The sequence below is a fragment of the Pipra filicauda genome, unplaced genomic scaffold, assembly GCF_003945595.2.
Source record: "Pipra filicauda isolate LSUMZ 115617 unplaced genomic scaffold, ASM394559v2 scaffold210_size2929891_pilon, whole genome shotgun sequence".
NCBI lineage: Eukaryota > Metazoa > Chordata > Aves > Passeriformes > Pipridae > Pipra > Pipra filicauda.
Genome location: NW_024104322.1, coordinates 95,355 through 217,250, shown reverse-complemented (window position 1 = coordinate 217,250; position 121,896 = coordinate 95,355). Strand labels below are relative to the sequence as shown.

At 40.3% G+C, this 121,896-nt stretch overlaps 1 protein-coding gene across 2 annotated transcripts; it reads right to left on the bottom strand.

Moving 5' to 3' along the window:
* Positions 1-8,124: 8,124 nt before the first annotated feature.
* Positions 8,125-117,915, bottom strand: ZCCHC24 (zinc finger CCHC-type containing 24). Of its 2 annotated transcripts, XM_027720646.2 has the most exons (4): positions 117,242-117,910; positions 100,734-100,934; positions 23,327-23,491; positions 8,125-14,650 (listed from the first exon to the last, which is right to left on the bottom strand). In XM_027720646.2, the coding sequence occupies exons 1-4, from the start codon at positions 117,479-117,481 to the stop codon at positions 14,537-14,539; spliced, it is 720 nt and encodes a 239-aa protein (XP_027576447.1). In that variant the 5' UTR covers positions 117,482-117,910; the 3' UTR covers positions 8,125-14,536. The 2 variants fall into 2 exon arrangements, with proteins under 2 accessions (XP_027576447.1, XP_027576448.1); XM_027720647.2 differs by lacking the exons at positions 8,125-14,650; positions 23,327-23,491 and adding an exon at positions 53,907-54,136 and having other exon boundaries at positions 117,242-117,915.
* Positions 117,916-121,896: the final 3,981 nt, after the last annotated feature.

Here is a 121,896-nt window from a genome sequence, read left to right as displayed (position 1 = left end):
CAGCTAGGGCTAGCTCTGGTGTGGGAGCCACTGTGATTCCCAGCAGTACATAGACATGCCTCTTCTTTTGGGATCTGCCCCTCTGAACCCACAGCATTGATGGACAAAGACTGCTGCAAGTGCTGCGTGGTCCTGAGGCTGAGGTGAAGGTGTAGTGCCAGATAAGTCCCATGACTGCTGCAGGTGGTCTCTGGCACATGCTAATCTGGGGGTGGGACAGGTGACAGTGCCCTGCTCATGGATCACACCAGAAGCACCACAGGTCCCATCAGGGGATGAACAGCCACAGTGGCTACACCCTCACATTGCTGCCTGACACACCTGTGCTGCAGCTGTACATGAGTTTTCTGTCTTGCAGGGACTTCGGTGTAGAATCCTGAGTGGGTTCCGTGCCCCATATAAAATGAAGTGAATGTCATGGCATCATTTCTTTACAAGAGAGCTGCTCTTTCCCCACTTCTACCCCTTGGTTTCTCCTTTCAACAGTGCCTGGCAGCCACTCCCTCGCCAGCCAACTGAATCATCCTGGAGACAGGAGGCTTTTTTGGGTGCTAAAACTTTACAAGGCAAAGACTTACAGAATACACCCATATGCCCTGCCTGGAAACTGGCTCCCACCTCTGTGGAAAAAGCCAGACAGTCTCAATTAGGCATTCATGGAAAGTGGGGACGAGCTGGGGCTGGAGCCAGAGGCTGTAAAAGTTTCCACATTTGCCAGCACCGATCCTGCAGACCCGTCTGCTCATTCCATCTTGGGCTCCTTCTCACTAGGCAACAAAATGTGCTAAAAGGAGAAATCAAGAAGATAATTTTCATACTCAGTTTACTCTGGTTGGGATGATATTTTTGCTGTGCTGCAAAACCATTGCACTGTCACTTGTCTCCCCCAACAATAAGGGGAGCAAAGTGCTCCTCCAGCAGCGTCCTGCCCTGAGGAGCTGTTTGGTGGCTCCACTCAGACAGGTGAAGAGGCTTCAACCAGGCCATTCATGGGTTAGAAAAATCAGATTCATCCCTGATGGAAAATCCTCCTGCAGCTCTTGCGCTACCTGAGGATTGACAGAAGGAGCTCTGGGAAGAAGGAAAGGCCAGAACTATTTGTCTGTAACCCAGCTGCAGTTGGCCACATCTGGGAACTAATGGAGCAACCAAGACCTCAGCTCATGCCCCTTGCAAAGTAGTGCTGTCTGCCTCCTCTGAGGCCCTTTTGGTTCTCTGCTGAGACTGGGACTGTGTGAGAAAGATCAGAAACCACAGTTGTGGCTGTATTACAGAGACCTTGATTTGCTTCCTGTGAGGGCAGAGAGATGCCCGTGGTCACCTGCCTTCATCCTTCTGCAGAACAAATAAGTTTCTTAAAAGTATGAGGGGCAGTGGAGAGAGAACACCAGGGTGTTTGCCTGTGCCCCAGGTGCGGGGCAGGGGCTGGGGGGATGTGTGTGAAAATGCTACTGAGGATGTGGGGAGGGGACAGCATGTTGTTGTGATAGCAAATATTGCTCTTGAAAAACCACAGGTGGTGCAAAGCATGCAATATAACTTCGGGCTTGAAATGACCAACAACTGTAAAATCCGGGCAGTGGGGAAGAGTTGAGAGAGACCGGAGAAAGAGGGAAGGTAGAAGGCAAGGAGGGACATGAAATTTAAAGTTCCAGTTATTTCTTGCACAACCACTTACAAAATAGATCTATAGGTGAAGAAGCCTCTGCTGAAGTTCATCAACTTTATAATCTAAACAGACGTGTCTTATTCCAGTTACTGAAAAGATTTTAACCAGCTGGGCCTTTTAGAAGATAAGGTTTTGTGATTTTTTTTTTGTTTGTTTTTTCGCTTGGCCTGGGGAACGGGGCACAGCCTTGGAGTGAATTAGTAGCAGATTTCTTTTTCTTTTTTTTTCCCTTAGGTATCCCTGAAAGGGATTGCTGACACGCTGGAGACCAAATAGTTTCTATGCTAAAAGAAAAGCAGTTTTTAAGAAAGCCAGAATACATGCCAGTGGTGAAATTTAGGTTTATATGCCCATTACTGTACAAGTTAAACACTACCAGCTGCATTGTCTGTCTTTACAAAGGAGCTCAGGTGACAAATTTTCCCTACTTTTCATATTTAGAAAGCTGTTTGAAATCAGCCAGGTTTGCTGGTAAGGTGTTGAAAGGAAGATCAGGTTTATGAAGTGTATTAAATTCTCACTAAAAAAAAAAAAAAAATCTAAGATATACTTCACACGTGCAGTCCTTGAGGGAGCAAATCACACATACCTTAGACTGAACTTCACCTTTCCTGGGACTGTAAAGCCCTATTTGAGACTCTATTTATTCTCTTTTTGTGCTAAACTTGTGTGAAGAGGTGCATAAGGTTCAGTGTAGGAAGGAAATCGGGGGAGAAAAAGTTCACTTTCTTCTCTTGGCTACATTTATTTCACAAAAGCCTCCAGATGTAACTTCTTTGGTCTGAATATTTCTTTCTGCCTCAGACTGACATTTCCTCCCCTCGTAGAGAGATGGGCAGAGATACTCATGGCAGAAAAGATAAATTACAAAGTGTTTCTCAGTCCAGATCTGCACGTCTCATGCTTTCTCTGCAGCTCCTGTGTGTGTTTTCACTCACACAAGAGCACCCCAGGACTCTGAACAACATCAGGGGCTGCCTGGGTGTGAAGCTGTACCCCTGGAATAAAAGGCATAATTTTAGAGCAGTAGATGGGGAAACACGGGATGCAGGCTAAGCAACCTCCATGTTAATTCACTGTGTCCTTGGCTCTGGCTCGGGTGCTGGTCAGGAGGGCATTGTATGGCATGGCTGAAGCCCAACACAATTTGGCTGCCCACCATCGCGGCATGGCGTGTGGCTCAGCCAGAGCCTACAACCTCCTTCTTATGAGCTCTATTTACTGGACCTTTTGGATGCTAGGAGGTGTTTAAACACCTCTTAGAAATTTTACTTGACTCAGTAAATTCCCTTGTGACCTCAGAAAACCATATGTTAAGGCTAATCAGGGGATAAACCCTGTCCTACCACTTGGAGAGAAGAGCGGGCAGCGTGGCCCAGTGAACAGGAATGCAGGGTACAGATACATTTAAAATACCTTCAAACACAGCTAATTAGGACCAGCTTTTTTAACCGAAGTCTCTGCAATGAATTTTGAAAAAAAAAAAATAAAACCAAACCCAAAAAACCAGCTACCATAGTGCAATACTCAATTGTAGACTACAAATTATGGTAAAGTTTCAATTAGTTTCCTGTCAACAATCAAGTGTGAGTGTAGGTGAGTCACAAGGTCTTCTTCCAAAGCACAAATGCTGGGGAACTAATGAGTATTTCCCTGGGCATGTCTGTGTGAGTCTGCCCTGGAAGCCACCAGGTACCTGTTGGGTGACACAGAAATGTTGCCTTACACAGAGAGCTAGAAGTAGCTTACATTCACATATTGCAGCTCCTACTGCCACACAAAAAGCAGTCCTTAGGGCCAGGACAACAATCAGACCAGCACCTACTCTAATATCTTCTTTCCTACAACAGTTTAGTGAGGGAAAAGATACAAAACACAGGCAGTCAGCCTTCTGTTGGCGTCATACCTCACTGCTGGCTGCTTCTGTGCTTAGGGACTTCCTGAGCCAGGGTCACAGCTTCCTGGTTAATAACCCCTGCAGCATTTTTAATTTTTTTTTAATGTGGTTTTGTAATTGGTTGTGATCTCATTTATCCTTTTGACAGCTAGAATATCCCATGACTATGTATTTCAGTCTGCTGTGGGACATTTTTGTTTTGATTATGTTACCTCAGAAAATTTTATCAAAAATTCCCTTACTCTAGAAGGAAGGCATTGTAGAAGCAATTAATATTTCTTCCCTTATTTGTGTCATTTATTATGTTATAGGACACTATCACATCCACCCTCAGTGATCTCTTTTCCAGGAGATGGAGGCCCAGTGCACAGTCTCTTTTCACAGGGAAAAATTTCTTTTCTTTCATCATTCCAGAATTTTTTGACTTGTCCTTTTAAAGTGATAAGATTCATATAACGATGTTCTCTCTTTAGTTTCTTGTCCCTACTTCCAAATCCTCTGTTTGTCTACCCTTTTTTAAATGCTTATGACATTAAGTTGAACAGACCAAAATAATATCATGCACTTATTCCTGACTACTACCAGCTAATTTAAAATCTGTTATTTAGTATGCACCATTTGGGATGTCTTTCACTGAACATCAGGGACTCTGTCAGCCACTACTTGTGTTTGGTTTTGCTTTTGCTATTTCTGAATCAGTGAATTGTTGTCCACCACCCTGCAGAAGACTAACTCAATAAAGCTAGTTTCACTCCTTCAGATGTTGGTGTGAGTGGGTACTGGTTGTCTTTATTTAACTCAGTCACTTTTACTTCAGTTTAATTAAAGTAATGCAAACACATGGGGTAGCCAAATATCCAAAGAAGTAACCACACCTTAGTAGCTGGGCAAGGTAATAGTTGCTATGTGCAACTACTGTGTATTCAAAAATTATCCAAGACATTCATAAACTTTAGTAGGATATGTTGGAAAGCAGTTTTAATTGGTTCATTACAATGTGTTATTCAAGTTATTCAGCAAAGCTTACTTTGTATATTCCTTGGTGAAATTTCTACAGCTCCTAAATACTTAGGTGTTTTGCTATTTCAGTTACTGTGAACATTAAAATGAGAGTTATTTGCCTCTCCTAGATGTGAATTTGTACTGTCCCTCCCCTTCCAGCAGCCAGTGAGGATTCCTGTTGGTGGCATTGATGTATTTGCTATTTTTTCTTGTGACCCTGTTGGAGGGGGCTGCTTGGGTTTGTGCTGCAGCAGGCATAGCCAGGCAGGAAGCCCCTGCACCTGGGAAGGAGCTGGTGCCCACCCCCCCAATTCCCTCCATCCCCTCCCCACCCCCAGACACAGCTGGCCAGCACAGATGGAGCCCTCAGCAATCAGGGCAAGTAGCCAATATAAGTGAGGTGGAGGAAAAGGAGGCCCTTTCTAGGGGCTGTGAGTGTCAGCTCTGATCTTCTACCTGATGGTACTCAACAGAGGTATTTTTTTTCCTATGCCACTTGTATTTGTCTGTTTATCATTGGTTGCAAGCAGTGGGTTTTCAGGTCTTGCTTCCTGTTACTTCTGCAGTGTTTTCCTGCATTATTCCTTCAAGGTTTGCTGCTTGAAATCAAGCAGAGCTTATGTATGTCTGACTCCTTGGAAGTCCTTTGAGCTGTACCTTATGTTGCAGAACTGTAAGGAAACTTCGTGGAAAGCTGTCTGGAATTAGGTTTCCCGTACCTGCTGCTTAGATGTGTTCAGAAATTGTGTAAGAGAAAGCTTTCTTACAGTATTTTGGCTTTCTCTGTACTCAGCTGGTGAAAAGGCTAGAGTAGAAATTAAAAGGAAATCTTTGGCTTACACCCTACTCCAGTTAAAACACACATAAAGTTCTTGGCTATAATTTGATTTCCCTGTTGGCATGGCATTTGGTTGGGTTAGCTGGGCATACAAACTCCATTTTTACCTCTTACAAAAAAAAAAAAGGGGCAAAAAAGTGACTACTGTATTTTTATTTAGCTAAGTTCATGGCATAGAAGCAAAAGTCTCCGAAGAATGCCCAGAGTTACTGCTGCTTCTGGTCCCATCGGCCTCACAGCTGTGTGCCTGGGCAGTGCTTTAAACAGGCCTGGCTGATGGTGCTCCTTTCTCTTGCAGAGCAGTGTTTGCTCTCTCTGCTGCCCCAGGCTGCACGTCAGGGATGTTCTAACACCTCACGAATGTGACTGCCTCCGCTTTGGTTTTGGCCCTTTGGACAAGGACACGATAAACGCTGACTGAGGTAGGTCTTTCTCGGCACATTCATTTGTTAAAAACATCTCATGAAGTTTGCCACGGGTTTGTGAGAGGTACATTCTGTGTGATCTGTGCTGTTTTAATGAGGTTTTGCAGGTTTGGTAGGCTGTCTCATGAACAGTTTTCTGGCTTTGGTTGCTCTCTGAAGTGTATTTGAGATACAGGTGGCGAGGAAGAGGAATTGCATTACTTTCAGTAAAACAAAAGTGTGCTCAGTGATTAGGTGTGGGTACGATAGCTGGTGTTACCCACACAGGAGCTGCCAAATGATCTGTTTCTCAAAGATTAGAAGGTGATTACTAGAGAAAGCAAAGCTGAATGTTGCATTGTTTTTTCAGGATCACAAACTACATACTACATGTTTCTCAGAAGTAAGGATTCTACATGTTTCAGTTAAGAATTTATTTAGTTCTTGTTTTTCTGGTTCTTAGTGGAAAGACGTGACTGTCATCATTCAACCCCTTGTGTTTTAGGTTCCTTCTTCTCTTGCCCATGGCTCTTGTGTACAGACTTTTTCATAGGGGTGTAGAGAAAGGAGGAGCCTTTATAACATTTGACTGGGATATATGGCAGTGAATAATTGGTGTATGGAAGCCCTGAGTGAGATTATGCAAGTGTTATTCGGATTATGTCAGTTTGTCATTCATCATTGGGATGTAAGGTCCAGTTTGCACACCTGCTAATATACTAATAATACCTGCTATAATATAACTCATCAGATCTGAGACTGGGGGTTTGGTGTGATGTAACTAACTTGAAAAATGGTAACCTTGGCATGCTGTTTAAATTGGTTTTCCATGAAGAATAATGAAACAGCTTTTTATTTCAAAGAATTAATGTTATGTGAAATCCCTGTTATGAAAGCCCTATTATTTTTCCTAAGTGGGAATTATTTGGCCCTTCTATTACAAGTGGGTTGTTGCATTGTCTCTTGATCTCATTCACACAGAGCAGGAAGGCAAAGCCCTTGGCACTGAAAAATGAGGGAAGAGTAGTTTGGCCATTTTTGTTAAGCCATATTGTTTGTGTTAATCTATTCTTGATTTAAATATGAAAAAGTTATTTCTTTGAGGAATTGTAGAAAATGTGGTAATAGGGAGCTAGGACTTTGCAGTTGTTCTACTCAGCATTTGTTCTTGTCTCAGTTGAGTGCTGAATCTGAGGCCCTGGTGTTTGGGGAGCCCCCAAGGCTTCTGATGGAAAGATGTATTTCAGTTCTGAGCTTGGCTTTGTGGCTTGTGTATGCTGTGGGAACAGTGCTAGAGACAAACTTTATAGTGAGCAGCAGTATGTTTTGTTTTTCAAACAAAAATTTACCAACTAGCTCTGAGTATGTGCTTTCCCTTTCCATGGGGCTCAGCTGGGGGATGTCTTTGATCATTTGATGAAATAGTCACTGTTTTTGAGGCTTCAGAACTGTACAGTTCCTTGCCAACCTCTTCCCCCAGCATTGCATACCCATGAACAAACATGTGGATGTGTTTTTGCTCTCTCTCATGTGGACTGAATGAGAAGAGGACTCAAACCTTCCCAGAAATCAGGTGTGCTATGTGATACAAATGGTGTAGTAAATGACCTTCAAGGTGCAAATATGAAGTGTTTGGAGGGATGATCAGGCATAGAAGAACTGTGTGCTGGTGTGTCTAGTAAAAATTTTCTGCTTGTTTTAAATGAAGGGGATTTCTTATGTTAGAGGCAGGATACCTAAATTCCAAAGTTAATTTCATGACACCCTTATTTTAACTTTCAAGAGCTACAGCATTAGCAGTCTCAGTAGAAAAACTGCTTGTCACTGAACTTCGACTGGGGACGTGAGAAGAGCATTGCTAATAAGCAACAAGCATTCAATAGGTCTAGTTCTTGCCAACTTGTGCTGTTCACCAAGAATGATGAATGTTATTTTTCATTATAGCAACTTTCTGGCACCTAAGCTTTCCTATCCAACTAAAGGCTACAGGTGTACTTTGATTATAGAAGGTTTTTCCTTAAGAATAATGCTAGACAACACCAGGCTGCTAAAAACTAAGAGCTGGCACCATTAACCCAAGCTGTCCCACTGGCAGTGAAGAGCCCTCACCCTGGATGGGACCAGGCTTGTTGCAGCACAGGGACTCCCTGCAGTGGAGAAACTCCTCTCCCCATGGTCTGGGTCACGGTTATGCCGGGGCAGGTTTGCACTGCGAGCACCAGACTGTGGCTGCCAGTCCATAACCAGGAACCCAGTGCAGCTGGTACTAAAATGTCGAAGGAAGGGACGTTCAAGAAAACCATACCACACTTGCTGATTTTTTTGCAGTACTTTTAATACAGCATTAAACTGCTAGAATACTAGAAGAAAGCTGTATACTATCCAGCAAATAAGGCACATGTCGGAATGCCATTTAATGGACAATCCACAACAGAGGTTTTACAGTCTCTTTAGCAACACAGTCACCAGATGAGCAAGCTGTCATCTTGATTGCTGAAGCAGAACTGGTACCTCTGAGGCCTTTGTCCATTGGTTTTGTTTGTTTGTTTTAGCTGTACAAGTTTATTAACAGTTACAGAAAAAGAAATTACACAAGTTGCCAACTGAATCTGACAAGGTCAGTGGGTACAGCTAAACAAATGTAATAATCATTAGGTTAATTTTTTTAAAGCTGAAGAAATTCATAAGATAGTGTTAGTTTTAGCACTATTAGACAATGCAGTGAGTGCTGTACTAAATAACCTTTTAAAGAAAACAAGAATCCAGTACAGGGTTGGGCAGACCTCCCATTTTAGCATGGTAAAATATCAAACTAAAAACTCAATCCTTCATAATATAATCAAACTACATGAAATGTAAAGTGTAAAATGCTTTGAATACGTGCACATGCATATTCTATATTGCTATGAGTTCTAATTAAAATAAACATAAACCCCTACAATAATCTACTTCAATCTTTTTCTTCTTATACCCTTTGATCGATATTATTGCTGTAGCCGATACTGCATAGCTGAGCTCACAGTTTGCAAAGAGTTGTGAAAGTCAAGTTAAACAGTGTCCCAACCAACTTTCTTCCCCTCTGGTTATGGGAAAGGAAAGAACCACCATTTGAAACCCAACACTTGTGCTTCGGAGTTTCTGAAAGCCGTGTCTCTACGGTGCTTTCAGTGTTTTTTGTGTCTCTCACAAGGCCATAAAGTGACAGTTTACTGTTATTTGCTCCTCACTTGCTACATGTCTAGTGATAGCTCTTCTAGCAATCCTTCCCCAAATACATAAATAAACTGTATAAGCATTTTCATATAAGTCTAAGCACTTGAATAATATACTGGTTACTTAATACTGATATTTTCATCCAAGGATAACAAAAACAATATGGCTTAAAGAATTGCAAGGTTTTTTTGTCAGAATTATGTACCAACTTTCATATAATATTTTATGTAGACAATATTTCCTTCTTAATGTAGTTCTGTTGCATACTTTATACAGACAAAAGCATTGTAAAAAAAAAAAAGTAAATTATTTCCATAAATATTTTCTTGAGGATACATCCTTAGTTCTGCAAAATACTGCAAAATATTTAAGAAAACTCTTACCTCTGTTAGTATCCTAGTTGAGAGAAAGGCCCTTCTGAAAGCTTCCAAATTTTAAAAACTTTGCCCAAAAAACAAACAATACTTTTTTAAAAAGGCCCTCAAATATATACAAAAAAGTTACTGCAAAGAGTTTCCAGATAAGATAACAATTCAGTATTATAAGAAATATTTGTAACCATTCAAAAATTTTAACATCTAAAAAGGTTTCCAAAATACACACATAGGATTAAAAAAAAAAATTGAAAGAAACTCTATGTCAAGTATAACTCAAGATAAATACACATCTGCAAGTAAAACTGTAAAATACTTCATACAGGGGTAAACATTTATATCAATCATCTATAGCTAGTAACTGCACACGATTGTCCCTTTGAAATTCATCCTAGAAACACAATCCATCATCCCTATATCTAAGATCTCAAACAGCCCTCTGAGCACTTGAGTGATACAACAAACTGAATGGACAGCACTGGTTTTGCAGATAGGAAAGAGAGACGGGTTGAAGCCCAGTCGGGAGTGAAGCGATATCTGAAAGAATGATTTTTGTATGGGGATAGTTCCATCTCATTTTAAAATATGTTGGCAAAGGCAAGTGGAAAATATATGTCAATCTACTTAACTTGAAAAACACGTGTTGATGATTTATTTCATACTGTTCAGTAGACAACTCTCAGGATCCATACTAAGGAAAAAAAAATCTTCTGCGTGACTTCAGGACAAAGAGCACTAATCTAGGAAGTCTGACATTTCCAGAAGCTGTTAACTTTTGATCTTTTAAGTAGTTTTTTTTTTTAAAAAAAACCAAACTAGAGTGTCACAGTATGTAACCCATGTATAATCTAAATTTCACGTTATACAAAAAGGTAAAACGTAGATAATACTTCTAGGTATAAGGCTTCTCTCAGACACACGTAAGTTCACATTTTTAATTTAAAAACTAAGTCCCATATAATGGGGAACTTCAAAATACACCTATTTTCAGAAATAATATATACTCTTGTGTATTTATCTGAAATCAAAAAGCAACTTTGAGACAAAAAGGCCTCAAACTTTGCTTGTGTGGCATCATTGTGTGGCTGTCTGTGGTAGCAGCAGTAGAAACTGGCTAAAATGGGCCCATCCTTTAAACTACAGGGATTTTTCTTTATGACCATTAAATGAAGTATTTGTAACAACTTCATTGGAGCCTCATCAAGTTAAAGCAGCTAACCTACAACACACATTTCAAATTACTGGTACTTTTCTCCAGAGCAGTGCCAATGCCAAGGACAATTCAACGTGAAATGTTCTGACCAACTCATGAAACAATTTTTTTTTTTAAAGAAATAAATGAAAGTTGAAAAAATCTCTAAAAAGGGGTGAAATTTAAAAAAAAAAAAGTGCATACTGGATGGATTGGTAGGCTGTCAACAGCAAGCATCTGAGGTTAAAAATCCAGTTTGCCAAATAAATGCATAGAACCAGATTGCTCTCAGGTACATCCCTAAAGAATATGCAATTTAGGGAGGCCTGTTTTGGTTTAAAATTCTTTACTGATGCTTGCTTCACCTCTGCTAAGACTGTCTACAAATGCCTTCAAGGATTGCTAGCTGATGTTCTAAATGTAGAGCTAGTTAAAGAGAACATCAGGAAGCATTCACAAAAACTTAAGAGAAATCAACTCCTTTTTTTTTCCTGTCAAAAATCTGAATTTTTAAGTTTTGGAAAGTTAGTTACATCTATAGGTGAATTACCTTTGAAGGGAGGGAGGGAATAGAAGAGATCTACATTTTGTAACCAATTTTTTTTCCCTTTGAAATTCAGAAAATTCAGAAATGTCCCTTCTGTGCCATTAGCTAAAAGCCAATAGGTCATAAGCTGTTATACATGACTTACGCAGATGTATTTTTCCAGCAACTCACAAACTACACAGACTTGAGTGTGGAGCAAATGCCCCGGGCCCAGTGCTGCAATCCTATGAGCAAACCTCATGCAGGGAGGGACAGAGGAATGCTCCCCTCGCATAAGCTTGGTGCTCCTGCCTTTCCCAGGCACCAGCTTGTCAGGGAGAGAGGTTTCAGCCCTGTGCAGGGAGGTGCCCAAGGCCTGATCACCTCTGCATCCCGCTCCAGGAGGGATCCGCGGTCTCCGACTTAGGCAGTACAAACTACGGCAGTGTTGCTTTTGCTCTTCCTCACACTGTGTTCCTTATTTACTTTTCCCCAACGTTAGTGCAGGGGAAAGTCTGTTCTCCTCTTTATTACAAATATGCTAAGTATTACTTAAATACTTTATATGTTTTCTGACTAAGAACATATCAGTGATATAAATACTGAACTCTTGTAACTATGCTCTTAAGAGTTATTATGCTACACCTATAGGCATTAATTGTGTTAAAGTAGATCACGTGTATTTTTAGTAGAATCTAAAAATCCATAAGCTTAAGGCATTGCCTTGCAGTGTTGAATGTGGATAAAAAATTTTTAACAGGGCACTGTCATGAAAATACCAGCACTTGCTTATAATGGTATCTTTAGTCAGCTTTTTGTCAAACCTGGTGGTGTGCGATACATTGATACAGCTATATCAAGGGTTGTGCTATGTTACTGATCTAGTGGTTATCATAACATGGAAACTATTTCAATACAGAACAAAACATTTGATAGCAACATCTTAGTTTCAAGGAGAAAAAAAAAAATAACATTTTCCCTTATCTTCATCTAAGGGGGTTTCTCTACACGTCCTTTAGCTGGATATGAATCATCAAGATGATTTTTTTTTTTTTTTGTTCATGTACTATTAAGTGCTCAAGAGGAAAAATAGATCTGGTTTAGAATGCTGCTCTTTCAAAATTACTCATGCTTGAAACAAACTATTGAGATTAATCCTAGAGGTCAAGCTTAGAAAATCCACCCCTAGATTTGCTTGTGTATTTTCTTATTCTTATTTGTATAGACAGATTAGTATCTTTGTTGAGAGAATTTGTCTCTAAGGTAATTTGTGAATCTGTGCAAAAGAATGCGTTTGCATTTGAAAATGCTAAAACTGCATGTCTTCACTGAGGCAACTAAACTGTTTATTAGTGTTACTTTCAATAATATAATTTGCAACTATTTTAGTTGACGGAATTGCCAACTGGGCAAAAGTAGTTTCCAAGTAATTAATTTAGTTAATACTATTTTAGCATTACATAGCACTTTTCATCCAGTGATGCCAAAATACTTAGAGATATTAAGTAAACCTCACAACTCTCCTGTGAGGTAGGTATACTAAAGTATTATTATCCCCATTTTGCAGCTGGGGAAACTGAGGTCCAGAAAGATCTTGTGACTTGCCCAAAATCAGGGAGCTAATGAAAGAGCTGTGGTCAGAAGCTGGGGGTCAGAATGCTTATCCATTGCTCCATGTTATGATCAGTAGGCTGAGTTGCCTGGCCTGTCCATTAATTATGAATTTGCAAGATATGCATGTGCCACTCCCACCACAATAAGCAGATGCAATTCTGCCCTGCTTATAGCAAAGCAGGGAAATGGCCAGAGTTTCACCCTAGAGAAAATTTGTAAAGAGCTTCCCATTTCCTGTATGAATGCTTGCAGTAAGTTTTCAACTTGCTTTATAAGAGCTTGACTGGACATACAGGTAACATCCTGCTATCACTTGGCATAAACTCCCCTCTGTCTTTGCATTATGGAATTAGTCCTCAGAACAAATTTAGTTCACATCAAGTTATTTAAGATTTAAAGTATTTTCTCTAAGTATCATTCACACAAATCAATCTCTCTAAAGGAAACTTCATAAAAATAGAAATTGTTGATGTAAAATAACCCCCAATCTCAAACAAACATTATCCCTGTAATTTTTTAGTGAATGCTACAAGTGAATTGCTTGTTGTGTCCTTCTGCCAATGTACTCTTATGTAGACATACAAAGAGGATACTGTCTCGAGGTACTTTCAGTTCATATTTGCCAATCCCTGATGAGATCCTTCTTTGCAGCAGAATGCCCCTGCAAAAGGTTCTACCTAAAATGGGACAACAAAATATAACTCCTACATTTCTCCTCAGCTGCGTAGGTGCTTCAGGAAGACAGAAAGAGGGAAGGTTATACAGTTTTTCCATGTCTCAAAACACCCCTATGGCTAACAAGTTTTGTTATAACAAATTTCTATGGTAGTAAACAGGAAAAAATATTTCCAAAAAGTGGCTTTAAAACTACTATAAATAGTAAGTTTGGCTAATCTTTCAATTAAGGGTTTTAGAGACAGTTTTAAGTATTCTTATCCCCTTGTTTATAGAAAATTTAGTCTGTTTGTGGCCTAATGAACAAGCCATGCACACACAGGGACCATTTCAGTGGGATTATATGACAAGAGAAGGATCTGTTGCACAAGCAAGCCAATTTCTTCTCCTCCAAAAACCTCTTGGAATCCTTCCCAATGCTCTGGGTCCCATTATGGTATTCCCTTTCTACCAAACTCACACCCTCAAACAATTATGCACTTTTTTTGCCATGTTCTGCAAAAATGATTTTGCCTAAGCCTTGCCCAAGAGATGGTAACAACTAGAAAAAGTCCAAGAAAACAGCAGCACAAAATTCTAAGACTTTCTAAAACTGGGAAAACAATAATTCTCCTTTTATGCTGTGGCTTGTTTCATCCTCCTTTGTCTTGTCATATAATAAGAACAATGTTGATGTTGTGGACGAGTGCTTGGAATTAGTGGCCCCACAGTTATTGAACCTCTGCAAAAGCCATATGTAAAACATATATTCCTTGTGAATATTATACCTTGCCTTTTGAATAGTACTTCATTTCACCTGGCTGTGATAGAGGGTCTGTGTAAACAATCAGCAGAACCTGTAACTGTAGTTCTGTTGTGAACACCATCAATAACACTTTATATATGTGTGTGTACATATATATATATACATTTACATATATATGTATACAAATCATAGTCCCGTAAATACCTGTTGCACGTGTGCACATGCACAGGAGAAATGTTACATTCTATTAATAGTAAGGCATATTATTAGATAGGCAATATTGGCAATTATTTTAGCTTTTATCTTGATTTGTTGTGTTGCTGTGGATCTCATGCTGCCAGAGAATCTTTAAGGATGATGGGGATGGGAAGAGGCCACTTGGAAGGTTTATTGCACACGGCGGCAGTAGTAGCCCAAAACTTTGCACTTCTCACACAGATGCTGAGGATGCTCTTTGCTCTGATCTGAAACATCCAGCCCGTCCGGCTTTTCCAGGGGTCTCTGCAGTGGAGGGAGGGAAATGAGATTAAATCCAAGGTTTTGTCACTGTTACTCTTTATTATGCATGTGAAATCTACTTTTACACTTAACTGAGCTTTCTTCTAGTCATTAAAAAGCTACCATATTTCTTTCCTGAAGGGCTGGAGTGTTTTTTTCAGCCCTTCAGCTCTACATTGGTTCAGAGTGGCTTCACAACTTAATGTCATTCTTCATAAAGGTGGTGTTAACTTTGTTGTAGAAAAATTATGAAAATACTGAATTGGGGACTTTATTTATAAAAGCAATAACAGAAAAGAGTTTATTCTCTTAGCTTCAGTAACTGAGATGTCCCAAAGGCTTTAACACCTCAAGCATGGGAATTCCATTACCCAGCAATACCAACAGGGATTGCCAATGTTGGGATTAGCTGCTATATCAAGAAACCTGTCTTGTCCATGCACAGATACTTCATAGATAAATGGGGTTTTCCCAATACTTGGTCACATGTTTTTGAGGCCGAAATTTTGGAAGTAGAGCAGCTGCAAAGCTGTTAATCAAAAACCCAAACTCAAACTAAAACAAAACAAAATCTAACCTTGTGACATAATCCTTTGCCCTGACCCTGACTAATGGATTGATTATGTATTTTTAATAATATTTGTGAAATCACATGGTTGGAGGAAATTAAACTGTTTTTTTGTTAGTAGATCTTTGTTCTTTCATTTTCCATGGCATGTAAAAGGCTTCACAGTCATTCTAAAAATAAAATACCCATGCTGAATATTGCAATAAAGTTAATTTTATTTTTGGAAATCTGGAAATATTGGAAAGTGTAATAGGTAGAGAGGTGACAGAGACATGAGATAGAATTTCATAAAGTGCACCATTTGCTTGGAAAAAACTCCCAAAACAAAATTCCCTAACCGGTCATTTATCTGTTTTCATGAAACGTGCCCCAAAGACTGTTTCATCACACAGTGCCTTCCCACGAAGTGGCTGTTCTATGAGACTGTGGTAGAGACAGCATGTGGTGTAAAATCTGAAAACTAGTCATAAGCTTCTCACTGTTTTTATAGGGATACTAGACTCTTGCTTATATCTTCAGAATAGGATTCTTGGAGCAAGCGGTGGGTAAATATAGCTTATACAATTTGGGCCCCTTATCTCTTAACACGTTTGCTAATCCTAAAGACTATACTTTATTTCCTTTTCTATCCTTTATTTCCTTTTCCTTAATTACACCAAATGATCATCTAAGATTTCATTTAAAAGTTCTTCATCAAGCCACTTACCTGAGACCCTGTGGATAGGAACAGGGACATTTAAAGCTTTTTTTTTTTTTTTGCTATGTAATACTGCAAGAACAGCTATAAACTAGTGAGTAGAAGGGTTTCTCAGCTCTCTGAATAGCTAAAATGAGACAATGTATTTTATTATCCTGAATAAGGGATGTCTGTAAGTTCTTGCTTGACTGTATTGGATTATAAGTGCAATACTCTTATTATATCGCACAGCTGGTGTTGCACAATAACAATACTAAAACAATATATAGCAGTGATTCTGTGGTGATTGCCAGTGGTTTGTTTCTGATTGAATGTTTTTAACCATGATACTGTTCTGGACCAGATATGTGGAGTCTAACTTCATTTACATTTGAATTGAAATTGGATTTCCTGTGTCAGGAATGTAGACTGACTTCTTATCTCCTTCAAATCCTTTAACCTCCTCCTGCAACCCCAATGAGCTTTGAATGACTTGTTGGATGTCAGCATGTTGGGATTTGAGATCAGAACCAGCAATCTGGCTTCTAGGCTTGCAGACCAAGCACTGGTGCAGGTACTGCTTTTATCACAGCACAGTGAGTTAAATAAGTTTTATTTGGTCAGAAAAACTGCCTTTCTGCCTTATCTAACGCTTACTCCACCAACATCAGCCCACAAATTTTCTTCAAGAATTTGCATGACATAAATGTAGTCAAAGTCCAGGTTCAGGAGTCCCAGGAGTTAATTTACACTCCTCAACAAAGAATAAGAGTTTTGAAATGCTACACTTAAAACAGGCTATTTGACTCAGCTCTGACTGCTTCTACATGCTAGCTGTGTTCTGATTAAAGAGAAAAAATACAGCAGTTATCATGTTTATTGATATAAGCCAGATTTCTTTTTTAATATGTAAGGCCTTGGGAATCATTTTTCCTGGAAATAGTGCAAAGGACATTGGGAATGCCTTGAAGCGCCAAGAGTTTTTGGATGGTTTTCAGAAACAATAGCTCTCCGTGGTTTGCTTTCCCCCTGCGTTGATTGAGCTCAGCTTTTTGGCCTGCAAAACATTTTGATTTCAGAAATGTTATTGTTACCAGTGTGTTACGACACAGAGGCTGGGGAGAGAGGGGTTACAAAGGCAGGAAAGCAGGTTGCCAAGGGCCAGCTGGAAGGAACAGAGCCCTGCAGAGCCCAGACTACATTTCTGGTGAGGCTTCGAAACTGACAGTGTGCTTGCATGGTCTGTGCCTCAAAAACACTTCAACCCAACTTCTGCATGAAGTCCCAGCTTGTCTCCATTTGCCATTTTCTCTTCATGGGTTTCTTGTGAGGCAAAAAAGAACCCTTCAATCACCCTGAGTAGCAAGTGTTCTTGTTCTGCTGCTATCTGTCTCTTACTAATTGTGGAGAACTTAAAAGTGATAATCTTACACCCTTGGAACCTTTCTTACACCATGTTAAAAGTGTAGGGCATTAGTCAAAGAGCTGTGAGTCCATCAAGGCTGAACCTCCTTGGCACAGGCTGGACAATTATCAGCTCTGTGTGGTAGAAGCAGCGGACACTGGCACAAGAGGGGTGCAGCAGGGTTGGGCTGCAGCACACTCTGTATTAGCTTTGGGGATTGCCTGAATTATACCAATGACTGAGGAGGCTGCAGGAGCTCTGTGCTGCTGCTGAGAACTCAGCCATGCGTTTGGAGAGGGTGTGGAGAAGGGAACAGGCTATTTGGCTGAAAAATTAATTCCTCTCCTTAGAAAGAGGTGAAATGGAGCTTGTAAAACCACAGTAAATCCTGCTATACTCCTGTGGGGAAAGGTATGCTTTTTTACATTAAATGGAGAGTTTAATAGTTCAATTTTTGTTGTCCTTTTTTTCTTGAAATGCAAGCATCCACAATGGCATTCTTACATTCTTCATTTTTGTGCATCTTTCTTTAATTTTCTCCTAGTAGTTGCAGGGTGGAAATAATTTTCTGCAGCTCCACCAGGAAAACATTTGGTGGTGGTGAATAAAGCTATTGCCTCGGGGGAATGAAGTTAAAATAAATTTAAATTTATATAGCAATTCCTGACCTGCAAATTAACTTTTGATTGTGAATTATTGCTGTCCTGCTCTACATGTACTGAATGAACTCTGCATTCCCCAAAAGTCAGTTAAAATCTAAACCCCTCAAAACAAAAAGCTCACCTTTATGAAGTGTTAGGTATCAGAGAAAACATCACCAGGATATCTTGAGGAAAATTGCTTCTACTATGAAGCAGAATGGAATAATGTGCCTGCTTATGTTTGTATTTAGAAGATTGAATTTTTTTCTGCTGTAGAATGGAATAGCTTGATTGTACCACTGATGGACAAAGAATCGCATTAGAATCCCAGTGTGAGAAAACACCTAAAAATAATTTTCTGGACTTACTTACATCAAGTCTTAATGGAGCAAATGAAATGATTAAATGTCAGATTAAAGATGTGAATAGAAAAAGATTCTACAACTATAGCTGGTAGGATAATTGTTAGGTTAGCAGTCTTAAGGAGCCATAGCTAGAAAACACATGCTATCACAAATTTGTAAATTTTTAGTCCGATAAAAGGAATTATTGGGGGAAAAAAAGATTAAATGCAACATGCATTCTTGAGCAGCAGACCCTCTGTTTTTCTATCTGCCTGGGGGAAGAGGGACATTAACAAGGCCCTTGGCTGTCACTATGGATCCGGGAGGCAGTGGTAGGGAGGCTGCAGATCAGAGGCATGATGCTCAGAGGGAGCAAGCAGCCACTGTCAGCAGCATGCCTCTGGGACAGGCCAGCCAGGAATGACTGATTAACAGCATGAGGTAAATAGTGAAAATCTCTTTAGAGTTCAGAAAAGGAGCAGTCTGGGGTGAACTGTATTGCCATTGCTGGAGTACACAAGCATGGGCATGCTGGGGAGGGTTTATTAAATCTAAAGGGCCAAAAGAGCATACTTGTGGGCCTGGAACTATTGAAAAGTTTATTGGGCTTGAGTGATCATACCCACCCTCTCCCCATACTGAGGGAGGAGAGATGGCTGTGGTTGCACTCAGATAAGGGAATTGTGATGGGACCACTGAATTGCCCATGAAAGTAATAACTTGGATATCACGAAGTATGTATTTACATACCAAATTATTTCCAGTCCAACAGTAAATTCCTGACAGCTGGAGGAAAATAGTGTCCAAGAGGACAAGTCGGTCACCAGATGGCTGGTTCTGCACCAGTGCAACAGCTGTCATCACAAACAGCACTGGAGCCAGCCACAAAGTCGGAGAAGAAGCCTTGATAAGAGGCCAGCCAGGAAGTAACCACAGGCGCAGATGTTGCTGCTATAGTAGGCAGGGGAAGAAAATGAGAATTCAGAGCTTGGCATCTGGGCTGTTTGAGTGCCAAGAACGCTGGAGAATGACTACAAGAATTGGCTTAGTTGCTGGAGCAGGGTAAGAAGGAGCATAAACAACTACAAAATCCAAATTCCTTGGAAAAATAAGAGGTGGGTTTAAGTCCCATCTGAGATGCCTGTTTATGCTTAGAGTAGCTAAAGAAACTACCCAGGAAACTACTTTAGAAATTGCCATAGAGCAGCTTTGTCAAGGTAGCTTTTTGGTCTTTGATAAAGCTTGAGCTCAACAGGCCTACAGTTTTTGCCCATGTGCTGTGCATTCCTGTAAGCACTCCCATGGGGAGGTTTGCCTCTTGAGGGACACAGTGAAAATGCAAAAGGAGGAACACAGTGGAACAATTTAGTTATGAAAATAAAAAGGCAATCAAAGCTTGATTGGGATGAGGAGCAGTTTTGCAACTCAGGTGTGAGAGCCACCCAACTCTCTGCTCTGTGAATGAATAGCAGCAGCTCTGCTATCATGTCCTTGTGTTACTTTTTGTAATACATGCTTTACCATCTCTCTTAAATGCTGAGATTTAGAGCTGTATTTGTAGAGCACTCTAAAGTATATATGCAGCTGTGAAATTGCTGAGAAAACTTTTCCTGTCCCAGAGAGGTTGAAAGCTTGTTCTCACAGATAGCCCATGTGGACTAAGAGCATAGGGCTGAACTGAGACATTGCTTGTGGGGAATTGGCACGAGATAGTTTCCTGAAGTGAAATGAACCTCCAGGAACAAAGAGCAGGTGGCAGGGAAGTGTGGCTGCTTTACTCTCCAGGGACCCACTAATGAAAGGTAAGGATAGGAAATCAAGATTTGAGCATAGCTGCACAAGCCATTCACAGAGGCAGCATATGTGCTAGAATGGCTACCCCAGAGCCACCCAGAGAGGAGAATATTACCTTCAGTGCTCTGATATCATTGCCTGAACCAGTTACATGGGAGTACTTGGGCATGAAACCATCCCTTGTGAGACATTGACAAACCCTACAGTAATGAGAAGTCCACAGATTTGGGAAAGAAACTGGGGAAGATGAAATACAGCTATGGAGATGAGGACGGGAGAAAAGGGCAAATCTGGCAACTGAGATCAAACTCCTAATTCACTGCAATGAATATTGAGCAATCCTAAAGTAAGGATTTCAAGTTTTTTAATTCTAAACTGGGCAGAAGCATCCTACTCTCCAATATTCAGGGGGACATAGCAAGGCCTGGTGATTAGATTTCAGCTATTGAATAGACTCTACCAAGGTTGATCTGCTTGGTGACAAACTCAGGGAATGCAGAAATACTCACTTGGGCATAAAAGAGGATGGGAAGTACCCTTGGAGGTCATTATTGTGTCTTGTCTATATCCACAGCTTCCTGTAAATGTGTCCTCTACTGCTTAGGCTCATGTGTGGAACAGGGGAGGTTGGCTTGGCCTGGTATGAGTTTTTATGCTGTATATACTATGGTGAATGGAGACTTTCTGTCATATGCCCTCACCAGGAAAATGTGGCCCCTGGCTGTTTTAGACATGGGCTGAGATATTTACGGTTTTTATAGTTTTGGAAGCTCTCGTAACTTGACAAAAGGATAGTTCAATTTTAAGGAACCAGCAGTGATTTTCACCTGCTGATAAAATGACTATTATTTTTTAAAATAATATTCCAGATACTCTTTTTCTGTTAAGTTAAAATTACAGGTTTACCAAATGGTAGGGCAAGGAGTAAAAAAAAAGGAGATGATGAATTCCAACACATTGGCGAAGAGAAATATTGACAAGATTGTTTGAAAGTAGAAATAATTAATTTCACTAGAAGTAAATATTGTCTGATCTTGAATGGAGGTCAGACTTCTCCAGTTCATCTGGGTTTTGTTAAACCAAGGAAAACAATCCACTTATGGATTATCTGTACTATGATCACATCACATAGTGCAGTGACTTCTGTTTTGAAGTGTCTGTTCTTTCACTGCAACACTGATTTCTTTTCTTTTTTTTTATGGAGTTAAAATGGCACAAAAGAAGTGTGGTGTCTAGGGAGAGCAACATCTTCTCTTAGTGAGTTTCCTTTAGGTGTCCAATGGAAGATTCAGATGAGAGTGAAAATAATCTGATCCCATATAATAAAAGCAGAAGGAGCACATAATTAGCTGAGGACGCCCACTGAGAGGAAAGTGATGGCTAAAAACTTCTAGAAGTGCATAGGAATTCAAACATGAATGATGACTCTGCTATGGTAGGTGCCAACAAAATAATCAAAATCTAAAGAATAAATAGGAAACATATGCAAAAATATTAAGGTGGTGTAACAGTGCTGTTTAAAAAAATTACTAAAATCATCTTATGTGCACAAGATTTTTTTGTGCTATAACTCTCAAACTAGAAATACTGGACTTGTAATTACATCTTTCACTGTGCTTTTACAAAATACAGTTGTTAGTATAAGAGTACTGGTGAGTGGGTAGAGCATATTTTCCAGAATGGTGCAGAATAACACACACAAATGTTGATAAATGTTTAGAGAGCCTGGCGTGGAACTGGATGCTTGGACAAAAACCATATATGGGCTGGCAAACAGGAGGCTCTGTCAAGAAGCAGCACAGACCTCCTGCAGCCTGTTGGCTCTCCTCTTCTGCTGGCTCTGCATGAACTGATGCTGTTCTCTTTACTGCCAGGCTATTGCTGTTATGTTTAATCAGAAGCAACACAGAGCACCTCTGCAAGAATGAAAAAGACTAGGAAGGATGACAATGGCAACACTGAGAAATAGAAGTACATGGAGGTGAGGCAGTGACACTGGGATGTAAAAATCTTTCAGCTCGAGGTTCCAAGTTCACATTTTGGGGAAGAGCACTAGTGACTGGCTACAAGTTATTTATATGAAGAAGCCTAGCAGAAATATAGTCTTGTCCCAAAGATCTCAAATAACTGCAATACCTACTGGTGGGACAGAAACACATGGATAGACAAGAAGAGCAAAGCTCTTCCACATCCTTGAGTTATGGTGTCCTTAGGGAATGGCATGGAAACACAGCAATGGGGTTCAGCTGTGGAAACCTGCACTGCACATGCTGTGATTATTCCCCAGAAAACACCATGTATGTGGCTCCAGGGCAAGCACAGCTTATGGCAGCACGGTAGATTGCAACCCTTCCGACAGTATGTCTCTGGCTTTAGTACTACTAAGCAGATAAGTTGCCATGAGCGGCAACTCTGGACAACTGATGACTTGCAAAACTTCTTTACTACAGAATGTACATATCCAAGTCTACAATGCCTCTTGTACGGTGTCCATGAGACACCTCTTGAATGATTTCTTGACTCTTTGAACATTAACATAAATGATGGAAAGAATTTAGAAAAACAAGGTAAATATTTATGAAGTGTTATGAATCAATGACCTTGTAATTTCTCTCACCCTCAAGACTGTAGTTCCATGCATGTGATAAATGACTTCATTGCTCAGCCTGGATTTTGGATTTTTAAGACAAGCTGTCTAAACTGAGGCAAGGAACAGGAGACCTTGTAAGCTTTGAGATTGTCTCAAGTTAGTGTTATTAACCAAGGAATTTTTTAGGCAAGAGTAATCTTCGTATTCTCTTTTATCACTGCTCTTTGTAGGTAGACATAGCCCCTTGATGAAATCCAACAGGTGAAAAAAAGTAGTACACATAAGAAATAACTGGTGACACCAGTGGAATGAAACAATAAATTGATATAAATATGAAGAGAATTGGAAGAACTAGGAGGCCCATTATTATTGGTGAACTTGTTTTACTCTCAGATTAAAAGGCCCCACAGTCTGTTTCTGTAAGAAAGGCAGGTAAAGATTTTGGGTTTGAGGTATTTTTACTGAAAAAAAGAATGTTCAAATTGCAACTCTGACGCCTCTCCAGATTTCCAGGACTGAGACAAACAGCTCATCTGGGAAACCATTTGCTGTGATATGCTGTAGTACATGTCAAGTTCTGTTTAACCCTTACCCACACTTTACAAAGTCAAGAGCATTCCTAGTTCCAAACCTGTTGCCAGCAGGTCTGCAGTTCTCCTACCTGTTTGTGAGGATAAACGTTAATGTGGCACTTGATACATTCTTGTCCCATGTTAGCCCAGGAGTTTCCACTCATCCATTTTCTCTTGCATTTGGGGCACTTATATTCACCAAAGCAGCGTTTCTTGCCCTGGTATGGTGTCAGGCCTTCTCCTTTTGGACGAGCCTACAAAACAAAGGGAAGTAGCAATGAATGACTGAAAACGGGTGGAGGGAGGGTAGCAGAAAAGTAAAGGTTTTTTTAATTAGGAAGCTTTGGGCAAAAGGTACTGAAGGCAGACAGGAAGGTTGTATCCTCTTAATAAAGAGTACATATGTTGAAGCTGAGAGTTGTTTCTGTAAGAAGTGTTCAAAAGTTCAAGAGGACTTATAATACTTGTTAGTGGCAGTGAACATAGTGCACAGGCATATTTCTAAATACCTTCTCCAACAGTTTTAATATTGGCTTCGTTATAAGATCATCTCTCTTGCATACATATTGCTAGTAATATCTATATAATCTGGAGGAGTAGGTCACTACTAAAGGACTACTTTTTAACTAGAAATTCTAGTTAAGAAATCTAGTATATTCTCCACTGAAACCTAACATTAAAAAGATTTTTAATAATTCAGCTTTGCACAGCCTGTAAAGAATTAAATATTGGCAATTCATTAGTATGTGGATTATCACATGGGAGCGCACAAACTGGGATTGAGTATAAAGGAAAGACATTTTGATTAGTGGAAAAAATAACTTTTATTAAATTTGTCTGGTTTCTGGCTCTTGGTAAATGGTTTTACTGATTTCTACCTTTTGAAGGAAACAGGAAAGGATTCTCAAATGGACTGGTTTGATGTCCAAATGTTAAATGTCCCTTAAAGAAAGCCTTTTTATCTAGGGAAGTTGGTAGAGTTGACAATGACCTTATGCAAATACCACGTTTATTTTTTTGTAAATACATTCACTCACTAAAACTGTGTGTTGTACTTAACAAAATGTAGCAAGGTACCTGAAAAATTAATGTGTTAATGTGAAGATGAGAGTATTGCATACAGCTGTCCTGAGATAGCTGCAAAGACGAAGCCATTTTTCAGAGTCTCTAGCAGGTGTTGAAATACTGTCCATGTATTCACTATGTTTAGTTTGTTGTTGTCTAATGGCAGATTTTTTTTGCCTGTGTAGTGGCAGAGTCGTATGATCACCTATCAAAGGATTCCTTGTCACTTATTTTTATGTCACGCCTAAGCAGCTTTTCTTTTTTAAGGTTTCCAGACAAAGTTTACGAAGGTTAAATGACCCATCATGCTGGGAAGGCGTTTTTTTTTTTTGTTTTGGGAGCTTGTACAATTTCTCAGTGTGTAGGTCCAAATTGCTTGCGATGTGAAAACATGGGCTGCAAAAGCAGGTGGTTGGCAGAAGCTCTGAGACTCCGCTCCCGTGGCTGATGGAGATGGTGTACACTGTGTTACCTCCAGGGTTGCATGTGGGAGCAAGAGGCAAAGGAACATGGAGTGCGCTCTCCCCCACATGTGGTGGGTGGAAGAGCAGGGGACCCCAAACCTACTCTGGCCTTTTTTTTTCTCCTCTGTAGTGTCAGTAAACAACATTCTCTGGGGTTTTTTTTATGCTTATTCCTCAGCACAGCAATATTCTTTAAAAGATCGGATCAGTAGCGATCCAATCGCATCTATAATAATTTGTTTCACGACACTCAGTCTGACAAGCCACTGTAAATATTCTGGCTCATTGCAAAGATGAAGTTGACACCAGGACACACGTATTTGCAGTAGTATTGCACAGAAGAAAAAAAAAGTTCATTGCTGTAATGAGAAACATTCTGACTTTCACAACTATATGAGTGCTGGCAGGCACCCAGAGTGTAACCCTCTGATCCATGGCGTCCCTTGATAAGGATGAGAGATTGCAATTGAATGTAGGGCAGGAAAATGTCAATTTATGGAGACATCCTTATTCTGGACACTTAATTCGGTTCTGCCTCTGAGGAGCTCGTAGCACAAGTCAGTGTAAGAAGGAACCACATGCTCTCTTCATTTAGAAATTCTCATGGAATTGAATAGGAACCCTGTATAAAGAAAGCTCTCATGATTGAGAGACCTTCCCCCTCCTCCTGAGGCATCACAGATTTCTTTATTTGCAGTTTCAATTGGGGCTATGTTATTGAACAGAAGCAAGCTATTTCTGATTCTCTAAGTCACACTCTACTTAAAAACTCCTCCTGCAGTCAGACCTGGGAATGCAGCTTCATTGCCCCTACCAAGCAGCAGTCCTTTCAGAAAACGTGCAGGTCACAGAGTTCATTATTTCCAAAGTAATAACACTGACTTTGGAGACAGAGTGTGTCTTAGAAGTCTTGTAAATGTTTACAAAGAGTATTTAAACATAACACTCCCACTGCAATATGTTATGTCAGCCATAAAGAGCATTTAAACTTCAGACTCCCACCGCAATATGTTGCGCCAGCCACAATTCACAGACAGGAAGCTTTCAGGGATGGCTGCTTTGGGCAGGCTTGTAACTATGGGTTTCTCCAGGTCTGGTAGTTGACTTCAGAGACACCAATGCCCTGAAATGCTCTGCCCTCACAAATGCACAGGGGGGCACTGAAGATGCTAGTCTGTGAAGTCTGTGTGTACAGCCGGGCATTAGAAATGGAGGCTTTCCAAATTAGAAGCTACTTTTAAAATCTCGCTTATCTGACTTTCTCAGCAAATCGGAAACAGAACCAGGAAAAGAATGCAGGAGCACTGACTCTGTCGGTAATTTCCTGTTATAATTGCTAGACTAAACTTCTGATTTATTTTTATTTTAACTTTTCGACTGTCACAGCTCCCTCCTTAGTCAGTGACTTTAATTAGCTTGCTGGCAAAGCTACAGCATTCTCTGTAGGTGTTTTGCTATTCTGCTTTATGGATGTTTATATGTTGCCCTAACAGATATTATTTTCCTGCCCATATCTTCAGTTTCCCTAACTGTGCCCCACAGGGAATTTGGATTCTCAAACAAGCAAGCTCATTTTCTCTAGCTAGAAACATCATTAGGAAGCACTGACAGCAGCAAAGGCAATCCTCCAACTCCCTCCACCCTTCATATCCAAACAAAACAGATATTTGACAGTATTTGGTGGAAGGCAAAACCTGACTGAGATACACTAACGGCCTGAGAGATCTGAGGCTGGGTGTTTTCTTTTTTTCTTTTTTTTTTTTCTTTTTTTTTTTAATATTATTTAAAGTGTCTGGCTCCAGCAGCAGCACAGCTGAATTGCACAAACATTTCCAAGAAACAGCTTGCTCCTTGGCACAGGAGCAGCCAGCCCTGCCTGCAGGGTGCTCGAGCACCCAGTCACTCTGCAGCAGAGGTATCTCAGCCCTCGTCCAGCTGGAGGGCAAGAACTGTTTTCACCAGTTCTTAACCAAGCACCAAAAAGGAGCAAGAATACACATTTTGTCATTTGGTATCAATTTAAAGACCCTTCTTTTACGGAATGTGGGATTTGCCTTGTTTAAACCATTAGCCTCCTATTCCTTTCCCACCCCAGCTCCATTTGAATGGTGGTTAATAATAGGCCTCGGTTGGTGTTTAGATCTTGCAATTCCTGTACTGAGCATTATCTCTTCTTACTCTTTCTGCAGATAGGGATTTATTTATGTCCAGAGTTAACCTGGCAGAGTTATGCCCCTGTTAATAATGGCACAATATTTTGTTGTTACCATGTTAACATACGCTGTCCCATTGCCTGTAGGCTCAGGTAGTCCCTGGCCTGGTTTCTGTCCATGTCTGCAAAAACTTGTGTATGTGTTCACTCAGACATTTCAAGGATTTACCTCATCCAGGACAGGTAGGCCTTTGGGGAGGATCAAAACTGAACAGATTTTTCTACAAGGAGAAACTAGCCATTGCTTATGTCTCAGTGTAGAGATCAAGGCATAGGCAACAGATCCTTTGTGCTGTTTTGACTTTGGACAAATGCTGAGACAAATGAAACCAGCTCTGCAGGTGTTCCTAGCCAGTGGCTGTGTTTGCCTTAGCTGGATCCAATGAACCTACAAAGCCAGTGGATTTTGTGTGGCACAGTAATGAAAGTTACCTCAATATTCCATCCCTCACTGACACCCAGCTGCCTCTATTTTTCATCCTCTTTCTTTCTTCAGCCAAAACCACAAATTGGCCATAATAAGATTTTAAAAGTATTTAAGTTGAGCTTTTCTGCTGGTAACTGGCCAGTCGAGCTCTCTCTCAACCTATCACACAGTGCATTTTATGAAGGAATCTGCCAAATCACTTGGCAGTGACAGACATAATAAAGGACTCTTTGCTTCTCTGCTTTCCCTAAACAATTCACTCAAAGTATCAGTTTGCAGAGTCAGCAAAAACACACACCCCCCCCGCCCTGTTTAAAGCTGGATTCATTTTAAACAACATGGGACTGAGAATTTCCTCAAAGCAAAATGAAATATAGAGGAACAATGTAGTTAATGCTTTTCTTCCCCTCATCTTCCCTCAAGTTTGTTTTGCACAGCTGAAAGGCTGTGTACAGCATGGGGAAAGATGAAATCAGCATGACACTGGTAGGTGGATCCCCTTTATAGAAGAACTCTGTGAGGGTCTGCTTGTAAGCATGCATCATCAAAAATGAAGCAGAAAAGCAATAATAGCAAACAACAGCTTGATGCTCTGTCTGGCTCCCAAGTGGTTTGTGGGAGTGGGAGGGTCAGAGCTGTATTTTGAAATGTGAACCCTTCAACACTCTTGACTGAAAGTCTGCACAACTAGGAGATGGCATTAAAAAAGCCCTAGCACTCTTATTTTGGTGCTACTGTAAGTGGGTATTTTTAATAAAGATGAAATGATGATAATGCATACCCAAAATGTCCAACTAAAAAATGAAAAATAAAATATTAAGACTGATTTTGGTGTACTGGGTGTTGTGGCAGTCTTACTACTAGAACTGCAGCAAGTTGTAGAGGGTTGGGAAATTCACAGAAGTCCTCTGACCTTTCTCAGCTCTGTGTATGCTGTGTAGACAATGAGGACACGCACACATGTCAAAATGGCACATAAACGGGAATCTTTAGATTGGTCTACCCTTTTTTTTTGTCCTTCCTGACTTTTGTGTTCATATAAATCTGAACATCAACAGAAAACAGGCAGATAGGTTATGTGCTTAGGAAATGAATTTTAACATAGCTGGTCTATTGCTTTGTGTAGTCTATGTTGCTGGTTCATGATATTGCTGATGTGTGGCACTGGAGACTTCTAAGATATTTAAATCAACAGTTGCTACATCTTTAATTAGTGCATGCAATATAGAAAGAGTATCTAGGAGATACAGAAACCAAATTAATGCCTTTTTCAGCTTTGTCTCTAGTTTAATTTGCGTACTAGTGATACGACAAATCTTACTTGATACAGGCCTGTTAAAGGAAAAGAGGGATAATTGTCAGAAAGCAGACTCTTCATTACATCATTACTGTTTAAATAAAAAAGTCTTTTTTTGCTGAAAAATAGATATTATGGAATTTCTAGTTGTTTTGGATATTTCAGATTAGAGATTTATGACAAAATTATATCTGAACAAGACATGGCTGAAAAGTAAAAAAAAAATTGAAAACTTGTTTGAGTAGCTTAACAGGAGGCCAATATGTGTTTTATTTGACTGGGATTTTCTTAGGAGTCCTGTCTGTCATATGGCTTAGGGTTACTTCAGCCTCTGCCTGGGGAGTTCAGTGTATGGTTTTTACACCTTTGCAGTCACAGAAACAGACATGTTTTTCAGGGCAGTTAAAGCTCATCAATTGTTATTGTTTATCTGAAACCTTTTTTTCACATTTGTACCACTCTTCCACTCTTAGAACCTGATCAAGGTAGTAGGAGGTGGCTTTGTATAGAAGTTCCAAATAATGGAACTATTACAGTCAGGCTTGTGATAAAGCTGGTCAGATTTCTCAGCACATCTCTACGGCAGGATGTGTATTGTAGCCTTCCTCCTTGCTGTCAGTGTGTTCAGCTGGGGAAAAGGGGCCAATGAATTACTGGAGCTGATGCTTGGCCTCTCAAAGAAATGTAAAATTAGAAGTGGGTAAGACTGCTTAGGCTTTCTGTGTGTCTGCTTGTTGCTCTGTGGTTGTCATATACTGTGCTCTTGCAATTAGTATATTCTGTCACCTTATTTGGGCAATAATTTCACAGTCAAGTGTTTACAGAATTTTGCTCCTATGCACATTTCTCCTTTCTTTATTTCACCTTTATACATGTACTACTACTGAGTGTAAATATAGTCCTCTACTTCCCTGGCTCTGGAGTATCTGTCTAGCAGGATGATGTTTAGAATGGAACACAATTTTTCCAGGAGCAGAGCATTAAACAAAACATGCAAGTTTGTGTAGTGTGCAATCCAAATAGCATTAGCTGTTGTTTGTTTTTTTTTCTTGAACAAATGCCCTCTTTCTGCTGTTACAACCCAAGTGTTAATCTTTGGCAAACATTTAAAAGCATATTGATCAAGCTGCGTCAATGAAATTTTACAGGTAAATTTTGAAATGGCAGAAGCCCAATTTTATTTGCCATTTTTTGTATTTACCTCTTGGTTGCTTTGAAAAATCAGTGTTGTCAGTATATTGTAGTTAGCTGTGATCTTGATCTTGTTTCCACAATGGCAAACCAAGAATAAGATTCAGCAGTATTTGTTACTAATAACATGCATATGCTTTCTGATGATGATTAAAGCAATAGACATAGTTGTCATGGACACGTTGATCAAAGTCTAGAAATCCAAGAAGCTTGGCAAACATTCTAACATTTAAATCAAAATCTGGTTTTGCGGATTTTTCAGAGTCCTAGCCACACTTTTAGGAACAAGGGCTTTTCTTCTCCTACTAAATGTCTAGTTGAACTGATCATTAGAACCATGCTTAGGTCAAAGATATATAATACTCATTACTATGCTAAGTTAGTTTGAAGCATAATAGTAGCTAATATTTGGCAATTCCACAAATACTTGATGTGCCAATTAGTCAACACTTAATGTTCTGGGAAGTTGATAGGGTGGTTTTTCTGCTTTGCCAATCCTAGTCATCATTCCACAGCTAGTACAGAGATAAAACCATGTAAAAGCTCAGTACCATACAGTCTGAGTAAACAGCTGCATTCAGGAATAGAATGCTGTTTTCACAGGCCTCTGTCCACATAAAAAAGGACTTGGTCATATTGACACAAGAAAGCAGTAGAACACAAAAGTATTTGGTAGAATGGTAATGTGGTGATGGGACTGATGCTGGACTTCCAATACCTGGACTGAGTATATAGCCTTAAGTTCCTCTCTGATCTTGGTCAGGTCATGTTATCAGATTGTACCTCAGCTCTTCATCTGTAGTGGGGAGAGGCCCTTTTGCTGTTCCCTGTCATTTCTGCAGTTGTGGCACTGTATAAATCACTTTGGGCTATGTATGGTAATGTAGCTTGTGTAGCATAATGGAACCTTGAACTTCATCTGAGTTATCTAAAGGGCTGTTATAAAAAACCCAAGCAAATAACACTCAAAAATTCCAGTCAATCCTTTTCAAAGAAGAAAATTTGCATGTATAGTGTACTGTACAGAAAAATGTTCTCCCTAGATGAGGCTTGTTAGTGCAGCATTCACAATTCTAACTAACCTCAGATCAATTTTCTAGGTATGCTCAAATATTTAATGTATCACATTCTATACAGGGCAACAGGCAATGATCAAGTGTTTAATGTGTTTGGTAGACTTTCAGAGCCACAGAACTGAACCAACCCTACCCAAATCTTCTATTAAGGAAAGCTGCAAGTAATTATCTTGGTTAACTGTACTTTAAGGACTTATTTTACCTACACATGCTACTCTTTTTTCGTTGAATGACTATGAAAGAGCTCCCAAATGGACTGTCTGTATTTGTGGCCAATCACAGCTTTAATACGTTTGTTCCCCTAGGACCTTGAAAACAATGGAATTACTTGAGCATATAAATAGCTGCCTAATGAATCTTCTTTTGAAAGTATTGCATAACTCAGCCTAACCCAGAACCTAAAATTTCAAGCACAAGGAAAGAATAGGTCTCTGGTTCTTATGCACGTGAAGATAACCATTAAAATTTGACCAAATGTTAACTTGTGCAATGAAGTAAGCATACTGAAAAAAGTCTTTTAGGGAATTGAATAGTGAAAACTGTTTTCAAGGTATTGTTTAATGCAGTACAAAGTGGAAAAAAAGGTGGATGGGGCTAGAAAATAGGGATGGATAGTGCCTAAACAAACCTGGGTCTTTGCTGTATAATTTAAGAACTGTATGTCATAAAGAACATAGAGATTTGCATATCAAATTAGGCATGAGGAAGAGTTAAAATTACACTCGCCTGCTGGGATGCAGTGAGGCACTTCTTTTCAGTGTTACAAGATCATATTCTTCCAAACAGCTTGAGATAAAAAGGAAGTGGTCAAAATCCTTCTTTCCCCTTCTCTGATACAAAATTGGACATGCTGAATTAATTATGAAGAAACTAGGAATGTATTCATTTTAATAGTTTCCTGATGTTTTGACTCTTTTGTCCCTCTTCATCCGTTGCCTGAAAACATACAATAGCAATACTCTCCTCCTCTCCCACCCCCTCTGGTAGCACACTATATTAAATATGTTGGTATTTATTTAGTAGTTGGAATTAAGCTTTGGAGAAGAGAGGGTCAAACCCTTGCTATAATCTAGCATTACCTCTTCCAAGCTGAGGTCAAGACTCATTCTTTTGGACCTGTTTAACTGGGCCATCTCAGATGCCTTCACGTGGATATCACAATTCCCCTAGGCCTATTGTGGCACAACTAGGGCACTGATCTGGTGACAAGCTGACAGGTCTAAGGATTACAAACTTCTGTCCTTTACAAAGCAGTGGAGTAGTTCCAGTAGACCCCTTGCCTCCCCATGGGTCAGGAGACCCTTAAAAGAGAAAGGCAGACAGATGTCACTGAAGGTAATTTCATTCCAAATCTAAGTGAGTGGCAGGTGCTATTGAAGCCAAATTCAACATGTGGGATGCTGCTTTCTGCTTCATTGCTGTTCTGAGATGTGCTTATGCAAAGTCTCTACCTGAAGAAAAGATGTGGATTGATTTATGATGCAGATCTCCAGTTGATCCTGTGATAGTATTCTTTCCATATTAAATCTCCAGGTAAAGAAACTCCATGAGAAGACTGTCCAGGCTAGACTGGGTGCACCACTAATTGGTCAAAGCAAATTTTCAAAAGAGGATTTTGATCAGATAATCTTCCAGTTTATGCAGTGACCATAGAGCTTGCATTGCTTTTAGTTTTATGTTTCAACTGGGAATCTGAGACTTAACTCTCTTCAAACTACATGCAGAATAATAGTGTTATCCTTACTATTTGGACTGTTTGAAAACTGCATTGTAACTTCAACTGCAGACATGGCAGTTTGCAAAACCTGTAGTACTTGCTCTTGATATAACTTTGGTGTCAATTTACAAAGGGAGTAGAGAAAAGGCCTGTGTTAAATATAAAGAGGTCTGCAGGTGATGATGGGAGATAGATTTCTCTGCTGCTTGAGTGGCATTGTAAAATCCTGTTGTATGACAACTGTATCATTTGGTGGCTTTATTCTTATGTCAGTCTGGACCTCTTGTGGCTTTCCTAAGCCAAATATCTGCTGGGCTATACATGTTGAAAGTACTTTGGGAGGGATTTTAATACATCAGTGATCTTAAGAAGAAATTTCAGCTTGAGAATCTTGTACTTTTACTTGTTCATTGGAAACAGTTTGTTGATGTCCAGGGATGTCAGGGGAGATCACTGCTTTATGTTAAAGTACTTTTCCATTGGAGGTAGAGTGGTTTGTAGGACTTGGATGACATTAACAAGGACATTATAATAAATAATGATTTTATTCCAATTAGAATCTTTGACATTCATATATCTAAAAAACCCATTAATTTCTTGCCCGGTTTTTAAATGGAAAACTGCGTCGCCCCAAAGCATTATCTGTTTTTCCCGTCCTAACACTTTGTATCTCACAACATGTTTAACCCCATAGAACAGATACTTTAATATCCTTAACTAATAAAAAATTTTTAAGAAATATATCCAGTTCATATGCAGCTTCCTGAATAGTCATTATCCTGGGCTCTGCAAGTGGGCAAACGATGAGTGCTTAGTGCTCTGCAGGCTGGGCAAGGACTGTGCAGGGGAAGGCATTGCACTAGGAAGCAGGGAGGAGAAGGAGGTGGCAAAGCAGAGAATATTCTAATTCAATGCAATTGCACAATGCAATATGAAATGCAGCTTTATCAATGTTACCACTCAGGAAATTGCTTGTTTTGCTCTGATTTGACTTTATGTTACTTGTTGCATCCTCTGGACTGACAATCTTTTTTCTTGTTCCATTCATATGTGTACAAATTATCATAATGGTGGATTTCTTTTATCCTGAATTAGAAATGCTTTTGCTCATGTAAAGGTTTTATCTCTTCAAAACAACTCTTGAAAAGCAAAGGAAATATTGTTAAGATGATAAGGGCAAGTTTGAGGGGAAAGGATGTTTCTAGAAGAACTCAGCCTTCTTCCTTCCTTCTGCTCTGAAAGGGACAGGATCTCTTTCAACTACCCGATAAATTCTTAAGAATTCAAGACCTGGTTCATGGCATATCCTGCACACTGCATGAGAATAGGCAGAACTACAGTAAGAAAATTCCAACAGGAGAGTGCAGGATCACAAGAATGTGATCTTGTGGTTAAGGTGCAGGGCTGGGCCTCTGCAAGCCTGAGGTTTTGTTCCTGGCTTGAATACAGTCTCTTTCTGTGGCTTTGTAGACAAGTTACTTGATCCATGTTTCAATTTTTCACCTGGAGTATGGGCAGTACTAGTGAACCTCACGTTCTGGGAGTATAATCGATGTTTGTTACTACAAAAGTGAGCAGTATGCATGAATCTTGAGTTACACAATCCTCAGATGAGGGTTTTGAACACGGACTGCTATTGGACTGTCACTGGTGACCATGACCTCACCTCTTTGAGCCATTTTTTTTAAAGGCTATAAGTAGAGATGATTTTGTTCATACCGTTTGTTTTCCCTACAACCTGACTGGTTTAAGGCAGAAATGTCACAAGCAGTTAATTGAAAATGACATCTCCACTGATACATCATCAAAAAAGTAAATAAAAGGACATGGCAGAAGGTAAGGCAAGTACATACACAGTTGTTACAAGGACTTCTATCTAGGAAATTCTTTATGCAAAAGATGAAGCTTGGGCTCTCTTTGAAAATCTTCCCACTGCAACAAATGCAGCACAAGAGCTACCTGCCCCCTCTAACCTCCCCACCCCATAGCAGCATAGTGATGCAGCCTCCCAGGACACCAGCACACAGGGCAGGCTGTGGCCTGTCCTCCTCCAAGATTAAATACCACAGCAAGAGTGTCATTGCTTCTAGCTGGAATGGGCCCTTTGCTTGAACTATTAAGAAACAGGGAAAGGAAATAAAGACCAGATGAGCAACCGCCCTCCCTTTTTCCACCTCAGCCTCCTTCCCTCCACCTTCCCCCCACACCATGCTGTCTATGAGATGACATACAAAAACACCAATTGAGTCAGCCTGCTTTAAATTACAGCATTCTTTTTGAGCCTGGAAAAAGACATGCTATGCATAACCCAAAAATGAAACATGACTTCAGCTGCTGATACGTAAACGGCATAGATGGTTATTGTGTTTAATAATGTGAAAGGGACTTTTTTTCTTGTCCCAGTGTTCTTTCCTCTAGAAATATTCTGCCAGGTTATACATGAGCATAATGAGTAGAAGAAAGTTTTAGAAACCCATGTGTTCATTCATCTACCTCAAGAGCCATCAAATCCCAGCTACCTTAGTTCATGTGCACGGCACTGCTTGAGAGGTCCTTGCTTGCTTTGAACATCTGTGCATGTACAGGTGCCTGGGAGGGACTCCTTGTTAGAATTTTCTTCTACAGTAGGCCAAGTCTCTCCATGATGAAAGAGCAAGTTTTTAACATCTTAATTGAAGTGCATCAGAAAAATCTCGCTGTTGTAAACATAACCATTGGTTTGTAGTGAAAGCTTATAGGCATGTATACCTATACTTTTAGATGACCCAAAGGCAACCGTCCTTTCATATGAAGTTTGTGATAGTATAGTAGGTATCTGCACCTCTTATCTCTTCCATCCTTCCCTCCCTTCACAGTCCATCCTGTTCCTGCAGTTGTATTTGCATTTTCCACCAGGCTCCTTCACTGTTCTTTTTTTTTTCCACTCTGTGCAAAACTAACTTGAATCGTCTGAAAAATTACTTGTGTCGTGCTATCAGAACAGCATCAGCAGCTGCCAAACTTTGTTAACCATTCTGTGAGATTCGTAGTTGATGTCTGTAGTGATACAAGAACTTTTTACTGAAATTCTTGTGAAAACAAGCTGAGGCAAACTTGTTCCCTCTGTAATATCTTTCTTGATCATGTGCAGAAATATTTAGTGCTTTGAAGGTGAGGAAGGAAGGACTGCAATCAATAAGTAAAGAGTGGGAATACTAATGGGTATCTGAAGGTAAGAGGACAATACAGGCAGTGTTGTGTGAACAGGAGTTCTCACATCAGACTTGTGGTAGAATGAAAGGAGATAAGTGGCAACTAGATGACTGCACAAAAAATACAGAATAAAATTTATAGCCTTTTCAACTACTCAGATTCTGCCTTCTGTTAGTTAACTGACTTTATCTTTTCACTCTTAATTATTTTGTTTTTCTCATCTGTCACAAAATAAGCCAGGACGACATTTATCTGAAACTTCTTGGGAGACTAAAAGGTCATAGGTTGAATCAGGCCGCGGATGTTGTGTGCGTTTTTAAAAGAAATAAAATCTCTTCTATGTCGAAATAGGAAACTCATGTCTGACTCATCAGGCTGCCTGGCTGTACTGTAAGAAATGAAGTCTTTTGGACACCTATGTTTTAGGCTCGTTCTGTACAGCTGTGTAGCTGGAGCTTTGAGTTTAAGATAATCATTGCTATTAAAGATTTTGAAAGGAAACTGTTTTGACCATAATATAGTCAGAAAAGTGAAACAAAATGGTAACTGTCTAAACAAGTGAGCTGTAATCACCATTTCCTTTCATGCAAGTAGATGACATTTCTATTCCAGTTTTTTTTTCCATTACCTCTTTGCTTGTTCCTTCTTTAAAAAGCAAAACTAATCAACCGTTTGAAACCTTCACAATATGTTTGTACAGTGGCCCTAATAGCATTTCCTATATTTAAGAATTTATTGTCAAAGACACTCACACACAGCATTTCCTTATCATTGATGCTTAAAATCTCACTTCCTGAAAGTCAACGCTTTACTGCCTGTGTACATAGTAGTAGCTGTCACCATAGGACACATTTCACCATAGTCTCACATTGGATTGCTCTGAGCACATAATATTGGCAGTACCCCAGACCTGTTGCTAGCAGCTGAACCAAAGTGGGGAAGTGGCCTGAGGCCAACTCGTAGTTTCCTATTCTTTGACGTACAGTGTCCCCAAGAAACATCAGGAGATGGACTGGGACATGAATAGGCCTTACAGAGTAAATCTTTCTCCCCGAAGGGAGAAACTTTTTTCAAGAAAAAAACCCAAGTGAACACCAAACCCCACCAACAAGTTAGGTATCTCTTTTACTAGTGAAGAACATACTGCACCAGAAAGCACATGGGAAGGACAGCTGTGGTGTTCAGCTACTGCATATGACTGAGAACAGTTTTTTCCTAAGGTTCTAGTCCTATTTTAGAAATTTATCACCCTGTTCAAAATACCTGACTCCAGTTTTGTCCTAGCAGACAGTTTGTATATCCACAGATGATTGAAGTGAAAGCCCCATTATTACACAGGGAGAATACACCTCCTAGTTGAAATGTTATGGGAGCAGAGGATCCACCAAGGGGCTGCAGGGCACAGAAGGCATGACAAGACTTTGTGCTGTGTTCAGTGCTTGTCATGGGAACATGTTTGTGACCAAGGCCATCTTCAATGTTTCTAAGATCTAAGGCAGTCTTCCTGACACAGACAGTGAACAGGCTACAGCACAATATCTTTACTAGATGCTGTCTCTATGTTGTTTGCTCAAGGCTAAGAAACTATTCATTTTTAAAAAGGTATTGTGCAAGAAGCATCTGGTTTAAAATGTTTGCCATAGTGTTTGCTGCAGATGATTGGAGAGGTTGGATGAAGACTTGGGGAAGGGAGGAGTGCAGTTCTGTATCTCTTTTGCTACTGCTTCCCCTTTCCTGTTTCACCCTAATACTCTTCCTGTCTAGTCTAAGGGTAGGTTCATGCCTGCTGTGCTTGCAGAGATGTCGCACAAGTAAATTTGCCTTGATCTTGTAGGAGGAAAAATTTTAAACCATTCAGAAAAACTAATCAGGAGTCCCTGATTTGTTTCCATATTAATAATCCCTGTTTAGTGGGACTATTTCAGCAGTCTTACTGATTTAAGAAAGAAATCTATGTGGAATGATAAAATAGAACAGGAACACAAAGAAGTCAGAAACACCTGACGTATAATAAAGTCTCTGAATCTAAGAGTGTTATTTTCCCAATCTAGGAGTAATGTCAAGGCTGTGCTGTTCTGGTAAGCCACAGATTCAAACCCTTGTGAGAGACTGGCACAGCAGCAAAAGCCTTCTAGTCTCTTGATTTATTTTTTTCAGTCTTTCCAAGGACCAGTTAACTTTATCCGCTCTGCGCTTCAGGGGGATGTGCAGTTCAGTGTGTGCCTGGTGAGAGGCTCATTATCCTCTGCAGGCTCAACACAAACCCTCGATTTTTAAAAGGCGACAAAAGTGGTGGCTGGTCCTGGTTTCCGGCCCCCCTTCGGCCCAGCCAGCACGGCGGGCTCCTCTCCCCAGTGCAGCTGGCTCTTTGTGTGCCCGGGCATAATGAGGAGGGCTCGGGAGGAAGCTGACACAGGTGTGCCACGAGGCCACGGACTTGGCTGGGGACGCCGCCTCGGGTGCGCGCACACGTCTCCCCACACACGGGTCTTGTGTTCGGGCTTGGCCACGGCCTTCAAGGGCCTCCTTGTCGCGGCACAAACAACGGCGTCACGCAGCCTCCCTTGTGCGCTGCATCCCGGCCGGCACTGCCCGGAATAATCCCCTTTCTCAGCCCCGATGCCACAGCAGAAATGTCATCCTTATTCTGCAGTGCTGGCATTTGTCAACTCGGTGGGTACAAAGACAGCATTCATTGAGCAGGAGAGAGGCAGAGGGCCTCAGGAAAAGCCCTTTGAGGGCACAGAAAACGTTCTTCTGTCAAACTTTGAACTCTACAGGAGCTGCCATTTGTCTTCAGGTCTGGTAGGACTGGAGAAAGAGGGCTGTCTTGTGTTGACCACATCTTCAGCTGGGGTCCTGGGGCAAGTTCAGGTTTATTTTTCAGGACAGCTGACTAGCAACAAATGGCCTTTCTTCTGGGGCAGTCCTACTTTAACAATTCCAAAATCTACTGCTCAGCTGTACTGCCTGACAAAATTAAACCTACAAGAAATGGATTTATCTTCATGCTTACTCTACACACAGATGTAGTTATTCTAAACTTGTACCTCCTGTGCAACACTTAACAATGCCAGGTCCTTGCCATCCCCAGGGGACAGCTTGAGCTCTCTAAAAGGTACCAGCGAGAGGCAGCGATACAAAGGAGAGGAACCCTACTCTTCCTTGGACATCCTAGTAAGCCCTGCAGGATGCTGAGGGACAGTAGACATTTCCACTGGAGACAAATACGTTAACAACAACTGATGGAAGAGATAGAGCCCTTTTGACAGTCTGCTCAATGAGTCAGCAGACTCCTCACAAACAGCATTGGTTCCCCTTGCCATTGAATTAAAGTAAACAGCTGAGGATAGCACCACATAACCAAGAATATTCCACTCTATTGAAAACAGATCCACTGGTTTTGTAAATATCGCATTACCTACTAGCTGAACACAAACACTGAGCTCGCTTAAATCTCTCTCTACTTGGGGTGATGCACAGAGGTGGTTAACCCTGGGATATTTGTGTTATGAATGCTGCTGCAGTGGAGATCTGGGAAGGTTTAATAATTTCAGACAATTTTATTTTTCTATTTTAAATTTTCCTCTAATGAGACTGTTAAAACATTATCATACCTCACTAAAGAAGTCTCTGTGTTTTAGTGAAAAGTTAAAACTAATTTTGTGGGCTGTTAATAACATGCCCAGGGCTATTTCCCATTTGTTCCAATTACAGAGCACTCCCAAATTATAAAGTATATCTTGGGGTGGAGAGCAGTACCAGTCTGTGCTTTGCATTTTCCTAACTCTTCACAGTAATAAATCTTCTGTGTGAAAGTGCTGGGGTACACTCAGTAGATCTTCAGGAAGAGAAGCTACCAAATAGCTTCCAAAATGCAAGGCTATGTTAATGACAAGAGGATTTGAATTAGTTTTGAGAAGCTGAAACAATTTTATCATAATACATAATTACTCTAAATGTGAGGTTAATAGCAGCAATAAGAAAAGGATACGGAAAGATGAGAATATTTATTAGGTATTTAACTTCCATGGGTAAACAGAAAGAAAAGAAGGGTATGCATTATGTACATTTAACATGAGGTATGCAATTCACGCAGCAAATACAGGGAATTTTCCTTATAGTGGTGAATGGGACAGTTCAATTTGATATAATATTGTTAGATGTTATTAGTTGTTAGATCATTTGTGAAGCTCCAGACTAAATATTGAAAGCTAATGGAAATTCACAGAGAGAATTGGGACAGTGGGATAGTGCCTCAGGTGACCCCTTTCTAATGCTGGAGCAGCCAAGCCAGCTTTGGAGGAATTGTGTTCTAAGCCATTGAAGTTCCTTCTTACAATAAAAGGAAGAAATGTGTGTCAAGTATGCCACTGTTAATCTATTCTGATGGCTGTAGGGAGTTCTCAGTTGTACAACAAGATGCTACAGCTGTTAGACTGTCCTGTGGGCAGCATGCTCTGTACTGCTTGGGTGCAATCAGGGAAATATGCGCAAGAAATCATTTTAGAGACTGCCCACCACCCACTTCTTTTTAAGGATGTGGTTCTGCACATGAAATTGGGATAAAAACTGCAAAAGCCTCCTCATTCATCTTATTATCTGCATAAGCAGTACAAAGGGAATCCACATTGCCTTCATTACTCTAAAGCATCCTAAGTGTCTCATTCCTGACTGTCACTTAGGACTTGAGTTTAAAGAGCATGAACTGAAGTCACGTCCTTAACATCAGTCAAAGGACTATTTAAAAATTCTTTGCCTTGCCTGTCCTGTATTCTCCACTAGGTGTAAAACAGTGGAGTAGATGTTTTCTGCTTAGAAATATGTGAAGGAGTGAAGAAAACTCTGAAGAGTGCATGGACAGACTATTTAAGGACTATAAACATAATCTGTAGTAAACAGATACAGTGAACTAAAATAGAAACATAACAGTGTGTTATGCAGGAGAGAAATGTAAGAAAAAAGTGTGGAATTACATATTCACTGTAATTTGCAGCATAGCAAGGAAGTGTAGTGTTAGTACCAAACTTGCACGGACATAGATGTGCCCACCAGTCAGAGTTCATATCTGTGCTATCTCGGCAGCTTCTCCAACAGTCAGCTCTTTCCTGACTCTCTTTCCTGTTCTTTCATTGACTTTCAGTGGGCAATTTTCTTAAAATATTACATGTTACATATTAAAATAGTCCTCTCCTCTACAAGGGGGGATGGGGCAATGACTGTCTAGTATTTTAAAGTGCAAATAATAGTTGTGCTGTCTATGTGTGTAGTTTTATTCTTTGCTTTTTCTGTGCTTGTTTGACTTGTGAAATGGCGAAAAACCATCACTGTGTATTATGTGATATTAGTAAACTTAAATGCATTACAACTTCTGAAGAACTTTAAGAACAGCCTCCAGAATAATATAGCCATCAGTTTTCCCTTCTTGTAGTTGTTTGAAAACATCTCAGGGCCATTAAACACAGTGTTATTCATGTCAGGGTTTTGATCTAATAGCTGATTCAGAATATTAGGGCAGATGTGTGTAAACTAGGATGGGATGAAACTCATTTTTTACTATGCCTGTGATGTCCTTGTGCTGTTTTCCTCAGGGTTTATTCAGGTATATAACACATTGTTGTTTTATATAAAACTTGTAAAGCTTAAAACATGTCAATATTTTCTGTAAGTAGGGGTAGGTAGGGAAATACAAAAGCACTTATCTGAACTTTTTAATAAGAAAAATTGAGTTGAGATTATTGTCCCCCAGTTAATTTATATCTGACACCTTGCAGTTTTTCCAGCTGAGTGATTTGTTATGACTAAATTTGTCAAAGCAGAAGGGTTAAAAAAAAAAAAAAAGTCTGATACCAGAAGACTGTAACCACACAAGGACTATCTTTCAGTTCTCTTATGAGACAATTGTTTCATTGCTTCATGTAGAGGAAAGAGAGGTCAGATAATTACCTCACAGGTTGGCCTGAGAGACTGAACATGTTGCTCCTCATCAATGTGAGAAATGTTTTAGAAATGCACTTTGACTTGGGAAAGGGGCAGCAGTGAATAATCAGCTTGGAGTGGTACTTGGCAAGAAGGTTGTAACGACAGTATATTTTTGAAGGCACTGTGAAACAAAGAAGTGTTCCCAAAAAGGAGATATGCACAACAAATTCCAGGGTAGAACAACAGCTGCAAAAATCTTTTCTGCTTTTGAACTTTGATTTTAAACTGAACTGCTTTGTTTCACAGTGCCTGCAAACAACAGGAGCACTTCCAATGCCAGTATTCATACCTGTTAGTAGAAGAGTTGGAGCTATGTGCAGCCATCTTGGGGTGTAGATGGATCTGCATTCGACAGGACTTCTTTAACCAAGTAGGAGAGATACTTAAAATTATTAGTTCAGATTTTACAGCTGTCAGTGGGCAGCACTTCTCTGCAGGGATGGGGCAGAAGGCCTCACCAGGGCTGGCTTGGTGCATAAGGTGGTGTGGAGGACACAAGATTAGGAGTGCTGTTGTTAGGTGTCCATATCCCATCTGTCACTGGAATAACCTGAAGATACGTGTCTGCTTAGACTGCAGGTCCTGTCCTGTCACTGGATATGCATACAGCACTCCTGGGGGAGCAGAGACCCCCTGTTTTGTTTGCTGCTGTTGTCCTGCACAGCCCAAGTGTGCATGCTGCTTGTCAGGCACATCTGCAGCTTCTGCTCAGGTGACTAGGGTGGGTCATGGCAGCCCACAAGTGCTGCCATAGAAGCTGGGTGGTCTGTCCCAGCTAACATGTACACAACTTTGCAGCTTTTTGAATAGGAAGTTGCTTTGGAGAATGTTCTCACTGTCCATATTCACTGGAAACTGTTTTGGGACTTTGTTAAGCGTACATTTAACACTGTACACTGAGAGCTGTGCTGAAAATTTAAGGCAGCTCTGTTACAGCAAAGTCAGTTTTGTAAACTTGCAGAAGAAACTGCTTTCAACCACAACTTAGCAATAGTCTGTTGAAGCGTGTGGGACCAATTTAGGACTTGCATTCCCCTCTCTCTCCCAAACAATTGGCTCAGCTAAAAGTAGGTTATGCTACAAGTGTTTAACCAAAAGAAAAAACATCATGCCTCTTCTGCTAACCAGCATTATGGATTAATGAAGAGCAGAAGCAGAATTGCACGATGCTCCTGCTCAGCAGTGAGTTTTTAAAACTACAGTTTAAAACTTCTCCCTAGAAAAGTGGTGAGCAAGATTGCCTGGATTTGAGCCTGTAGTGCCTGTGCTGTGCACAGTAACAGCTGTTGGCTCCTGGCAGGGGAAGGGGACAATGTGGGGCTTGCAGCAGCAGGGAGCAGGTCATTTTAGTATTTGCACTGGTAAATAGGAAGGATAAAAGGAAAGGGTTAGACCTTGCCAGTAAAAGGGCATATAAATAAAGAATGGAGAACTTTTCTTCTGTCCAGGAAATAGAGACTAACTATTCACAAAGCTGTTTGCTACAATAAATAAACAAAAGCATTAGAGCACTGAATTTTGCACTCATTTGAATATGGTAATTATCTTCAGGCCTTTCAGATAGAGATAAGCAAAGGATGTTTTCATTCCCTTAGATGAAGAGAGCCAAACAGCCCCTCACTCTGAAGACAAGGTAGAGTTTGCAGAAGAAATTAAGCACCCAAGGCATACTGACTTCCTATGGCTGCCTTGAAATTCCTGGACTAATGGTGTACCACCATAGCAAGATATAGAATAGGAGCAAAGGGCCTATGACCATTTTGACCAGTGTAAAGATGAACTTCCCTTTGCAGCATCTGTACTGTTTGCACATTTGCTTTTTCTAAGCCAAGTGCTTAGTCACGTAAACAGGTATTTGAAAACAAACAAGACCAGATGGTAGCTGAACCAGAGTTATCAGAGGCACTGTCTAAACCAACAGCTTAAATCCCAGTATGTTCTGGTACCTGACCATAGAAGCAGCAAACTGAATGCCATTTTCTCCTATATTAGATAAATGTGTTCATTTGGTCCTTTCTTAGTAGAAATTGCAGTGTGCAGCACCACATTTTGAAGGGAATGCTCTGAAACCTTGCATTGCAGACCAGGTGTGACAAAATAGACACAAAATGTACACTTGTAGATGGTGGGAAATTTGGACAGTTAAAAGGAATTAAAAAAATTTTGTATATTACATCTGAGTGAGAATCAGCTGTCCAAAATGCTGACTAGCACTGAAGGCAGGTATGACTTTGGTACGCCTGTCTCCTCTCAGCAGAAACAGTGTGAGCAATGCAATCAGTTCTTTCAGCCTTGTTGACGTGCATGTCCTTCTTGATGATCAGCTGCCTGAAGTCAGTTCTCTTCCAGAAAAAAGAAGAGTAATTGGGATCAAATGACCATCAGATAGAGTGAACTTATTGGTAGTTAATTAACAGAGTTCTCTATTTTTGTGAGTTTTTTTCCAGCTATAACTTTCATGCTTTTCCTTATTCTTTTCTTTTCTTTTTTTCTTCTCTTAGCATCAGTTTTCTTCATGTTTAAAAACTTAAACAGTGGAGGAAAAAAAGTGTGAGTAAAATCTCTTCCAAGTCATTCTTCTGTGCAGAAAAGTTGTGCTCTGTCATCTACAAATGAAGCTTTCTTTCCAGTTACACCTCTCCCTCTTCAGCACTGTTCTCCACCCTGATTACTTGCTCCTTTTAGTCACATTATGATAAACAGACTTCTCTCTGTGGGGCTCAGTGGTTAGTAATAACTCAGCCCCATGAGGCAGAAATATAACTTTACAGTCTATGTGATCTGTCAGAAGTGGTGATATGTAGGACTCTAGTGTAAGTAGTTGCAGGAAATGCAGCTTACAGACCTATTTATTAAAATCTATTGTAGAAAAAGACAAGCTGTAGCAATTAATTGAAAAAGTCACAGAAATCTGACTATATGCAACTTGCAAATTATTTTTAAACATGAAATTGCATGAGTAAACTTTTCTATTAATGATTTACCAGTTCCATTTAAAAATGAGCAGGAAATCCCAGCTGAGCATAGAAACTGCAATAGATGGGACAATATTGCACACTGCCTTTTGGTTCTTCTAAATTTCAAACAAAAATAAGCATAGATGATGTTTTTTGTTTTAATACTAACAACTTGCTGGGAACTTGAAGATTTGCCTTTTTATCTCTTTTACAACATCAGAATTGCAATCACTTTCTCAGACTTAATTGGAAATAAAAATGCTCTTGACTGACAGAAAAAGAGGTTCCTTCAAGTAGGGAACAGCCACAGACAAACATTAACTCCTATTAAACATGTTACTAATACAGTAAAGAGAGACCACAGGAGCTGAAGTGTTCTGCATGCCATGCTCATTCAAAACTGGCAATAAGATACAAATCCTTCAGATGCACAGAAAGATGGAAGAAAGTATTCTACAAAGTTTGTTATTCCAGTATAATCAGAGTTAAGACCAAAGCACTTCCTTGCAGTACATCATTTGGCAATCCGTCACACCCTCCCCTTTAGTGCAGTGCAAATCTTGTTCTAGACAGGACTTTTTATTTTTAAATATAGGGTAAACATACACATTTCAATACATGTTTACTTGGAGACAAGCTCAAAATGTGCATACTTTGTGCCTGGGCAGGCTTGTGGCAATCCTTAATTCCTGAGTGCCCTTATTATTCAAGCTAAAGGAAACTTTCCACTGAAAAGGTTTTCGCCCTTGGTGACGAGTGCTAGTGAAATGGTTGGTGATACTACTAGGCAGGTACCCTCAGATAATGTGGCCCAGTTCATGAAACAACTCAAAGATGAGGATTTTATGGACCAAATAATCAAAGATGTTTAGAATATCCCATGAACTCAGTGAAAGTGTCTGTAGGATCTCAGCATGTGCTCCAGCCTGCACTTCTGTTTTGTGGAAAGCTACAGAAGACAAGCTGACCCTTGAATTGCTTGAGAGAGACATGCTGCACTGTACTTAAATACCTTTAGCTTCCTAAGAGGTGTAGGCATCATATTCAGGTACACAGCATTGCACTCAAGCAGAGAGGTGAGGGAGCAGTAAAGCAGCCAGGATCGCTTCCTGCAGAGTGGATAACTGCAGTATTTGGAGATGGGAAGAACAACTTTGCTTGAGAATTATGAAAAGTTAGTCTTGTGGAGTAATACCACAATAGCCCTAAAAGAGCGACTAAATTTGACCAGTCTTCAGATTGCACTAGTCCTACCTAAAACATTTCCAAAAGCTCCGTCCCCTGACTGCCAGCAGCAGCTCTTATTCTTGTTCAGCTTCAAGCAGCTGTTTTTCATCCACAAATTCAATTTGCCCCACTGAATATGGGCTCACTCTGCAGAAGTGATATGGTTGCAGGCAGTGAAAGCCAGCTAGTCCTCTGTGTGTCACACACAGACACACTGCTGGCATTTAAAAGCAACTTTCCTTCCTGGCAAATGCAACCGCACAGATAAGAGACCAGAGGGGAAACTGATTCTTGTGGAATGTCACAAAACTGAGCCAGGGAAGGGGGACAACTATTGGAAGTGGTGTTCCTGTTGAAAAAGACTGAAACCATCTGAACATATCACTCTGGTTGTCTGCCACCTCTTGCTGGTGGAACAGCTGTATCTCATGGCCAGTATTGTCAGATGCTAAAGAGGTGCAGGATGAAGAGAATGGATGTGTTTTGTCCTCACTGCCAGAATTAGGTCATCCATCAGTGCCATTATAGTGGTTTTATTTGTGTCCTGGCTTGCATTCAAGCTTTAATAGGAGTGCTTTAGTTAGCTAAGGTAGGATCCCTTAACTTCTGTAAGATGTATATATTTCTTGCTGCAGGCAGAACATTCCTTCAAAGAACTGTACTTTTATCTATACTTTTGTATCTGTCAGCCAGACAAGAAGCTGTCCAAGATGTTCACAAAGGGAAGTATTAGATTGATTTGAACTTTTGCCATACATTTAGCCAACTCTTTCATAAATATTAACAGATTAAATATGTACTGTGTTTTGTAAGTTGCTACTGCATAGTCCTAACCTTCCCCTTCCCCCTATCACCTTTGCCCCTTCAGTATCACACTAATCAATTCTGCAGATATTTGGGATCAAAAAGTGTTGGCAGAAAAGGGGAAAAAGCTTCCCTAGTGTTACTGCTGAGCTATAGGTTGGATCTGGGATTAAAAAAAAATGTGTTTATACTGCTGGCTACAAAATGGCTTAATGCCTAGATCCTGCAGCAGGAGTTCCTCCAGCAAACCCATTTAATGATTCCTCTTCATCTCTTTTGGAAGAAATATAGTTGTAAAAGTGTACACAAAATACACACTGTACTTTACTGGAAGAGGAGGAACAAGATTCCACCAATTCCAGGCATCCATCTCAGTTTTAGGCTCAACAGCATCTATTTAATGAGCTTGAAGGTAACATTTGAAAGCATTCCCTGCTTATCCAGCCTACCCAAGTGATGTCCTGCTTTGTCTGCCTTTAAAGTTTAAACTTGTCACCTTTCAGGATTATGGTTGCTGTCTGTGGCTCACAACAGATACATGTGTATTATTATTTTGTTTCATTTTGTTTGTATTAGTTGGGTTGTGTTTTAATGTGAGGTCATTATAGTGAAAAAGTTTTATATTTAAATCTAAAGAGAGTGGAAAAAAAAAGAAAAAAGAACTCCACTGCTTGCTGGAAATGGGTCCTAAGTTTCTACAGATTTCTGTGATTTTAGTAGAAATTAGGTATTATAGTTCCATGTAGCACCCTGGAAATGAATAAAGCACGTTGTGCTCAGTGGTAACCAAGATGTCAGGACTTGAACAGTGAAGCCCTCGAAAGGCCCTCCTGTATCCACCAGAGGCAAGGCCAGCCTCAAGGATCAGTGCAGAAAGGCTGGATGCAGCCACTGCAACAGCCCTTCCACACTGGGATACAGATGCAATCAAAACAGCTGGCACTGAATCCAGTTACCCTGCACCAGTCTCCTGACTGCACCAGTGCCAACTCCCTAACCTTTACCAACTGACATAACTGGCTGCACCGCAGAGAAGCTGTTTGAGGTCAAAGCTGGTGAAGCTGAGTGCCAGAATGCAGGTAAAGCCACACGTCTGGGTGCACTGCCAGCTGCAAGGATCCAACTGCATGGCACCCTCTTGTTTTATCCTGTCTCCTAGGGTAGCATTACATACATACCCACCTTTCTGCCAGAAATAAAACTGAATCTGGGAACATGTGTGGCAGTCAGCTGCTTTTTTCTTCAGTGTGTGCTAGGAACATTCAGAAACTTTAAAAGTGACCTAAAAGCAAGACCCTAAATCTCGCACAATTCCATCCATTCAGCATCCCCACTCGTTGTAAAAAGTTAACCAAAGTAAACCACACATCTAAATAAACACATCTTGTGTTTGGTCAGTAACACTCATCTGTTTCACACAGTTTAAAGCTTGTCTTTTGAAACAGAAGGCTGGAAAGAACAAGAATCTGTCAGCCCCCCACTTCGTTAGCCCCAGCTTTAGTCCTGGATCTAGCATGGCTAATCCAGAGGAAAGTTTATTTCACAGCACTGAAAGGGGCAGCCCCCTGAACAGCCTGTGGCTTTGAGATGACTTTAGCTCTTTGCAATTGCCAATATAGCACCTGCACTAGGAACAAATTTTAAAAAGTAGGTCACAACTGCACATACAATTACTGATTGCACAAAACAGGCAGGCTATAAAAGTGTCCTGGTGTATCTGCTTTAAGTGCTGGCATGCAGTGTCAGGAAACCCAGAAAACACAGGACCACCTGTGGAGTCCTCATTGCAGTATGATCCTGTTAAGTTAATACTCTCGAGCCTCTCTGCTGACTAATACAGGCAAACTTTACAGCTAGCCAGGATTTTAATAAGCGGGACACTTTTACCTGGGGAACGTGCCAACCCTAAGCTTGCTGTGGAAAGCAAGCACAAAAGTAAGCAAGAGGTTAAAAAAGAAAATGTCTGGCTTTTTCAACAGCTGGGTTCCATTGTGAAAGGGTCATGTGGTGCCAAGGAAAACAGAAAATAGGAAGGCACACAGATTTGTTAGTTTGAAGTAATTGACCACATGGTGTCCAATGGTTTGTGTTCTCATGTTCTCCAGAGCAAAGTCCCACGGGAGCTGAGGCAGGGGTTCCAGTTCCTAGCACTCTATTGTTTACCCTGATGGCTTCCAGATGCTGGAGACAAGGACAGTGAAATCTTTGGGATGCTGCCAAAGAATGAAAAAGACTAAAGAAAACACCAAGGGTATTTTTTTACATTTTATTTTTAAAGAGACAGTGCTACTTTTCACTAAGACCACCTTCATTTACAGTTCCCTTGCTCTCTCAAGTACACATGACCACACTGCTTCTCTCTTCTGCCCCTTCTCCCCCAACTGTTTCTCTGTCTTTTTTTGTGTGTGTTTAAACAGCTCTGTAATGCAATTAACCAAGGGAAAGCAATGTAGGGTTTTTTTTTTTCCCTTGGCATCCATAGCTCATTTAGCTGTTACACAGTGGATGTGCAAAAATGGTCAGAAAACCCCAGCAAAAACTCCATAGCAGGCAGATCACCAAGAGAGTGTCAGCAGTGATGGGAAAGCCTCAGAAGGCTGTGAGTTCAAGTTTGCTTTGGCACAGCTGGAAGAAGCTTGCAGAATTCTACAAAGTGTTTTTAAACATCTGAACCATGGAAACTAGGGAAGGGGAGCAAGAACGGGAGAGCAGTGGGCACTTTCACCAAGAAGGCCAGAAAGCAGAGAAGAGCAAGGGGATGTAAAATAAGGAAAACCCCCCAAATCCCTCCTAGTAATTAATTCTTAACTTTCAGAGAGATGAGGTCCAAGAGCAGGACTTCAGTGTTTGGAGACCTGTATTCTAGTTAAGTTTGGCTGCCAGCACACTGAGTTAGAGCAAGTTTCTACATTGCTCCTACGTGTATGCATGTACTTGGGGTTGGGCAGAGACTGCGGAAATCTATAAGAGTTCCTGTTGTTGCCATCAAAAGATGGTGGATGAGAGAGCTCTCCTGCTCACACATTAGAAATACCAGGTTGTGCCTTTGCTTTTCTCTTATTTCTTTTATTACTGCTATAGTAATTTCTTTGCTGAAGTCTTCATGTCTCCTGAGAGGGATGGTAAGTTTTGCAGGAAAAAACCTCCTCTAAAGTAGTCTTGGTAGATTAGTACCAAGTAGTATTTAATTTGCTGAAAAAAAATTCAGCAAAATCTGCTGTTCAAAAAGAAACAGACTACCAGCTTGATCCTAGATTCACTAGTAAGTGTAAAAAATCTGCTTATATCATAGTTCAAAACCCAGTTATACTCAAAACCTTAGTCAAACTGCTGCCCAGACTTCAGACCCCCTGATATGACCATCCTCTGCTTATTCACTGTCTTCCAAGGAACTCCTTACAAAACCCAGTGATGCTGAAACCTGATGTTCTGAGCCTAAGGTATGCTAAAAGGGCACAAGTGCATTTCCTTTGTCTTCTTCCTGTCTCCTGGACAGGTTCAAAAGACCCTCATGTCTCTCGCCTTTGTGATTTGGTAGTCTTTGTGTGTAGGGCTGATAAAAATGTATCATTCAGAGACAAGCACTGGTTCGTTTCTAGTGTACATTTCACAGGCTTTTAATGCTAACTTTTTCTTACTGTATGTGTTAACATTAACACAGAGGAGATGAATCCTGACAGCACTGAAATTAAAAAGGGTTTAAGAAAGATTTCTCATCAGATGCTGTAAACAGGGCTCTCAGCATGAGCCAATACTTCAGAAAGTGAGTGCAGGGTATGTTTGTACATTGACCTGTCCATGCCCACACATTCTGTGTGTTAGACAAATAAAGGACTGTGCTGACACACATCTCACTGCACACACTTGGTAAATCCATTCAGAAATTAACTGAGTCACATGATGTGTAAGTTTGTCATCTGTTTGATGACATGCTAAAAATATTAACTTAATATTAACTTTGTCTTATTTTGACAAAGAATTAAGCTTTCCAGCTCCAAAACCAGATCAGACCATGCCGAATGCTCAAACAATGCGAGCTTCTTATCACCCCTCAAGTGATGAAGCAGAGTCTCAACCTTAATTTTGTACCTTTTTAAAAGGCAATAAAATCTAAACTGTATTTGAAAACAAAAGATTCCCCGTTATTTTCTAATTAAACTCTTTCCTTCCCAAATAATATGTAATAAATGAGCTGCAAGCCTATTTCTCTCTCCACAAACTGTAAAGAATTTCTGAGGTTGTTCCTACCTAGTATTTGAATCAATCTTGAATGGTGCATGACATCAGTAACCAGTCAGGGGGTTCCATGTTAAGATTCTGTTCTGTTCTATAGCATGCCTAATGCCTTATTTTTTGTTAATGTAGATCTAATAGCAGGTATGGTAACTGTATTGCTATCTCTAGAGTTGGACCTTTTTTATTTTTATTGTAACTAAAAGCAGTTATTTCCTTCCTTGAGCAGTATCATTTTGTGCATGTCAGAATTGCTGAACTGCACCAGGCAAAGTGCTGCTCCAGTCTTTGGTAGCCATGGATGTCAGAGGAGAGTACAAAACCAAGCTAAGCATAGAACAGTTTTACTCCAGTATGCTCCTCCAGACTCCAACAATTTGCAATTGAGGGATGCCCCAAGCCAGTGGTGGTGTCTTCATCCATAAATTCCCTTCTGGTCTTGCTGCTCAGAAATATAACCTGAGAGCACTCTATCTGATAGAGCATAGCTGATATGAGTTAATAACCATGTCGTGAATGTGCTAACCAAGTGGCAGCATTGAGTCATAATTCACTTCCACTGAAACAATCCCAAGTAACTAAACGTAACATATTTCTTATTTTGGGTGGAGATGATAAACAATGCAACTGTCAAATGTTCCATGAAAACCTGTGTTTTCCCTACACTTTGCCTTCTAACTTGAAAGGTGCAGATAGAATCAAAATGACTTACAGTCAGCATAAGAAAGATATGTTTGTTTTCAGACCGGCACTTTTTGGTGGCTCAAATGGTATCAAGTAGATTAGCAAGAATGTTTTTATAAAAGGCTCCGTTTTCCCTCTTGAGCTGTCTTGGTTCAAACACGCTGCTTGTGTTGGACTTACCAAGACATGTTTTTCAATCTAGTTCCTGAGAGACAAACTCCTGCAGACCAAAGCTGTTACCTCGTGTTCTTCCTGTGTGCTGATCTTACAAGGGCAGAGAGAGGACTGGAGGCAAGGCTGACAGCTTGCACTGCCTCCCTGCACCTGGGCTCAGCTGGGGATTGTATGGCCCCTGCAGACAAGCAGAAGAGCTTTCCCTAGGGGCTGTCCAATGAAAATTTAAACTTAACCAATTTTTGATCTTGTTACTACAGAATAAAACATGAGGAAAATGCTTTGAGGTAGAAAATATAACTATTAATGCACTACCTTTGTTTATTCCCTTATTCTTACTTTTCTTGCAAGACTTTGTTTACTGCAAAAGACACAGACTCCTGTAGAAAACCTGCATCAATCTCTGAGTATACCTTTCCTCTTTAATGTTTTCTGTCAGCAGACTTGAAAAGAATAGGTGCAAAACTGAAATGAGTTCTTAGTATATATGGAAAGAACAAAGTGTATAGGATGGCAGAGGATATAGTGGACAGAGCTTAAAAGGGCCTTTAATATATGATTTTTCCTATTTATTTTCATAACACTAGATTTGGTGAAGATGGGTGAGGACTTAGCTAGTCTAAACAGATATAAATATATGGGTAAATGCTGCTTGATGCCTTTATAGTGGCTGTGAATCTAGCTCCTAGCATTTCCCTCTTAAACTCTGTTATAGAGATGAACTTCACAGAAGGATTTTTTACTGCAATTCCCTAAATACAGGTACTGCAATTTTGACTGGCTTTTAGGTAGTCCCTGAGGGGTATGTTACCAATTTCCTTGTACCTTCTGCTTTTTCAGGCACCTGAATGAGAGTTTCAAAAGCTTAACAGAAATCAGTACACTTGGGGCTGCAGGTCTGTGCCAAAGCAGTACAAATATCTAACACGCTGCGTTAAAGCTTAGCAAGATGGAAACCTTTCAATTCCACTGCACTTTCAACTGCTGCCAACCTGGCACTCCAGTGTGCAAGTTTTGAATCAGGCCTGGTGTATTTTTTTTCCAAGCAGATTTTTTCCTTACTGTAAAAACTGACTGCTCTATTTCCAAATAACACTTCATTTATGGCATTAAAGGCGGCTTGAAGGAGCTCTAGGACAAACCCTGGGTGACTTAAAAAGAAGAAATAATTTCTTACTAAATACATTTTTCCTCTTCATCTGTATACACATTTTTGTTAATTGGAGAGTTGAACACAAATACTGGGTATTTCTTTGCTTTTTTCTTATATCTGCTACTGAAATAACTGAAATGTTTTAAATAATGAACACAAGAAGGGGTATCAAGTGCTTCATAAGCAGCTAGTGCTTTAGAGACTCTTCTGGATTTGGATATTGAGTTTCAGACATCAAGAAGGGTTTTGTTTTCACAAAGTATAGCTCATCAATCTATTTTTCAGGTGTTCAACACAGTAAATAAGGGGGTTTTTTTGTATCTTTACTTCTATGCTTTTCCAGAAAACCAGAAAGAGTACAGTACAGGGCAGATTCAATACCTAGTGCCAAAAGTGAAGGTAGTATTTTAATTTGTAATTTTTTTTCTGTAATTACTCTAGCTGATGATTCAAACATTTAAGAGCTTGAGCTCTTAATCTAATGCTCTGTATCGCTACTGAAGACAGAGCTCTGATCAAGACAAGAAATTTTAAATGTGATATATGAATATATGTGATTCTGTATTTGTTAGAGAGATGGAAAAAGAGAGACCCTCAGCATTTGTCTGTGACTCCAGTGTGCCGTGTTAATGTGCTGGCTGCAAGCAGCTGATTCTCTTCAAGTACATTTGACCTAGCAGATGTCCTAAAGTTAGGGAGCTATGACCTCAAGCACTGGCTCCTGGAGAGGTTGGCTCTCAAAGAGGAGCTCCCAATGAGGCAGTCAGAGAGAGAGAAAATAAGGAAGAAAAATGGTTTTATTTGTTGCATCCGGTTAACTGGTAACAAAACAAACAGAAAAACATACACAATTATATCCTGGATTTCAAGAGCTTCAATTCCAAACTTTGTTTGACCTGCTTACTTTGGGATGGCTTTAGAAAATGAAATGCTGTCTTTTCCTGCTCTGTTTCCTGCCTGGGATTTATGGCTGTGATGGACCTCAAAGGACTGCATAATGTTCAGTGTCATAGGAAGTGAAGTAGATTTAGCTGCGAACACAAACTGAAAAGGGGATTATCAGCAGATTTCTGCAGCACTTGTGTGTATCACATGCAGCAGACTCATAGGAGTTTTCTCCCCTCTTCTTCTGGCTTGTTTATACTCAGTAAATTGCATGTCTGGGGATTGTATGTTGTGGTCAAAATGTCATCAGTTATAACTTGAGCAGTTTTAAGTTGGTTACATTGCTCTAAAATATTCCACGTTGATACTATCTCGTTCCCATAAAAAATACGGACATTGGCTATTTCTACTGCAACCGTTGAATGTTTCAGGATTTTTTTTGAGGTTTGGGCCTAAAATAGTGCTTTATTTATAGGCATTTTGAGCTGCACATTGTCTTGTCAGAATGTGTGAACAGATTATGGTACAGGCAAAAACCTGCTTCTCATAATCCACAGGGAAATCAGATCGCAGAGCAGTGAGTGAACCTGTGTGGTTTTCAAACTGGGTTTAACCAACAGCGGCAGAACTTGTGCTGTAGAAGTCAGTGGGAACAAGATATAGGTGCCACTGGAATGAATGTAAACAGAGGGGCAGTAACATTTCCTCACTTTCAATTGGTGTCTGATTTGAAGAGAACTGAATATAAATAATATAAATTATGAGTTTTAAAATTTCTTTTAGTGAGAGCCTCATAACTGATGTGGAACTTATGACAACCAGTGCATTTGTTTTTATTGTGCTTTCCTTGAAGTACTATACAGGTATCACTTTGAATTCCCAGTTCTCCTCTACACACTGGAATAAGCCAGCATGCTAGTGCCTTACCTCCTAGGCATCCTGTTTTCAACCCCTCAAAAAACCCTGATTTTTTTTCTTTTTTTTTTTTTAAATAACTGAGCATCCTCCCCCAGGCCATCTTAAATATGTATATAGCAGCTCACTTCAGAGAGGAGCAATAATCACTGGGAAATTTTGGTCCCTATACATTTTTAAGATGCTGGCTGCTTCCAGGAGGGAGAGTACACAGCTTCTTCATCATGTGAAGCTGCACCGCAGATGCTTGGGTGGAACCCCTTAGAGGAGTTCAAGCCTTTTAGACCCTCCAGAAAAGTTGTGCCTGTGGTCTTGTTACATCTTGAGCACTTTGGTTCCTCTTTCTTTCTTTGGTTTTTATGTATTCCATAGGAATAGAAAGCCACTATTGTTTCTCAGGTTATATCACAAAACAAAAGCCAAAACTTCTACTAAGAGAACATTTACACGAAGTACTGAGTAGCCATAATTTTCTGCTTCTCATGGTAGGCCTATGCCTTCCTATAGTTTTTTTTTTATATAAAGCACAAAATATGGCTGAAGGAGAACCTGTGTTAAGGGAAAAAAACCTTTCCAGATCTAGAACAGGACCTCAAGGGAAGTGAGTTTAATTCCAATATGTCACATAGGACATGTTGTTGCCCTTCTTATTCCTCACACTTCCCCATGGATTACTAGTTACTCCTGCCTTAAAAGGAATGTGGCAAGGCAAAATTAATAATTTTATAGACTCTTCTTATTATAGCAATGTGGGTCAAACAGAATAAAAAGAGTGTAAGAATACAAGTAAGAGGAAAAATGAATTAAGTTCTATTACTGATTTAATTTAAGAAAAGCTCTCTTTGAACTTAGGGATTAAGGACTGCAGGATATAGGAAAATATTAGAGAATGTAAATCCCGTGTCTTTGGCACTTGATACCTAAAGCTCTCAGCATAAGACCTGCGATCACAGAATCCCTGAAATCTGCATATATCTTCTGTCCCAAGCCTAACTACCCAAGCAAACAAGTTCTTAAATACATATTTAACATCAAAAGCACATGAAAAATTATACTGAAAGCAGGTATTTGCTGGATGGTCTTAGGATTCCAATAGTAAACTTAGTTTGGAGGAACCTGAACTTTACCTGCTTTCTCTCTTAAAGGGGGGGGGGGAAGTATTCTTATCTCAGCCCAGTTTCATTCCCCTGTGTGAGTATCTAGGGAAAAGTTCAGTTACTCTTCCTAACACTCAGACTATTTTAGAGCACACAAAAAAGAAAAGAACCACTGCTGAATGAGACTCTGTGTCTCTTGCTTAAGATGGCTCTCATCTTGCTGTAGAAATATGTGTGAAAGCAAAAGGGACATCTGCGCCAAAGAGCCCAGTAACCCAGAAATTTCCTGCCCCATTCTTTCCGATGGAGAATGCAGGGGTTTGGGAGCTCTCAAGACAAACATGCATCTATATTCCCATGTAAAACAACTGTACAGCTGTCAGGATCGCAGGATGCCACAGAGTGTAATTTTTTCTGAGGCAAACTATGCTAGGAAGAGATAATCCTGCCTTTTATTTATACATAAAAAAAATATTTAAAAAAACCCCAACCTGTTACGTTACCCATTAAAGTCATATTGATGCTAGGGTAAACAAACATGAAAACAGCTAATTCCTAGGCTCTATGGTTGTTTCATGCAACTAAGATTTTGTGACAGTTTTTGCTGTAGTGCTTTATAATGCTTGCTCACGTGTACCAGACACACCATGAGAGAAGACTGATTGGTGAGGGTGGGTGTTGTCTTTCTCTTCTGGCGATGATATAGGGTTACATAAAACTGGAAGTAAATAGTTGTCTATCACTCAGGACAAAGATACTTTTCTGCTGAGTTCACCTCTGATGCAATTAAAACCAGAGCAGTGATACAGACTGGGATGAATGGTTGTAGGAGACCTATGGAGTTACTGATGTAACATAGGCTTTCCTGGCAGCTGTGGAAGTTAGAGACTGTACACCTATGGCTTTGCTCCCATTCGGTTTGAGAACGGGCAGACATCCCATTTTTGTCCTGCACAGAACCCTAATGACAACCATAGGTTGTCCTCTGCTGCAGCCACTGCTCCTCCCTGGGAGCACTGCTCTCTGGAAATAGTGCCTGTGCAAAAACTGATCGATTTACTTTTCCACTTTATCTCAGTTCTTCAACTGGGAAAAAAAAAACAGCAAGTATAGAAGGTCTGTTTGCAGGTGACATTTACCCTTTTACTGGAGAGCACTAGGACACTGCTTTTTGGATCCTGACTAGAGATGAAACCTGATATGCAAGATTGCCCAGCAGAACTCTTTGAATGTGTCTGAGTTGGACTAGCCAAGGAAATATGCTCCTCCTTTCTCTTTCCTTCTCTCCCACCTCTCCCTGCACCTCTTTCATTTGGATGGCAATGGTGGGAAGAAGGAACGTGAAAGACAGGAATAAAAATAAAAGATCAAGAAAGTTGATAAGATCAGCCTAAGAAACTGATTTTTCCTATTGTATTTAAAATCCATGCACTGAACAATTTTGACAGTGTAGGTGTGCAAACATGCTGGCTGGCTGCACTGATGTGAACTGAGCTACTCTGTTGTGACCTGCTGCCAGTATGTCAGCATGAGAACACTCCATCAGTAGCAGGGACCAGTTCAGCAACAGTTCTGAGAAAACACTGTTTTAAATAGCACCTTACTAATACCTTGTGCTTCTCTTCATAGTTTGGTCTTTTCTTTTCTTGGCAATAGATCTGCACGTACTTTAGTTAAAGACTACTTAGATTCTACGATGGAACTGAACTCTCTTCCAGAAGTTAAAATCAGTCAGCTAGAGTTTTTGTGTGGGAAAAAAATAATAATCTTAGTTTCCAGTCTTACAACTCGATTCATGCAGGATGACCTATAGTGCAGTTGGAAATTCCCCTGAAGTTTAGGGAAAATCTTTATACAAACAAGTATCTGACTGAAAATTCATGACCTTGTATGTTTTGTCACTTATTGTAAGACCAGAGCTGTAGTCAAATGTTTTGCTATTTGAAAAGAAATGTATTAAAAATTCAGTCATTTATCTTTAATGAAGTATCAGTTAATTTTTTAATTAAACACCAGCCTTTCCTCATGTGAGTACTGAAGCAAACACACAGGATCAGAAAGAAAAGGCAAAGAGGATAAGGAAATTTGCTGTATATTGGTTTGGGTTCATTTGTATCAGTTGAAGCACAACAACTAAAAAAATTCTTTCTACCAGGAACCAGGCATGAATCTGATAGAGACATCTGTGACTGGAAAATGTGCTATGCTCTAGCCAAGCTGTCTCTGCAGAGTGAAATATGGGGTAAGTGAAAGTACTGCCCCGGAAATGCGAGCAGTAGTAAAGCTATACAGATGTGAGAGAGAGGTTTCTCCTCTGCTCAGCAATACCTCCTGCCAATTTAGGCCAGCAAAAGAAAGGAGAGGAGAATAAATGCTCAGGGCTGAAAGGAAAACAAGGAGTAGAGAAAAGAAAATGAAGTGGCAAGCAAGGGACTGCAGAAAACACTATGAAAACAAGACAAAAAATATTTCTTCAGCATTTGTACGTTTCTCACAACACACCACTAACTCACCCTGATAAGTCAACCAGCCAGTTGACTGGAGTTACCCTGTCCTGGAGTAAGCTAGCTGACAAAAAGAGAAGAATGCATTTCAGGAGTGGCTGAACCAAGCACAGTATCTGTATGTAAAACTATAAGGTCACCTTCAAGAGCTCATTTAGTCTACAAGTTAAACAAATGTAACTAATGTTTCTTCAGATTTATGACTGTTTGAGTTGTCCAACAGAGATTTTCCTCTAATCTGGTAGTGTATTTCTGGCCAATTCCTTCTGAGAGGGCTAAAATCTGCATTGGTTATTCTGCTTATTGTAGATTAGATCCACAAAGACCCTGCTACCTCTTCTGACTTGACTGTGAGGACGCCAAAAGGGTGATCTGCAAAATCAAAGGCTGGTCAGCCTGCCTTCAGTCTCTGGAAAAACTACAGGGCACATCCTCTTAGAAGCTACTTCTGTGCGTGCACAGAGGTCACCAGTAACAGTCAGCATGGATTTACTGAGGGTAAATCATATACGACTGCCTTCTGTGATACAACAACAGGATTTGTGGATGTGGGGACATCAGTTGGTGTCCATAGCTTGACTTGAAGCAATCTGCAGGCAGGCAGCAATAAAGTGTAGAGATTCAGAAGGCTGTTTTGAAGGCCAAATAAACACCGGGACTGTTTATACACAGTAACTGAAGGAGTACATAACAGAAGTGCAGAGTAGGTAAACTAGAAGTTCTCCTAGCTCTTTTGAAAAGATTTAAAGGACTATGCCTCATACAATACATAGTTCCAATCTCTGGCACTCACTGAGACTGTGAATCAAATTGGATTCAAAACCAGAATCAAGGATTTATAAAGAGTGAGAACAATGAGTTAGGCACAGTAAAAACTCATCTGCAGTTAATAAAAAACAGTATTCAGAAGGACATGTGGCAACTGCAACTCATAAAACAATATGACAAAGATACACTTTAAGATTTTACATCCACTAGAGGATTTCTTAAAATTTCTTGAAGTATCTGTTTACTCATTGTTCTTTACTAAGGGAGATCTCTCTTTTGAGGCTGTTTCTGTCTAATAGTCTGAGAAAAGGTGCTGGGTATCTTGAGACTTTTGGCAGTATTGGTAGAACTTGGCCATTGTTACTCTTATGGTGGAAGATGACGACTATGGAAAGGGATGGAAACATGAACCAAGCAACACAAAGTGCAGGATTCCACGAGAGCATAGTTGCAGGCAAAGATGAGGTTGTGAAGAACTTGGTGAAAACCAAGATGCCCATAGGCAGAGGACACTGACAATTATGCTAGTGTTGGGGGAAAGACAGAAGAGGATGTAATCAGAGTAAGAGAGAGATCTGAACTTAACTAAAGTGGCATTGTGCTGCAGGCGTGCTGCTATTTTAGTCAATCTCCTGGAACTGCAGGGTTATTTACTGGAAATCCAGCCTGAAAATGCATTCTTTGTGTAATGCTCTAAGTAGGAAGCCACCCCAAGGGATGCGAATTACCAAATACTGTGACATGATGGTGTAGAACATAAACCCAAACAAACCATGACTCTCAAAGGCTTATAGCTAAATATTTATTTCAGAGTCAATTTAAAAACAAGATTTTCATCCAGCAAGAGCACACAGTAATCCTGCAGGTCTAACTTGGCTCTGCTCTTTGCTCTTGCTGTATTCCCGGACGGGACAGACTTCAACGTTCACAGACGTGGGGTCTGCAGTGGGGTCAGTCCTGCCTGTGTCAGGTAACAGAAAGGGCACTTTTCACAGTCCTTAAAAGTACAACACCTATTCAACATACATTATTGAAACTATAACCCAAGTTTATTAAAAAATCATGTGGAACAGACAGGATTTATAATTTACACTAGATTCATACAGATGTTTAATAATTAAAATACCATTTAATTCTTCAACCAGTCTCAAATTAAGGTTCACTGGAATTCATCCAGTAGCAAATGTGGCAAACTTACCTTTCATGAATTTTAGACTCTTACCACAAATCAGTCTGTTACTGACAACTAAACTTCTGAACATTTGGATTTCTTCAGGGAAGTTTTGTGAACATTCATTTCTCTCACTGAATGCTTTTTCATTCATGAATACCACTAGGATGCAAATGCAATTATTTTTTGAGCATATGGTCCTCCTGAATGAATAAATGTCTCATCCTTTATCTTCATCTGTGGATACCTAGATATCTGGTCTCTCCATTTTATTTTTTTATACCTCACAGAAACTGTGTGTTAGATAAAATGCTATGACAGACTAGAAGCTGAATTAAAATTCTTGGCTACTGAAGGAACAGTAGTACACACTTGTATTTGTGTAACTTAGTATTTACACATGCAGAAGTCTTGCTATAAAAGGCTGATTTTTTTGGCATAGCAGTTCAAAGATGAGCAGATTTTATGAATTTAACTGTGGAAGTCTGTTATCAATTTTCTAAATAAAAAATAAAAGGAATGACTAGGCTCACAGTCAGCTCCTCAAGACTGGCTATAAGTTTTTGTTCACAAGCTTAATGTGTTTAACTGGTTGCCAAGGCAAGTCAGCTGCAGGTAGGACTTACTAAGTTTCAATAATTTTGATTCTCAAGAAAGGCTTTAAAAAGGTATGGCTGAGATGATAGTGCATGGAAAATTTTTTTGATTAGTGTTAATATAATGATCTTACAGGCTGCTTTAGAGAGGTGAATGTCATGATCCCCATTTTACAGATGAGAAACTCAGACATGGATGGAAGACATGTGCAGGGCAGCAACAGGGCTGGGAGGAGAGCCCAGGTGTCCTGGCTCAGGGCTCAGTTCCTGATTTCAGGCATTGTATGTTGCCTTTTATCAGACAGACGTGCTTGTCCTGACAAATTGCTGCTCATGCACATGTTGTCATTATTAATGCAACCCAGAGGCATGACAATTTAGTGCAAAAAGGATGTTTCTCTAAGCGTCCTAGTTTGGGGCCTGCTCCATTTGCTATGAAGTAATCACTTTTGTCTTCCTGTTAGGACTGCTGCCACGGGGCCCCTGACGCTGCTGAATCATCCCCTGATGCTCATACACAGTGGTGATATTTATTAAATGAAACACTTATGTCAAAAATTGGTGCTTGGCAGTGGAGAAAACATGGCAGGAGATATCTTTAGTATCAAAAGGGTTGTTACACAGCAGGTTACAAGCACTGCTAGAAAATAGAAGTTTATGACTATTGAGCTGGCTTTAACTGATATGCATCTAGAGAAAAGACCTAGATTACAGATAAGGGGCCAATTGGTGTGTTAACATCCCAATCTGCCCTACTTCTTTAAAGTTATGCAGATTGTTGCAATACTATCTGGGACTACAAGGTTCTGATATAAAATCAGCAGCAACTGCAAAACCACACGTACTGTTTTGCTTACTAGGAAGTATTAGGGCACTACGAGAAAATGGAAAAGTATTGGTGAACACAGAGAATAAGGCACAGATGTGGTGTGTCTGTAAACCAAAAGAACTGCAAGCTGAAAGCAAGACAATAGTTGTCAGAAACAGTGGGACTCGAGTACCTAGTTCCCTAAGGCTCCTTTGAATTTTAGCAAAGAATGGGAAGTTTATTGCACTCATGTAGTCACTCTGATACCCAGCATCGCTTGGAGGCTTTGTGGTGAATAAGGAGTGCTCAGGTGTCTAAAAACCAAGAGCTACTGGATTTGGATGAGGATCTGGTTTTCAATCTTGCTCTCTAGGGAAAACAGAAAGGGCCCCAAACTACATCATTACCAACTTTAGAAATGGCTGTAGGTGAACTTTCCTCTGGAAGTTCTGTTCTGTGCTACTAACCAACATGACTTCCTGATAAAAAATCCTTCTTTAAAAGAAACCATGAAGCAGAGACTAACTGGAAAGAGAAAAAGCTATTTTAGCTACTTTAGAGCTTAGACTTGACCAGAGAAGAAAGGCTTTGTTTGAAGGGGAAAAAAACCAACCCACAACTTTCTTGGAATCAGTCTCACCCCTTGAACATGAAGCTTTTCTGTTCCTGTCATCTTAAGCTTCAGTTTCTGTTTTGCCATCCTTGAGTCACCAAGTGACCAGACTGCAAGCTCTTCCACATATACTCACACACTCTTCTGCTCTGTTTGCCTCCCCCTTTGTTCCAGTGGCATAAAGAGCTGTTGCTTTGCTAAGAGGGAAGAATGTCAATGATTATGTCCAAGATGAATTCAGAACCTGCTTACTGGAGGTGCACACTTTAAATATAAACATCCTGTAATTATAAATCCCAGAATTGCCTTTTTTATTTGAGCCTGCACTTGGAATTTGTTGAAGGAATCTCTGGGTACTCTGATCCTGACACTGCTAAGGGCTTTGCTTAGTAAACATTACAAATATTTAATACCATTCTAATATTATAAGTGAGGGCATGTGGGAAAAAAAAACAAAACAAAAGATTCAGAGATATCTTGTATAAATAATTAGGAGTGGATTCAGGATAAAAAAGAAATTAATCCAGAAATACAGAATGTCCAGGAGCTTATGAGCATCCAGGTCCATGGTTTGAATCCTGTCCTTTTTATAACTGCAAATCCAGAGTTGGGCTGGGCTCAGACACTGAACAGTTTGCTCAGGCAGGTTCAAAGATTCTCTGGTCTGGAGCTGGGATCCAAATAATTTCCAAGAACAACTTATATTTACATTTTTTCCCCTTGTCCTCCAAGGCCCTATATTGCTTTTGGCTTATGAAATGCGAATGGACATCAAAGGGAATCTTCTATAGGAAGACAATGTATATCCAACCTTACACAAAAAAAAGATAAGAAAAAAGTCCTTCATATGTTTTGAAATACTGATCTAAATTTTAGAGCAAATTCTCTGGATGTCACAGGCTGGTGCTGCTTGCTGCTCCATGTGCAATGAGAAATGAATGACTATCATGTTATATTATCCCTATCATTATTTACCATAACTCATGGGCTTCAAACACTCTTTCCTGAAGCTATAATAGATGGGACAAAATCCAGAAAAAACACACCAGCCATTATCAGCCATAGCTTTCTCTCAACATCTTTACTTTGGTCTTTACTCTAATTTTTAGCTTAGCCAGGCAGAGGTGACAGTGGTGAAGTGTAGTCAGACCGCAGAATTATTTTTCTTAACTGCTAAGATATGGTAGATATGTGCTAGGCAGAATATATATTCTTCCAGGCATGTCTCAAAGGGCCTGATCATAGAAGTGTTTACGTGGAAACCACAACTCCCTGAGGAAAACAAGATTAGGGAGGAAAATTTCTATCCACTTGCTAGAATTTGCTGTAACCTCTGGCACCAGATTGTGTTCCAGAAAGAACTGATTTTTCTTTTTTTATGATACATTAGAAACTAGAGAAAGCTGTGTGTTGAAAGTACAGAATCCTGTGCTAACCAGGGTTTCAGCTTGACTGCAGGAGGAGAGTGTCCTGTTTGAATACATCCAACATATCTGCACTCATTTGGAGGATATCTAACTGAAAGAAGATACGTAGTGCAGACAGTAAAAAAAAAAATACTCCTGTGAAGATGCATTTTAGCCAAAGGTGCCAGCCACCCTGCTGATATGCAGTTAGGGCTATGTAGCTGCTCTAAGGATGGTTTGCTTAGGTATCTTTGCACAGGGGAGGCCTGAAAAGTTAGCCATCATAGTTAGTTTTCTCTACGCTGTGGAAAGGAAGGGAGAAAGGGAATCTCTCTTCCTTTTTTCTTTGCTCTCTAGATGATGTACATAGGATGAAACAGTTCTCTCTGGAACTGCTAGGAAAGCACAGGCAGGAGTATATGTTCCTGGATTTTAGGGAAGAGAGTGGTGAAGAATCTAATGACTCCTCATCCCTATGGGATGAAGAAGAAATAAAAGCATTGAGCAAAGCTGTGTACTGGTAGAACAACACTGGCATTGTGGTAGTGATAGTAATTTCAAATAGCGAGCAGCAACTAGTTTGATTGCAGTTACAGGAGGTTTACACACATTATAACAGCTGGCAATTTGGAACACGGCCTACAAAACACACTAAAATGGTGAGTCACCTCAAATTTCACTCGGACATTTTATGAGTCTGTGTATCCATGGCACGTTGTTTGCTGTTTCCCACTTTCCTCTCTGCTACAAAAAGCAAGCCCAATTCAATTTACCTTTGTAACAAATTTACACACTTCCACATCTAAAGTGATGGAAAATGGCTAAAAGCCTACCACAAACACAGAACTAAACTGAGATTTCTCTCCTGAGGGCCCAACAAACAGGCTGTGAGCAGTACATCTCACCACACCGCTCAGCCTGCTGATCTTCCAGGGCTCTGAAACCTGAGACTTGGTAAGCTGGGGTGAGATTTAGAGCCTGTGTGCTGAACACGGCTTAGCTCCAGTACAAGGACCTGCTCTCCCAAAGCTCATTCCTTCTCTCCTGGTTTTAATACATTTTCAGTTCTCATTACAATTAGAGCCCTCTTTTTCTTCCTGTCAGGTTCTCCCTCTCAATACACACTGATTAGTTTTACTTCTTACAGCCTGGGAATACACAGTCATATCTGCATCTTTAGATAGACAGGAAAGAAAGGCCCAAGTAATAAAGCCCAAATAAATAACCTGAGTGGAAGTTCCATGCTTACAGACAGTTTTAAAAAAATGTCAAGACAGTATCTTTCCCTCATGCCATGGTACAAAAGCTAAATGCGTATAACCAAAATATTGACCGGAGAGAAATCTTTAGAGGGGGAGGGATAAACTTGCTCTCAGCAATGGAGAGCTCTGGGTCCTGATTCTTTATCTGATTGCTATAATCATAATGAAAAAGAGAACCCAGAAAAGTCCTCTAATATGAAAGAAACATTGCAGAATACTGTTTCCTGGAGCTGACTTCAAACTATAATCTCTTGTGTGGGTGAGACTTTAAGGATTCCTTTAAACATGACTTGGATTGTGAGGCATCTGCAGAGCATTACTGCTCAGATCCCTGGACCACCACTTCTGCATATGGATAGCTTCAATGCATTTACTGGCTTTTTGAGGGTTTTCTTTTCCCCCGATTTAATGTTGTACCATCCTCTCTTCACCAAGGGAATGGTTTCCTCATTTGTGATGTGGTAGCTTTTGCCAGTTTTGGAATTTCCATCTTGGGAAAAACCCACATCGGCATCTACATATTGTTATAATTATGTCTGAACCAAAAATCATTTGCATTATCTAGTCAGAGGGAAGTTCCTACTCTGGTCTATGACTGAACTTTGCAACTTGACTGACCTGCTTTTTTGCATTGTTTTTTTATGCTAAGAGCTTCTAGGAGAAATAAAAGCTACCTGACACGGGATAAATGTTGATGGAGCCAACTGTATGTAAATCGTTATTAGCAATTCATTTAAATGCGTTTTCAGTCTTGACTTGGCCCCGGTAAAATGAGGCATTAAGCTGCCCACACCACCACGTTTATCTGCAAGTTTGCAAGCAAGCTTCCTTTCCTAGGGTGTCCGCAGGAGCGATGGAAAGAATTCCCCGGCTGGCAGCAGCCTGGGAGGCGGCAGGAACACACAGCCCAGAGCCCCTGCGAGAGCTGCTCGGCACCGAGCTAAAGTTCAGAGCCAGGCGGTTTCGCAACCGGGTTCACAGTGGGGACTGCTGTTGTTTACTTTAGGGGAAGATGGAGGCGAGCGAGGAAGGAGCGAGTCACTCCCCCATGTGCTCCCAAGTGCTCGACACCCCGCTGCAGCCCTGCTCGCAATGGTTTATGCAGCTGCTGGATGGGGTCTGGTTTCAGGGGATGTGAGCTGCAGGAGCAGGTGGGACTCCAGGCAAAGACTCCAGACCCGGGACAAAACAGAAAGAGAAATCTGTCCTCTTCCCAGGGTGGTGAGGGGTCTGACAAGGAAAGACTTTGCGAGCTTAACTTTCCCCCATGATGCCAGCCCCAAGGATCCCTGCAAAGCCACCTGCCATTTCCAAGGTAATAGGAGCCTATGTAAAAATTCAGAACTAACCCAAAGTATAAGAGCAAATGTTGTTGCACTGCTCAACATCCCATGCCATTAACTGCAGTAATTTTTCTGTGTGTTAAAAGTTCTTTGTTTGGGTCTGTGTACATGCACATCCTTTCAACTCATCAACTCTGACAAGCAGCATTTGCCAAGATAGGATTTTAAATAACCTCCCACAATAACTGTGGCACAAAGAGGGACAGGACACCCTTTATTTACTGCCACTCTGGGGATTCTTCTCCAGGGCTTGCTATGGATGTTTTTACAATTTAAAGTAATTTGTAATTTAATTACAAATTGGCCACAATACTCAGGCCAATGATAACAACAGTTTTCCTACTGAGGTCTGTGGAAGTTCACATCCTCCACTTTGTATTCCCCTTCTCTTCTGCCCACACTTGATGTGTTTTGCCAGTAGGCTGATATCAGATGTAATTTTCAAAAAACAGAAGCTTCTGAGATATGAATTTCAAATGTTGTTTTTTACACTGAAGTGTGTGCACAGGGAAGATAATTCTGGGGCAAAAGCTTTGTGGTTGAGGATGGGGCTGGGAAGAGCTGCCTTCCCTGATGATGCCTGGGACTGAATCTGGCTTCTTCCAGTTTATGCCTTACTCCTCTGTGCACTGCTTAGTGGTCTGTGGCAGGGAGGATGTGCTGCCCACCTCAGGCAGGGGCTGTGATGAAGGTTAATGCAGACAGAAAGCCTCTGTTTGGTTGGGGTTAGTGGGACCCTCACACGCATTTCAGGCTTATAATTAAAGATTTGTTCATATCAAGTTAATTTCTTTAAATGAAATATATTGGTATTAATTTTCCAGTTGGGTTATAGACCTTCATGTTTGATATATTCCTTTAAAGCTGGAGGTTTTGACTGTTTCTCTTGGAAGATGAAATGTTATTAGAAGGAAGTCTGGACTCAAAAGAAGAGAAAGAGGGGGAAAGATGTTTCAGACCACAAATTCAAAGTGACCTCATAAGCCCCTCTAAGTGAGCAGCTCTCCAAGTCGTGGTAGTGATAGACCATAGGACACTACTACATGTCAGGCCCTCCTGGCCTCCTGCATGCTGGATATATTTTTCCCATAGCCTTCTCTGCTCTCTTGCCAGGCCAAGATTTGTGTTTGGGAAAAGTTCTCAGGACAATTGAGCCTCCTTTAGTCCAGCTCTGAGCTCTTCTTTGCTCTGTTAGTTTTGCTGACGCAGATGCTGGAGAAAAGCTGGCGTGAAGTTTACTGAATGAACCTCGTGAAAGGAGCGGGGGACAATGAGCAATCTTCATCTATGTATGAACAGAAGTTGTAGCTCCTTTGGCTGGCACTTTATGGCAAGGGCATAGAGAAAACTGTCAGCTTTATGTATTCATTTTTCTCATCTATATGCACAGGTACAGGGTGATTTCTCACTCTCAACCACTTCAAAGAGCTGAAACTATTTTTTTTCTCGTAGGTGATGCATATTTGATGACTGGTCCCTATCGATGTTTAAGAACTGTAACAGAGTTTTGAAAACTCTGTTTTGAAAACCATGTGTACATGTTATTCTGTTTTATCACTCCCTGCTGGCACCCTGCTCTCTTAGCTGCTCTCAAGCAAAAGGGATAGGATGTTTGTAGCAGAACCTGCAAAGCTGTGCTCAGCCCTGAGCTATCTGCGGGAATCCGTATATACCTCCATGCACACAAACACCTCTGTTTGGGTGGGTGGGTAACTTGGATATGGAGGACAGAAAGTCTCTGCCTCCAAATAGCCCACATTTGTATCCTATCAGCTCTTGAGAACCAAAAATCCACCCTGTTCTTAGAAGTTATTATGTAGTTATTTTCAAGACTGCAACCGAAAAGATGGGATCTTCGCTTCCTTTTTTGTACAAATGTACTGAACTCATGTCCCTTCTGGGTAATACCTCAAAGAACTTAGTGCCCAAGAAGACTTGGAGGGATGTGTCTGGGCTTTGTTTTTCAAAATGATAAATTCCTTTTGGAAACTTAGGTCTGTGTTTGCATGCAATCCACATCATGACCTTTTGCCCTTCATCATCCTTCCTAAGTCAGGCAGTCCCACAATAAACAGAATGCAGAAATTCTTTGCAGGCATCTTCTGTGGCATAGGTGATTGGGTTGATGACTTTTAAATCAGTTCTTTGCAAGCATCTAGATTTCCTAGTAGAACACTGATGCCCATATATCAAGTTCACTTAATAGTGAACTAAGCACCTAGCTTAAATTTTCAGTATTTAGTTAAAGGGTGTGTAAGTTTTGAGATGGTATTTCTAAATAAGCTCAGCAGCATATAGGCCTGGCTGCTGAAATTGTTCTTGGTCTAGTTCAATGACCCTCAACAGCAGTTTTTGTTATTCTAATCTGTGTGATGATTATCTTTTCCTGCTAACTTTGGAGTTCCTTAGCATTCAGTTTGAAGAGGACAGAAATGTCTGTTTATAGGACAGTCTCATCAAAAACAGAAATGAAAGGAAATAGAAAAGAGCAGTGATTATCTGAAGATTTCACATACTTGGGCCTTTTTCAAGCCATGTCCAATTCCCATTTATAGATACTGAGCACTTGGAAAATGAGGCCTTGCTTTACAGCTTAATTCCCTTTTAGTTTTCCTGGCAAGAAACACACAAATCTGTTTTGCCTGTTTGCCAGGAAAAAAGCAAAAGTCTAGTTCCTCACCTTTATACACTACTCATCTCCTTCTATGTAACACAAGCCACTTGAACCCTTCTGATCTGAGTAATATAAAATATATGTAAGATTCATCCCAAAAGCATCATCCTCTGGATTAATGCTTACTTTTCCTTTAGTGTCCATCCATCTGCTGGCTGGGTCTGCTGCTTCCCTGTCTGCTCTGCGCATCAAATGGTGCAGAGCACCACTGGTCACTGGCTGTGTCAGCTTAGCACCGACCTGGGCAGGCAGGGAGGAAACTAATACTGGAGGATGAAGCTGTGTGTCTTTTTAAAACTTGTTTTTTAGTTAGGATTAATAAGGGTTTAATTCTCTTTCTTGCTATATTCTGTATATAGCCAGTGAACTTGTACCTTTCTGGTGACTTCTGCTTTCTATCTCTTGACATATATATGATCTCTGCGGTCAGATCATCTGCACATCTTCTCTTGAGACCTTATCAAGCCAACTCTGTGTATTTCAGGATTTTCTCAAAGGAAAAAGCAAAAAGCAGGTCCCATCTCCTGCTGCCTTCCATACATTTTAGTTTTGCAAATAAACTTGTTCTCATCATTACTTCCTTAGACCAAGATGAATGGCACAATCAATACTTCCTGCTGTAGCTGAAGCCAAAGTATAGACAGAAGGAATATTTCCAAGGTTCCTAAGATTATGGGATAAGCAATGTGACCAGTGAGGTCATTTTCAAATGGGCTATTTCCCATTTTTATTGCTTTTCAGAATGTTCCTTCTTAACACAATAGAAATCTTGCTCTTGTTTCCTAGGCTAAGCTTCCAACAAATACAGAGAGATAAAAATTAATCTAAATGTTTTTAAACCAATGCTCCCTTCTTGTTACTGCTAGCAGAAAAGTCCAGCCGTGATGAAGAGACTGTGCTCCAGTTCTAGCAGGGGGAGCACAACAGCAGTGTGTAAAGGCAGGTGCTTGTCAGCTTTAGCTAGCAACCAACACCATAGTTCTCCTTAAAGTTTGCCTTGAAATTCGGTGATCAGGTGTGTTGGGACACACATACAGCATGAACATAAATAATACTAATAGCAGTAAACATGAAATGTTTTAGTTGAGGACATGTGCCAAACATCAGCCTCAGAAGTATAAGTCAGGGCACGGCAATAATGTCTTAGCCTGTATAACATCTCTTTACTCAGCTGGGGCTTCATAGCCAATTCTGAATTGAAAACATTTAGCTGTGATATTTATACATCAACACTGAAGCTGACAAACGCAAAGAGAAAGGGCTGGTATAGTTGTTCTTCACTATGCTGTCAAAAGAGTATTTCATTCTGGATCACTGAGACTCACAGCCTTCCCTAAGTGGTTTTTAGGAAATGTGGACTGTGGCTCTTTCAGCTCACCAGAAATGCACACAAGCAGTATAGTGTACATTTAGGGGGCAGAAAGGGAGTGAGGCACACCTGAAAGAAAAATCACTGTTAAAGGCAGCTTCCACTTTATCTGCAGCATTTATGTTTTATGCTAATGGATTTTATTGAATAAAAACTAATGTTAGACTTGGGGATGATATCAAGATCATGCCATTAAAAGACAAAGAAAATACCTCTAATCCACATCAAGCTCCTTAATTCCTCTTGACAACAGCTGCATAACCCTATATTTATCTAGCATCATTCAGGCAGTATAGTTGTTAAATAATATATAACTTAACATTAAGAGGTAAATTCTTTCTAAATTATTGTGTTGAAGATGATGCACTTTATTTATGAGAATGTATGATTTTATTATAACAAACACATATGCAGAAATTCAGTGTGTCTGACCCATTCAGGCTCATTTCAAAAGCTTGCTGGAAGACAATGGAATTTCCATTGCCCCCAGTCAGACTTTAGATTATTCCTTACTGGTCATTTAGTGGAGTATGTGGCTACCTTTGTAGATGTGGTGAGAAGTAAACTCCACGGGTCCTGTTTTATAATGATGAACCAACACATTTAGGATAACAAGGATCTGGATTACATTCTTTCTGGTAAATCAACAATACTGATCCTGATTTATGTGTTCCCTTAGAGTGGGTCTTTGGCCAAAAACATAAATAGTCTCAATCCTTCTAGGTGGCACATGCTAATTAAGTGCAATTTTCCTTTCTTCCAAGAAAGTCCGATAGTTAACTCTTTCCTGCCCAACATTGGTTGTGACTATTGTATTCCTGAGGCCCAAACGGGGCTACTGCATAGCTGGCAACCTGTGTAATGCTGTCAGTGTCAACTGGGATGGTTTCTGCAGACATGGCCTTTAACAAACCCCGAGGGTCTGTCTTGCAGCGTCCTTCCTTCCCCCATATAGGTCCTTACACATGCTGAGCCAGCAAAGCCCAGCAGCCGGCCAGCCCTCTTCTGTTTATAGCAAAGGGAAAAAAGGAAACCTCTACATGTGCTTTCAGGCCACCCTTTTATAACTTTCCAGATGAATACTGGCAGCTGAGGAAATAGGGGTCAGATCCACAATCCAGAGAAGGATCTCACACACTACTAACATGGCCCTCGAAGTGGAACTATAGCTAATGTGGAAACAGGGGAAGAAACAAAGACACTCCAAAACGCTGTGCCATGGTATCAATCAAAAACTGAAACTGCAGGTTCCTCAGACTCTGGTTTTCAGCTGTGGTTTGTTCTTTACACAAATGAAAGAAGAAATATCTGCGCACAATGCTGAGGCTGGCAGTGTCTGCATTCATGGTTTAAGGACTTGCTCTGGCTGAGCAGTCTAGAGAGGAAGCTCTCTCTTACTCCCCGCTTTGATGTTACAAGTCACACCACTAGATTTAGAAGACTGTTGAGCTATATGCAGGAAGGGATTACAATATAAGAACACAAGTGGCTGCTTTAGGCTTCATGGTTTTGGGGCCTCCGCAGTTTTGTGTGACAGTGCAAGAGAGCCTGTTCAGTTTGCTGACAACAGCACTCTCAGCAAAAGTAGCTGCTCCCCAGACCTCTGCAAATTGAAAGGCCAGACTTAGCCATGCTGTTTCTTAAAAGTGACATAGCCACAGGAATGGATTTGTGACAAGATGGCAAAAGAACAAATCCCACCATAAAAGAACAACAATGAAAGGCCGTAAGGGGGGAAAAAATGAATTTCAGAGTGGGCTGATGTGCTTACGCAAGACAATTTACACAATCACAGCATTGTACAAAGAAACAAAGATATGGCCTTGGGGAAGCCACTGCCATTTTGTAAGTAACAGTTAAAAAATGCTTGCACTGACTGTACCAAGAAATGCCTGTAGAGGCAGGGGCCCTAATAAGGAGCAGCAGGCAGCACCCCAGTGGGTGAACAATAAGACATGGCTCCCTGAGCAAGAGACTGGCCCCTTCGAAACACAAAAGGCTTTATGCAGAGTTGCACGCTCTGGCTGTACCTCCGAGCTGCGCAGCCTCGCGCCGGCCTTCGCGCAAATGCTTTTGGGCTGGACAGATTCTTAGAGATGCACGAGAAAAAGAGGTTTCACAGCAAGAGCTTCCATCCTCACTTTACATTATTGTTTGCGTCTCCGGTGCGTTGGGAGCTCGGCATGCTCAGCTGTGTTTTTAGAGCAAGTTTCTCCAGCATGGCTTCTTTGTTCCTGTTCTGCTCCAATCTGCTTGTATTTAGGCTTCCTCAGCAGGGTGGGAAAGCTCCACAAGTGTCAGTAAAAATTAGGTTTTGTTTTCTTCTTTCAAGCTAAGAATCTAGCAAATGATAAGAAGTGCTTTGGCAGTCAAGTGTTGTGGGTAAAAAGTGTTTTTGCAGATATAGGTATAAATTATCGGCGACTGATTTGGGAATTTGGTAACTGTCATTTAAATCAAGCAGTAGCTCCCCCAAGGTCACCAAAGCAGAATGCCTGACCAGATGAGATGACTTTAGAGTGTTGCACTAAGTTTCCAACATGTTGGAGATGAGGATTTCAGACCCAATTTGATGAGGTGACTTATGTCTGTGTTAGCATAAATTAAGATGTAAGTAAAAAGGTACTTGTATAAAGTAACAAATAAAACTTCGGAAAATAATCTGTAAGGAAAAAACCAAATATAATCAGGTTTTCTAAAGGAGCCTTAATGCGTCAAGTACTCAACTTCATAAAACTGCAGTAAGATTTGACAGTAAAATCCCTGTCTTGATGTTTTGCTAATAAGTAAGTAAATATCCTATATGTATAATGTTACTTCTGTAGATACATCAAATACAAGTTCCAAGGGAGTAAAGAATTACTGCAGGCAGTTTTAAGTGAAGATTGTCAGGCTACTATGAAGTAAGTTGTGGTAGGTTTTGTTTGTCTTCTTGTACTGTATGTGAGACTTCAGTTTAAATGTCTAAGTAAGGTATGGCTGTCAGGTTAGGAAATGGCAGACTTGCCACTCTTTCACCTGCTTGAAGTCAGACTGTGCAGAACACTTGAGAATATACAGCCTGAAACACAGCAGCATCAGCTGAGGAAATGGCAAGGCTAACTCAACGGGCTGTTCCGTTTTGGGTTGTGATTGTTGCTTCCTCCAAGCCTCCAACACTATCCTTCCTCTCCATCCTGCTCAGACTTTCCCTCGCAGCTAGAACTGGGTAAATATCTACTACAGTCAAATAGTGTGAAAGTTCATGTGTCTCTACCTTCTGATTTCCTCACTTTCCAGTCAGAATAGACAAAGAATTGCCAATGCTAAGATGGCAATGCTTCTCGTGCCCTTAGCTGGACAAGCTGTACAGTTGTGCTTCTGTTTCCAAGTCAGTAGGTTCAGCATCAGAGAGGAGCAAACCATCTTGGCACAGATATATATGTGCAGGTTAGGTGAGATTTAGGTCTGTGACAATGTAAAAAGAACCATTACTTTAATGCTACCAATAGCATTTCAGATATCTATACTCATGGATTCTTATGTGCTTATGTAGATCTCCAACAGCTCTCAATTAAGCTAAAGTGTTTAAATTGAAGCCAGCACTTTGTCACAGAGTCATCTTCAGCAAAGAACTTGCTGGCACAGTGCACTACATGAGGAAGAGCAGTCCTCTCCCAGTGCTCTGATCACCATCATCTTTAGATTCTTCTGTGCTAACAGGATAACACTCTTTCAAATACACAATTCAGCCAAAACCTTGAAAATGTTTCTTTTCCTCCACTATGTTTATAAAAAATAATGTAGTAGGCAGATACTGCTGTATGTGTGTCTGTGAGGTTATGCCACTTTGTTACGAGCCTGCCTGATAAGATACTCCAAGTTGTAATAATGACCAGTGATTACACATGGTTGTTTTGTTTCAGTTTTTGTGTTTCACTTGAATGTAAATCTTCTAGGATCAAAGGGCTCTATAATCAGACAGAAGTTATGAAAGAAGTGTTTCCATCTCTTCCTGCCACGTGCCTTAAGGCTACAAAAGCAGTTCTCTTTCTACCCTGAAAAGAAATGATAATAAAAAAGCAAACCATTAATTAGCATGTGGAATTGACTTCAGTGTGAAACTCCATCACTGAATCTTGTAAAATGGGATAGCAAGAGGGGGAAAGCTGCTTTAGAGGAAGACTGTGCTAACCTAGATCACTGGGAAGGCATTCTCTGGTAGAATTTCTAGGGGTCTGCTGCACAGCAGACCAGCAATAAACTCAGAAGGCTGTTGTACCAGCTGAACCATGAATACGTTGAAATAGATTATGTCCTCTGAAATGAACCTTTCTGGGGGTTGTAATCGTTTGTGTTTGTAATTCTGTAGTGGAAATTTCAGGTTTGTGTATAAACAATGGGAAAAGTGAACTAACCAATGCAAACTAGTATTTTACTTGCTTTGGAGAAATCTTTTGTAAAACTTGATGTTTACATGACAGTTAGCACTGTCCTCTCGCCAGCAGATATTGAAAAGAAAGGAAATGAACTGTGCAGTCATTTACACCCCATGAAAAGACATTTGATAGCTTAGAAAGATTTCTCGGTTTCTCTAGTGACTTGTTTCTAATGTAAGCTTGCTGTCTTTATATTCCAGTCATGTACAGAGCCAAGCAAAAACAGCACTGGAAAGAAAAAAGATAAACTGTAGGGCCAAATCCATTCTAATGTAGCTTCACCACAGTTGGGGGAGTTAAGCCAGGTGATAATTTGTCCCAAGATTTTGGAGCAACGAAGTATTAAAGTGAAGCTTGACAGAGCATTAGAGCTGACAGGAGTAGCAGGAATTTATTTGCAATTAACTTTCACTCAGAATATAAAGAAAAATGGTAAAAGGAAAACTTTCCAAAGCCATAATGAGCATGCACAACCTCTGTTTTCTCTGAAAAGGAAGCCGGCCTTTCCCATAGGTTTCCATAAACATATCTCCTTATAAATATACACTGTTATCTCCTGGTTTTGATCAGCTCCCTTGTCCAGTTAGGTCCATGCAACTGCTAACTTTTAAAGCTGAGTCCTTGCCAAAGCTATCTGTGCTTTCAAAGTAAAACAAAACATTGCACATATAAAGAAAAAAAAAAGGCGTGTTGCTGATGAAGACAACGATAGGAATGACCTACTAGGACAGATGCACACCACATCACATAATAAATATATTGTTACTGCATGTGGTATGACATCACAGACGTGCCTGAACACACTTGATGATTTAGCACCTTTTGCTGTGAGATAAAGCTGTGCCAGATTAAGGCAGAAAGCAATCCAGGCAGCTGAACTATGAAATGCTTTCACAAAGACCATAAGTAAATAATTTAATAAAGTGTTCCGCTCTTTTCAATATTGCATGTTCAATTCTGAGAGACAACAGGTGCTTCATGATCAAAGATCTCCTGTTACAAAGACGTGTGGGATAGAGAAGCAACACTCTGGGATGGTGGGGGTTGTGTGGGTTTTTTTCTGATCTTATTTTTTTTCCCTCTTGTATCCTATCAAGGAGCTCTGGGCACTTAGTATACCTCATTTCCACACAGTCAAAGCCATTTTCTTTTCTAGAGTAAGGATTCTAGAAATTTTTGTTTAAGTCCATTCAAGGCTAGTAGGTAACCTGATATTCTTCACTTTGATCTGGGCTACATTATTTCTCTTTTCTAATACTCTTTGATAATGGCAGAATTCTCAGAGGTTTGGATAAACTTTCCCAGGTTTAGATTCCTAATGAAAACATTCTAAGCCTGCTAAAGTGAATTGGACATATCTAGATGAAAGACTTTGAGTATCACCTGTACCCTGGTTGTATGGAATAAATCAATATTAACTTTTTCTGTACTATTCAGCATGCCTCTTTCCTGTCCCTCTGCAATTCAGTTTAGCAAAGGTCTACAAGCATGCAACAGGATGAGACAAAGCCAAATGCCCACACTTTGAGCTCCATAAAACGTTAGCTGGAATCTGGTTCAGTACAGACTTTTGCAAATAGTCATATGTTATCTGAATCAATTAAATCAACTGTTTCTAATTCTTGATGAATTCCTGTGACTGAAAACAGTAACTTCTTGTGCTGCTTCCACAGTCAGTGCCTAATAATGCATGAAGATGCGTGAAGCTGTTGATAAGGTCACTAGTGAAGTTTGAGTCACGTAACTCAGAGATTATTTGAGCCTCCCTAGCTGGTCTCATATTCTTTCCTAATTTCTGATTGCTGCTGTTGTCCTGCACCACTCCAATGACTTCTAGAGAGAGTAACATCTATACTAGCTAGAGATATTTGAGGTCAAGTACAGTATTGCCAGTGGAATTAAAAGTCACCTGAAGTCCTAGTTTCAACATCTTCTTTTGAAGGTACTAATGCAAGGTTTCTAAAACAGTACAATCTTGTAAGGATACTTTCTGTGCAAAGAAAATTCATCAGTACTGGAACTAACAGGGCACTATGCAGAGTATTTTGTCTGTACTCTGAGGGTAGATGATGTTATGTATTCTTCAAACTGGGTTCATTACCCTCTGTCCAGACTTAACACTCTCATTACAGTGCAGTACCAAACTATGGAACTTCTCTCCATTGTAGTCCTTTCCAGTTCTGTCCATCATGAACCTGGTTCTGAATGCATGGAAGTTCTTTTACTCTAGCTTGGTACAATAACTGGAGAGAAGCACAGACTTTGAGAACCCTACCAATCGCATCAGTGGAAGTGACTGCTTTTGGTGAGTCCATCTGAAGCCCAACACAGTGTTCACTGTGACCAGTCCTTAACTCCTCCTTTGGCCTACTGAGTGCTGAAGAACTATGCAGTATTATTTTGTGCTTGTCACAGAGAAAGCAAGGATAAACCACTGACTTCCACCTGGGTTAGTGGTTTTGTCATGGCAAGTACCTTTCTTCTACTTATATTTATGCAACAACTTGAGGTGATAAGAAAACTGCAGTGCTGTGTTCTTGCCCAGTGCAATTTGCAAACTCTAGGAAAACCTCTAAAAAGGGAATTAGTTGTCTGTTTCTTGCTTGTTAATTTTCCCTTCCATTTCCCTATAACTTTGCTAACAAGAAAACTTCTTCACTCTTCCCTTATTCTGGATCATATGGATCAGAACAGGATCTTGTCATGCATCTTGTTTTAATCAAAATAGGCAGTGATAGCACCAACATGGGAGCCTATTTTTATCATCTGACAAACAGCTGTAGTTGAATCAAGAAATAAATTGCAGACTAAATGAAGTTCAGTGGTCCAGAGTATGATTATCACCTGTCTCCAGAACACAGTTCAAGAACATATGTGATAGGTTCTAATACTCATACATGTGTTCTGGGGTGAGATGGATTAGGTGAGGACAGTGCTCTGTGCCACACTGAAGAAAGACTGAAAGGCTCAGTTCATTCATCTCCTATTTGCTCCTATTCCCCACTTCAGAAAAAAACCACAAGGTTTCTTACTATAAATTACCCAAATTTCAACTTTTGGTTTTGGCAGATGATTAAACTGAACAAGTGTTTGCAGATAAACAGGGTGAGAGAGAAATCAGACAGGTATGCTGGCACAAATGTCACTGTATTTAGAGTAATGCTGCAAATAGCCATAAACAGGCTAGATAAGAAGTTAATCAGAACACTATCATCTGGCAAATTGGAAGAGGGGTAAGTGTAAGGTCAAGTTTTTTTTTCTGATTGCTAGCCATAGTCAAGATCATCTCCTTTGTCAAAGGGAGAGTGCAGAGATCCTCTGTTCTTTTGGGTAGAAGAAAAGCTTCCTGGTAAGAGGGCCAGAGATCCTTTCCTATTAACCCTTGTGTATTCCACAACTCACTACATTATCATTACAGTATATGGAGGATAAAAGCTCCAAAGAAGAAAGGTCTGGAATACCTTTGTTCGCTATTTGTGAGGCCTGTCAGAGTAGACCTGGCAGAAACTCATGGATACAGGCACTCTCTGCCCTGATGAGTTTATCCTCTAGATGATGAGATACACTGAGGACTGGAAAACAAGGTGGGATTGCTTTTGTTTTGAGGGTATGCGGAGTACATTGTATCAGCTGACAGTATGTCAGCTCTTGTAGTGTTGTTACTGATGACAGTGGGGAAGTTCTGAGGTAGACAGTGGTGTTAAGGTAGTTTCAACATTGGCTTTAAGGACAGCACATTTTTCTCCTTAATTCCAAGTTCTCTCTTTGAGACCTCATTTTATGCTCTCAGTTTCTTCCTGTGAAGAAGGATTAAGCTGAATCTGAGGCCACAAGTTTACAGCAGCAAAGGAATGAGGCATGAGTTAAAAAATATTTAGACCTGCAAGTAATAGCTGGACATAGATAAAGGATGAGAACATGAATCTTTCAGGCTGTAGCTGAAGATCAAACACATTGAGAGAAGTTGCTTTTTCCATTAGTATTTTCACATGGCTCTGCCTCCAGGCTTTGGGCAAGACCAGAAGCAAAAGTGCCAAAATATCATGAGAAAAGCTGCTCTTGCAAAATTTCTGGCCTGACCAGAAGTAGGAAAATCTCATGAAAGACTGTTCTCGTTTGCTTTCCAGCCCTGCTTGGCATGTCCAGAAGGCTAAACCAGGTTACCCTTGGTTTTGAACCATATTTGAATTCTTCTTTGGTTTCTCATGCCTTTTGTAAATAGTACTCTGAAAACCTGTGGTATCTCAGCTGGGCTGACTTGACACACTTATCCCCAGACCTGTGCAAACCAGCAGTGATTAAGTGGTTTTCAACCCTTGTCTAAAAATTATTTATCATTTACTACTAAGCAGAGACCCCGAGTACATTGCAGTGGGAGATATACAAAATGACAGAAAAATGCTTTGGCCACAAGACCTCAGACTCTAGTAGGTAAGCTGGGATTTTGCCACAGTTCCTCATCTGTAAAACATCGATATACAGCATCATTAATATCATTAACCCATGTGTATACCACTAGTCAGCTTTCAACCTAGATGGTTTTGAATCCCAGTCCAGAACTTAAACCACAAGACCATTCTCTCACTTGCAAATTAATGAGCTACACATTACAAGAAGTCTAAATGGAAACGAAAATATCTCAAAAGCCTGTTGTGCAGGAAACTGGCTGGGATTCATTCTGTTGCCTCAGTGAGTCCATAGTCAGCCTGACTGACCACATAAGTTTCTATGTTCTATTGTTGCGTCTGTGGTAGACAGTCAGCAGAACTGATTTTAAGGTCAATATGCACAACTTCTGTGCTTACTAAAAGAAAAAAAATCTGACTCCCAGGTTCTGCAACTAGTAACACTAATGATGACCTACAGAAGAAAAAGATATATTTTAGAAAATACACGATTTAGAGAATACATGACTGTAAAGTTGAGTGCTGTAACTATCAAAGAACAGAAAGTTCGGAGAGCTTGCTGACTCAGCAGGCCTCCATGGAAGTCAACTTCTCCAGGAATTTTTCCATTAATTTAGTGTCAATTACTGAAAGCCATGTTACTTTGCTAACTGGACTGCTATTTTAATTGCTATACTGTAATTGAAGTAAGAACATGATTCTCATTAAACAATCTCCTTCCTCAATGAAATAAGCAATAAGACTGACTTCAATTAACTACAGACACATAGTCAAGTTTCTCTTTATATTAAAGAAATGACACAAACCCCTCATGCTGTTTTCAGCCTATATTTTACAGTTATGACATGGAGCCAATAGCAACATGCTACAAGTTCCAGGGACACATGCATTAACCAAGGAGGACCTGGCTATGATTTTGAAAAGCATGAATTCCCTGGGGAGAATCTGTGGGGTACTGCAGTGCCTCAGGGCAAATTGGTAGAGCCAAGGAATATATTTCTGTCTGTGCTAGAAAGATGCCCCATGCAAAGTCCATTAGGCAGAACAAACACAGTTCTGTTTTACGTGATATGAATGGATTCTAAGGGCACATTACCGCCTTCTTGGAAAAAAGGATCTTCTTTGTGACTGAAATTCCTGAGCATACTGCACACTGCAGCTAAACTGGGGAGGTCTGCACACAATCTCTCTGTTGTATTTCTGTGGTGAATATGTGGTACTGAAGAAGACAATAGCAGATGGGACAGTCCTCACCGAACACTGAATAGAGATTATCTTTTTTTTGGCTTATAATATTTTCGTAACTCAGCAGAATTGAACTGCCTAGGCTTTGATACATGAGGCAATATCAAAGAGCAGCTTCTGGACCAAAAGTATTTAGAAATAGTCCATGATTTGGCCTAAAGATGCTGTGATGCAGAGCTCCACACTGATACAGTAAAAAGACAAAGCATTACTAGTGGATCTTGTACGCAAGATGCCATAATAAATTCCTTAATGAATGGGACTGCCATATTGAATGTCACTGCATTTCAACATGAGATGGGGAACTTTGGACGAAACCTCTCAGAAGGATGGAACAGCATTTATTTCACATTTCAGCTTGCAACTATGCCATACGAAAGCCAACCATGCTATCAAAGGGACAGGCACACATGGGAATGTTTTAAAGTATTTAGACAGATTTAGTTCGCTGAGATTGATTAAATCACAAAAACTTGTCAGGCATCCTGCAAAACTCTTCTATTTGGATACATACAGAAACACATAGACTATACCTTGCAGACAGCTTTTGCAATACATAGCTTTTAGGTTTCAAAGCCCTGCCTTTAATGACATGAATGGTACAGTTTGTTACAGGTAAAGCTTTCTATATTGATCCTGCCACAGCACAAGGATTGAGCTAGAGTAATTTTGAGAGACTACACAAACAGGTATATCACACACCATTTTGACCACAGGACCTCTTTAGAAGAGTAGGTGGGGGACAGTGTTGATTCATTCTTGGCCCTTCTATTGAAGGTGTGAATAATGGTGTCACAGCCATTACAAGAGCCTTTATGTTACAGAGGCTTGTCTACAAATAAATGGACTGATAGCACCCATACATATACCAAAGGCCATCAGAGAAAGTGTGCCTGAATGCTAGTGAGCCTCTTTCAAACCCAAACTTTACAGCTCTTTCACATCCACTATGACTTTCAATGTTGTGTTTTATTAGTTTCTAGTAAGGTAGGCATTCATAGGAGTTCATTTTTGGCTGCCAAGTGACAGCAAAGGCAAGTTCCCTGTTAGATCAGCAGAGGAAGGCTGCATGCCTCTGCAAAGTCCCACACAGCTGGCAGGAAGCCCCTCTTTTGCTCTTTACATTTGATTTCCTTCTCGAGGAAGCTGAGTGAGCGTGCTCTCTCCTCAAGCCCAGCTTCCCACAGCATTCCCTCACAGCCATGTTCCATCACAGCCAGCCACACACACGTGTGTGTACATGTATGCACACAGTCTTTCTTTGTGTTGTCTGTTTTCTTAATACAGCTTTTAACCACTTTGGCCTGTCAACAGAAGTATGAACAGAGCTGGACTGTGAGGCAGTGCATTTGGAGGTTAAAGCTGGAAATCATGCAGCCATTGAAGTTTGTGTTTTCTTGAACCATGACAGATCCTTATCCTACAGATCAGCATCATATAAGATTTATGGTGATTTGTGCTAAACAGTCAATAATATATTCCTGGGGGTTATGTACCCTAAGGGAAGCGCACACTTTTTGCTCTTTCCAAGCATCAAAACCTGTAATATGTAAATTAAGGCAGGTAATCAGGGTATGATCTTCCTTTATATTTTGTTTCCTTGTAACAATATAAGCATTATGCTAATTTAACAGAAATTATGGTTGGACTTGAGTTCCAGATTTGCCAGATTCTGTGAACTGCTTTGTTATGCAGAGTAACAAGAATGAAAAGGAGAAAACCAGCAGCTGGTGAAACTAATACTGGTATTTTTGCCTCCAGAGCTTTGGTTCCTTGTTTCATGAGTCAGTTACAGGACAATTCATGAGGACAAAGTCTGACAATAGGGCATGGAGGGACCTCTTCAATAACGTAAGAGGACCAGTGGCTATTTTTAAACTCCACCAATTCATTGGTAATTCTAAAAGACTCAGCATTCTACTTCTATTAAAAGCAAATTGAATGAAGAACTGAGGCACATTGTACACAGAGGATTGTTTGCCAGGAGGAAAGCAGAGAGATGGTACTTTAGAAAGGTGGCTGATAAAGCCATTTAGCACCAAAAGTGAAAGTCATCAGTGCAGCTTTTCAAAGCACCCCTAGCAGGGAAGTACAACAGAATCCACTGCCAACTACTGCTCCATAGCAAGCTAGTGAGGTATTTCAGAGCAGGTTCACTAGGGATATATAGTTATTTTCTCTATGCAGCCAAGGGACTTACTTCTGACTCTTCTGGCTGTCGTCTTCCCTCCTCCATCTTCCTGTTCATTGAGAAGCAGCACCTTGGCTCCTCCTTCCAGGAAGCACACGGTCCATCAATTGCTCAAGTTCATGTGGGGTTGCACTGCAATAGGTGCTCCACACTAACAGAGCATGTGTACCCTGAGCACTTTGATCTCAGGAAGAGAACTAGGAAAAAAATCCAGTTTTCCTTTTGGACTGGGGGAATTTAGCAGGAAAAGAAAATTATACAAGAGGAAGATGCACATTGTAACAATGTCCTCTTTGTTCATTCTTTAGCCAGCATCCTCTGCATGGTGTTGCAAAGACTGTCATGTATAACTAAGATGCAGTACAGAAAAATGGATTATCATGTGCTTCAAGAGGTAACATACCCTACTCACTTTCCAGAAAGATGGAAGAAACTCGCCCAGGCTCCTGGGCAGAAGCACATGGATGCCTCTTCTTTTGTGTCACATAGAAAGAACACGATCTTGTAATATGATATGCAAAAGGTGAATGACTCTTGACAAGAGTTGATGGCGAAACATACTTTGACACTGACTAGCAATTCTAGTCTGGAGTTTTTCATAAGTGTATTTTATCTTGAGACTGGTACCTTTAGAGACACTCTAGATAATAATAATCCACAAGTGCATGCTGAAGTTCTCTGTTGAAGATATTTCCTCCCTGTCGATGATTATTGTAGTGAAGAGTATCTTCTGAAAGACTGTGAGAACAGGAATTATGACAAAATATATGAAAACCAAGGCAATGTTTTTCCCATGGACTAAAGGCTGACTTGAGTGAGAAATAAGTAAAAGCTCCAAGACCAAAAGGGCACAAGAAAGCAGCATTTATTCAGACTGATGTTTAAATACAGCTGCATCTGTAGCCTGTAATAGGTTTGTTGCAGTCCTGCAGTCCATTAAGTTATTTATTTTCCCTCAAACTTTGGCAGAACATTGGTGTGTTTGCTATGTGTTTAACGTCTCTTTCTTGGGTAGCCTTCTCCACAGTGAAACAGTGTTAGTTAAAGGTAAAAAATTATAAGGACGTAAATACTCTCATAAATGGCTCTGGCAGGAATCACCACCATGATACAACTCTCTCACTAAAATGATACGCCAAAAACATGGACATTCAGTGTAAATGGTTCCTAATCTTTCCTGGTCCTTAGTTCCTGTATGTCTCGACTAGCTTAAGCCTCAGCTCTGAAAATACGCAGTTGAAACAGAAATCATTGTTGGGTTGATTTAATAGTGAGAGAGAAATTAGAACAGTGACAACAACTTATGCTGGCGTTTAGAAACCATTAGTTTGAGTGATGATGTATATTTATGTGTGTAAAAGGTGTTTAGGATTGATTTGTATGCCTTAAAAATGAGTTACTGGCCTTACAGCAAGCCCACAAAGTGTGACTGAAAGTATAAGAAGCAAATGGTGAGGGAGAAAAAATATTTCAGAGAAACTTCTGTACCAGAATAGCAAAATTACTGGCATCACAAATTCAAACATCATTGGGTGATCATAAAAGCCAGTGAAATAATTTTTCTCTAAAATTATCCGAATTAAAAAAAAAACCTTCAGAAAACAATATTTGAGTTTATTTCTAAGGTTCTATTAGTTTGATAAAACAGAAACTATGTTGTTTCAACTCTATTTTTTTTAGTTTTGTGATTTTCATCGGAGCACAAAAACCCCGTGATTTTTCATCAAATGTAACTTTAAAGTGCTGTTCTTCTAAAACCTTCTTTGCAGGCAATTTTTATTTATTAGTTTTTATAGATAAATCTTTAAGATATTATATTACCTGTTTATGATTATACTATACTCCTAAAGGGTAAAGGGCCATAAGCAGAATTTTACCAATATAAACAATCATATAAATATGGTTCAACCCCCAAAAAAATTTAAAAAAATAACTGTTCAAAATTAGAAAGGTTTTTATACCCTGGACAAATACTAGAACAGCTTTGACTCTTACTCATAACAATGACTTAGTAATTCAGTCTGACAGATTCACTATTCCCTGAATCATCCCCATAGTTGAATTGGTTGTAACAAGTGCTTTTCAGTGTCAAAAGCAGTTTAGGGGTGAGCTGAATCTGAAAATAAAAATTCGTTATTTTTAACATGTGGATGCTGAAGCAACACTTTTGTTTCAGTTTGATAATATTACATAGAGTTGCAGCTGAAAAGAGGAACATAAGTAATAAGGACTAATAAAGTCTGCAGAGTGCTTGGGATGTGGTAAATAATGAAGAGGTCAAGTAACTGATACAGTGATCTCAAACACTGGATAAATGGCACATGGCCATGTTTTAGCATGGGCAAATGTAAAATCAAAGGGCTACAACTTGTTACCATTCTACTTCTAGGTTTCTTCTCAGTAGAGTGATTCAGAATCATCTAAATTTGAGTTTCCAGTATGACACTATGAAAAAAACTAACCTTTGTCTTCATCACTGATGATCTTATGCGCTACAGCACTGAGGTTTTTTTGGTTTTGTTGTTTTTAATCAAGACTAGTCATTAAAAAGAACAAAAAAAATCCTACTCTAATTTAGTTCTCTGAGCAATTAGGTCAGCTGTGCAAAAACAAGCAGAAAGCCTATTCCTTCCAAGGATCTAAGTGGGTAGTAAAATGCTGGGAACAGTGTGTGCATCTGCCACAGGCCAGCTCTGCAGCACTGCTGGAACATCCGAGCCAAGGGACTTGCTATCAGCTGAGATACAAGTCCTCAAATCTTGTATCTCTCCAGCCTTGGATTAGAAAGAAGCAAACAGGTTTCTAGTGAGGAGCATTGTACAGAATGATAAATGTTGGTTTATGTGGAAATGCGTGGAAAAGTACAATGTACAGTAATTATTCAAGGAAGTTTTCTTGCCACTTCTGATGACTCAAGATTCATATATCCATCCATTGTGCATTTTGAATTCTTTCCACCACAAAACCACAACAGCTATATGAAGTCAGAATGCCAAGCCAGCTGAAATTCTCAGCTTACATTATTGCCTGGCTTTTCGTGTTTGTTACTGTGGACCAGATCATCCAATATTACAAACAAATGCACCCTGACAGACTTGAACAGAATCATGCTTATTTGTCTGAGCGCTGACCATGTTAGCTTGCCTGCCTTGAGGTTTAAGGCCTAACATACAAAACATTCCTGCAAATTCAGGAGAGGTGGTGAGGTAAAACCTGATGGAGAAGAGGGAGTAAAGATTTTGAAAATTTTGTAATTATGTTTAAAATGGAGAACTAATAACAAACTGTCTAACTGCAACACAAAATCTGGTGCAAAGAACATTCTCTGTCAAGATGTTGATGAAAATACTAAAGTCAGTGCAGGGCTTTTTCAAGAACTTCAAGTTGCTTTTTCCTAGATCTCAATCTATAGATTTAAGCACTCGGGCTCACTGCACTTTGACTATGTTCCTTGTTGTAACATAACCACCCAAGGTATGCTAAAAATATCCAGAGAAGAAACCACTGTGTCTTAATTTGTGAGATGTGCTTAGCAGATAAACAACATCTTTTCTAGAGTGGTTAATAAAATGACAGTGATGATGAAATGGCAGCCACTGGAGATTAAAAGAGAAAATAATGGTTGAGTTTGGAAAAGCTAGACAAGGCTTGTGTCTGTGGGAACTGTATACAAGGAATAGGACAGATGTGCTTCTTGTTCCCCATTGCATTTGTTTTGGTGTGCTAAATATTCATTCTTTAGCCTTAATTCTCTGACACCAATGGAAGGCGCCTTGGAAAGGAGACTGAATGGGTCAAAATGTTGATCTTAGATACTCTGGAAAATAAATGAGGGATTTAACTTTAGCAGTTGGATAAGGAAAGGAATTGATTGGGAAAGAATCTCAAGAATGGAGGTGAGATAAAGGAAAGGTATGACAGGATGCAGAACGTGGGGTCAGTAGGGTCACACCCTCTGTACATACTCCAATAATTCTGCTGGAGTAAGACAACAGCCTGTCTCTGAAGGCTGATCAGCCAAAGTTGCTTATGTCTGTCTTCAGTTCCTACTGAAACAAGCAGGTCTCTTACACAGACAGAGATGGGAGTTAAAGTCCTTATTTAACTAACCTTAGGGTGATGCTGTACAATGCCCTCTCTGATTATTTTTCAACAGCTGGTAGTCTTCAGGCAACAGCTGTCTTCTTCCTTCTCTCACTTCCCTGGCTCTTATCTCTACTAGCTTCTGCTTTTGGCCCTTATCAGACATCAAATGTATCAGGGGCTTGTAACAGAGAAGATTATGGGGCAGAAAGAAAAGACACGATAAGAAATGTTTATGAAGAGCGATGCTTTCATAAGATACTGCTCTTTCTCCTGAAAAAAAGAATGGCAACGTCCAAGGGATTGCATTGAGGTGGTTTGCATCCTTCATGGAAAGGATCATTCAGCCTGCCCTCCTCAAGAGCAGTGACTGATTACAGCTCTGCCACTGGTCCCCACTGTGGTTTCTGTGCACAATCATCCTGTTGGATCTCTGTGTACAACTACCAGAGGAACCGGTTAAAATAACACCACCTCTAACGCAAAGTCTGCACCCTGCATCCAGCTCTTAACCATCCATCAGCACAAGTTATGACCAGTGAGAACCACAGTTCAGATAAGAGCAGTTCATGAATAATGAACAGCTTGATAACCTGGGCCAAATACATAGTAGTGAATGTGTACTTTGAAGTGCCTGTAGTTACAGAGCAGTTCCCTTCGTAGGAGGCACAAATCTCAATAGCTCTGTTCAGTCTGACAGCAGAGAGCTCTGAAGTCTGTGCAGATGCTAAACTACTACTAAGCAGCATCCATAAGTATCTGCCTGTTGATGGCTGGAAGATTTACCTCCATCGCAACAGGTCTAAACACAGTTTTCCATGGAAAAGAGTGCAGTACTGAAAGATGTGTCATTTAAAACCCCTAAACTTATGGAGCTCCGTATTGCATCTCAACAAGTGTGGTTACAGGGCTTTTGCATCAGAAGTAGTCTGGCCAGCTGGCCCAGAGCAGAGTCAGAATTTGCACAGGTCTGCAAGCACTGTGATCAGACAGATCTGGGAGAGGTGCAGCCACCTGAGAGGAGGCCACATCTGTTGACCATTCTGTTTTCAGACACAAAGGAAACTTCTTCCAGCAAAGCAGCACTTTGTGACTTAGTTTAAGTCAAATATAGCTGAAATGAGGAAAGCTCACAATGCCTCACGTGTGCCTATGGAAAGACACCTCTAGAGTCTAAACAAACCCTGATTCATCCCAATGTTATTGGAAGTACAGAAGACACCACTTTTATTTCAATTATCCACTTGTCTGAAAATTACTGGGCACATTCATTTGAATTAGTCACATAAAAAGCTTCAACAAAATTGATTTTTGTTAAGTACTTACTCTAAAAATGAAACAAATTTCTTTTCCAATTGGCTACTCAGCCCAAGTCTTTTGGTAGAGAAATTTTTGACCCCTTCTTCTCAGGCCTAAGGTGTAATAAATTTCCAGGATTATAATACATTACAGTAATCAAAAAGAGTAGAGAAAAACAAAATGCAAAGCTTCAGCTGTAGGAAGGACTGAACTTCTCTTGTCTAAACTTGAGGTTTATGGTCAGGGTCGAGAGAAGAAAACCTAAAGCTGCAGTCGGATTTGGGCTGGAAAGAGGCTGCCAAAGAAGCTGAGGGCTATGAAAAATTTGTTCCCTGAGGACAAGTCTTGGTCTTCTAAAGGGCTTTGGGCACTTTGTGTATAGCTCAACCCAGGACTAGGGGTAGGCTTAAGGTGAGGTTGAAAGAGAGGAAGCTGCAAGTCACAGACTTGAGATTCTGTGAATAATCCTCCAAAGTGAACTGGGGGCTGATGTTATAATTTTTCCTCCCAGGTTTACTTGGTCTCTGGAGGGCCAGGGACTCTGAAACAGCAAAGCCAAGGAATATAACAATTTAATAATTTACATCACAGTACTTTTTTATGTCTGACTGAGAGCTGCTATTGGTGAGATTCTGTGTAATTTTTCAGTGGTAGCACTGAATTTGGATACACTAGGTCTGTTTATGGTTCAGAGTAACAGATAACATAATCATTCCATTTCTTCTTACCTTTCCACCAAGAATCTCGACTTGCTATCAAACCACCCCCCTGCTGCCCTATGCTCTCTGAACACACACTGAAATCTAAAGTTTCAGACATTCTAGGAATCTTTCCTGATTCTTTTTTTTTTCATTCTCTGAGAAACCTGATCCACCAGAGGGGTGGGAGAGCTTATTGTTTTTTTGTCTGACATCTGGATTTCATTAGCAGACTCATGCGTGCTGAATCAGGAATGGGAGCTCAGAAGAAAGCAGATGAGAGTTAAAATTACGTTAATGGTCAAAAAAAAATGCCCTATTCTCTTCTCCAACTTTGCAAACAAATACAACATGTGAGTCATGTTGTGAGCTCAGCATAAACAGTACAGCCATATTAGCTGTACCCACTAAGACTAGATATATGGTAGCTCAAGCAGCTATAGAGAACATTGTATTATTTACTTAAACATGTCAACAGGTAAAAAAACCCCAACAAAGCCTTTCCAATAGTTTCATGTAAATACGGCTACTTTTCAGGTTAATAGTAAGTGTCTCCTATCTTCTATTTAAATAAATGCAGTGTAGTATGAAAGGAAATAATTTATCACAAACCAAGCATAAAATTAGAGGTAAGACCTGCTGCTTAGGAGACTGCAGTAAATGATAGCAGCAAGAGAGACAACTCTTTTAAAAAGTTTAACAGCAGTGTTAGCAGTGGCTGAAAAGTCAGACTTATTAATAACCACAACTTTCATCACAGAACAACAGCAGTAACTATCTGTCAGTCCTGTATGTGGTGCTATGCTAACAACCTCTAGATGACTGATAGATCTTTTATTTGCTAAGGCTGACAGTTGCAGGCAAACAGTATTCTATCCATCTTTACAACCTACTTTATCCATCCTCCCCAGAGCAGGACATCTGGCTCCCAGACCTCAAGTGCCACGCTATCTAGTCAGGGATTCCCATCAACTATTTTGGTGTTGGTTTGCCCTCATGTAAAGTGTACAGAAAATCTGGCCCGTGGACATCTGACAGTGCAGGAAGACTTTTCTCATGATTTTTGAGAAAACTTATGAGACAACAGTGCAGTTTTGTCATTTAGCTCTACTCTATTAAGTCTTCTTAACTAGGGTTTACAGCAATCTGTTTTCAATTGCAGAGCTCTAACTTGCTAAATAAGATATACAAATATTAAGAAAGAAACACAAAATGCATGTCTGGAATGTACTAATTCATTTTGGTTTTTAAAACTATTTTTATTTTAATGACGAATCTCCTTTGATCTTCTAATAAACCCTTTTTGTTTGCCATTTATTTGAAAGGAGCCTTTCTCTTCCCCACTTTTTGCTCTTCTAATTTCTTCAACTGTGTAATCATGAGTTTGGGAGTAACATGACTTTTATATAAAATCATCTCAGAGGGCCTCTCTGCTCTTGTGAAGCCTTCTGAGGGGCTCCTTTCCCCACCCATGTAAGACCCACAGGGCAGCATTTGGGAGGGCTGAATGTGTGCTTGGGCTGGGTGTTCTTGGCTGCCAGATGGTGTGGGTAGGCTGGCTCAGGTGGAAGTATTGATTTGTCTGGGCTGTTGCAAAGCTTTAACTATAGCTGCACACCTGCAATGCAGGTTAAAATTAGAAATGGACTTGAAACCAGTATTTCGTATGTGAAACTCTTGAACCTGGGAAATGTTCAGTGTTATGCTGAGCTCATGTCCAAAATTATAGCTTGATACTGCTAGTTGAAATGTGTTACTTTGCAGAATGAAAAAAGAATTGTTTACAGGACTCAATAATAAAGAAGATCTCAAAAGGTGCTGCCTTACTCCCATGCACGTTTCTGCACAGTCAGGGAATGAGTTAGAAACAAGGAGTAGGAAGTATCTTGTGGAAAATCAGTTGCAAATCGGAGGATGAACTAGTTATCAAGATTACATCATTTCCAAAATTTCTGCTGTTGCTGCTAAAATCCCCAAAAGTTTCAACCTGAGTGCTGTATATGGGCTTTATTGCCTTAGCTAATAATCTGGCACTGACGGGGCTCTGAAATAAAATTATTCTTGTTTTTTCTAGTTACTATAAAAACTTTCTTGCCAAATGAAGCAAACTTGGAAGACAATTGTCTTACAGATTTTTTTCTTAATTTTTTTTGATCTTGAAAAACAAGCCTCTACAAACCTGGTAAATATCTCCTTAAATAACAGTCTTCTATCAGTAATACGAGAGATCATTTCTAGTGTAAAATATAAAATGCATGCAGTAAAATATAATGAATGCAGTTTTCACTAAGTTTATCCTGAGCTTGATGTCTATGAGGCTGACATCCATGTATCAGCACAGCACAGAGACTTGCATTCCTGATCCATGCAGCACTGCCTTCTCTTCTGCTTCTCATCTAGCAGGTTAATAGTGTCTCGTGTCTTCCATTTAAATAAATTCAGTGTAGTATGAAAGGAAATAATTTACCACAAACCAACCATAAAATTAGAGTTAAGACTTGCTCAGCCAGTCTGAAGGATACATACAATCCTACAAGGCATAGATGGCATTAGTTACCTCAGAAACTCTGTTCACATCTCACAGTAGACCTTTTAATAGCTATGGAAGGAGCCATATCACAATATATAACATTTATTGACATAAGCCAGATAAAGTAGAATACCACCAACACTTGTGCTATATCAGGGAAATGAAAGAGGGATTAATTTTCATTTAGTATCTTAATTTCTTAAGGGAAGCTATATAACAGGAGGGAAAGGCAGGACTGACTGATACATCTTGACAGCAGGAAAATGAGAGGGGCTCCCTGGGTTGGGTTTGTGCCCTCACAATCTACAGACTGTCCCAGGACAATCAGAGAAGCAAGGAGGGGTTGAGCTGCCGCTGCTGTAGCCAGCAGAAACTGCTGATCTGCCTTTAGCCATTTGCTCTTGTTCTTCCCTGCTTTTGCTGTTTGCCAGCTTCCTCCTCTGTACAGTAAGCTAAAAGGAAAAGGGAGGGAGAGACAAGATGGTTCACGCCCCTGACAGTCACTTTCTCCTCAACAGCCAGAGTGTTTCCTATTTTTGTGACACCACCCCAGGCTCTGCTCAGACCTTGTAGGCCTTCTTTAACTGGGTATGAGGTTTATCGGAAAATGCATTTTCATTTTTGAGAAACGGGGAAACGAGGTTCTCTTAAAACTGGGAAGGAGAGTTGAAATATTGATACATTTGGCAGATGTGAACATTTTTGGAATTTCAAACCAGAAACCCCAAGATATAAATGTTCATTTTGGGTAAATGAAGTTTTTGAAACATTTCCAAACAAACTCTTGCAAAACAAATCCAAACCATTGCGAAGTCCAAAGCTTCCACTTCAGATTTTTGCTTCAACCTCTTTTGCTTTTTCAGCTGAGCAGCTTGTTGAAATAAATTTTCCTAGAAAAAACTACATTTGAAAAAAAAGTTGATTGATTTTTTAAAATATAGATTAAATGACGCTACCTTTTTACAAGAAGCGTTTGTGCATGAACATTTTGACAAGTATTAGGTTTAAGAGAGCCTTTTGTTTTCTGTATTTGATGTTATAAAAAATACCCATTTGCTTCTACTTTTATGTTTTAGCAGTATTGTATTTTGTAAGAGTATTTTATTTAAAAGCACAGTGAGGAAGGATTGTGGTAGACATTGGAGCTGGGAGACACAGAGATCTTGAAGAGCAGTGATCTCTTACTGCAGAGCATAAAATTTAGTTAATTTTCATAAGCCACATTATCATTAAATTTGAAGGGGACATGGGAAGGTCACCAAGTCCAACCTCTGCTCAAAGCAGGACCAACATTGAGGTCAGGGCAGATTTACTAGGACTTTGTCCAGTCAGATCTTGAATGTTTCCAATCATGAATGGAAATTCCACAACCTATATTTCACACTAAATCAAAATACTTTTATGAAGTGAGAAAACGTGGTTCACTTAATCTTCCATTATTCACTTCTTATCAGTGCAAATGAGGAATTGATAAACTAGTGTGGTTTGACCTGCTAGTTCTCTCTTTACCTTATCTACAAATCAGCTTGTGGAGGGCTGGAAACCAGATCTTACTTCCACTGTCAAGAGGGATGCTCTCAGTACTAATTTCCAAGCTAAGCACCTAATTATGGTTTATCAGGAGTTTTACTGCCAACTAAGTAAATACCAAGCTGTTAGTAAATAGAGTTCAGATTTAGACCAATGCATTAGCATAAACTCCAGTTCAAAGGAGTTTATAAAAGTCTCTCACTGACTTGCACAGGATTTGGGTCTGGTTTATTGTTCATGGTTTTTAAATATAAATTATGCACATTTAAGATAGTGAGTTGTAATATTAGTTTGCAGATATGCAATAACAGAAACATAAGGCTGGGAGATGTTTTGAGATGTTCTCCTAACTTGTTTCTGGACAGGATCAGCAAGGAAAATCCTGATGTGTGTTTATCTATACTGTTCTGAAATCCCTCCAATGATCAAGAGCCTTCCCAGGCACTCTAATGCCTAACAGAAACTGCAGCCTAGTTGAAGTCCAGTACTGGACTCATTAGCTGTGCATATGGAAAACAAACTGTACCCTCCATGTAAGGCTTTCTGCATATTTGCAGATTACTGTGTCTTTTTGTAGGAACAGACAACACCACTTCTTCACTCTTTCAACACAAGATATGTTTCAGAGACCGCAAATTAAACATTTTCTCCTCTCCAGTCTCCTCTGAATTTCTGTGCTCAACCTGGATCCAGATGAGGCTTTACCAGTGCCAAAACCTTATTCTGTTGAAATGCCAGGTATCCTTATGGTTTTACATTTAAATAGTATTTTTTTCCTCATACCCACCTTGTTGCCAGTTGACTTGAAATTATCTAGATAGAGAATATGCAAATGAGATTCGAAAGTGAATAAAAGGTAGTTGGATAACCTCAATGAAATGAAATCACATTCTGTGGTGGGTGATCCTCCAACACCTGTCACAGAGTCCATTGGTAACTATCATGCAGGACCTGATAGTTATCACTCCAAGGTCACTGCAAAGACCAAACAAACATTGCCCTATTACAGTATTTGCCTTTATCACCTCTGTTTACATTGCATTTCCCACAGGAAAAAAAAATAGTTTGAACTTGTATTCGTATATAAAGACTGAGCCGCAGTAATAACAGCTTAGTGATGGGCCTGGAGGAGGAGTTTGGTTTTGGCTGATCTGCCAGACTTTTGGGAATGTAATGTTGAGTAGTGTGCTAGACAGGAAAGGGGCACAGACACAGTTTATTAGATATTTCTGTTTTCTTTTTCACTATCTAACTGCTCTTGTTCTGGTATGTTAAGGCTCAGTATCTTCTTTCCAAGCACTCAGTTTATCAAACAACTGGACATAAATGCCACATACTACAGATGCAGTTTCAAAACTAGTATTTTGGGAACATGCTCTCAAAACAGGGCTGTTTGGATCCCCCCTACTCACGTACAGCTGTCTGAGTTACTTGCCTCTCTGATAAGTGATTTAAATAATGATACGCACAGCTTATCCAGAATTTCCAAAACAGTGCAGAATGGGTATTTTTTGATCTTTTAGACTCTTAAGCAACTTACATTTCCAGAGGTAGAATGGATGTGACCAAATTATAGCCCACTACACTTTTGTTACACTATTTCTGCAAGTCTTCATAATAAAAGTAGAAATTATCTGGGAAAATATACTCAGCTAATCTCAGAAACTCTGAAAAAATTTGGCAGAGCTAAGTTCAAGTATATGAGAAAAAAATCCAACAGCCTGCAATAAATTCTGTAGTATATTTTATATCATGGAGTTGTCAAAGCGGCTGCATGTGAGAAAAAAAGAATTTTAAAAAAATCTCATCCACGTCCAAATTATCTAAAATAATTTTATGCAGGTTCTGAAAGGAAAAATAGGTATAAATGGAAGTAGCATGTTGTGTATAAATGGGACTTTTGAGAGCCTCAGATTGTTCCAGCATGTTGTAATGTGGAAGTTTAGTATGTCCGTAGGTACTTACAGAACTACAATTTCTTACAGAGCTATATTTATGTGAAGAAACGTGCACCATACAAAATGGATTAACATATAAAAATGTATTTCAAAGCTACAGAAACAAGAAGTTGGATATATAGAGGTTTTTCTGGAGTGCCACATGCAGTTTGAAAACAATTACACGTAGCAGAGATTAACACCTTTTCCCTCCTTGTAATACAGGCTATTAGGTTCTCTCTCAGTACTGACCTTACTAACATCAGTGCTACTGCACCAGGGATGAGTTTAGCTATTGTTTTCTTTTATTATTTGTCCCACACCACACCAGATCAAATGCCAGCAAGTACACTCTGATTAAAAACTATAGTGAAACTGGAAAAAATTGAGCCCATACAGGGTATCAGACTCCTCCAAGGCTGGGGAGATTGACCCCTCATCCTGTAACTGAGTAACAATACCAATATTTCACTCAGTTCAACAGAGAAAAGACACATTAATTTGGAGGCAATCACACAACATCCAGAAGACTACTGTAAAGTGTAGCAACTGTCAAAAACTATTATTTTCAGAGTGAATTTTAAGATTTGCTAAATGATCTATGATCTCCTTTAATTCCAGAGCTCTCTGAAACATCATCTTTAAAAGAAAAACAAATTTCAAGAGGTTTGTGTTTGTTTTGCTTTTTAAAAAAATTAAGATCTCTAAGCTAAAACCCAGAAAGGTAAATTTTTTTTTTCATCTTTGTAAAGATGCCAGCTTGGTCCTCGTTGCCATCTTAGCCAGCCTTTGGTACCTGGAGAAATCACAGCTGTGAACTCCTTGAATGTTGTGGACCTTTGAGATCCTTGCACAACCATAAGGCACAAGACAAATCAGATTAATGATTCAGGCATGAGAGTCGCTCCACTCTTGCAGCCAAATAGCTGCTTGCTGAGCCAACTCTACTGCCAAAGGTCCACTATATCTGACCACAGGGAGGGACAGCTTCAGGGCAGCATGATCTGGCAGATCAAGCCATGGACTGAGAAGAAAAGACTAAACTCAGCTTGACACTGATTTCTTCCACATCCTGCATGAAACCACAAAAACGAATCTATGCAAGCTCAAGCAGCCACACCAATTACCTACTGCTCCCACTGACTTGAATATGTGTTCTAAAGGCACTTTAGATTTTCAGGATCTGCTTCAAAGATCACTGTTGGCAGCGGAAGACTCCCAGTGTTGGCCACATTAATATGGATCATGCCATGCATTTCAGTCACAAATTTAAAAGTCTAGTGCAAAAAGAGACTAATATAGTTTCCCATTACACATACGTCTGTGGTAGTATGTCTGTACTTCTGTAAGCATGCACATACATTTTCCTCTGTAAGAATTATGTAAAATTGGGAAACACATACAACAGTTCTATATCTCCCAGGGACTAGGCTAATAGTTGCAGTGCACAGGATTTGACTGTAGAATTATGGGTGATATTTGCCCTTTTTTTTCACCACCAAGTCTCCATGATGTGAGAGCTCCTTGCCTGTGTAGAGATTTACAGGAATTGTTAGAAAGATTTTTTCAAAGAGCTTGGCACTGGCACAGGTATTTGAATAAAGTTAGGACAGAGACACCAGAATATGGAACTGGTGCTTGGCAGAAACATAGTGTTTGGAAATTCTGAATACAGAGATGCTTTGCTGGAGCTCCAAGCTTGGACTTCTGTTGTTGCCTTTATTGCCCAAATTAACAACAGGAATGACATAAGCAATAAATGAGGTCTAGGATCTCTGTCTACGTATTTCCTTCCAACAGCAGATTTTTGAAAAGTGGAAAAGGTTCAATCACTCTGCAACATCTCAGAATCTGAACTAGGTGTTTCATTCACAAATGTCCGTATATGCTGCATGTAACACCATACTCCATTATCCTGTACATCCCATTATCCTATACTTTCTGCAAATTAAACACGTATGACAGGTCTGAGTTTAGGTTGCTGACATCATGGAAGAGTGGTCATGTCAATAACATCCCTCTGATGTAAAGGAACAAGATGAATTTTGTATAGGCCACACATAGTACAAAGGAACCCCCTGTTTATATTTTATAGGATTTAAAAATATAGACTACAGTGACAATGGGTGAAAAGTGACAATACAACTTTTCTAAAAAGGTCTTCCATGAGTTTCTACACCTGCTATATAAATAAATGTCATAAAGTATCACACATCTAAACTATTACTGGCCCAGAACTCGTCATTTTTTGTCCTGGTAAGGGGAAAAAGGTCCTGTGGTTATCATGCATATGTAAGATGTAAGCTGGCACCGTACCTTTGAGCACATAAGTATACAAAGTTTTGACAAATCTATATACACATGTATTTATATATCATGCAATCAACCACTAGCAAACTACATTTAACCTTTATTCTCTACACATTTTTCAGTTCATTCAAGTCAACGAGAATTCGGTACGTGAAAGAATATCAGAGAGGTATCAGTAAGATGTTTTTGTCTGAGCCACTGAAACTCACAAATGTAGCTATGCTATAAAGATGATGCTAAAGGTAAGTGCTCTGTTTTTTATAGACATAATAATTGCAACAAACAGTTTTTTCAAATATAAGCAAATTAGAAATTATGAATTGTAGTCCTAATGTTGCTCTTATTTTTGGTAGTTTCTTTAACAGAAAAATCCCACTTTCTATCACTACATATGACATAAACTACAAGCTAAAATAATAGTAATTTGCTAAATCTCATTTCAATTTCCAACAGATAATTTTGGACATGATATTGGACAAACTGCAGATACCTGAGGTAGTCAAATACCAAAGCTGGCAATTTTTGTTTATAATGACTTAACCTCCTGAAATATGATCATCACTTAGGATATAAATCTGAACCGATACATGTATTTTCATCAACTTTTACAGCAACAGAAAAAGACAATATCTTTTCAGTGTTTATACCCTCACTTAATTCTGCTTGTTTTAAAGGCCTAAACTTGTTACACAATTTCTTTGCTATGCAGGAAAAACTCCATCAAACACCCCCTTTCAAAATGTTTTTCTTATTAGGCAGTTACATAAAAAGAAAATAAAAATACCATATGATTTACTGATATGCATTTTGTCTAGATCAGATTACTTTATCTCATTTCTCTAACCAGGTTTAAGTATTTTAAAAATGAATAGCTACAGTCCTTTATTGGTAGGATTTGCAAAACAAATTTCATTTTTGACAGCACTAGCAAAACTAAGCATCAAAATATAAGCTATTAAGTAGTGCGTGTAATGTTCACACTAAGAAATCAGTTATTGTCAAAAGTAGTGGTAACAAATGGGGATTTTTATGACAAAAGCCTGATCCTGCCATTGGTGCTCCCTTCCTGAGCATGATGTTTTCAATGTTTTGAACATAACTTGTGCAAACAGGGTCATCCTCTTTAGATCTGTCCTCAAATTTAGATAACATAAGGAAATGTGTAAATTTCTGTGAATGCTTAACTCCACTTTTTTTTCAAGAAAGCACTTTCATGCTGATTAAACCATAAAGCAACTGCTTATGTTAGAAGAAATCTCCAACAGAGCAGAACCAATATCATATCACCTGTTCCTTAACTAACATAAACTTTAATCTGTAGAAACAGATATGTGTACACACAGCAAAAGGCACTGACAAGACCTGACCATATGTCCATGTAGTCACACATGTGCAAGGAGATGAAAAGCACGAGAGAACAGCCATGAGAAGGAGGTAGAGAGTCTGTACACTTTCTGTGAGGAGACTGAGAAAACCTGGCTCGGTTAGTCCTACAGAATGAATGCTGAGAGAGGATATGATTGCAGTCTATTAATACACCCTGAGATAAACACCGGGGAGGGATAAGAACTATTTCAGTGGAGGACAATGTTGGCAGGAGAACAAATGACTGTAAGGTGGCCATGAGTTACACTCATCCTAGAAATTGGAAGATTTCTAGTTAGGAGAGGACTGAGGTTCTGGAGCAGCTTCTCACATCAGCAGTAGCAAGGGCAAAGTACTGAAATGCTTCCCAACCAGAACTTGATCAGTTTTGGAAAGGGGCTATATGATATGGCTGCCTGTAACCATAGGAGACCACATGCAGTGAGTGAGCAGGTGCCCCCCTGTCCTGTGTTCCTTCAGTCATTCCTCCCTATCTCATAGGACAGCCACAGAGTACACCCAGTAGGAAGTCTTTCCATTTCCTGGTTCACAGAGAAATTGAAGATATTAAGTTAAATCTTTAAAAAAAAAAACCAACATAGGATGTGCAGTTTAAGTGAGTTACTGTTCCTCCACAGTCCTTTATTTGTTTGGATCTCCTGGATTTCTATGCGTATGTCTTCAATTTTCACTAAATTTCTTTAATCCCTAGTGCCTCAAACCATAAGAATGCCTATGAAATAAACAATGCATTGCTGCTCCAACACTGACACATTCACTTGGGACCAACTGTGTGAGCTGCAGCTTGCACGTCCTGATTGTCAAGAGACCTGTTGCATTCATTTGGTTTCTCACACTGCACGGCAAAGCACAGCCATCCAACCCCAGATTAGCAGTTTTTTACTCCACCACATAGTTAGTAGTTCTAGTTTTAGCCCCCTTGATAAGCAATGTGTGCTATTACATGGTCCCATCTTTACTTTGTTCTGTAACATGCTAAATTAAGTATATTAAACACAGAAGTGCACAAACCAGAATACTTTTGATCTCCAGCAAAGAAAACTTCACAGTTGTTTCCTAAAGAAAATTCTTATTCAATATATATTGAAATAATAAGTAAAAACCATTTTCAAGTGCCACACCTAAGATTGCAAATGTACTTTAATTCCATAGTTTTCATTAGAATTAAATACAGCTAAAATAATAAAGTTAGTCTATTCACAACAGCAAGAAGAATTCACTCAGTTAAAGCTCATCTGATGTTACACTTGATTTCATGCTGATCTTACTCAGCTGGCAGACACTCTTCTGCTTGTGTTTTGGCTAATATATGTCTGACATCCTCAACTGCAAATTAACTGTAGTTAATTTTACGCAGATTAATTCTGCTGAAAGTCATACAATAAGAGGATAAGAGGTTAAAGTCATAGTGAAGTGGATGCTGGTAATGTCCACATCTGTGTTTCTAAAGTATTGGCAACATTTTAATTTCCTTGGGACTCTACATAGGATATTGTTGGAATTCTGAAAGTTTAAGCCAGCAACACAACTGGATCCAGCTGAAACCAGAGAAAATGAAAAAACCTTGTACACTGTGGCTTGGAGCCTCAGGAAAAAAAAATAAATTGCACATTGGTGAGTGGTTTATACCTCTGCACACTGGTTTATACCTCTTTTCTAAGGAAATAAATATTGCCAGCTTTGCCACTACAGAAAAGTTCTAGGAGTCAAAGACCAACACATCTTGCCAAGTATAGCAAAAGTCTTTTATAAGACAGAAGAGAGTTTGCACCAGAAATACCTGGAGCTTGTGTTACTGATTCAAACTTCTCCAATGTAACAATTTCTTCTCCTTTAGCATATGTAACTTGTTATATTTTTATTAAGTGCTATTGCCAAACTGACTACACAGGGTGTTGCTTGAAAACGTATTTTACACAATCTCTGTAACAGAAAATTTCATAGTAGCCATTTTTAAAGTTTCCAAAATCTACCTACTCGTAGATTAATATCTTCTGTAATACTTATCAGGCAAATGAAATAGCTTACTTTTTCCATCTGCATTGTGATAAAGACTAGATTAAAAGAACACATGGCTAGCTTGGCACTTTGTCAAGATATTTCTTCAGTGCTACTCCCTCTCAAATTCTGTGTTACTAAATCAGGGAATGGGGAAAATTTTAATGAAGATTTTTCCAGAATATTATATATTCCTTACCTGTGGGCAGTCTTTGATGTAGTGTCCCTTGTTAAAGCAGAGGTGGCACAAGTAGTTAGGAGGTGGCCTCTTGCTGGGTTTTCTGGCTTCTGAAGAAAGGGATAGGTCAGAGAAGTGCTCAGTGAGGGAGCTTAACCCATCCACAATGTTATTAAGTGAGCCATAAGGCGATGCACTCTTGTACAGACTGCTGCTCAGAGCCTGCAAAAGAAAAGAAAATAATTGCATGCCACACAGTACTGTATTTAGGATTGGTCTGAGGCAGATCTGAGTAGGAGAAGGATAAAAAGAGCAGGGGAAAAAGTGATTTTTTTCATTAGAAAAGTGGCTGCATATTTGAGGAGAGCAATATACAGGCCCATTAATAAAGAGGTTTCACAAAGGCAGTGCAATGGAGCTGGTCACCCCACTGCTGAGGAAACTGTTGAGCTTGCCATGGTTCACTTAGTCCAACCTTTCCACTAAGCAGTGACTGCTTTCTTGTGTTTGACTGTAACACATTCATGGTATGGTTAGAATATGCAGGCAAAAAGCTGAAAGAACAGCTCACAAAAAGAAATGTTTTTGTGTCCAAAACTACTTACGCAACGAATAGTGAAGTCAGGGAAAAGAAAAGAAGACCAAGAAAAATGCAAAATAACTTTTTAATTTCTAATCGGGTTAATCAGACAGTCAATATAGAGTCCCATGTTCAAATCATAACAAGAAACATTGAGGTCTATATCTGTTTTGGATTTTCTAAGGGGAAACCTACTGCAATTTAAACATTTCCTGATAAACAGTAAATACTTGGGTTTTGTACTTCACCTCAATAGGATCTTCGCTCTCTCAATCTGCAAATCTAAATCAGTAGCTCCTAATTTGCCATTCAGTAGTTTTAGAACAGCAGGAAACCCATCAACACCTAAATAGCTATTCTCCCTAATGGAGATAACAGGGATTCATTCTTTAACTTGCTAACATTCAGAAGAAACTGTAGCAGGAGTTTAAAAAGGAAGTAACTCTTAAAAACATTAACATAATAATGAATTACTATAGAAATAGGACCAACTATTGACTGTCGGCACCATCCTTACGTTATGGGACACTCTTCACATGGTGTTTCCACCTTAGGTCTGTAATGCTATGCTTATGTAATTCTGGCATCAGAGAATTACCACCAGCTTATGAGGAAGTGAGGTAAGAAGAGATCCAATCTATGCTGTGCTTCTGTGGAGACCTTGTTTTTCAGTGCTATTAAATCCAGATACTTCAGAGGAGTCTTCATATATGTCATATATGTTTTCATATGTTTATACCTGTTATATACATATGGAAGACATGCATTGAAACTGATTTAGAGAGTTTGTGAAACAAATTTGAAATGGAAAATACGTTTATTTCAGAGATCTCAAACATTCAGGATGTCTGCACACTGAGTGTTTTCTGGCTGACAGTCACACACCAAAAGAATGATATTTAGGCTCTAGGCACCTGGATGAGTCCCATCTCTCACTGAGTCCCATCCCACTGCAGATGGTGTACACTGTAAAGAAAAATTTAGCCTGAGATAATCTGCTTCACCCAGTTGCACTACGGTCAAACAAAACACTGACCTCTCTTACAAAACTGAAGCTGGTGCACAGCAGCAGGATCAACTCAAAGGGCCCCAGAGTAGAATCTGATCTCACAGGGGACTTCACATATGTCCAGGCACTGAAATGCCCATAATTTTACTCCCCGTACAGCACAGTTCTGTGCTGGTGCAGGACGTTGTGGTTGCTAAGAGGAGAATCAGCCACTTTGTTTCAGGGGTTAAAGCTACAGATTTTAAAAGGAAAAGCTATTTCAAAAACGAATAAAAAGATTTTAGCTGCTTTAGCCATCAAGCAACCAAAGATACCTCCAGCGGTCACTAGAATTTATTGTCTAGAATTTATTGGATGCTATTGGAATGAGAAATTCTTGGCATCAAATTGTTAAGAGGAAGCGGAAGTGCTATGGATGCCAAAATAGTATTAATTAAGAGTCTTCAAGAAGTTCTTGTCTCCCTAGGAGCCACTCTCTCTTATATATACTTGGAATAATATAAAATCTTTTTTTAAGAGTCCTCTTGCCTTTAAGAGATTCTTAAAGTACTTCACATGCATTACACGCATCAGTAACTTTGCAAATTCCTTATTATCTGATTTTTATAGAAAGTTGTATGTATGGACACACGGAATGTGTGAAATCCCAAATTCTTTACCTATTGCCAAAATCTAAAATATCTCCTGGGGAGGTAGAATATGTAACTCCTGGCCATCAGGAGGTTGCTATTCTTGCCCCCAGGGCCAACTCACTGACAAGAGAAAACATACCTATCTGCTGCCTTCAGTGGGCTTTGGATTGGATATATGGCTTGCAGTGGTGACTATTTTCTTTTCTAAAATCCCTTACACTGAGCTATTGCCCTCATTAAAAGGGAGAAATTTGGGGATTATTTGAGAAACTGGGGATTATGTAATTTACTCCTCACCAACACTTCTGGGCACATTTCAGATCAATACTGTAACATAAGGTGGCCCACTCTGTCAGCAAACCTTTACAAACTTTTGTTTCAACCAGAAGCCTTGCCAAAGGCCAGAATCCCATCAGACTATGGGCTGCACTGACACTAAATCATAATCTTAGTAGCCACCATTGGTTCTGTGGCCAGTGTGGCACATGGCTCTAAAAGCGGCCACCTGGTTCAGCTGACAGTGCATTTGTGCAATATTTGCCAAAGCTGGACATGGCAAAACATCCAGTCTATGCATGGCACCACAAAACACCTCCCTATAATCATCTTGAGGCCCAGTGTTAAAAAAGGAAGAACCAAATACATCATCCCAGAAGATGACACTAAAGGAGAAGATGCACATTGCTGATGTCACTGGTACTTTAAAGAACAATGACTTCCTAAAGCAAATTCTTAGATGATCCCAAAATGCAGCCCATCCCTCTGGGTACAGTCAAGCAAATCACTTCAACGGTTCCTGCCAATCTGACCTGGAAAATGGTCTCAAATCTGTTGCACTTGAAAGTTGCTATAAAGAGCACCAGCACAAATGGTGCTACGTCCTGTTTCAAGCTCTGGAAATCTCCAGTTCTTCAGAAGGAGATGAGGAAATAAGCCATTCCCAAAAGCCAAGTTATATAATAAGGATGGTAATGGGAAAGTTCATCCTTGCCCCTGGAATCAAATAGTGAAAACTTAGGGCATGTAATGAATGTGATGAAATGGTATTTCGGTCCATTTTGTCTTTGTAGAAGACAAGGTGTGAATGAACCAAAACAGTTTTGTTTTGTTTTGTTTTTTTCTTTCTGGAGTATTTAATTGTGCAGATCAGCAATTCAGCCCTTACTGTTTGCACTGCTGCAAAGGGGATTTTTAAGAAGGGTTTTGAATTAAAACTTTAGAATTAGCTTCACAGTCAAAGGCGATGTCCAGGGAATGATCAGAGAGAATGTTGATGGTCTCAGACAGAAAATAAAGAGGAAGTTAGAAATGCATTCTGACTCACTGTGGTCTCAAGTGTATTAGTAGACATCTGGGAGATGGCAGGGAGATTGCTCCTCTGATGAATTCCACTGAAAGTAATCATTACTGAAAGTAATGATTGCTCTGTGTTCACAATGCACCAGTAGCAAAGCCAACCTATTTCTTTAAAAATTAGACAACAGTACCTCTCCAATGGAGTCTCATTTTGAGCTCTAACAGGATAGAAAGGATTTGGCAGTGAAAGGGTTAGTGCTCTCAAGGCGCCAAAAGACCACACTGCATGTCCTAATTACAAGGCTCATCAGCCCAGCTGCAATGAATTCAGGATTTCCTTATCTTGCTCTACTGGGGATGGGGGATCTGACGGTAAAACTTAGAAACTGGTTTGGTGGGAAGTTCCAGCTGATAATGTAAGTTTGTTTGTTTGTTTGTTTTCCTTCCTATGAAACTTGCTGACTGAGTCAAATGAACTGAACTGAAAGTCTGATGTTGTACTTTCCAAAGGTAACCTCTCTGCTTGGTAGATCTTTAAAATATATCTGTTGGTGGTGCTGGGAAGCAAAGCTTCCTTTGTTATTTGTTTGCTGAGTGTTTCCAGTTAAAGGCCACGTAATCTGTAAAGTTGCAGTGTGGTCCTTTGTGAAAGAGGCAGCTATTGTCTTCTATAGCTTCCTCACTCTGATTTCCAGTTGGGTAACATATGCAAGTGACTCAAGAGTTCCAGCATCTAACTCACCTCTATGAAATTCCTAGTTCCGTGAATGATTGGCAAATGCTCTTGATTCCCTTGGCTAGGTCCCTGCCTTTCAGAGACAGCTTTTGGGATTGATGTGCCAAGAGGTGGAAAAGGAAACACTGCCTTTATCTCTACAGCTTCTTTTTTAACAGTGGTGAAATGTTGAAAATAAAGACAACAGTACTGTTAGGAATATGCAATGAAACATTCAAACAAGTAAGTGGCAAGTCTTACTTTCCAAGTTTTCCACTGGTATGTATGGCTACTGCTTTAGCTGTAAAGGTATTTTTAACAGGGACCAGAAAGCACAGATAGCACAGTAGCATCTCAATTATGAAACGCTGAATTCTGACCAAAGGGGAAAGGATTACCTATCTACCAGAACAGCTGATATTAATAAGCAATGGCAACCTGTTTATGTGGGAATGGTATCTTCTTATTAGGATTTAAGAAGTGAAGCTTTTAGGTATGGACAGGAAAAGTACCTGGAAAAATCAGTTTCTACCCCAAGTTCAGTTCGTGGCTGCTGGGCCCTTAAGGCAATGATAAAGGGGTTCATATCCATTAGTTACCTGAAGCTAGAATGACCTGTGCTGGCTGATGTGGTTGATAGGCTGTATCTGGCCAGTAGGTCTGTTTTGATGCTCTTTAAGTTAGTACGATTGGTGCTCATGGTTCTCTCCGTGTTTGTTTTAACTGCACATACTGAAGTGAGGTCCTGTAGCATTTCAATATTCCTATAACTTATTCCAGTCATCAATGTTTCCATAAAATTGTCTGTAATTGAAAAGCAATGAGCAGAGAATTTTTGATGACTTGTTTTTCCTTTAGTATGTTGCCAACCTAATAAAGCAAACAAAAATAAAGCAATCTTAACTGCCAGAGTTAAATTTAAGTCAACAGGCGCCATGGCTCTTTGAAGCCTGTTGGAAAAGGCAGGTTGGGCTGCCCTGTCATCAGTGTGGAAAAAGTAAGGTTTTCATATACTGTAAATTGCAAACATTCTCAAGGCTCTATGATGGTAACCAGACTAGGCAGGCTAATTATTAGCCCTGCACTGAAATGTCAAAAGGTGCTAAAGTTATCAGCTTGAATTTTCATGAAGCTAAGAAGTGAGTGCATCCCTGTGCTGTGTCACGGATATAACAGTAGGATAGCCAAACCCTCGCTCAGTTGCTATTTTTGTGTTTGAGGAGAGGGAAATCTGAGCTACCAAACAGTAATTCAGTGGCTTGTACATGCTAATACACAAAACCTGAGGGCCTATATCTTTCTCTTCTCTCCTAGTGTCCTAAGGCTTGCTTTTCACATGGGGTTTATCCACGGGGCTATGCAGTATGTGTGAAAGCACAACAGTTGCACCTGAGGATGACCACGTGTGGATATAAGCACTTCAAATCTGTGACTTTTCTGTGTTTCAGCTCTTTATAAGTGATCAAACAGTTCCCTGGTTTTGTCCCCAAAGAAAACATCTAATGCAGAATCATAGAATAGAATCATAGAATTGTTTAGGCTGGAAAAGACCTTTAAGATCATCATCAATGTTTATGGCCAACCCCAAATCCTTCTGAAAACAGAGGGATTAAATGAAAATACTGTAATAAATTTAGTTGTATTAATTTGAGCCAGAAGAAACAGAGAAGTTTAATTACCAAGGCTGAACTGGAAAACCTCAAAAACTGCTCCTGTATAGCTTGTGTCTGCTTTAACTCCTCTGATAAATTGGATACTATTACAAAAAAATGCTTAAGAGTTCGCTCAGTAACATTTTATCATCGGAGAACTGCAAGCCAAGCTCATCACTCAGTGAAGAAAATGTTTGCCTGGAGAAAGGAAAAAAAGACTTGGGTTTTTGTTTCCTTCTGAAATCAACCTTTAAGTCAGCTGTCAAAAAATCTGGTCTTTGGGCTGACTTCAGTAAAATCTGAATTGCTCAAGTTCCTCATATAAAACCACAGATAAATGCAGATAAGCCAAGTAAACCTTAATACATTCCCGGCTAGTTACATTAGCCAAGTATACCTTAATTCATCCTTCTTCTGTAGGGGGTTTTAGGTTTATGTTAAATTGCTAACACTAATGCCTACTTATAAATATTTTCAGATAGATGGCACTAGGACTTTCCTTATGCAGAAACAGTATCTTAAGGAAACAACTGTGAATGCTGTGTGACCTGCTAGTGGTTGTGAAGCTAGTCATTGAAGGGCGGCAAATCTTTACTCTAGCAGACAGATCTCTCTAATCTAGTTATTCCAAATCTGACAGCTTGGCTGGTTGTGGCTTCTCAGGATGTAATTGCTGAGATTCTGCAGAACAGCAAGTGGGTGCAACACCCTCTCTGTACATGACTGGTGTACCTTCAGTTCACAGCAAGGCTGGAGACCAACACCACCTTGCCTTGCTTTACATCTGCTGGTCTTTAACATGTTGATCCAAAGAATTCGATGAGTTTCACAAATCTTTAGATGTTAAAAAACATACCTCTCCCTGTCTACTATACAGTGGTATAGAAGTAATGCTGACAGTTAAGAAGTTGCTCAGTCACCATCTCCAGGCTTGCTGGAGCTTGCGTAGGTCTTTTGGCTCTCTCCTAGCAGTGTGATCCTCCTTATTTCAGCCTCAGGAAGGGTTTGCTGTCGATGTTAGTGAGAACACTCATTTTACACAATGTATGGGGACATCACAAAAAGTCTTTAAAGGCAAGTGTGGAAGAGGACAGAGATTTGCTCTGGTCAAAGGTGTGCAGTCTTGGAGGAACTTTCTAAATCTTCAATCTTGCACCAATTCTGCAGGGATCCTTTTCATCCACTAAATGCCAAACAACTGCCCACTTAATCTAAAGAGAAGCTCTAACACACGAGCACTATATTAGGGAGACCATTCACGTGGCAAATTACAGGAGCCTTCATTTCTCGGCCTATCCCTTGCCTGCCCGAAGCTGGATTTCCCCCACCACCAACTTCCCTGACCTTTCTCAGGCCACAGGGAGGGCCTTTGCCATGCACCTCCATCCTACTGCCTCCTCACACTGCTGACAAACAAGCCACTCTGGTTGAGACAGGGTTCTTGGGCGAGGAGGAGGTTATGAAGGTTGTATGGCATAAAGTGAGGGGAGAAACGGATGGACATGTTTTGATCCCTGCACTTTCTGTTAACATCTCTGTTTCCTGCAGGAAATCTTGTCTCAATCTGACCTGCAGTTTGGAAAACAAGAGTCGGGTTTCCTCTCGTTTGGTGGCTCTTTTGACACTCCAAACATAAGAAAAATAACACCCGGAAATAGATATGTGCCTGTTCAAGACAAACTTAGGAAAGCATTTACCTCCTGTGCAGCTCTTCATGATGAAAGGTTTTGCTAAGAAATGTCCATTTTGGGTTAGACAGAACCGTAAGTCTGAGACAGTTTTGTTTATATCATTTACATTCAGTAATGCCTTCTTGGCACAGAAACCTCTGCAATGCCTGCCAAAGTTTAAAAGAGGCAAAGCTAAGGTCGCTGTCAGAGGTAGAAACAATACATCATCTGCCCAGAACGGGCCCCTCGCAATGCGCTCAGGGCCTCAGTTCCTGCACTCACGGGAAGACAAAAACTTTTATTAAATTGAATATAGTGAGGAAAATAAATTATTTCTATATACTAAATGACAGGCTGGAATTTCATTCTGTGACTCCAGCTTTTAGACAGTTTTATCTACATTTAAAGCCACCCTCTTCATCAACTGTGATACAGCACAGCTTGAAGTGTGATCTGAGCAATTAAACCTAAAACATCACAACCTGCTTCAGATAAATTATAAAATAACAATTGAGTAATCTGGTTTCCAAAGAGATTTAAGGATTTTTTTTTCCCCCAAGTTGGGACTATTAGAGGAATGAATCTATTACTCTATTAATTTCAGTTTCAACATATGTTTGAGAAAGATGCTTATATAAGAATGCCTCTGTATTTCAAGGATCAGTGATGCTCAAACCCTCTTAAAAACTCTTGCTAGTCCTCCATTTTCAGGATGCAATGACTGTACAATAGTTCCTTTGCTATCCTTTCAGCCACAGATATCCACAGCCCTAATGACTACTTACAAATAGTTGCCCAGCAGGCTGTCTTAGTGTGAAGAAATATCGGCTCCAACTCCCCCTGCTACAATCACTTAGACACCTGGAGCTCCTAGTAGCGAGAGAAATCTCTGAGAGCAAGCTGATTCCATTTAAGTGTTTGCTTAGTTGGCAGTTAGCTGGATGAGGTGTAAATAAATAAGTATCTGTATTTCCAGATACCTGTGATTCTTCTATGTAGGGTACTGCACTTCTGTTGATTCAAAAGAGACACCCAATCCTGCCACGTGCAGGGAGTAGTGGTGGGTGGCCATTTAGTATAGCAGGAACATATTCCTGCTTTGCATATGAGCTCAAGTCCTGGATCATGAGGGCATTTGCTAATCTTCAAACTAAATCTGTAGAAACACAAAATGTATTTCTTTAGACACAGGTTTGGAGACCAGTATTTCCTATCAGCAGCAGTTGAAAGAGCTAAGAAAAAAGATCTACAAGAGGCTTCTTAAAATTCCTCTTTGTCAAAGTATTGGACTTGTTAGTATTTGCTTATACCAAAACACACAACAGAAAGAAATGGGTTAGGATTGTAACATTAAAACTTAAAACCTACCAAAACTCCCCACAGCTGTGCTGGTCTGGCTAGACAATAAGGGACATGGACAAAGCCCAAGACTCATATCCCTGCATTTATTCTGCTTTCCTCAGGTGAACCTGTCTATAATTTTAGGTTCTGCTTTTAGTAGATCACAGATTGCTTGTAATCATTCTGAGAATAAAAACCAACCTTCAGGAAAAAAAAAGTGATCTAAGTTTTGACACATAGGAAATACTGTCTGTCTGAATTATGTCAGCACTACTTTAAGATCTGAATAGCTTTGCAAAATGTAATTAGTTCCTTTGATCCATTATAACTACTCTGGAACCCACATGGAACCTACGTAAACTGCCATGAAGCAAACACTTATATTCTCCTCATTTAATTTAATCATTTAATTGTGGCTTTCTGAAGGAGGAAGAAGAGTAATTCAGCAGAGTAGCAAAATGGGCATCAGGCTGCGGCAATTTTTCTGAGGAAAAGAAACTGGGGAAAGGTACAGATATTAACTGTGACATATTATTAATCAGTTCAGAAACCTGAAGGTGACACCCAGTATCACTTTTTAGGTAGTATTTATATGTATGCATCTAGTTTGGCTAACAGGACACACTTGCTTTTGTTTCTATGCAAATACATAGTATCAGTATTCTATGATTTGGCTTTCTAATATCTGTGCCTGCATCTTTTTGCAACTGCACTGTGTCACTGGTTTTCATGCTTCTTAAAGTAGGACAGAAAAGATTCTCTGGTCTTAGATTTAAATTTCACTTAAGTTTCAGAGTCCTTTTATGGCCCACTTAAACTCTGATCTAGAAAACTTTTCTCTGCATTAATCCTCACATTGTATCTGTCAATAATATGTAATATTTTGATAAAAGTTGCTTGTTATTTATCTTGTGCAAGTCCACAAAATCCCCCAAATAATCAACAAAACAAAAAAGGCGTGGGGGGAGGGTGTGTGTGTGCTGGGAGGAAGAGGGGGATTGGCTTATGGATAAAAGCAGTTGAGTACACATCTTGGTTATTTAATTTGTTCCATACACTTCATAAATTAATATATTGGTTCAAGTCAGACTTAGTTGTCTGATCATTTGTGTAGTTCATTGGAGAAGGATCGTCCTTTTCTATTCTGAATAACTGAGTCTGTGTCTGCAGAGCAAAAGAGGAATGGATGAAAAATCATTACCCAACACACAGTTACATCACCCCTTTGTTTGGGTGCTTTGGCATGGAAGACACTGTAAACGCATAAAAAACTGTAAATGAAAGCTCTGTGTATAAAATATAATTGTAACAAGAATTCTATGTGCTTTTGCCTCCAATTATAGGTTGGGGTGATTTTTTATGTATTGCCTGACGAGTTTTTCAAGACGTGGATGTTTTTGTGAGGCAGAAAGTGCATGCCAGTGCTTCCCTCAATGAGGAGTTTACATAAACACAAAATCCCAAGTGATTTAAAGGAGTTGGCAATGATTTTCAACTAATCAGGAATAATATATATAATTGGTCTATCTTCTATTGCTTTTTTTTTCTTCAACCTATCAAAAAGAAGTCAACAGTAAAGCAGAAAGCCCATATCCCTCTCCTAGAAGACTTGATTTACTTTCAGCAATTAATATTTTAGTCGTTGCTAGCTTTCCAAACGTGGTTCTGATTTTGATGTGAAAACAAGTAGCTGCAGAAGACTATGGTGGATAATACTTCCGTTGTAACGAACTGAAGCCCAGCTGTAAGTCATGCTCGAAGTAGTTAAAGCCTGAGGTAGGGCAGGTGTGCTGCAGAGCTACAGCAGCATCTGCTGGGAGTGGGGGCAGTTTGTGGGTAAGGAACAACATAAGAGGTTCTAGCTGTTGGAATAAATTCAACACAATCTTTTCTTCTTACTTCTGGGAGCTTTCTGCTGTTCTTGTTCAGGTAAGGAAGTCAGAGTAAAAGCAACGTAATTGTATTTAGAATGCTTGCTTAAGTGAACCAAATTTGGCTCTTGCATACTTCCTCCTGCAATCAAATTGCTATTAGGTAATTCAGCCTCATTGTGAAGAGTAAGAAAAGAGTATCTACCATATGCAGTACAGTGCATTTATAAAAACCACGTAAACAAAAAACTTAATCCTGGAGAACAGAGAAATCTAAAGCCATACCCAGGCAATACAAATGGAACAGTGTAATTTGGACGATAACTTCAGTTTCACACTTCTTATACAAGATATAGATCTTATTTTCAGACTCCACTTCCTAAAATACATTCACATATGGGTTTTTTTCTTCCCTGGCGAAAGAGGGTGTTTTCCAAAGACTACAGAAGTAGCAAAGCAGGAGGCCATGGCTGCAGAAATAAAAATGGGGAGCAAAAGAGAATGACTGTAGACATAAACCCCTGAATTTCTGCATTTTAAAGCCTATGTTCACGTGGAATTGGAAACAAAATAGCTGTTAGCACAAATACCTGTAATAGGATCTGAGATCTTGAGACCAGAATAGAGTGGGCTGTGAAAGCTGCATTTCATGTGCTGAGGCAATATCATCAAAAGGGCTCTGGAGCTGGCTGTGTGGGAGGATGGAGGAGGCTGCTGTTGCCAAGATCTCCAAATGCATATTGTCCTCTGATTAACACAGACATTCAGTTCCCTGGGATCTCTTACGAGGACCAATGTGAGAATTGTCATTTAACTTCCTGAAAAGCAGTTTGAAATTACTTGACTGGCACTTTTAAGTAGTCACAAAATATCTGTAGTGTACAGTCACCCTGAGGCAGAGAGCACAAGCTCCTCCAATGCTGGAATTGTTGTGCTAGTGCCTTTTAAATAAAGTTTGAAGAAGGATAAGGGCACTGAAATGTTAGTACTTGCACAAGGAATAGTGAGAAAAATGAAAATGAGGAAATCGATCAAATAATCACTATTAAAGGATAATTTCATGTACTGCAGGCATCACTGTGGTACTCTATCAATAACTATGCTTAATAAGAAGAGATAATACTGTGGTTGTTTAGACTGCAAGTGAGAAAGCAAGAAGTCCTGACTTAGGAGCCTAGCACATTAAGCACTCTGTGGATCAAAAACATGGTCTATGTTAGAATAACTGTATTAATTTTGTATTACATAAACAAATCAGATATGTTTTGGAGCATATGGCAATCTCTGCTAATCTGCATCTCTGTTGTGTTTGCCCCCAGACCATACTGGTTGTGAGCAGCCTCTTATAAGGTGTTTTGTTCTCTCTTTTAAATCTTTCAATCATGGCTGTTTTCAGAGATATTGCACTTAATTTAGTGGGTCAATGGCCTGATCTGGTATAGCAATCCATATACTCCTCTGATACTATGAGAATGGAGATTTTTCTAATCTTATAATCATCCTCCAAATTAATTCATCTAGGACAAATCTTCGTCATCAAATACCACTCTAGTGTGTATCCCTCTAATTCTATCAAAGACAGATGTAAAATATATTTTCTGTAGAACTGCCAACTTCCTTCCCTACATTTTTTGTTCTTGACAGTGTTTTATAGGTTTTTGTTGTTAACTTACGAATATTATTGTCTTCTTTGGGAAGCTACCTAATCTATCCCAGTATCTATCCCAGTGCTGTAGACCTGCTTCAGTTTCACAGGGATTTGAATGTTACTTTCCACAGCACACTCTGTAAACTTTTTTAACTCCACTGATTTTCTTTTCAAGCGAGTAATCCATACCTTTCTGTTGTAAACCGAACTATCTTGTGTTCTCTCACAATTAGTTTCCCTCTTGTTTATAAGGGCTGGATCTGGAAGTCTGTGAGTCAGAAACATTAACTACTTCTTGAAAAAGGTGATTTTTTTCTAATCTGGTGTATGCAGTTATTTGTGCTTAAATAAAATATGGTTTAGATTCAGAAAGCGGCTGCCATAGAGGTTTCTAGAAGGAATTTCCCTCTTGAAAGACACACAGAGTACTGCACATGGGCAAAGAATTCGTTAGGACACAGGCTCCTTCTCACAGGTTGTGCTGCAATTAGCACTCTGAGTTCTGAGAAACACACTTAACTATTATAATATGATAATTTCTAGTTACTGGTCACTGTCTCTTCTTGACCAAAGCTAGCATTGACTTGGTATGACCAAAGACAGTGTTGACCTGGTAGGATGCCTCCTGTGAGTATAGAAAAATACCGTATGAGTCTCTTGCCCCTTATTCTAGGTTTCTCAATTATATCCCTCAATGACAAAGCCACAGATACCTGGCTGTGTCTCAAAGGCATTAAATTCCATGTAACCAGCCCCACAACAAAGCCTCAAATACTTGGCTCTGATGGATGGTGTTATAATGAGGGTGGAGCTCAGTTCAATGGCCAATTTATTGCATCTTAATGTTCTAACATGCTTTCATTTCATATCTAGGACAATAAACACTGCAGTAAAGTTTGGTTTAAAGCAGGTCTGTTTTGCAAAATGAGTCTTGCGTATGGAACAAAACACTCTTTGTTGCTTTACTGTTGAAACCTTTATTATTGCTTTTTTTCCCTGGTACAATGGGCTTTTATGCACCAAACAGCTGTGTTCATCATGTTTATTTAGAAGGCATCCATTGTAGTGGAAAAAGTCTGGAGGACAAAAATCTTGGTGAAGTACAAGACTACTCTGTGGGTGCTGGCACTTTTATTTTTTTCTGTCCTGTTCCTTTGGTCAGTATGCAAGTCACATACACAGGCACTGCCATGCAGACTTTCAAACCTGGTATAATGGCAACTTTTCACAAGCGCTGTGTCTTATTGCAAGTGTTGTCCTCCAGAAATTTTCAATCGCAATGCAACATACAGAAGGCACGACTATTTTACACCCTATGATCCTATCATTTCTCAATCTGTTGCTATTTTGGCCCCTCATTAGGTCACTTTCCAAATATTGTGTACAGCTATGTGTCAATCATTGTCACAGCTCGGCTCCAGCCTAAGCCAACCCAGGACAAAACTGTGAGAAAAAAAAAAAAAAGCCAACCAAAGCAAGCACTGTGTAGAAGACAGTCAACAGTTTAACTGTGGAAAGCTATGTGTTGTTCCAAAGATAGCATAAGCCCACTTGATGCAAAAGCAGCATGCAGTACTAATGTGCTCCAAAATAATTTTACGCAGTTGAAATATGTAGTGTATACCCAATGGCATCTGCAAATAAACAGATGTTAGAATCTCAAGAATTAAGAGCATGACATTGTCGGAAACTCTTGGGTGACTCCTGCCAAAGAGAAGTCTAGTTTCCAGTCTCTGGAAAGAACAGAGTACCTAATATATTGACAGAACTTCTTCTGAACAACAGTATCTCTAGCACCTTCTAAACCCTTGAATGAAAGCTGCTGTGTAAGCAGGCAGTGTTAGCCTGGGAAACTAATGGGTTTCTTACTTCCTTCAGGCTATATCCAGAAGGGTAAAAGCACTCCCATGTCCCCTTCCCTCTTTTCAGGTTACCATGTAGTTACACATAGTTCACGTAAATACTGGAAACACAGAAGTGTCTCTATCAGTCGCATAGTCAATGCTATTGTCACAGGCTGGAAAGTGAACTGGAACAAACTAACGTGCTTGATCTTTTAAAAATATTAAAATATCTGTATAGAATGAAATGGCTTATTTCCTGAATGGTGAATGCTCTTTGGCTTTTCTACAGAGCCAGCATTCTTAGTTGTTGTTGTTGTTCATGTGCCTCAGGAAACCGTAACGAGGTTAAAAAAGGCAGAATAAAGTTGCATCCATACAGTGTATGGATGATAGGAATCTATTCAGAAATGCAGCAAAGGTGACTTCTAGGATCCAAAAGCAGTGCAGCCGAGGAGAGGCTGCAAAGGGGCTGACTGTGTGGAGCCGAGGCAGGGCCTGGGGAAGGCCTGGCATACCAGGGAAATGATTTTCCAGAATAAAGGAGAAAAGTTTTGGGGAAAAAAGTGGAAAGAAATGTGAGCTAAGTGGAAAGGGAGTGTGACAAAAGGATTAGCCCCTACTTGCACACAGTATAGTAGAAGCAGAAAATGAACTCTGAGAACTGTGGGGAAAAGAAAACTGTTTCTCAGAGACTGTTTCAAAGGCTTCCTGAATGCAGCCACCATTTACTTGTTTCTTCCTTTTTCTCCCAGGAAGAAAAAGGACCCACTGTGAGCAGAATGTATCCAGACTTGAACAAACACAGGCTTGAACGAGTCCCACTCTGGAGTCCATGTAAGGCCAAACTCCTGGAGTCTTGTTGCTACTTGGGCACCACAAAGCTCGTAAGCCAAGCAGAAAGGGGCAAAATCTACTATTTGCTGCCAACAGGTAGGTAGCTAATAGTTTAAATTGCACCCCCGCTAGTCTTTTTCCAAAATCAATGTGCTTGCTAAGTCTGTGTGTTTTTAAACTGCCTATGCCGTGTCGACCTTCATAAGACTAGGTACATCAGTTTGAACAGGTTGCAAACTATATACTCTCAAAAATAGTGCCTATTTTGAGACTGGATGTGCTCTGTGAAAGAAGAAAGTTTCGAATTAAGGGGAAAAGAATATACCTCTGGTTCTTAACTGTTAGCAGCTATAATTTGAGACCAGTTGGGGAATTTGATTTGGTTTTAATTAATAACCCCATCCCTCTGCTGACAGAACAGGAATGTGTATTTTGACTGAGAATACATTTCAAATCGATATTTAACACAAATGGCGCTGGAAGGACTCTGAAATGTCATTCTGTGGGAAGTGCCAGAGCAGGCAGGGATGCATAGTCCATCTAACCCTCGTCAAACAGAGCCACTGTTGAATGCCTCCGGCAAGAGTCCCACAGTAGGGTGCAAAACTGTAGCTGGATCTTTTCTGGAGAGGCTGTGAGCTGTGGTGTGTGAGGTGCCACCTTGCAGTATCTCCGCACATGTGAAATCCCTCCAATGCAGAAGTGCTTGACCTCAACAACTTCCTGTGACAGGGAGTTCCACAGCGAATTGTCTTCGCATACCCTAGTTTTTTAGCTTCCTTCCCTCTGGTTTCATTTAGTCTTGTTCTTGCGTTATGAAATGCGCACAAAACTTTTTCACTGCTTTTGTCACGTTCCTGTTTATATCTCTTCCTTTCAAACAGTGCCGGCCTCATCTCTCTTATAAGCGACACGTATTCTCGTAGCAAGCTTTTTAAACATCACTTTGAAGGAAAAGAAAAAAGAAAGGAGGGGGAGGGGGCGGCGGTGGTGGTATTTTTGCACATTATGACGGATGTGGCACTTTCTGCGTGTCCTGCCCCCCGTCCCGCTGGCCGCGTCCCGGCCGCGCACGGGAAATCGGTGTAACCATTGACCAGACTGTCAACACGGGCGCCCCGCGCCGCCGGCGGGCGGCGGGAGGAGGCGGCGGCTGCGCCAATGCCGCGGCCGCGGCGGCGCCTCGCCCCGGCCCGTTAGCGGGACGGGCAGCGAGGGAGCGCCCGGCGGGAAGGGGCCGGGAAGGAGGAGCAGGAGAAGGAGCCGGCGCGGCCGGCCGGGCCGCCCCGGCCGAGCGGGGCGCGGAGCGGGGCTGCCCCGTGCCGCGGGCGGGCTCGGTCCCGGCTCGGGGAAGGGGGCAGGAGGCTGCCGAGGCATCATGGCGGTTGTGTCCCGGGGGGGCCGGGGGCTGCGCGCCGGGCGGCGGGGCGGACTCACCTCGCTCCGCTGGAGCTGGAAGAAGCTGTTGAGATAGCTGGAGCTGAGCGAGGAGCCCAGCTCCGGGGTGCTCTTGGTGTAGCCGAGGTCGGGGTGCTGGGACGAGGAGGGCTCGGGTCTGAAGGCATCGAAGGCGCTGGCCTGGTGCGTGTCTTGTAGCGAGAGATAGACCCAGTTGAGGAGCTGGGCGGGCTGGTACACGGACGCGGCGCTGGTGTCGATGGTTGACAACAAGCTCATCTTTCCCCCCGGCTCTGCCGGCGCGGCTGGCCCCGCGGTGCCGCTCTCGCTCCCCCCGCTCCGGCAGCACCGCTCTCCCGTCCCTGCCCGGGGCGCTTCCTCTCGGCCGCCCGAGGAGCGGACAGGACGGGCCGGGCCGGGGGCTCGCAGCCGCGCCCCGCGCCGCTCTCGCTCCCCTAAGGCCGGCGGCGCCCGCCCAGCCCCAGCGCTCCGCGCAGCACGGGCATCGCTGCCGCCGCCCGCGGGCTCCGCACGAAACTTTCTGCGCGCTCCCTCCCTCCCGCCCAGCCGCTGCCTGCCCCGCTATCTGTCTTTATTCCCACTCCCGCAGGCAGCGGCGGGGAGGGGCTGCGGGCGCTCCGGCGGCGGCGCCGCGCCCCCATAGGCCTCCCGGCCGCCGCGGGGGTGCAGGGGCGTCCCGGCGCCGCTCCGCCCCCGCCCTGCCCCTGCGAGCGGGCAGGGGGGGCGAGCGGGCCGCGGAGGTCCCGGGTCGCTGGCCGGGGACACCCCCGGCCCCTGGCCGCTCGCCCCCCCCCCCCCCCGGGTCGCGCCGGCCCTCTCGCTCGCTCCCCGGCTTTCCTTTTCCTCCTTCCTGGAGATTTTTGTGCCAAACACGCGCAGAGCCCTCCCGAGGGCTCCTCGCCGGGCCCTTTCGGGCTTGTTTTTAACTCGACAAGTTTCGCTCAACTCTAGTCAGCCCGCCCTCCCTTTTCACTCTCGTTTCTGCTTCTTGCCGGTGCTCAGAGCTCTTCGCAATCTGAGCTTCCCTCTCGTTAAATCTCTGTCAGAGCTCCAGTTTACGAAGCCCTGCGCGGGCGCTGAGGTTGTGCCAAGCCGGTGCAGAGTGAGGGTTTCCCAAATAAGGCAGGCAAGCGGCGCGATGTTCCCTTTGAAATCCATCTAGGTAGCCCTGGCATAGGCTCTTAGGGAGCCTGGTTGTGGTGGGATACCCGGGAGTTTAAGCTGAGTAGGCCTTTTAAGGAGTCGGTAGCACAAAAGAGGATGATGAATGATTCTTCTTTTAGGAAGGAGCCTGAGTGGGTAAGCTGGTAATTACAGTTCATAAACTCTTCCCTGCTGCCTTCCCTGCGATGTGTGGAACAGGACAGCTATTTCTTGCTTTGATATAAGCACCGTAGCAATCAAACTAGGAGTTTTCAAAGGAACTCCCAGGAGGTAACTTAAAACTTGAGCGTAACTCCTTGTGCTCTTTCCTGAGCGACAGAAGGCTGAAAATTAGTGTGCCTTTCTAATACAGTGTTGAGGGGGGGGAAATGCCTTCTTTACTTACCTAACAGAAAAAAAATCTGACTTTTGAAGCATCAAAGTTGGCAACTTGGTTTTCTGTAATGAGCAGTACATCTCTGCCGAGATAGAAGAAAAATCATTGTCCTGAAAAGGCATGGTTACAAGCAACAGAAAATGCCGGTCAGCGTACACACAGTAGAAAATGCTATTAAATTGTCAGCTGCAAACACCTGAGATAGATGTATTTAACTTCTGAGAGCAGATAGTTAAGGCAGCAAAGCTATCTGCTTGTGAGAATTTAAGTGCAGATGAAGATTCTAATTTTCCAGAAGTACAAGGTGAGGTGCAGTTTGGAACAGCTCAATCAAACTTAATTCCTTTAGTGGGGTTAATATATTATTTGGGGGTTTTTAGTGATGAAGTCCTTGCAGCATGAATGCAGTTGCTCACGAGTTCTCTTGGTTTAGAAGTCCTTTGGAGCACATCTAAATGTGTGGGCATCAGCACAAGAAGGAACAAGCTACACCAGTGTAAAGGGTCTTTGGAGCTCAGCAACTGTCCGAAGCATAGACCATAAAAGAAGAATTCAATCACTTTGCATCCCAAATTCAGACAGTTGCACAGTGTTTTAAAGAAGCAAAAAGGTCTATGAGGCTTAGTGAGTTAATAAACTGTGGGGGAGGATTTTTCATGATTTGCTGGTAAATGAAAAAAGAACAAGAAATAGATATCATATCTGAGGAACTTGCCTTTCTGGCAGATGGTAGTAGAAAAGTCAGGATATGGTAGGAAGTCTAGAAGGGGGAACTAGGCCACTTGTTTTGTTGTTGTGGAGTTTTTTTTGTAAGCATGCTAATTCCTTCCTTAAAGACAATTTCTATTCTTATCACTTCTCTCTTCTACTTGATATATTAAACTGAAATGTGTGTATTCTTATTTGACAGCTCCACTGTTCACTCTGTTTAGTAAGATGCTGTGAAGCAAATGGGAGTTCTGAGCAAGCAGAAGAGATAACATGACAGGGTTCTTGTACTAATAGAGGTCAAAATAAAGAGTGTTTTGGATGAAGAGTGTTTGGTGTATTTTGATACTTTTTTTTCCCAAACTGAATGTAGCTCTCATAGCAGATGGTTGTTTTGATTGCTTTAGTTAGACAATACAGTAAAGATTGCAGCAGGGCAAGCAAAGGCAGAGTTAGGGTGTGTTTATTGCAGCAGCCCTTTATGATGTGAGGGACACCATGCACTCCACCAGATGCATTTGAACATTTAAAGTTTTTTACTTTGATTGCCCCTTGACAGTAGTCCTGGTGGCTTCTAGTTACCACGCAGAAGAATGAGTAAATTGAATACGATTGGTGTATCAAGAAAGAGAAAGGTTGCACATGCCTCCACTAGGAAGAGCTTAAATAAAAAGCACCCACACTTTGAGGTTCAGTTGTCATCCTGGTCTCCTGCTGCAGTTTCTTCTGGAAAACAGTTTCCAGGCAGTTTCCTTCCATTTGGATGGATTTAATACTGCTCATAGCAGAGCAAGATGCTCCTGCCACACTTGCCACAGTCCACTTAAGTTCAAGATAGGAATTTTTTCATTGGAAGTCCCCTCTTCACCCTTAGGAGTCATAGATTAGTGAGGAGAAGATCAATACAAGTTGTCCATTTAGCAGATACATGAGAGTAGAGAAAAAGTTATCAAGGTCAATTGCATCTATTCTTCTGAAAAATACTTGAGACACAACTGCCCAACAAGGCAGTCTGATGGCTGGGAAGAATCTTCAAGATGTGCACAGTATTTTGCTGTTGATTATGCTGGGATGGAGTATAAGTGACATCAACTATATGGATTTTACATCAGCCTTATGGTGCCGAAACATTTATGTATCCACTTGGTTTTATTCATGAGTGGTGCTAATGAAGTAAAAAAAAACTGGAACTGTAACATGGAACTTTTAATAATGTGAATGGCTTAAGTGACTTGGAAAATAGGAGCCTTGAAACAGGTCAAAGGCAAACACAGAGACAGGATTCATCTTCTTCAGTCCTATTCCTTAAGTAGTGGATAATCATGTAATTTATCCAAAATCTCCCTATAACTGTTTACTCAGCCTGTTCCTTTAGTGATCTAGACCTCTTGTGCCTGCTGTCTTTCCATGGCATCTTTGTAAGAGTGAGGAACATAATTTTCCCCTTCTGGTCAGGGCTTCTTTCATAATCTAATGTAGTTATGGTCTTGCTTTCAGTGTTCATAACTTTAGATGATGTCAGCTTTTAAACTACATATGTGATTATTTATTTCTTTTTAAAGAAAATTTTTATGGTTCTCCATGCTTTAAAAATGAATGTACCCTAATACCAAGTATCCTGGATTCTCATGCTTTTAAAGGTGTCTGAATTGCTGCCTTCTTAGTAGTCTTCTAGCTTAGATGGGGCTCCAGAAGGAAAATATAACGAACACCCAAAACTGCCAATAAGACTAGAGAAAACAGGTAACTTGAGCCCACCACTGTATTCCCTGGGTTCTGTAATCAGGATATACATAATGCAATGGGCCATTCATCTGCAGTTTAGCTGGAATATTCCAAGCAAATGTTTTTCATCTGCTGCAGCAGAGATTCTTATCTTATTATGAAATAATTTTGCTATGTGGTGGAAACAGTGTGTAAGCACTCTCTGAATTATGAGAAACCCATTTCAGCAGAGCTGTAAACTGTGAAAGTACATCTGCACGTGGTATTTGTGAGTTATGGATGTTACAACCTCTTGTGCTCGCTATGGAGGTGCAACAGTTCTACTGCCAGCAATAAAACGCAGCATAAACCAAAGTTTGTGAAAGTGAGTCTAGGAAATGCATGTGCTTGGGTATGTTACACTGTGGATTTTTGCACCTATATAAAGGATCAGCTGCAAAACAGTGCTCAGGCAGAAAAATAAAAATTCCTGTTTTCTTCCTCTAAGCTACTCTTACTCCTATAACTTTGACATAGAAAATTCTGGAAATGGATGGATATGAACATATAGCTCATCCATATGTAGAATGTTAGTAAAGATATACCATATGCAGTAATGATTTGCTGTGGATAGAGTGTGAAGCACAATTCCTGCAAGACTGTCTCAAACCACCAAGTGGGTAATTGGTGTAACAGATCCTCTTGGAGCATGCAGATTTTG

Coding starts and splice junctions, on each gene's coding strand:
- ZCCHC24 (XM_027720646.2), bottom strand. CDS start 117,481: ATGAGCTTGTTGTCAACCATCGACACCAGCGCCGCGTCCGTGTACCAG. Junction 100,935..117,241: donor TCCAGCTCCAGCGGAGCGAG/GTGAGTCCGCCC, acceptor TTTCTTTTGCAG/GCTCTGAGCAGCAGTCTGTA. Junction 23,492..100,733: donor ACATCAAAGACTGCCCACAG/GTAAGGAATATA, acceptor TTTGTTTTGTAG/GCTCGTCCAAAAGGAGAAGG.